Raw genomic sequence first — 122,842 nt, 5'->3', positions numbered from 1 at the left:
ACTTCATATATCTGCACAGTTGTGAATATCAATTTCAACAGAACATTATTTTAAGACAAACGGTATCTTAACACTGGTGCATAATTTGGAATATTTCATGAAAATATGCATCTACATTGAATTACAATTCGAATTCTAATTAAGGCGAGTGTGAAGTTATATCAGTGACAAACAGGGGCGGTTGAAGAGTTTTGTTCAAGATGGGTTCGGCTGACAAGGGGGGGGGGGGGGGGGTTGACCCCCTTATACCCCCTCCCCAGATCCGTCACTGTATGAACAACATCAATCACAATCACAATCTCAAAAACTCAGTTTCAACAAAGGACGTCACACATCACTCTAAATAGCAATTTCGGAAACACCAAGGTATAAGCTAAACATTTCTGTGCAGTGAATAAGAACAGGTTTGCATTTGCAGTGCTCCACGTGGAAGGAATTCTCTTGTGTGTGAGTTCGTGTGGTTCTGTGAGTTTTCGATGGAAAAACTTCACCCAATACGCTCTGCCTGTCGTCAGGAGACGTATTATGCGCAGATTTACCCGTGATTTATAAAACAAGTTTAAAGATACTGTCCCTAATTAAACTCAGAATAATGTGTTCATTGTCACTTTCATGGGCGTCCCTTCTATTTTTTTTTTTTTAATTTTTCGTCCGAGTAGTGTTACATTCCATCAGACCAAAGGCTTCGGAAATGATCGTAGAATGCTGTTCAATGCGTTCTTCAGTTTAATGATCACATTTTCCATGCGAAATCATCAAAATGTCTCTCAAAACCCATCAAGTTAAAATAATTCAATTAAATTTTAGTGGTTTTTTTTGTTTGTTTTAAATTCAACATTGTGATTTTCCATTCATAGGGAGGCTTTTTTTTTATAAAAAAAAGGTCATTTTTTAAATTCCATATGATATCTTTCTTGGAGTGTGAGCAATCTCCGTAGGAAGGATGATTTCATGGGTATCTTTGAGAGTCGGCATACTATGATGCAACGGATAACCGCTTTGAACTCTGGATGCCGGGCCGTGTAAATCACAGGGTTTATGCAGCTGTTGGAGATGAACAGTGCGGCTAGAAAGGGCACAAATTTGTGAAACCTGTCCTGGAGTAGCACGATTGCTACTGCGAAGGGAGTGCAGCAAATCAGAAAGAAGAAGAGGACGAGAAACAGACTGAGTGTTACTTCGCGGTTTCGACGCAAAAGAGGTCTGGCCGAAGATCTGACCGGGTGCGTACGGGCGGCGCGTGACGATGGACGGTAGGCCGTCCAAGCCTGACGTCCAGTACCTCCCCGGAGATGGCGATCGGGAGTAGGCACCTGCAACAGGTTGCTAGCTGGGACATTGCCATAGACTGATGGTCGCGTCGTTCTGAGTCCTGCAGTTAGCCTCATGGCCCCTCCAACTACAGCCACTGTCTGTCTCGGATTGGCGTTGACTTTTCTTGCAACTTTTATCACCGTGATGAGGATGAGTGCGTAGCTGACGAAAGTCACGACCAGCTGCACTGGGTAGTAGACGGCCAGCATGATCTTGGAGTACGTACTGGATCCGTTGGCTTTCAAAGTGAAGGAACAGGTGCTGAGTTCATCGCCGTATCCGTACGAGCCGAACTCAGACACGATGGGCAGGATGCCGATCGTAAAGGGAATGAGCCAGTTCGTAGTGACTAAGGCTGCCAGACCACGACGATTGAACAACGAGATAAAACGGCTTCGGTTCCTGCGGCGAGTGATCAGGGCACGGTAGACGGCGATAGAGGTGATGTTATTTATGCTACAACCGATACAAACGACGACTAAAACTCCATGAAAAGTGCAAAGACTCTCTGAAACGAGTAGCTTTGCCCTGTTCTCGCTCAGCACCGCCAGGATCATGATGGGCAAACTCAGGCAAGTGATGAGGTCCGCCACGGCCAAGTTGACCACGAAAACGTTGGTGGTTGTGCGAGGTTTACGGGAGAGAACCACGGCCAGCAGGACAGAGATGTTACCCAGCACACCAGCAACAAAGATCAGACCGTACAAAGCTGCTAACAGCTGCTTCTCGGCATAGCTGTCGTAGACGGATAAACCAACGTATTCTTTTAGTGTAATGTTCGGCATTTTTCTCTTTTGGAATGTGAAATATCGTTGAAAAGACGGTAAAACTCTTTTTAGTTGTGGTCGGCAATATTAAGCTATACCGCTACTCCAATAGCGTCATCCTGGCTTTAGCCCTTTTGTAGTGTCATCTTTTCCCTATTCCCCAATTCCCCTGTCACACTTTTTAAACAAACAGAAACTTGTCCTTCATTTACTTGAGAACGTGACTAGCCGTGTCGTTAATGTTTATGACCTTTTGTGAAAACAAACAGCCTTTCTAACAAAATGATTTCAAATTCCCATCAATCTTATTAGCACGATTTGGTCATTTAACGTACAGTGAAACAAGGCTATTTGCCGGCAAATCATGGGGAGCCAATCCCGTTGGATGGGGGGGGGGGGGGGGGGGGGGGCTGTTGCATTTATGCTCCGACGTTGTTTTTTCACGAACATATACAACCCCTGTTTATTGCACGAGTATATCATCTCTTCTCCTCCTACCTTAGTCCATGAAATAGGCCTTCCCGCACTCCCCAACCTACGCATCTCGTCACCTTATACAACTTCAGTATTTTTTTCTCATTACCTTGCCGAGAGCATGAGTTATAAAATTTAAACACTTACGAAAGAGACTTTAATAGGTAATTGAGTGTGTCGACCAAAAACAAATTCGACTGCAAAATTACGTCATGGTCGGAAATTCGTCTTTACCTGCCATTTTCCGAACAGATATTTCATAAAACCTTTTAGAATTAATTTTAAATAATAGTCGAAATAATGGTAAAAACTACTTTTTGTTACACTGTATTGTCTGTTAATAACTAGCCGGGTTGGAAGTTCAATTTAAGCGATTTAGCGAAATTTAAATCAAATTACCGTAGGCGTACATTAAAACAGAACAAGACAGTTTCAAAACTTGTTACATTCACAAAAGCTCGGTCCGACGGTTGTTATGTCTGTTTGTTAAACTTCTTTATCAGCTGCAGACCGAAGACAATTTAGAATTGATACAACGATGTGCATCTGCTCCAGTCATAGATCATCTGGCAGTTTTATTGATTTCAATACACCTATATGTATACACTGAAAACCAAATCAGGGTCAGGGTCTTATCAGGATGACGAATTATCTTGTCAGGATTACGAGTTTAATTCCGTCATACACGATGTTCCTCTCGCCAAGAAAACGTGGCGAAACTAGGCGGGGAGGGGGGAGCTCGAGCCACGCCTTTCCCCCGGGGTTTAGAGGTTTTTTTGGGTAAAACAAATTAGTTATTTAATCTGGAATCAACCAGTGCCCCCTCCTGCAAATTAGACGCAAGTTATACGCCACTGTATAGCAGTAGCGGATCTTGAGGGGGGTTGGGAGGTTGCAACCACCCCATCCCACCACCCCCTCGTTCGGCCGCTGACTAATGTTATGATACTATAGTAGAATGGGGCCAAAAATAATAAGTGGAATGCTAAGGTTCCTAAATGTATTCTTATATTGCCTTAGAATGCAGGAGAAAGCTTCGTAGATTTCAACACTGGGGGGGGGGGGGGGGGGGGAACCCCCGGACCCCCTAGCAAGGCGTGTCTTCGGCACCCCTGCACTTAACACCCCCTTTCCCCGTTTCCTTAAAGCGAGATCCTCCCTTGTGTAGAATGATAAGATTTGGATTTCAGTATGTGAAACAAAATTACACAGGGTTGATTTTTTTGTTCAGCAATAAAAATGTTCCTGAAAATTGCCCTGTTCAGAATTATGCGAAACATTTAAAACACAATTTCGTAGTGCCGGGCAGAAAATGGGTAAACTGGTGATTTAAAAACCTTAAAATCTATCAAACATCTGGGTTTGTTTTCTTTCTTTTTTCTTTCCTTCTATGTCAATATAAGTAATGTCTTTCGGAAAACTAACGAGCTAAGAAACACTGTAGTTCAATGAACATTTAGCAAGTTCAAGTCAAGACATAGGGTAATACGGATTCATAAAGTGAGATATAATTACATGTATTCTCACTGGCCTCGATTATATAAATTACTATTCGGGAGTTAATCGACCGCGGACGTTATACGCTCCACGAACATAGTACAAATAAATCTATGGCAACGTAGTCACTCGAACGACACCCATTACATCGACAAGATCTAGTCATCAAAATAATCATAATCGTACGTAAAATCTCTAGCTACATAAATTATGTTGTCGTTGAATACGAGCCAATGTTTTCTGGGTATCGCAACCCAAAACCTATGGCATAATCACTATAATATTTGAACAGTACTATTGTATAATAGTCAATTGAATGTCTTCGTGTGATAAAAATAATTATTGCCTAAACATGTCATTAATTTAACTTCAATCTTTTTACTTCTATAGGAACAAAAAGTCACACGTCTAAAGAGCTAACAGTCACAACATAAAATTTCATTTGTATTTAATTACCTGGGATAATTCTGGTTGCATAACACTGGAATCTTTTGAGTATACGAGACAAAATTTTGTGGATATCACAACCCAAAAAAACTTATATCTTTTTAATGGTATACTGTAATTATAACTATACAGTCAGTGGAATGACTTCGGATGTAATATTTCCGAAACACTTCATTAATTCAACTCCATTATCTTTACCTGGATGAACTAAAATTCATGAAGAAAGATTTATTCGTATTTAATACAAGTCTAAATTATGAGTGTATAACATCCAATAGTTTAATGATTGTTGTCATTTATTCAGAAACATTTTCAAAATGATAGAGCATTGCATCATGAGCATACAAATTCAATGTAGCTAGACCAGCATCTTTTATGTAATAGTTTAATACAGTGAAATCTTTAACTATAAGCAATCGAAATCTGGAAAAGCATTACACCTACTTTAATTTAAGTATAGCAAAGTACAGTGAAATCCTGATAAGCCAAATCTCAAGGGAACAGGTTAAAAATTGACTTCAGCAGAGTTTTGAGTTAAGCAGGGTTGTATATCATTGTTATACTACTGAAGGCAATGGATTTTTGTTTGAGTTATCTGAGTTTGACTTGTCGAGATTTGACTGTATTAGGTTGTTGACAAAAGCCTGATGCAGACACGAATTCGATATCATGTTCGTAATATTAAAACTTAACTACTTCATAGTTTAATGTATGGGGAAAAGCCTCTGGTACTTAAAGAAGAAAATATATCAATAAAAGAAAGGGAGAAAAACGATTTTATTCTTCCATTTCGAGAAAAATCCTTGCCTCGGGCCGAATCGCAATTGCCTCTGTCATTTCATTATTTTCTGTCCAGGGGTTTCTGTTGCTTTTCCTTTTTTTATTTTTTTATTTTTTTTATTTTACATAAGTTGCTTTGAAGGCCGTAGCATGTGAGCAATTTTGCCTTTTTTTCACTTCTTAATAAGTTGCCTTCTCCGTGATTTGCGACAAATTATATTTTTTGTCCTGATGAGTTTCTCTTTACATGTTTTATTTTAAGGGAAAAAACTACTTGTTTTTCTATTTCCAACGTCTGCAACCCTCTGAAAAAAAGGCTTCAATGTTGGGGTTGCTTTTGCGACTCAAATGCACACAAAATCCGCAAGAATTTGTTTTTTTTCCCAGTGAATTTCGAAAATCACACGAGGAGATGACTTCTGTCGGCCTTTGCTGTATCATAAAAGACTGACTGATATGAGAGGCGTGCAGTGTAAATGAAATTAAAATATAGCAAACAAAGCTTCATGTATTTGGATTTCTCTACCAGACAGCTTACGAACGTTGTGCAGGATCCAAAAGGTGATGAATCGGGTACGTTTAGGTTTTTGGGGTGGTAAAAAATAATCCGTGAAAAACTGATGACATTAACTCGTGATGAGGTAACATTTACCGATAACGAAGATCATCTGTCTATTAACAAACAAAGCCTTAAAGATATGCATGATGCACATTAATAACGGATGCCTGGTTGAACGGAATATCATGTAGCCATACTGGCTACGGACGCACAAAAAATGGCGTGAACGTTCCTTCCTCAACCTGCGCAATCTGTTGGGCACAACAAAATAATGAATAGGGGTTAAACATACTTATGTCACCAAGTCTCCAAGTCTTAAGCATAGACATTATGTGTTAAGCAAAACACTGGTTACCAGTCGAAATGTTGAAGAAGTTCGGGCCCGGATTATTGTTAACCGTAAGTCGACTAACTTCGCTCGAACGAAGGAAATGGTTGGACTACTCCAGTGAACTGTTTGGAAACGAACAGGCACGGTTTCATGGCTGGTTATCATAAAGCGCAATAAGGACCAAGGTCTAAACAGATTCGTGATGACATTTTAAACATCGGTTGACTGAGAGGCCTTCGCACGTTGCTATAAAAGCGCGCAGGCATAAGTTACGTCACGAATCAACCACTAGTGGACTAATGGTACTCGCCCGAACTTGCTCAATACGGGCGATTCACAATAGTGCGCCTCCAAGAGTTTGCAACGCGTTGGCCAATCACAATGCATTGTAATTGGCCAACGTGTTGCAAACTCTTGGAGGCGTACTATTGTGAATCGCCCGTATTGATTCCGATTTGTTTCAGTTGATTTCTGAAGCAGATACATCTTTATGGGGCTCCGTGAATTGAATACAGGTCTTTCTTGAAACCCTTGATATGCTTGCCAAAAAAAATAGGAATGTTTTAGGGAAAACTTCGGGTGTGGATTATATTTCACAAGCTGAATTATTCTATGCCGAAAATACTGTTTCGCAAAAGTACGTGCGCAACATTAATCACACACCGTACGTTTTGGACAGCAACTTGTGTCTGCTATGAGCAAGTGTTTTATGTGGTTATACAATTTTCCCTTGTTTAAGGGAAAATAAAGGGGTATTTTGTTAAGAATAGCATTTGACTATATACTTTCGAGGTGTAATTTCAGTTAGTTTGTTTTCGTTGTTTAGTTGGGCCCATAAACTGAATAGGCCAAATATAAATTGAGAAACGGACTCAAAATGGACTGAAAACAACTTTATGGAAATGCGGCTTTTTACCTGTTTGGTGAACTGGTCTTGACAGGCCATGCGGATTCGCTCTGCCGTGGCTGGGCTGTCTAGACGGAATGCTCTAGGGATGCCGGCATCGTCTCTGGCTGACTGGATGGCATCCTTGATGGCGAAGAAGATGGAAGATGCCAGGTACAAGGGTGGTTCTCCCACACCCTACAAAATGAATGTAGAAGGGGTGTTAGTAAAAGATGTTAGTGTAGAGAGGCATAGTGTACACGTGTAGCACAGTGGCGGATGTATGGGGGTGGTGTTAGGGCAGTGTCTAAGCCACTTCTTGGGTCGCAAAGAAATAGGAAACTCATGCAGAAAAACACGGCAAATACCTGTTAACACCCCCCCCCCCTTGCAGCTAAAGCACGTACCCCTCTTGCTCCCAACCTGGATCCGCCCCTGTGGCGGGTATGCATATTTATAGGTGGCAAGCAGAATTGTAATCGCCGTCACAAGTCGGTCACCAGTCGATCACGAGCCGATGACGAGTTGATCACGAGTCTATCACGAGTCGATCTCGAGTCGATCACGAGTCGATCACGAGCCGATCACGAGTCATTTACAGGTCGTCCAGTCTCAAGGCAAGTGACAGCTAGCTGTTCGCATGAACCGTGTGACAAAAGGATTCCTTTTTTGTCATTGTACACCACCCATTAATAATTGTGACATGACTTGATTACAACTGTGGCCAGGATATATGGAAGGAAAGTACTGAAAGCTTAATAAGGCGACTGAGTTCCAATATGAGGGGAATTTTACAAAAAAATAAATAAGAGATTGACAGGTTGAGTAGGGGTGGGGGAGTCAGGTGGACGCCGGTGTGGCGGGGATTCGGCAATCTATATGAGCCGCCAATCAAACTAAGGGATGCGAGCGAGACAAGAGGGGGCCCACTCGTGTTTCCCGTGCAAAACTTAAATTTACGGCATTGAGCAAGGTATTGCTTATTAATGCACTCTCATGCCGTTAGGCAACCGTCGGACAACCCAAACATAAGCACATTTTGCATGTTATTTGGCCCGCATTAAACAGTATTATGTCATCAATTTTACACCATTCCTATGGGGGAGTGTGTCCAAGTGATTAGGGTTCGTGACTCATGATCCGAGGGTCAGGGGTTCGAATCCAGCTGCTGGTCATTATGTATGTCCTTGGGCAAGCCACTTCACCCCCACCTGCCTATAAATGGGTACCGGCATTAGCTGGGGAGTAACCTGCGATGGACTGGCATCCCATCCAGGCGGAATACAAATATATTCAGTCGTTTCATGCCACTGAAACCGGAGATAAACGCCGGCATGATGGCCACATTGACAGACTTCGTTTGCTGAGAGTTGGCATCACGTGACCACAACATCCAATTTTGTAAACAAAATGTCACATGGTCTGTAGGTTCTTAAATTACAAGTTCACGTCAGACTATTTACCCCACTTTCTTATAACAGGACCAGACAAGGCTATATAATAAAGCTCGTCCCAGAGCACACATATCCTATTCGATTGATCAGGCTATAGGTGGGCGCGGACATCCGAGCATTTTTTTTTTTTACATTGGCTTAGCTAGCACGCTCCCAGACCTATTTTCTTGAAACTCAATGGTTCTTGAGTCCGGAGTGCTGAAATTCAGCACTCCGGACTCAAGAACCATTGAGTTTCAAGAAAATAGGTCTGGGAGCGTGCTAGCTAAGCCAATGTACCATTCAGCAGCTGAATGGTATCACATAGCAACCGATGAAAACTGGTGTGCAAATGAATAGATGTTTTCATCAGATGACGTCACTCCGCCCCGATCTATTCACTGGAAGCTTCTTCTCATGCATCGGCCTACAACAGCATGATTCAGCCCATTCATATATGCGGGATAATACCATACGATAGCACATGCCCCACTCATAAGTGACAAAGAGTGAGTCAGTCAGCCATATCAGTCGGGGCGGGGGGGGGGGGGGAGTCCGGGAGTCAGTCAGTCAGTCAGTCAGTGAGAGAGTCGCAAAGAGGATATAGACTCGCCCTCTGGACCAGCAAAACTGGTTATAATTCACATCATGATTTAATGATTTCATGATGGAATGATCCAAGAATTCTCCCGAAGCTCGAAAGAGAAAACACTATCAAAACAAATTCTTTCAGGACAACAATTCTTAGTTGAGTCAGATGGTGGTTTTTCACAAACACAACTCAATTAGGTTAGTTTTTTTCAATGCAAGGGATCGATATTCAGAACTGAGTACTAATTGTGGCCAAACACAATTCGTCACTTAATGTTCGTCATTCAAACCAAATAGACACATTTGCGCGCCTAATCGTATGAGCAAGCGTTATTGTGTGTAATTTAAGAGAGCACCAACAGTCCAGTAAGCCAGATAACATTTATTTTAACACCATAACATTACTATGAAACTACTAGCAGAACTGTAAGCAGTTCTGACTTATACTGTAAAAAGAATCAGGTAAAAATTCGAAGTGAGACCACATTATTGACACCAATTTTCCACGAAAATCTATTTTTACTTCACAACATTACATTGTACTATGAAATTATCAAAAAACATAATGGACCTCTAGGCACTGAGATTTAGGCCAAAAAAAAAACATGTTTAGCGTCCTGCCTTTTTGAAAAAAAGGAAGGAGGCGGCCCTTTTTTTCCAAAATGGCCGCCCGACCCATTGTCCAAAACGACCGGCCGGCGCTATATTTTCCGTACGCCTTTTTCTGTACACATGCATATGGGCGTATTTCGAAGTACGTTGAGTTGCAAGTCAGGTTCTCGGACTATATTTTCCCCTCTTGCAAAAAAACAAAATCCTCCAAACCACAAAAAGCATCCAATGGGAATCGAACTCGCACCATCGGATTTGTAATCCAATGTAGTATCCATGACACTACAGCAGTGATTCGATCGACGTGGTAGTTTTAAACATTATACTATTGCATATAAAGAGCCCTCCAGCATAATTCCATCTATACTAACAGCGTGTGGTATGGAAAAAAATTGCGCGACCGGTCGGGCTATTTTTCAAGATGGCCGCCAGCTTTTTCTTAAAATGGCTGCCACTTGAACTCAGGAAATGACATACCAGCTTTATATGGGCTAGATGCAACAGACAAAGAGGCCAAAATGATGTAGGCCTACTGTTTAAAATTTATCATTTTTTCGGTTGTTGTTTTTTTTTCAAAAAAAAAAAAATTAAAAAGGAGGCGGCCTCCAAAAAGGAAGCGGGCGGGGACGCTAAACATGTTTTTTTGTTGGCCTTATTTATACACAATACAGATATTTACATTTGAATTTCCATAAATTTCGACATAACAGCATAATTCATCAGAGTTTATATACATATGAAGAGAATACTCCAGTTGATAATCCATACCCCAATAATTACCTGTAAATAGTCCTATTGAAAACTGTAACTTCCTTACTTCACTAAAAACTATTAAACATTTTTTTGATAATTATCATAGTTTTATACAATTTTGGAAATACGCGATCTTTCCAAACAAGTCTGGATTATCTACAATCCATCGTATTCTCCCTACAATTTACGATATATATATATATGATGAGCTTCATAATTGCCAAGCAACTTAACTACTGGATATACTTTATTTACACGGTTTTCGTTTAATATGGCAATTCATATATGTTTTCCAATTTCCCGTCCTCAAATACGAACAGTTGGTGCGTATAGCAAAATCTGTTCCTTGCTCTTTGGTCAGTGCAAGTGCATGCGTGCGGGGTTCTGAAATTACAGTAAAACACGTTGAGAAACCCACAATTTCTACGATATTTCTAAATTGTGCATTGTGCAAATCAGTGCAGCCTCAGTATTCAAATCATCCTTCTTTCGTACGAGCGTTACCCCCAGAAATTAGACAGTTTTAATCTTACGTTCACCAACATGGCTGCACGCGGGATGCTGTTAACATAACTGCACGTTCTTTTCTCGTACAGTTTGTAAGAAGACGATCTTGTCATGATCTTGTTAACGAACAGCTGAGACTTAGGATATAGTCATTCAAACAGCAGCAAATTAGCTATCTGACTCTCCCTTTCCTACTTAAAACACCTTTACTTTAAGTATTACTCTAAGAAATTTTTTTTTTTTAAATTAATTGAAATTGTTATTATATACAGTGTGCTAAGACCAGGAAACACCTATATTTTATTGACCTAAAATTACATTAATTAATATTTCACTTAAAAATGTGTTTCGTTCGGTTTCTGAAGCGGGTTGCTGATATTGAAATACATGTAATTAGATTTCGAAATAAAAGCAAGAATTTCCTGTAGTTCGTCCTTTCGGCCGTCATCTTTTCGAGTGATGTCTTGAATTGGCAAATCTTCTCTCCGCGGCTGACACGTCGCAGATTGAAGGAGCGGCATCGAGGCTCATCCCGGCACGCCGAGCCACACGCGATGACACCCTTGGTGGTGGAGAACTCCTTGATGACGTGACCGGTCAGTCAATAGGATGTGAGGCGGCCATCAGCGTCGGTCTTCAGGCAGAACATCGACGGGGAAGCCAACTTATTGATGCCAACTGGGTTAGCAGTTGACTCGGTGTCGACATGGTCGACATAAGACTCGGTATCGACTGGGTTGACAGGAGTGCCGGTATCGACTGGGTTGACAGCAGTGTCGGTATTGACTTGGTTGATAGTAGACTCGGTGTCGACTGGGTCGACAGTACACTCGGTATGGAGTGGGTTGACAGTAGACTCGGTATGGACTGGGTCGACAGGAGACTTGGTATCGACTGGGTTGACAGTAGACTCGGTATCGTGGTTGACAGTATACTCGGTGTCGACTGGGTTGACAGTATACTCGGTGTCGACTGGGTTGACAGTAGACTTGGTGTCGGCTGGGTTGACACTAGACCTGGTGTCGGCTGGGTTGACAGTAGACTCGGTATGGAGTGGGTTGACAGTAGACTTGGTATCGACTGGGTTGACAGTAGGCTCGGTTTCGACTGGGTTGACAGTAGACTCGGTATCGACTGGGTTGACAGTAGACTCGGTATCGACTGGGTTGACAGTATACTCGGTGTCGACTGGGTTGACAGTATACTCGGTGTCGACTGGGTTGACAGTAGACTTGGTGTCGGCTGGGTTGACAGTAGACTTGGTATCGACTGGGTTGACAGTAGACCTGGTGTCGGCTGGGTTGACAGTATACTCGGTATGGAGTGGGTTGACAGTAGACTTGGTATCGACTGGGCTGACAGTAGACTCGGTATCGACTGGGTTGACATTAGGCTCGGTATGGAGTGGGTTGACAGTAGACTCGGTATCGACTGGGCTGACAGTAGACTCGGTATCGACTGGGTTGACAGTAGACTCGGTATCGACTGGGTCGACAGCAGACTTATTATCGACTGGGTTGACGGCTGTCACTAACTCGTTGTCGACGAATGGGTTGACAGTTGACTTAGTATCCACAGGGTCGACAGAAGTCTGGGCCGGGAATTTGTCGATAGTTGATACAGTAGCGCCTGCTAGGGCCGAAACTTCACACATGACATAGTTACTGGCAGTGCACACAACGTCGAGCCAGCTTCCTCTTACCATGTTCATACGTACACAGCCTCCGTTTTTCGGCCAACTGTCCGGCCAGTTTGTGTACTCGCAAGTGTTCCATCGGTGTCTACCCACTCACCTGTGCCTGACTGCCACGCTGACCTACGACAGCCCAGCCATACACCGTCAGTAGGGTCAAGCCTTTCCTTGGCCATCGTAAGAATGAATTCTTGCTCGCTTTGTGTGCGAGGAACTGCTAAGCTGGCGCCCAAGTTGATACACTGGTGTGAGGCGGCGTCCCGAGTCATTTGGGTCTCAAGGAGACAGTAACGGGAGTTCTGAAAACTCTTCCACTCCGGACAGACAGCGTTCACACTAACGCCCATCAATACGATCCAATATAATATTACCGTATCCATTTCAACGATGACTTCAAGTGTAGAGACGAAGACTGATAGCTAAGATGCCAGCAAAATTGAAAAGTAACATAACAGAGACAGTGCATGAAGAGCAGAATACCTGTAAAATGCTGATAACTAATATTTTCATGGGCGTTATAAACTCAACTTCACAGCCTTGTGACGATGAACGCTTGTTGTGTGAACAATGTATGCCTTCTACCACTAACGAATTGCACGCAGCAAAAATGTAAAAGATAAGCTGAATCTAACCATTTGATCGGACACGTTACCATGGTGACAAGGTTACAAAAATAATAGTTGGTTGGGCGAAATATCTTCCAGCCAATGTCTAGTTACCCTGCTAATGAGCTACCATGACCATTGGTCTAACCTAGAAGGCCATTCGTGTAATGGAAACGTGCCAATGATTATTGGTTACAATGGACTGAGAAAAGCTGCAACGGTAATTGTTATCTCGAGAGAAAAATGAGGTATAGCAGAGAAAATAGTCATTCGTCAAATGGAGGAAAGCATATATGAAACAAAAAGCAATAAAAAAAACATGATCACTAAATAAGAATTCGAAGAATCATGTATTCAGATGTTGATGACAGATTTACACCGAGACTTTGCTTTTTCCTTGCTGCCTTTTGTACCAAAACCGAGTGAACATTATAAAGAAAAATATTATAAATGGAGCAAATAGGGACTTAATTATAACCAGCACATGCATGTATCAACTCTTCGATGATGATGAGACTATTTGGTCATTGTTTTACCCAAGTAATAACACAAATGAACTGAAACAATAACATAACAGAAAGCAAAATACAATAGTGTGTAGGCACAATAAGCCAAGGCTTGTAGCGGAGTGCATTTAGAAGAGAAAACAAAGACATTAAATAATCAAATAGTTAATTAATTAAGTCTAAGACAATCATAAACAAGAGGACAAAATGATCTGACCAGAAATAAATTAAGAAAAATGACTGGGGAAATAAACCCGTAAAACTGCAAGAGAGGTGGCAACACTGGAGAACAAACCAAAGGAAAACAACCAAACTATGCCACATATTGGGAAAATGAGATACTCTTTGAAAGAGTTCTTAAAAGAGCCCACGGAGGTTTTGGATTTAATTGACTGTTCAATGCTATTTCAAAGACTGGGACCGTAGAAGCGAAGTGTGTTCTTGTACGGAGATGTATAATAAGTGTTGTTTATCTGGTTCTGTCTTGTATTGTTGAGATGATGCCTCCACAGAGTGGAAATAAATGTTTATTGAATTTAATTGAAACTTCGCACACAGACTCCTGACGATGACACTTTAATGGTCAGACTATATCGTCAAGATGTTTGGCATGACAATCCCTTAACTACTACTGTTTGATGTCTACAAGACAGTGAAACAGTGCATGAATCATCTTTAGCATATAAACGAACTCTGTCAGCAATATAGGCGTGGGTCAGCTACTGGTATTTTCAGAAGGGGAGCCTGTACGTCATCCAGAAGTCAAGCAAGGATCGAGGTAAAAGGGAGTCAGAAAGACGATCCGTTAAGAAAGTTTGAAGCGTTATGAGCAGTTCCAGCCCCCCAGCGCCCCCCCCCCCCCCCCCCCACTGAAAAATTCCTGGCTACGCCACTGGTTATAGGTTAAACAAGATGTTAAAGGGGACTGCGTCCTGAAATCCCCGAAGATTGTATGTATTGGATGTTAACTTATCCCATTTCAAAGATCTGGTTTAAAGGAATTAAAAAAAGGAAGGAAACCCACTTTGGACTGGAATTTTAACCCACGTACTTAACTTATTTGAACTTTTGTTTAATGATGTATACTGAAGTATAACTCTTCAAGCCTATACGTAGTGAAAACAATATGGAAATAATCGCAAGTAAGAATGGTGTTATGATGCTAATTTGAATACAGGTCAAAATCATATCACTGTTGTCCACGTATTAGTATAGTGTAGTGTTTTTTTGTGTCATCACCTCAAGCTCCGCAGCTCAGTCAAGAGGGCGGAATAAAGCCGTCTGTGGACAAACAGGTTCGGCACACGAATCTTTAAACAACCATATCTCAGAGACATGTATATTGCATATACATTTGCAATCTATTTTTTGTCACTTACGTTTAAAGATCAATATTTGATTACCGTTAAATTGAATTTTTGAATTATGCTCAACAAGTAGGTGAAAATTGCTGTCACATGTGGGTTTACGTCTTGTTTTACACCAACCCTGTAGAATAAACCATAAAGGCAATGCGATCTCACCTTTGAAGAGCAGACGGCGCGTGGGTTGGGTGCTCTGGTCAGGAGACTGATGTTGAATTCTCCCGGAATGTCACCGAATCCAGGGATCTTGTAGAAGCCAGCTCCTTTGGTCAGCAGATGACCTGTAGGGGTCATCCTGTAATCCTCCATCACGAACAGGCCGTAGCCTTGAATAAAGGCGCCTTCAATCTGTAGATTATGCATATAGTCGGTGGACGAACAAACAATTTAGTAGACGAACATAGGTAAAAAAAAAAAAATCAGATACTTTTTCGTAATCAGGATTAAAAAAAAACCTTACAAATTGATATAAATCTTTGATTTGAAGATTTGTACAGTTGAACTGGCCTAATACTAGAAAGAGGCTTACCGATGACGTCATCAATAATAGAGGGTATGCACAGCCCTTTTGCATATGCGAGATTGACCTCAGTGAGGTCATGTTATGCATCTGATGACATATCACACGCGTAGGGTATATAGGACGTATATACCCAAGAAACGTTGAAAAAACACTCTCACACTATATTTTTTCTTTCAGAACGGTATAGTAGGGACTTCAACAAAGTAGCAACCTATATTGCAACAGTGGTTAATATTTTTTGAGTTTTAAGATTTGATTTAATTTGAAAACATCGAGATATTTAAAATTTGATTTAATTTGACAACATGGAGATGGCATGGTTAAGAAGCTAGACTGTGCAGACTCTACCTGTCCTATGTCGACGGCTGGATTGAGACTATCCCCGGCGTCCATGACAATATCCGTCCGTAGCACCTGGTGATCGCCAGTCAAGCAGTCAACCTCGACCTCAGAGACTGCGACCCCGCACACAAAATACCTGTACGGTTGGCCCTCACTGGTCTCCCAGTTAAAATGCAGGTCTGGGGTTCTAGAATAATTAAGCAAACAAGTGAGATCCTTTATTTCAGTGCTCTCCCCGTGCGCTTCAAGGAATTTGATTTTTCATGTTTCACTTATTACAAAGTTTATCTTTCTATGGAAATATAAGTCAATGCATTATGCACCACAAGCGTCTCTGATGCACACAAAGATCCGCCAGATTTTTTTTGTTGGGCCACCCATAAATTGAAAAATTGAAAACTAATCAATGTATGCCATAACTACACACGGATAAAAGCTTTTTAATTATTTTTGGTGAAGGGCTCAAAAATACGAAGGTTTCAAAAAAATAAATAATTCTACAACTTGGGCTTTGCCCTTCACCGGCGTATAACACTGTGTTACCTCCCGAGTAAACGTTCGAAAAAAATCACTCGGGTGGGACTCGAAGCCACGACCTCTTGCTTTCTAGTGCAGACGTCTTACCACTCGACCATCGAGCCTACGGGATCGGTTAGATGGTTCAAATTTGACGTATACATGTAGCAACGGGTAAAACGTCTGCACTACAGGGTGTTTCATAAAAAAAGGAAACCGAGCTTATTTTGTTGATTTCTCGGGTATGACTAAATAATTAGGAAAATGGTAACCACCATCTGTTACATAACCATGTCTTCTTTTTCTTGACACTACGAACTCCATTTTACCGTCACGGATGACTGAGCACCAAGTGATGTAACTGACATGCCCAAAATGGCCTTGTACCACATGCACCATTAAGACCAATTGACAGCCTCATCAGAGAAAGAGACGTTATCAGGAATGCGTTCACAGCAATGAGAACCAGGGAAGAGATTTGTGTTGAAAGGAATGGGGGGAATGTTGAAGGACAGTTGGGTTAACGGGGACAGTGATAAACGTTGATATGTTTTTGCAATTGAACAAATGACTTTGATTATGTACGTCCTGGATTTTGTTATTTTCAAAATGCTGAAAACTGTCAATTGATCTTATGGTGCATGTGGTACACGGCTATTTCTGGCATGTCAGTTACATCACTTGGTGCTCAGTCATCCGTGACGGTAAAATGGAGTTCGTGGTGTCAAGAAAAAGAAGACATTGTTATGTAACAGATAGTGGTTACCATTTTCCTAAATAATTAGTCATACCCGAGAAATCAACAAAATAAACTCGGTTTCCTTTTTTGTGAAACACCCTGTATAAAGCAGGAGGTCGTGGGTTCGAATCCCACCAGAGTGATTTTTTTCAACTTTTACTCGGGAGGTAACACACTGAGTATACAGTGTTTGTACGTCGGTGAGAGGCAAAAACTAATGTTGATTTACATCACCCTCACGCAATTTCCATCTTATGAATAACTCCACGAAGCTTACTTGTAGAATCCAGTTGAAGACAGACTAACACGGTTAGCATAGGCTGCCATGACCTGTATGTTGAATGCAAGAAAGGTTGTGACGGTAGTAAAGAAGACCTATCAATTTGTTATTGAAAAATTATAATATAGGGTTCCCCGGTACGTTAATTAGGTGTTGGGCCTTGAGCCTATATTGGTTTCGTAAGAATTTACTGTTTTTGTTCTTCTCAGCATATTCCAAGCAAATCCTTCTCCAGAACTGTTTGGAAAACTGGGGGAAACATATATGAACTTCATTGTCAATACATGAATGCCCAATCCACCGCAGATGTGTTTTTTTGCAATAACGTCATCATGACGTCATCACGGGTCACGTGACGTCGCTTGAAAGTTTAATAAATTTAATCTTTGAAATTCCATATAAAATCAACCGTGAGAGACCGGAACCTGAAATTTGCGGGAATCGACATGGTAATACATGATCTTCATTTTATCCTGTGCGCGTAAAATCACGTGACCCTTCCTTCCTGTCGAAACCGGAAGTGCCTAATAATTTAAAAGTGGAAAAAGATATGAACTTGCTTTTAACGATTTAAGTGTCTGCCTAGATTGACCTTTCAAAAAAAAAAAATGGGTGATGCCATGATGTGTTGGAGCACCCTCTAGCGGCAGGTTAAAAAACGTCAAAAACGCATTTTCACTTGATGTCTGTGGCGAAGTTTGCGGTAATGGCTTCAAAATTAATGTACATGATGACCATAATGCAGACAATACATGTGCGCGAAAAAAATTGATTACGTCATCAGACTGGAAGTTACAATAAACAGACCTTTAAACCTTAAAAAATTTCTAGAAAATATACCGTGATAGATATAATCAAGATTTGGCTGTATACAGCACAGTAAAGATAGCTCTTGAGGTTTCTGGTAATGACGTCACAATGACGTGATCAAGTATCATATTACAAGCAATCAAAGATTTCTAGATTTAATCTTTGAAAATCAATATAAAATCAACTGCTGCAGATTTGATTCTGTTCTTTATGGCAATCGATACAATATTGCAGGGTCTTCATTTTTGGTATTAAGTGCAAAATCAAGTGACCCTTCCTTCCGGTCGAAACCGGAAGTGCCTTATTATTTGAAATTGGCAGAAGATGCGAACTTGCTTTCAACGATGTGAGTGTCTGCCTAGGCTGTACTGTACAAACATACAGGTGACGTCATCAAATGTTAGAGCGCCCTCTAGCGGCAGTTTAAAAACGTCGAAAACGCATTATCACTTGATATATGTGGCGAAATTTGCGGTAATCGCTTCAAACCTATCATACATGATAAACTTAATGCAGAAAAGACCTGTGCGCGAAAAAAATGGATGACGTCATCAGACCGGAAGTTATAAAGATATGACCTTTAAACCTTAAGCAATTGCTAAAAAATCAACCGTGAGAGATATAATCAAGATGTGGCTATATATAGCAGAGTAAATATAGCTCTGGTAGTTTCTGGCGATGACGTTACAATTACGTCATCAAGTGTCATATTACAAGCAAATAAATATTTCCATATTTAATCTTTTGAAAATCAATATAAAATCAACTGCTACAGATTTGATTTTGTTTTTCATGGCAATCGATAAAATATTGCAGGGTCTTCATATTTGGTTTAAGTGCAAAATCAGGTGACGTCATCAAATGTTAGAGCGCCCTCTGGTAGCATGTTGAAAAGTCAAACATGGATTTAAACATGCATATTTTGAGTTGATGTGTGTGGCAAAGTTTGCGGTAATCCATGGCCCAACACTGTGGGGTTGTTCCTACAACCTCTAGTTATTCTAATATTCGTTCGTTTCTAATACCTAAATTCGTCCATCAACGTTGATTTAGTACACTTCCGATGTTCAATTTTGTCTTTTGTCACACACTTCCCAATTCAGCTCAAGCCAATTCAAACAATGAGCGCGTATGAGCACACGTTTTCATCCGGGAGTATTCCATTTCGTCTCGTCCATGCCAAACCTTGTTATTCAGAAATCAAATTCATTTAATTGACTTATATAAGATGAATTCGATCTCTGAATGCTGCCATTCGTTAACAGCTTAGACGCATTTGATAATGACGAATACTCTCGACCCGGTGACTAAAGAGGGTGACCAAACCTCAAGATTGAATGCTAAATGACAAAATTGGTTTTGTTAACAACGTGTAAATGTTTTTCGTGGATGAAATTGAATGATAGAGCTGGTGAATTTAAATGAACAGTCATATAAACTAGCCTATCAATAGAATCAAACGTAATTTACACCTGGTTATTAAATTGAAACAGTTTCATTGCCTGAGTAAAAAAAAAAAAAGAATAAGCTTGAAGTTACCCAGCTCTCCCATGTTCCTTTCGGGTCGTCTTGAATAAAAGGCTCCAAGCGATGCAAGATCGTTTCACAGGCGTCCTGTCAACAAATGAAGTTAATACTTTTTTTTTAGCTTGATCTGATCCGTCTCCAACTGGATATTATTAGAGCTCGTAATGTCATTGTGTGCACAGTTGGAAATCAGCCATTGTTCATGTCGAGACCTAAAGTTGTCACACTCTTTGAAAACCTGAATTTCAAAAAGTATAAAAGTATGCACACCCACCTTGACAGCCATGCCATTCAGATCAGAGCCGGTACTGGCAGCGGTGGGCGAGGTGTTCGGTACAGTGGCGGTACTAGTCTCGCTGATGTGAATCTTGTCTGCTGGGATTCGGAGCGTCCTACTCGCCACCTGAATCATCTTGGTGTGCAACCCCTGACCCATCTCGGTACCCCCGTGGCTGATGAGGACCGTGCCGTCCGTGTAGACATGAACCAAAGCACCAGCCTATCAATTTAGACAATTTGAAGTTGTTGGGAGTGTTGTGCTGATCGTCACCGTCTGTGCAGCTAGGCTGCCGAAAATGGTTGCAGGTTTTGTGCCTTTTTTGGGCTGGAATTCGTGATACGTGATATAAAAGATCAATTTTGCTCGCCTACCCTGGTCTTGGGAGTCTTGCTGGTTATCATCACAATTTTACTTTAACATAGCTAGCTTTCCAGAAAGACAGACAGTAACCTGTAAAAAGGCATTTTTCTTGGTATAATGTCATTATTGAACGCGTAACAATTCAGTAGTCTATGTGCAAGCGCGTGAGTATTTTGCTACTTTTCAACCAATGGTTTAAGACGCCGAATGACTTACAAAAATCATATAAATCACAATGGCCCATCATAGGGAAACTTGAGGAAATGTAATTGTTTTATGTACATTTTCATATGTTCTCAGGATGTAACAAAAGAAAAACGATAACACATAAAGACATTTAGTAATCACGAAAAAGATTGTAAGAACGATACCAAATACGAAATCACATCACAGCTACCGAAAGATCGTAAAAAAACCTTCTTTTTAGAGTCTGGTTCTTTCTGACTCAACGGCAATCTCAAAAGGACGAAACGAGCTGGCAGTTAACTTTTTAGTTCTCTGTGCACTTTTCATCGTCGCTAATAAAACACGTATCGTGGCAGGATCGTATGAGGAATGATGACCTCTACAACGGCATGCAGCGAGTGACTCACAAGATCAGACAGCGTCGTCTTAATTTCGCTGGCCACTGCGTCCGCCACCCTGAGCTTGCTGCCGAGGCCACCCAACCATACTGTGGGAGCCCACCCAGGGCACTGCCTCAAGAGGGAGAAGAAGGCTGACCTTTGTGGACCAGCTCAAGATGGACACTGATCTCACATCTGCAGAGGAGCTGCGCACCTGCATGGTAGATCGAGACAGCTGGAGGAAGAGGACTCAGGGACTGGCTCGTGATGTCGTCACTACCCAGGCGACCCCGACATGATGAAAACACATAGTTTTAAAGCCCCTTCCATTTTTACCGAGTGGGTCTGAACATGAATGCAACTTTACCTGATTCAGCATGACGAGTGGAAATGCGATGCCGTATTTGGTAGGCGTGATAGCGATCCCTCGCTTTCTCCAACGGTTTTCGCTGAAAAATGCAATGAAATTATCTATAATATCAACAGCTTCCAGGTGAAACATTCATGGAGAAAAAAATCTACAAGGGGCCAATCGCAAAGCACAGAAATTTGCCTACGACGCGAAATATTTGCTCAACAAAACAGATAAGGTAAGCATCCGAAACTCATATGCAAAGGCAAGTGACATTTGTTTTTAGTACATGTAATTAAACCACAACCTTTTCAAAATTGCCACGGCCAGCAGGGCGTACCCCCTTTTTAAATTTTGTTCTGGATCTGCCCTTGCTCATGTGATGTGTAGGTCTAAACTGTTTGCAAATAGTTTCCCACCCTTTTTGTTTTTTGCTTACAACATAAATTTCCCAAATACATACAGTTTAGATATTTAGTTATGAAAAGAACTTGTCCTGCTTATTATCAACTAGCGCTAAGTAGTTTTAGTTCTGATAAGAACAGGTTTTTAGAAATTAAAGCAGGACTGTTCTTATCAGAACTAAAACTATTTAGCGCTAGTTGCTAATAGGCAGAACTAAATACCAGAATTAAATCAGAACTAAATACCTACTGAGCAATAGTTATTACCACATGGTGTTACCGCAAACCAAAACGATAGTGATATTGCACCATGCAAAGTATAAAATCCTATAACTCCAATTTATCTGCTATTATCAGCAACTATATGAAATCGGGGCTAAGAAGGCGATAACCTATATTGAGACAGAAATGGAAATGATTGCAAGAAACTGACAAAATTGAACTAAAAACAATTGTATGATTCCTTTTCCTATTGATTATACCTGTTAAACTGGTCAACATCTCGTCTTCGTCTCTCGAAATCACTCTTCTTAAGGCATTCGGTCCAGCATCGATCCACGTTACAGTTTTTAAGTTCGGTACCAAAATAGGTCCGATCCCCTTCTTTGTAGAAGTTCAGCTCTCGAATCTAAATTCATTGAGACAAACATGCAGCAAGGTAGGCCTTTACAATCACTAAGAAAAACATTGAAGATATTGCAAGTTGAATAAGACTGTAATGTGTGTGTCGATTCGGATCTTGAGGTGGGTTGAGGGTTGCAACCCCCCCCCCCCCCCCCGTATGGGGCCAAAATAATAAATGAAATGCTAAAGTTCCTAAATGTATTCTCAAATTGCTTAGCATGCAGGAAAATTATACATTTTTTCGGGATGCATACATGCACAAGGACCCCACCCAAGCAAGGCGTGCCTTCGCATTCACACCCCCCCCCCCTCCTGGCCCCGGCCAATTCCTGGAAGCAAGACCCGCCCCTGACTGATACAAGTTAAGGGGAGACATTAAACTAATAACTTGTTTATTTGTTGTATTATTATAAAGGCTGCAAGGGAAAGGCAACGACACTGCTGCAAGAATTCAATTTCAAAAAAAATCTTCGATAACACAACTTTGTTGTTGAAGATAATCGAAGGTGTCTACCAAAGCAGTGATCATAAAACTGCATTATTACAATTAAAGCATATACATGTACTACGGTTAGACCTAATGTCAACACAAACAAGGGTGCTGTGGCTGACATAGTTTGGCAGAACTTAGGGGTTAACCTAGGGGTTGGATTGTTAACCTCAAGGGCGGCTCCAAAACACAATTTTGAAGAGGGCAAAAAAAAAATGTGGTCCCCCGAAAAAGTGGGTCAAAAAAATTACGGCGTGGGGTTCGGGGCCCGCTTAAGGGCCCGGAAAAAACAAATTTTGGATTCTAGATGCTCTGTGGTGCGATCTGAGGCAATTTCTGACCACTTTAAAAATGTTTTTTGAGGAAAAGATGGTGGTGTACTCATTGCCTGCCTTTATTGCGACGTCACATTAAACAAAAATGGTTTCGTTGTTTTTGTTTGGGGGGGGGGCATGGCCCCCTTCCCCCCCCCCCCCCTGAATCCGCCCTTGGTTAACCTAGGGGTTGGATTGTTAACGTTTACGTGCAAATTTCATTTCGTACGATGTTTGCGAAAGGGCGAGTTCACCCGTTTAGTGAAGTAATTCCTTCATTTAGATTTTTTTCAACAAATCGAGTCGTATAAATTCTTTTTCAGAAATTGCTTGCCATTAAAAAGTTTACAATAAGTCAATTACGCCAAAAGATTTGCCTGTAATCCTCAGTTGTTTAACTTGGCAAAATATCTTAATCTGATACTTCAAAAAGTACATCCGAATAAGGGGAACCATGTTTAGTTTTAGAAGCGTGAGGTTAATTCCCAAAAAACATGAATTCGAAGAAAAACCCAAGGAATCAGGTCTTAATTCATATCCGGGACGAGTTCCGGACAAGTTGCGGGTAGAATATCATCCAGTTTGTCCGGAAGAGGCACTGCATTTGTCCCGGACATGTTCCGGAAAAGAAAAACTTTCATTAGAAAAGTACTTGACACAACTTCATTGCGGGAACATTGCGAGGAAGTTGTTCAGAATCCTGCAAATTATACCCAATACAATGTCCGCAACTTGTCCGCAACTCCTCCCGGATATGAATTGAGACGGGCTCTAAATCCAAATATCGGTCGGGAAGTGGTTCGAACCGGGTCACAGAGGTTGAAGGCGAGGGAAATACCACTGCGCCAACATGACTCCCCAGTCACAACATCATCTTACATGTATCGGCGACAGCCCGTACTTTGTGGAGATCTCGTGTAAGATGGATTCAACAAACATCTGGCCCTGTGGGCCTCCGAAGCCACGAAAGGCCGTATTGGAAGCAATGTTGGTCTTACAAAGATGGCCGGTCACCCGTACATTGGGAATGTTGTAGCAGCTATCCATATGGAAAAGTGCTTTCTCCATAACCTTCAAGAAAACAAATCAGCAGTTTACTTGAAAAGCCTAAATCGTTCGGAATCTTCAGTTACACAAAGTATTTAGTCGAAATGAATTCTCGGTAAAGTGTCCAGGCTATATCAACTGACTGTTGCAGTTATTAAGAAACTTGACAGATAGCGATTAGAATGGAATATTCAAATGGCGTGGTAGTATAGCATATAGGCCCCCTACATGTTTAATTAAAAGTCCGAAAATGGTAGGCGAAGGCCTACATCTTCTGTAGCATATTTTTGACATTATCGTGCAAAACGGTAGTAGTCCATTGAGCCCTATTTTGTATTGGCTACTGGCCACATGGGCATTAATATTTAGCCGTGAATTGTCAAAACTTGCATATGAACACCCTCCTTATGTGAGAAAGAGACATCTTCCATGAAGTATTTGGTAACATTCGTTGGTTATTTTGTATTCTCAACAATCCAACGATATGTTTGAGGCGTTGACATTCCATATATTGCGAACCAGTGGAAAAAAGTGCCAACCACAGGTTGTGCGAAGCAAATGCCATATGACGTATTACATTATGAACAAAAGGTGGCACAATGCTTTCGCCATTGAGGAGGTCCTCCTTGTGCGCACAGTGGTAGTTTGCTCGGACCAATACGTACAAAATATTCGAAATCCAGGGAGGAATGGGGACAATGGGGCGATGTTTAAGAGTGCTGTTTTTGGAAGACGGTATTAACTCTTGCGATGGAACGACATAGCTGTATACGAAAATGTTACAAAAATATTTACACTATAAGTAAGATCCAATGTGTTTCCCCCATTGTTATATAAGTCGACCTGGAGCGCCCTCAATCGGCCGGTTTCAGTTAATCCGGCCTTAAAGCGGCCCAGGAAGGGATGTCGTATCCCGGTCATGATCATGTCTTCGTCTCGATCAAGCGTCAATCGCACTGGGCGATTCACTCTGGGGAGGTTGAAAGCAGAGGTTGATCAAATGAATGCGATGTGATGGTTGTACACTATGGCCTCATATTACTCGGGTTACAACTGCTATACACAGATACAATCTGCTATGTCAGGTTCTATACAGTCAGCTTACCCTGGAAAGCTTAAAGGTCGTATACCAGGGCGCCTGCATGCGCCAGTTGGCCTAAGTAAGAGGTTGATTCAATGGAGTCCCAACCAAGTAGTAAGCTTTAGTTTTCCCCCATACAAGTCTGTGATAAGCGCACAGCAGACAGTGCTTTGACAATTACATGTATCAGTGATGAAAAGTAAAACCAACCATTCAAAAATATTTGGTTAACTTGTCGACCTTCCCCCCCCCCAAAAAAACCCCAACAATTATGACATTATTACAATGCATAGGGCCTACATTCACTGTTTTGGCCGGAATTCTTACGGTGCCATAAGTATATCAAATCTGGAGACTGAGGACCAATATCGCCAAATTATAATTACTTTCCTTTTAGTACTACCTTACAAGTCCATGATTTAACTGGGTGATAGGCTACACCTCAAACACTACTACCTAAATTACCCCTCTTTAATATCTCAACTAATAATTAAAATTAATGATAATAAAACAGGCAATTGATTTGAAAGGTGGCGTGAGTTTCTTGACGAGGCCGTGTGGCCTGCTATTATTTCTACCATACCACTCGGTATAGTTACGTCACTACATTTCTGATTGAGATCCAACCCTACTGTTGGAACAGTTGCCGATGACGTAAGCTTTTCCTTGTTAGGCTCACCCCATCCCAAAACTCACCCCGAGCCGTTTCTATAACCATCGGACTTACTTGTTGGCAGCTACAGCGCACACAGCTGCAAGTATTCCAGGTCGCGTGCACTTACCACCGAATGCTCCACCCATTCGCTTGATACGGCAGACCACTCTGTTCCTTGGTATGCCCAAGGCCTCAGCAACCATGCTCTGCCAAATAGAAGAATACCAAAACCAAAAAAAATACACCAACATATACAACGATAATGTTTGCATTATGACACTCGCGTCTTCTTCATTGATTGTATGTTGTATGATGAAGAAACGTCTGAATGTGAAATGCATTCCAACAGATATGAACCCAGTCGATCACAAGTCAATCAGGACAGGAATACTGACACATGAATGCCCCATAGTCGAGAGCCATTGGAATATTTCCTCATTTGACAGGATTAAGTTTGATAATGCCGACTGGTAATATGACTTACGATGAATGCGATTCCTTGGTTACAACTCTGTCGGCACTCTAAAAAGTCCAGGGTCAGATTTGGCCCGGAATCCGGTCCTATGGGGCCTGCCACTTTTCCGGGTCAAAAGGACACTTCTGCGGATCAAAACGACAATTTTCCGGGTCGAAATGACCCGCACAATATCGTGTCATTTTGACCCGGAAAAGTGTCATTTCGACCCGGAAATGTGTCATTTAGACCCTGATAAGTGTTAGGCCAACAGGACCTGGATTCCGGGTAAAATCAGACGAGGAACTTTTTAGAGTGAACGTTCCTTACATTATATGAACATGCTTGATTTTAAATTTCGGCATATGTCGTTGACGTCTCTGTACCAACAGCTTGCAAAGGAAAAAAAACACTTTCTTTTCTTTCAACCTTCTTGTTTCACAAGTTGTAAGACAATTCACTGCGCGCCTTTTTATTGCCTATCTTTGCTTTAGCTTGATAAGCAATAGCGTATTACTAGTTCCAGCTGTGCAATAGCGTATTACCGACCTGTGGGAGCGTTGGCCATTGTGTAGAACTAAAGACTTCGATTTCTCCCCCTTCTCTTGGAATGACTAGAGTTGAGCATGTCTCCAAGTAGAAGTGCTCCTGGCCACCGATCTTCATCTCCCCTTCTAAGACGCGTTTCGATGTCCCCAGCGCTTCATCCACGTTGCCCTTCTTGACGCTGAGGTTAGATGCATGGAAGAAGGAGTTCTGATCGATGGCATCCTACCAGAAAAAAATGTAACAGTGGAGCTATGTGAAACTCGGTGAGGTCTCACTCACAATAGGGCCTAAAGTTATTACAGGTAGAGTGCAAGTATCAGAGGACCACATTACGAACAGAAAGAACGTTCTTTATGCCAATTGATTAGTGGGTTACGATAATAATAACAGGTTCTTATATAGCGCTTTTAACTAAGATCAAAGCGCTTTACATTATTATTACCCCTAATCATTGGGCCAATTAAACATTCCATATACCATCTCAGCTCCCTGGGGAGTATACAGCTCGATGCAGCCTGTTAGGCGCAAGGAAGCTAATTCAATCACAATAACCATCACCGCCCTCATAGGTGCCCATTTACTCCTGGGTGGAGAGAAGCAATGAGTGACAAAGTGCCTTGCTCAAGGGCACACGCACCATGACCCCCACCAGGACTCGAACCCACGACCTGCAGCTTTACCCACAGACCACGAATCAGTGCCCTTAACCACGAGGCCACAGCACTCCACAATAGAAAGTAAAATATAAGGAATTCATGGGATTCCATCGACTGCAGTTAGACCTACGTTCCTTTTCATGTATCCCTGATAAACACATCAGTTAATGTTATTACAGTGTCATAGGGCAATTAAAAAAACGAAACTCCAATCTGCAAATTTGCAATTTTTCATGCAAAAAGAAGGTGAAAATAAGACAGGTTTATACTGTTAGACATCGTGCTGTTTGTGTTTACTTCAGAACAAGAAAACTGAGAACCTTTTTCTCTAATGTGCGCACGTGTTGTTAAAATACCGTAGTTTATTTTTTAATCTACCGAACTGACATATTCTTATCTACAGCCTTAAACTTTTAAGGGCTGTTTTCCACATCATACCATTATAACACCCGACTTTCGACATTATACAGTTTTGAAAATAGTAATGCAATTCTAGAATCAAATATGATAATCAGATAACAAAATCTGATAATTGTAACAGAAGAAAGGCAACCATCTATCCCGATAAGGGAATAGTTTTGATTATTTTGGAAGTCATTTTTACACACAAAAACACACGCATTCTTGTTCCGTAATTATGGGGACTAAGGGAGAGTTTTTCTTGGTACTATGAGGACCGAAAACGCTGTGGGAACAGCAGAAAGTCCCACAACTCGGTCCTAATTTGCCTAACAATAAATATCTGCCCCATAACGCGATGACGGCCCGCCCACTTCATTTGTTTGACGTCCTATATGTGAATGACCCAACTAAAAACACTTTCCTAGCTTACTCCACGTGCCTATACCTACCTGTATGGTAATGATAGCAGGTAGGTCCTCGTACTCAACTTGTACCAGTCGAGCGGCTCGCTGTGCGATGGCCTGAGTATCAGCCACAACCACGGCAATAACTTGCCCGACACAGGTCACCTACATCACAATCAGGAATGATCATAACGAATGAAAATGGTTTATTCAAACGCCAACAGTGTACAAGTCAAACATGTTGGCACTTATTCATGTGCCAACATGTTTGCATATGGGCAATTCCACGGTTACTCACGTTACATTTTTGATGTACTTTTGAGTTTCCTTGGGCTGGAATTACCTTACTGAAAAGGTTTAATAACTGTTATCCCCATGGTAGATAGAGTAGACCTAGACCTACCTAAGCACCAAAGATTACATCCAGAAAAATCATCCAGAAAAGTGTTATATATGATAAACGAGACACACACAATCGGTTACTCATGTTACGAAAATGTAACGTGAGTAACCGATTTTGTGCGTCTTGTTTATCATATCACATTTTTCTGCATGTCTGCATGTGTAGTTTATTTCCAAGTAGGCATTTCTTGATTCTTTGTACCTGTATACAATCAAATACATATGTTTTCACATTTTATGATTATACATTTATACATGGCCAGAAGATTAAACGTTTTTGTTTTTCTGTCGGGGGGGGGGGGTCAAACCCATTTGTGGAGACGCCATTTCATTTTCACCCTAATGTTTAGATCAAGAAAAGAAAAAAACATCCTCCCCGTGTGGTCAATTGCCAGTTCAAAAGTTACACCTTTGGTCGCTTTGATGTTTTTTTAGGCACCTATCGTTTTCAGAATATTGATGAATACGGTTACTTAAGTTTAATCTCCCCAGCTATAGTATGCCATTAGATTTTTCCTGTGAGAATCACCATGTTTGATTCAATATGTCACGTTTCAATAGTCTATATACCTAGTTTGCTTTTGTTATGTGATTCATTTGTTTGTTTGTTGGTTGGTTGGGGTGTTTGCTTCTTTGTTTCCTGAAGTTGTACCTCCCCGTCAGCGAATAACAGATCATCCTTCACCGGAGTGGCTCCCACTGCGTTGCTCCCAGGAACATCCTTCATGTCCACGAACGAATGGACGCCTGTCAGGGCCACAGCCGCAGTCGAATCGACAGAGCTATAATAAATGGAACGTTTGGTTTCATTTCGACAATTAACAGCAAAAGTCACCAAATATTAATGGGGATTCGGGCATTTCAACGAAAACGTAAATGTAGGAATTCAGTTACTTAAACTACTCATAGCGCCACAATCAGTTAAGCTCCCTATATATGGCGTCACGAAGGCAAATTCATGACAAAATCACCCCGTTGAAACTGTTTTATCATGACCCTAAAACTAAAACAAAAATGAGAGTGATTCACGTAATTTTAAATGTACACTTGTTCGAGTCGAACATTAAACAGTTGGGGGTTCGGAAGAGCAATGATATTCCATAGATCTCACGATAAAGAATATATACTTTTAAAAAATACATGAAGATACAAAAAGTAGTCCAGTTATTATTGTCATCACACCATGGGCGGAAATCCGGGGGGATGGGGGATATACCCCCCCCCCCCCATTTTTGGGCAGGGGGATGGTGTATACAATCATCCCCCAGAATTTTCATCACCCTTTATTAAATAGCGCCCTCAATCTGCAAATAGTCCCCCCCCCCCCGCTTTTCAAATATTTTGCAGGCGCAAATGTTTTCAGGGTCACTTTTTTGAGGGGGGGAATTGTGATCATCCCCCCCCCCCCCCACTTTGTGACACAGTTCTCTGCAAATGCATCAAAGTGGTACACCGCCAAAGTCATTGAAAATGATTTGATATCTATTGTTTTATGTAAATGTGCTTTTGGGCACGAGCTTATTCATAAACAAAGTAGGTGAAATGACTGCAGTATAACAATTACAGGTTACTTTTTATAGTCAACATTTCAAAAAAAATCGAACATTTTCAAAAGTGTTTTGGAGAGTCTTGTGAACCCAGGCCGTCTGTGGCCATTAGTTGTAACTAAAATTGAAATTAATAAGACTAGTTTGTTTTGCAAAGTTTTCAGGGGACCAATGTAGAAAAAAAACAGGAGAAACTTACATGATCTTGGCATGGGCCTTCTTGCTCAAGACCACACCCAGGTAAAATTCACCTGTATGGAGTTATAATGAAAAAATACAAGACTTCCTTTCATAATGTTGATGTTCTGAAATGTGTATCGTACTGAAAAGAAAGTCATATTGACTTTGTAAATAGATGAATTACTTGGTATTCTGTGGCATCAACCTTAAGCAATATTCGCATTGGACATTTTTTGGGTAAATTCTAAAGATGTAAAAATTCGATTGAGTAAATAAAATCTTACCAGGGTTCGCACTTTGACTTGGGATTTTTTTTTACCGAGGGCATGGATAAAGTTAAGTAACCGAGCTTGGCGCCTGCAGCCAGGCCAGCTGGGCATAAACGTTGGATCCGCGCGATCGACTGTCCAATATCCTCGTTCGTCGTAATGTAATGGACCGTTGTTCGCGCTACTATCAGTAAATAGACTTTATTCACGAATCGGCCATATTAAATTGACAGCGAGGCAAACTCTTATTTTTTGGAACTTGCGAGTAGGAATGAAAGCAATGATATAAAAGTTCATTACAAATTAAAACCAGTCCGCTCTGATGAATAATCTAAAATTTGTGATTGAACATACCTTAATGTTTTAAGCCACATTTAAAAAGAAGGGAGCTCAGATCTGACGATGAGCATTTTTTTTAATATCGGAATTGAAGTGTGAATGCCGTTGTGTTAGGTAGCTGATGGATGCGTTGATGGCTATCGACTACGTTAAGCATATAAAATCGCAGGCTCACATATATCTTATAATTATACGTTCGCTGGGCTTTGCGACGAAGGAATGAGATGCCAACCTGTGATGGAAGGAATATCGTCCACATACACAGCCTCTCCAGTGACCTGCTTGAGGGCGGACTGATGGGTCAAAGGTCGCCCTGCTGCATCTGACTCCGGCTGACCTGATGGCACATCCTAAGATGGAGGAGACAATTACATTAAGCCAAATCTGGAGACGAAGTCCAAATCTAAACCCAAACTTTGCTGTTCAAGAGAACCAATTTTCATGCAGTAAAATAATATGCGATGAAACAGTTCATCATTCATATCGTCACTGGTATTTGAAAATATGATGTGCTAAATTTAATTAAATATTTCTTTTGTACATAAGAAATATTACCTGATACATTTGTACTCCCACTGCCGGGTTCGTATGAAGGCGCTGATTGGCTGTTTTGTAGGATCTTGGAATACTTGAACCACTCAATCCAGGCTGAATAAAAGTATTAAACACCAAAATCAATATTTATTCAATACAACTGCCACACTGTACAACCATGTTTTTGGCATACTTAAACACAATCTTGCTATCACTTTGTAAACACGTTTAGAAGCTAAACATTACTTGGTTAATTCCTAAACATCAATGTTCAATTGCTAAACACTATCCATCCTTACGCTAAACATGTTTAGTATTTAAACAAAAGTGTTTAGAAAAGTGTTGAATTGCTAAACACAGTTTTTGCAGTGTGCAAACTGTTTCGGATGTTGCAAAAGTTTGTGGAGTGTTTTTCAGCCTGCCTATATATCAGAAACTGTCTGAAAACTGAATGACGAGAACACACAAAAACCTAATACACATGTATGTAGTTCCCAATGACGAAAATATGAAAATCAGCAGATTGCTCTTGAGTCGTCGTGACTCACCAACTTTAAGTTGATCTGTTCTAGGACGGCCAGGTAGAATTTGAAGAAGAAGCTGAGTGTGAGTGACTGGCGATAGGGCTCCATACCGCCCGGTGCACCGGGAGGTAGGGGTAGATCTTCCAACAGTAATGGGCTCATCGCCTCCATCAAACCGTTAGCCCATTTCCTGTCATTTAATTGATGTTTCATCACTTGAATGCTATTATCACTGTAGGCTAATAATTCGGCGACCACGTTTAATAGGGGATATTACATGTACTAAGTTTGCGCGCTCGATGCTCTACTACTAGCCATCAGCCTGGGGGTTTGGTCGGTATCAAATAATAATGCTTATTATTGCAAGGTGTGCAACCCTGTAGTTGGAAAATATGTGATAGCATTGCAGCGGTGGCAGCTTTTTGGGTGCTATCACTTTTGAAAGAAAAATGGCGGCCAAAACATCCTTGTTACCACATATAATTAATCCGGTAACAAGCATATTGGCGGCCATTTTGAAAAAAAATTGAAAGTGATAACAACCAAAAAACTGCATGCCACCGCTCACACTTGTAAAGCTATCACACACTTTCCAACTCTAGATGTGCATACCTTGCCAAAAAGCACTGTGAGCATTGCTCCTTTCGATCATCTGATACGGTACCGGTGGTCGAATGTGGTTGAATATGTCTTTGACTTCAGGTTTCTGTTCTCATAAAAAAATATGTTTCGTTGGCGTTCGTGCACACGGTCATACCAATTCGGATTTTTTTTTTACTGTGCAATTCTTTACCAACTGTTAGGCTGCACAAGGTAATTGTTTTAAAGATATTGTGGAAATCATTATAATACCACCGAAATGGCAAAGCGTGAGAAGTGACTAAGTGACAATTAAGCTGACAGCAAAGTTACATTTACACCAAATGTATTATCAGATTATCATTATGGTGTTTGGATTAAATTGACTAAATTTATTGCAGTGGTTTTGGTAATTGTTAAAACTATATCTTAGAGGTAGTATTAATGTATTTTTCGGCTATGAGCAATCAAACAAAATGACGATCCCTTCCGATTTTCCCCCTCAGCATTAGCAAAGGTCAACTCACATTCCCTTAATTTTCTCCATGGTCTTCTTAGCCAGCACCGTGGTTGCAGCCATGCCACCGTACGCCAGCCGACACTCCTGTACTTCGTTAGTACCAGGCTCCAAGATTACCCTCATGCCAGCATTAACTATGGCCACATCATCTACGCGGCGAAGGGCTTGCTTGTATCCGTAGAAATACTCGTTCTGTCATGATAGAGGAATTAATACTTAAGGCATATAGGATCATTTGCGTTTTGTGCATTTTGTTCGCTTTCAATAATAACATTACTCATAATCCAAGATAAAATGTTCAAAGCCGAACCTGTTGAAGCGTCAGCTCACTGGATATGACACTTTTCGAGAAAACAGTGAAAACTCATGCACAACCTTTCGAGCACGAAACACGATTTCGTCAATAGAACTCTTTATTTCAAAACAATCAGTCAATAGACTGATAGTTGGAAATCACCTACATTTCTTGATTTCTTCTAAATGACAGCAAGCCAGACAGAATAATTTCACGGGGTGTTTAGTACCAGTTCAATCTTTAATCCAGGTAAGTTTTTTTCGTTCATAATTCGGTAAGTTACTTTTGGGATAAATACACATGATCCTATATGACCTTAACGGCCAAGTCACACCAGACAGTACAGGGTGAGTAAAAAAAAGAGCGAAACCCAAATGTCGGGACCAGTGTTTAAGTGAATTTCTGCATGTAGCCCTTTCAAAATCTAGGATACAAAAGCCCAATTCATAAGCTTTCTTTAGTACAAGAATCATTCAAATCACTCATGTACTTTTCAAGTTAAGGAATTTTAAACACAACCACCGTTTTAAAGTTCTGTCCACGGAACATAAAAAGGGTGTGCGCTCTTTCAGCAAGACGAAAAAAATCACACACAGCTATTAGTAAAGGCTGTTATGTACTTTTGCATTTTTTTTTGCTAAAGAAGGAATTTTTGTCATATTTGGATAGAGTTTACCTTCCTAAGCCAGAAATCCATTGGTAACATTTTTTTCCATCTACCATGTGGCGGCCATCTTGGATTTCAAAATGGCCGCCATTTCGGACCTAATTCGTATCATAACTTCGGACCTGATTGTCATATGAAGTCCATTTTGGTGGCAAACCCTATGTTTTTGATACCAAGGAACCCAAGTAAGGTGTTGTTGATGGGGTACTCCCAATGGATGGCGGCCATCTTGGATATTTCAAAATGGCCGCCATTTAGTACCTAATTTGTATCATAACTTCGGACCTGATTGTCATATGAAGTCCATTTTGGTGGCAAACCCTATATTTTTGATACCAAGGAACCCAAGTAAATCATTGTTAATGGGGTACTCCAAACGGATGGCAGCCATCTTGGATATTTCAAAATGGCTGCCATTTCGGACCTAATTTGTATCATAACTTCGGACCTCATTGTCATATGAAGTCCATTTTGGTGGCAAACCCTATTTTTGTTTATACCAAGGAACCCAAGTAAATCATTGTTGACGGAGTACTCCCAATGGATGACAGCCATCTTGGATATTTCAAAATGGCCGCCATTTCGGACCAAATTTCTATCATAACTTTGGACCTGATTGTCACATGAAGTCCACTTTGGTTGCAAATCCCATGTTTTCAATACCAAGGAACCTAAGTAAATCAAATCTGACGGGGTAGTCCCAATGGATGGCAGCCATTTTGGAAACTTCAAAATAACCGCCATCTTGGATTCATTTCAATAATAACGTACGTTGCAAGTGAATGTCGTATGAAGTCCATTTTGGTGGCAAACCGTATGTTTTCGATACCAAGGAACCCAAGTAAATCAAATTTGATGGGGTAGACTAATGGATGGCAGCCATCTTGGATACTTCAAAATAATCTTGGATTTCATTTTAATAATAACGTATGTTGCATTTGGTGGCAAACCCCATAATTTTGATACCGAGGAATTAAAAAAATACATTATTGATGAGGTATCCCCAATGGATGGCAGCCATCTTGGATATTTCAGAATGAGCGCCATTTTGCAGTTCAGTTTTTAATGGGTCTCTATAGCCACGGTGACAAGTGTTGACCATTCGTGGACTGGATTGTGAATTATTGGCAATATTAGAGCGGCATAGTGACAGAATTGTGCACTTTGTGGTTAAACTTGGCATGTCATGTCTTCATGCCTTGACGAGAATTTTCAGATATGGAAGCATTTCATATCTGACCCCTGGTGACCTTTGTGAAGGGTCAATGAATGGGAAGAATGTAGAATCCAGGTGCCACTTCAGCGGTTGTGTACAAAGTCTATGGAGAGTCAAGAAAGTTTTTTAAGTATTTTCCTAACAAAATTGGAAATGTCTTTTCAACACTTTTAATGACTTACCTTCATTGAGATGATATATGATGAAAAAAAAAGTGATGTCAAGATGCAACATCTTTTCCCAATGAACTTTGTATACCCCAAATGCCGCTATTTATTTAATCTTCCAATGCCACTTTTCATGACATGTGTGTAAGTCTTAATAGTGAAAAAGAAGTGTATTTTAACAATTATTCTATAGTATGTTACGATTCAGACCCAAAGACAATTTTGTCATGACCTCTGATCTCCATTTCCCTGTTTTAAGAATATAAGAGGTACATCGGACAAGCATCACACTCTAACAGTGACCAGCTAGTGGGCTGTGTAAAAAGGTTAAAAATGTGGTTACCCAAGTCCATCTGGATAGCAAAGTGTTATAAGAACAAAATAATGAATGCTGCTTGACATTTGTTAATATATTCCATTGCATTCCAATCGCAGCATGTTGAGTCTGCCACTAATAAAAAAGAAAAAGAAAATTGAGTTCAGAGGTCACCTCAACATTTTTTGTGCATTGGGTCTGAATTCAATACATGACTATGGAATAAATATGATAGATATCATAGGAAAGTGAAGTTTTGAAGAATAATTGTTAAAGGTTGTTGACTGTCAAAGGTCACCAGAAGTCAAATATGAAATGCCTCGTATATCTAAAAATTGTCTTCAAGGCATGAAGAACCAACATGCGAAGTTTAATTCATAATTTTATCGCAGATTGCACAATTCTTGGTATTATTGGGGCTATGCCGCTCCACTACCAGTACGTGTGAATGCTGTCTATAGTTAGCAATTAGTAAGTCCACTTCAGGTTATGTGTGTGCCTGCATTTATTTTTGTTCGTAAGTGGTTCTCTGCATCAACTGCATCACATGCCCAGACAACCCTGGTCCTGTCGTGGCTAGGCTAGATATGAAAGCAGAGTCACAACTTTTGGTGACTTGACTCGACTCAAGTCCCTAAGGGTAAATGACTCGACTCGACGGCGAGCAAACGACTCGAGTTCTCATCAGAAGACTCAACTCGACTCGAGCGAAGGATATTTAGGCTCGAGTCCTATATAAAAGCAAAACTTTGCGAAAAATTATTGCATTGACTTTACGATGCAACATTTATGTTCATGCCGCTTTGCAAATAAAGTTACAGCGGCCGCTTCTAATGTCCACGTGTCACAGACTCCTATACCACATCATCATTCTGGAACGCACAAAATACTATCCACCGAGGAACCGGATTTTAAACACATTTTCCAATTTGTTGTTTCATCATTGGCTTTGGGCAATTTCTTATAAAGTTCTTGGATACGAACGCCGGCTAAATTTATGCCCTCCTTTTAAAAATTAAATAGAAACATACCGACTCTTAAATAATCAGAAACAGTTTTGTATAATGCAATTTGGTTTGGATGTCAGCGTATCAGCGAATAAAATCTAGACCCGAAGCCCAACCAGATAGCCTTTATAAGATCGAAGTTTCACTTCTTGTTAACTGTTAGTGATACAAATGACTTTCTCTCTTGTCTTTGTTGTGTAGTTTTCAAATATTCGTAACTCAAATTGACTCCAGGTAAACATTTGACTCCACCCGACTCGACTCAAATTCAACTAATGACTCAACTTGACTCACTTCTTTAAAATGACTTGACTCGACTCGAGTCACAAAAATTTGTGACTCGTTACAATTCTGATTCACACCAATTTCTGTGCTATCAGGTGCCTGGGAAAGACGGTTGAACAAAGTGGTTTAGACCAAGTCTGCATGGGTTGCTTCTGATCCGTACAGTCAGGTAGTACAGTCAGTCCAATCATATCCAGCAGTCATTATGATCGTGCTGTTGGTGCCCATGAGATAATTACACTCCAAGTATTATTCCATGTGGTTTGAAACATACAGAAACCTGCCATCCATCGGGGTAACAATGTGTAGATTCCTTGGTATCAAACTTATGGGGTTTGCCACCAAAATATCCAAGATGGCTGCCATCCATTGGGAGTACTCCGTCAACAATGATTTACTTGGGTTCCTTGGTATCAATAATATGACGTTTGCAACCCAAAATGGACTTCGTACGACATTCAGGTGCAACGTTAATATTCAAATGAAATCCAAGATGGCGGCTATTTTGAAATATCCAAGATGGCTGCCATCCATTGGGAGTATCCCGTCAACATTGATTTACTTGGGTTCTTTGGTATCAAAAACATGGGGTTTGCCACCAACATGGACTTCAAATGACAATCAGGTCCGAAGTTATGATACAAATTAGGTACTAAATGGCGGCCATTTTGAAATATCCAAGATGGCCGCCATCCATTGGGAGTACCCCATCAACAACACCTTACTTGGGTTCCTTGGTATCAAAAACATAGGGTTTGCCACCAAAATGGACTTCATGTGACAATCAGGTCCGAAGTTATGATACGAATTAGGTCCGAAATGGACGCCATTTTGAAATCCAAGATGGCCGCCACATGGTAGATGGAAAAAATGTTACCAATGGATTTCTGGCTCAGGAAGGTAAACTCTACCCAAATATGACAAAAATTCCTTCTTTAGCAAAAAAAAATGCAAAGGTCAAAAATGTGACATAATATACTATACTATATGTGATTTGTTTTCGTTTTGCTGTAAGAACACTTACCTTCTGTTGATCCGTGGACAGAACTATAAAACACGGTGGTTGTGTTTAAAATTCCGTAACTTGAAAAGTACATGAGTGATTTGAATGTTTCTTGTACTAAAAAAAGCTTACGAATTGGGCTTTCGTATCCTAGATTTTGAAAGGGCTACATGCAGAAATTCACTTAAACAATGGTCCCGACATTTGGGTTTCGCTTTTTTTGACTCACCCTGTATTTAAAGGCAACTTTTGAAATAGTTAATTAAAATTCACCAGAACATCACAGGGAATTGAAATTTGCTAGTTAATTTCTTTTCAGATGTTACCTTGAACAGGTGCATTGCCTCGGGTGTCACGGCTCTATACCGTGTTATACCACTTAGCTGGGCGTATGTTTTTAAGCTGCACTAAATGCACTTATTGACGCTGATTTTGAGATTTTGGTCACATTCTTAGGATGGAAGTTTTCGTCAAGGTGATGTCTAAATTCAATATTAGTTTTGCTCTTCACATTTGAATTACCCTTTCAATTTTTGCCTTTTGAACTTACATTTCCCCAACGCAAAATTCCATCAATATATAGTAACTGGTTGTTGTACTCGCTGCTATATCGGATTCGAACAAGCCAACAGACCCTACAAAGCTTAGAGGTCAAGTGATAAGACGTCTGCACTGTAAGGAGGAGGTTGTGGGTTCGAATCCTATCCGGTGATGCTTGTGATTTTCTTTTCTTCGCAAGCCCTCGGACAATACCAGTGTTAAAGTGAAATCACGTCAGTGACGGGTGTAAATCCAAATGTTGAGAGTTACGGTTGCATTTTACATTTTCACTACCATGGTTTAAAAGATTTTAAACAGTCCTTTGTCAATTTACCCCAGTTGTAAACGGAATGTCAACAGTCAGGACGACTTCATCGTTGCCGATAATGCTCTTCCTGTAACCGGTGAAGAAATTGCCGTCTATCTTAACAGTGCGTGTACCTAATATGAAAATGACAAATACGATATAGCACAAAGAAAAATGTGGGGGAGTGTGGCCTAGTGGAATAGGGTTCGTGACTCATGATCAGAGGGTCAGGGGTTCGAATTCAGCTGCCGGCCATATGTTGTGTCCTTGGGCAAGCCACTTCACCCCACTTGTCTCTCTCCACCCATAGGAGTATAAATGGGTACCGGCATTATCTGGGGAGTACCCTGCGATGGACTGGCATCCCATCCAGGGGGAATAGAAATATTCTCAATCGTTTCATGCTACTGAAACCGGAGACAAACGCCGGCATGATGGGCCACATTTGCTCGTGACATACTTACTTTTTTTTGTTTACAAAGAAAAATCCTAACGGTTGAGAACAACCGATTTAAAGGTAGCGCATCATCGACAAACGTTTTCGGCTACTTTCTCTTTCTCAACTTTTTCAATGGATTTTGCCAACAAAATGTTCTTTTAGTAAGTCAAGATTTACAATTTACAACCTTTCAATTGAGGAAGGTTATTTGTTGCGCACGATCATTTTGGATCATAGGGAAAGGCCAAATGGTTCGAGTGTTTTTCCTCAAAAGAAGCAGGAAGCAACATAACGTTCCCATCAGGCTTTGACGTTATTCGGCTTCCATCATTTTTCGATGATCTTGCAAATTGATCCTTGTGTGATCATACCTCTTTTGGATGTGAGTTGGAGTTTGCACATTGCGGCCATCAGCAGAGGATTCAGATCAGATATGGGGCTGCCAGTTGCTATGTTACCACCCAGAGACTAAAATAAACACACACAAAAATGTTAGAATGCAAACACAGCCTATATAGGCTAGAACGTTACTTTCGTAACTGTGGCCTCGAAGGTATAACGGAGATTGGAGTTTTGTTGTCAGATCTAACGTCAGTATAATTATAGGCCTACTTACGGCAACGTTTCTGATCTGGTGCCCGGCAAACCAGCGAAGCATCTCCACAATTGCTGCATACACCCGGGTCTTAGGTTCTGCTCAGAGACGAAGAGACAAATGAAAACAACCAATCAATGAAGTCACATGGCGGTGAAACAAGGAATAATAGCATCTTACATAATACCGTTTGGTCATCTACTAAATCAAGTCAATCATAGTCCAAGTCAGGTCATGTATACTGAAATTTGTATCCTTGTGGAGACATTTCTTTGTTCTCGTGTACTAAAGATTTCGAGTTTGGAAGTACAGTTTTAAAATGCTCTTATTTTAACCAGAATTAATTTCCTTTACTGAAATTCGGACTTAATATCCCTTTTCTAAAACTCTACCATTTGCGACAAATCAACGTACCTTGGAAATTCCTAGTTTTGAGTAAAATCCATATATCTATTTTGTGAAAACCTTGTGGAGACGTATTCATCTATAGAAATTGCCCTGTGGAGACGTATACAATCTTCAACTTGTTCCCTATTGTGTGCATGTCTCCAAAGGGCACGGTGTATCGGATCACCAACACGGGACGACAAATGACAAGGAAGTTACTACAGCTAATTTGAATAGCTTTTAAACTACTAGATGGGTTGTGATTGAGTTGTGATCGCTGTGGTGACTTCACTTAACGTTCGATGTTTACACGGTATTTCAAACGCTATAGGTTCTGAATATTGAGAAACCGAGGTGCGGACTCAGTGTTGTGTCTGCAATTCAGTTAAGGGCTAAAAACGGGACCGGTTCTTATGGGCTCCGTGCGCCAACAAAGAGGGCGCCCTTTTACCTAGCAACGACGTCCCATGTGCAGGACATTTAGCTGCCGACGCGCACCGTTCCTTGTGTGTGACGCACGTACACCAGGGGATTTGTACTATGTACACGCGCAGTGGTAAATACGCGCGTCGCGGCAAAATTTCAGTCAGACAAGATGGCGTCGGTCGGTCACCCTCAACTGTACTTTCTTTGCCGGTAAGAGGGTACTTGTGAACGGAGCGGATACTAGATGTTGTGTTTGAGCTTTGCTGATTTCTCCAAAAAGTAATAACGGTCTGACCTTACTTTACCTGGTTGGGTAAGTACGACATTCTGAAGGTACTCATTGAGTGACGTCAGAGACACAGATGCCCCCACTCTGATTCCAGTGGGCGTGGTCTCGATTTTAGTCAAATCGGGTATATGATTGACATCGATCAAGACAGGATACTCCTGATTCTTAAACTTCACCTCCACACCTGAAATCAGTGCCAACACAAATTTCGTAGAAAGTGATTCACATACTATGATGGTAGAATTTTATTTATGTAAATTCTGGTCCGTCTCCTTAACCAACTTCATTTTTTATTTCATCCTGGAAACTGCGTCCTCAGTCAGTTTGGTTGAGGAAAAATGCAGCCATTGAGATGAAAATGAAGTATTACAACTGATTATAAACTAGTTTATTGTCTTCGATTTAAACACACGTGCTTTCTCGATGTTATTATGTTATGAAAGGTGTTTTTTTTTTCATGCATCCGTCTTAAAAACACTCACCAACTTCTGAGTTCCCAACCACCATCTTAGCTTCAGGGTACAAAACCTTGAGGTCAAGCAATTCTTGCATCGTGACTGGTCGAAACCAAGTCACCTCATCACCAACGAACTTCAGTATTTTGGTGGGTGAGTCATTCTGCATGATCTGCATCAGACAAAAGAGAGGTATCAACAAACAACAATCCCAAGAAGCTAGCATTAATTGTCGATGATCAACATTTGGAAATCTTTTAAATTTGCGTCCAGCAAAGAATGCATATGGACATTATCTCGATTCACACTCACAATAGTGATTGTACCACAATGACTACTGGTCAGTTGGCTTATGGTCAAAAACCATCTCCCATATGCAGTTTCGGGTACCCTTTCTTTCTTTGAAAATGTCAGGGATTATTGATGAAACATTATATTTAAACCCAAATCCACTTGATGCCATTTTTTTCTACCACCAGAGGTGTGTTTACGGGGCATTGTATTTTGAGCCGAAACGAAGATGTACAATTGAAACCCATTTTTCCCCTGACCTTTTTAGTGGGCGAGGCATCCGTTTGGAGAAAGTGGCGAAATAAGTCCAAACGGAGAGTCATATGTCGAGACTTGTTTGCATTAGATAACAAATTTGAAGTTAGAATTTAGAACTTGTTGAGGTGTCCGTAGGTGATCATGAGAGTTTCAAAGAAAATGCATTTGGGCCCCATTTGTCCACTTACTATACTATGCATTGCGAAGCCATTCTCTTTGACGTGTATTGTTTTGATTCCGTGAGCAAAACTAATTTAACCTTTTAGTTCATAAAATCTCTGTTGATGAACTTCCAGGTTAGGCTGAAATAAATGTCTTTTGGAAGGGTATTTACCATGAGCTCCGGAGGGAATATTGGTTCTTGCGAAGGGTCGTATGGTGTGAACTCAGTCGGATCAAACAAACTAGTGGAAACCTGATGATGAATTACAACAAACCTCCATTAATTAAAAAAGAACAGGCAATGTTAGATCTAACACCAATCATGTTCTGTAGTTCAGCGAGATAAAGAATATATGAATCGTGTTGGAATTGGTAGTCGAATAAAAAGAGCGTCATAGGCCCCGGTCAAAACGGTATTTACCAATTAGATTAAATGCAACCATATATTATGTATACCTATATTTACGTAAACATTCGTTTAAAATGTATACACAACAACAAAAGGTCGGGCAGCCATCTTTGCTTTACTGAAAGAATGTTGGTTTTCTCGCTATGTGCAAAATGCTGAAAATAATAATCAAGAAAGTTACCATTATTTTGTCAATAAACTGTCAATAAACTGATTTAAAAGATGTATCGGGTTTTCAAACCAAGATAATGTAGAGCATAGTAGAGCCTAGCAGACTTACGCCTTCTTCTACTTCATTGTAGCCACTGCGATTTTGATCCATACAGCAATTGCCGTTACTGCCACCGCAGCAGCCTTCCTATAAAACCAGTAAGTGGTTGATACCGTTATTCAAATTGATCTCCTTTATTTGCTCATCTTTTAAAAAAATGTTTCAAAGATAGTAAAAAGTGTATTTTCATGATGCACACTATATTGTTATACACGAACAAGCTGTACATTATCTGAGTCATTCATGATATCAAAAAATTATCGATGTAAAACATCCGTCAAAATCAAACCGTTTATAAGTTATACAATTTCGGTGGTAGACTTATCCCACCGCTTTGTTGTAAGAAAAGTGTGCGAAAAGGCTTATGCAAAAATGCACCATTGATTAAGATTCTTTGAAAAAAGATTACTACAAATTTCCGTGGCAAACTACTGTTTTTTTTTTTTCATTCATTAATGTTTTTGGATAGAAAACAATAAAACTGACCATAGTGAAGGTCTTATATCCCTGCAGGATGGAACGGTATCCCGTACATCGACACAGGTTCCCTTCAAAGGCGCTCTCAATCTCCTCCATAGTAGGCTGTGGTCTGTTCCTCAGCAGGGTGTACATAGACATAACAATGCCAGGAGTACAGAAGCCACACTGAGACCCGTGGGCCTTAGCTAGGCGCTCCTGTATAGGTCGAATGATGAGACATGCTATTTTAATATCCTGAACTTAATTGTATACGGACTAAGTAATGTTAATTTTAGCAAGCATCCAAGGACCCTCTGAAAAGGACATTGGTTGCTATGTTGCGAGATGAGAAGAAAACCCGTGCAATTTGATGCAGCAAATTTCACAACAGTAAAGTGATATTTCAACAAAGTTCCCGAGTACGGCTATACCAAGGTACTATTAGCCGCATCATAAATTTTTTCGCACTGCAACATACCTGCACTGGATGTAGTCTAGTCCTTGTGCTTCCGATACCTTCAATAGTGGTGACTGCCATGCCGTGCACATAGCAGATAGGGGTAAGGCAGGCATTGATTGCACGGTGACTGGAAAGGTACATACCAAAGTAAAATCTTAACAATGTTTTCACCTGTTGTCTTGGGCCTTCACAAACAATAGGTGTACATGATTCAACCGTGTAGAGTGGGCAAATAATGCAGGGGTTTCTGTTCCATTTTGAAATTTACTCCAAATCCAACAATCACATCAACATAATACTCTTGGGATATACGTTTGTAATATAGGATAATTATACAATCCATAAGGTATATAAAAATAGAAAACATAAAGTCTATTTTCTACAATGCAAGAAATTTGGTGGCTATAACACCAATCATGTGGAGCCGATTTGAAGATAATCCCAAAGAGAATGACAATAACAATTAAGCGACCAACAATTGTCCTCTTGCAAATGCTAAAAGTAGATTGGGTATACCGTTATTAAAGGATAAAAAGAATACTAAGTACCTGATGGTTTGGTTCTCAGGGGAGTACCTGGACAGCATTACCGTACACGCCCCGCATCCTCCTTCACCGCATCCCAGCTTACTTCCAGTCAGAAGCACTTTGTATCGTCATTCAGGATAGAACTTTTCTTCACTCGTTGATGAATGGATGACAATGGACCTTATTCACGAGGTAGCCATTTTTGTCTTGTTCCCTAAATGTATTTCATAAATTGTTAACTGTTGAATGCGATGGCGCCAGACTATTTATGCAGCCTTATTTTGCTTTCATTTTTTTTTTTAAATCTGGCTTAAAACATTAGGGAATGTTTAATTATAAGTTTTAAATTATTCACTGAAGCAGACTTGAATTATTTTGTAATGTACTTGCTTTCATTTCTCTTCGCAATTTCCAACAATGAGGATTTTACCTCACTCTCAATTCAACATGGCGGACTCGTGAAAAAGGCCCATTGGGTATTTAAACCACATATTGAACGCAGCATGTTGTCGCTTTTGCAAGTGAGTTGTGACGAATCAATTCGAGTCAAGTGATTGAGGTCGAGTTAGACTGGACTCGCGATTGTTGGCAGCTAAATCAACTCGAGTCATTGCTATATTGATTTTACTGGTCTCGAGGGCTGCTGATGACACATTATAGACCCAGAAAAAAACCATCTAAACTCCGAATACCTTTTCACTTACTCAACCTTGGCCCGTTTTGATGATTCGAGCCGTGTCACAAAAATCTGTTACTCTCTACTCGTCCTTCTATGTGCAGCAAATACCATAGCTACTGCAACCAAACTCCACCTCTTCTGCAACAGCTGAAGAAGTTATAGCTGGAGCTGCTTCGGCTGCTTATATGTATTTTGCTGCTGCTAACTAGCTGCCTGCTAGCTGCCGTTGTCGGTTGTCGGTTGTCGGTTGGTGCTGCTCCAGTGCTGTTGCTGCTACTTTATTAATACTGCTAGCTTTTGCTACTATATGTAGTTGTTGCTAGCTGCTGTTGCATCTGCTGCTCTTGCTGCTATATCTACTGCTGCTATAGTTGCTGCTAGCTGCTTGCGGCTGCTGTTGTTAGGCTGCTGCCCCGATAACTGCTGCTATCTGCTGCTATAGTGCTGTTGCTGCTGATGTTGCTGCTGCTAGCGTTTTTTCAGTTGCTTTTCCTTCTGCATGTTGATGCTATGTTGCTGCCCCAGCATGCTTTCTCCGCTTCTGCTTCTGTTGCTATAACCGCGAATTTATAGTCGGTATATTATTTTAGCAGTTGAATATATAGTCGGTATATTATTTTTAGCAGTTGAATGTATAGCTGGTGTATTATTTTAGCAGTTGAAAGTATAGCTGGTATATTATTTTAGCAGTTGAATGTATAGCTGGTATATTATTTTAGCAGTTGAATGTATAGCTGGTATATTATTTTAGCAGTTGAATGTGTAGCTGGTATATTATTTTAGCAGTTTATTTTTCTAAAAGGATACATTTTGCGCGTAGATAGGTCAGCAAAGTGAGTTCTGGCGCAACATGGTTGTCCACAACCTAGAGACAAACGGTAATAACGGAATGTATTTAAGTATAGTATTTTTGGTAATAATCAAATAAATCACGAGGGAAACTGACTAGGTACATAATAATTTAAAAGTTGAACAAAGAAATCGACTGAAGTTGGATTTGAACCTCCGACCTCGAGAGCAACGAACCGTGAATATTGTGACCATAATGTCCATTTGTGCACATGTGGACTGAATTAGCTGGGGTACGGGGGTTTTCGTACGCTATTCTGTAATAGAGTGTTCATAGTCGTCGGATTTGAACAGCACTCCCATTGAAAGTATGCTACGAGCCCCCCCCCCCCCCTTTGATTTTACGGAGGCCAAGTGTCCGGAGAAAAAAAAAACCTGTCTACATTTCAGCATATTTGCTGATGAAACCCCCTCCTGCAAAAGATTTCTGGATCCGCCCAGGGCTACTCACCTATATAGATGGAGCAATTTCGCAATCCAGCCGGAGGTCGCAGATTCAACCCCCGCTCCAGTCAATATAGGCCTACTTGTTCACATTTTAAATACTTTATATTTTCCCCAATATTTACATGGATAGGCTATCCCTATCTATATACGTCTTCAGCTACTTTTCATCTAGTCTGTTGAAAAATTTTCAAAGCCTCTACAGATTGACAGATTTCTACATTGCCTGCGACCGAAATCTGAATTCGGCAGATCATAAACTGAGTTTGGTTTGTGATATATTATTAAAGGATGGTGGAAATCTCAGCCAAAAATACGCTACCGACCCGCTCGAGTAAAACAGGCATGAACCTTGCATCATAACCATGGCCTGGACTGTTGATAGTTTGTCAAATCGACACTTAACCACTGATCTCTAATAATGCTACAATGTTTGTTTGCCTATTCATCATTGGTTTTGTTTAAGTCAATGAGTAATATAAAGAAAGAGATTCCTTCTTTTTTTAAATTCTAACACCACCCCCAGCACAGAGAATGTAATTTTTTTTATTCCCCTCCCCCAAAACCACCCCTAAAACGGTTGCCAATCCCTGGGCCCAGGTCTAAATGTTACCCCCGCCTCTATGCAAAATAGACTCACAAGTCCGGATTTTTTTCCGAATAAAATCGCCCGAGTTTGAAACCACAAGTCACAAATACTTGATTTACATAAATGTTTCTACAATCCATCCCAATAGGCCGCAAAGACCTCTTATTCAAAAGTAACTGGGGGGGGGGGCACAAAATATGAATGAGCTCGCGCGCACTAATTTACAGGTTCATGGTGGTGTGCACACTCCCTGTGGGGTGCACGTACGTCATATCCCACAGGGAGTGTGCTATGACTTTTCAAATGAACACGTGATCGTTCTAGGCCAATGAAAATACAGTATTCAATACTGTATAACAATCATGCTCATGATCTAATTACGGTGATCCGGTGTAGCGTGAATATCCGACTCAATGAAATGTGGACTCATTGGTAGTATTGCGCACGCGTGAGTATGATACTATGCTATTTTTAGGATCGTTTCGGGAGAGTGACCTGTCACGTACGAGGTATCAACCAATAATAGGGAAATAGGGGTCCGATTTTCATAGGAGTCGGATTTTTATGTGACAGCGACATTGTGTCGGACTGCAGGAGGAAATATGCACGGTTCGTTGCTCTCGCCTACGAAGTTACCTCGTTTTGACTTTTAGACGTTAGGCCAAAAAAATATATATATTCGGTCTCTGGTCAGACCAAAGTTCCGGAATTGACGCGGCCACGCGGCTTTATTTTTTTTTTTTTTGCTTTTTTTTTTTTTTCTTCAAGCTTGGATTGTACAGACAAGGTGGGTACTATTTTGCTTTTTTGGTGTCCTCATGTACATTGGTGTCCTCCATAATTTGCCTTGGTGCTTTCGATCATTTGCCTTGGTGCAATTTCCCATTCCTTGGTGCTCTTTGGTAAAAAAAATTGAGGAGGTGCGGAAATAGAGGGCGCTGTTGGAGCTACCGCGGAACATTTTGGAAAAAAAAAAGATCGACGCGCATGATTAAAATCGACGCGCGCGCTGACCATTATTTGGCCTTATCGTCAGTCGTACGTAAAATACCGTCAGTATAATTATAAATTAATTACATATTGTAACGGCGCGATGGTACGGTCCCATTAATGTCCTAACCATCGTATTGAAATGATTGTAATTCCTCTTTTCTTGAAAATGACATCATACTAAGCGTAACGATTTTACATGATGCATGTTTATATTATTTTATATTTTTTTTAACTTGCATTCAAGTAGAATATTCCATGAGATATGTTGACAGTTTCATTTTTGAATGTTTGTAAACGGTGTTCATATAAGTCTCAGGGTTTACTTAAGCCTATAATAACACCTGTGTAGGCCTATATCAAAACGTAGAGCCAAGGATTCCAGCTCCCACAAGATTCCATAACAAACTGTTTTCATTATAGAAAGCGCAACGAATAAGGCCTACCATGAGAGGCTAAGTTCACCTCACCACTCAAAGCATGCAACATTTTATATGAAGAAGTGGGTTTTTTGTGCTCAGTCTGCAGATTCAACGTAAAATAAAATAGGGATCGATTTAAAATGATATTGTGTACTCCATATTTAAAGTCCACGTCCGTGCTATTGGGCTACTGCTTTACTATTACATATATATATTTGAGGCTCCAACAGACAAGGGTAAATAAAAAATAAATAATAAGCCAAGTGATCTGGACGCGGCTTAAAGGGAAGATACAACATTTGCAAACATCAAAAAACGAAATGATCAAATTATCACGAAATACCTTACTGGATTATTAGGGAATGACAGTCTAAAGCAACCTGTAAAGTTGTGGCTCCTGGTGTGCTGACATTTTCAAGAACAATAGTATTTTTCCAACACTGGTCGGCCGACCAGCGTTGGAGAAAACTGGCTTTTTTCCAAAAAGTGCTCCTAATTTTTCATATTTAGTTCGTCTGTATTTTCTATGCAATTGATTACACACCTGTGAAGAGGTACAAGCCTGCTAGACTGATTCTCTTATCTTACAATTCCCCAAAGTCTATAAATTGCTCCGTTTCATCGTAAGTGGGGTCAGGAAACCAGACTACAAGAATATGATTGGTTTCTTGGTTTTTCCAGCATCTACGAACCCTAAACGTGAAACAAGTCAGTGTAACAATATTTGCTATAACATACTAATCCTCCAAATCCATTTATTTCTAAAAATTGCAGCAAAAGCAAATGTTGTACATTCCCTTTTAGTCAACTTTGACTCGCAAAGGACCTCTTGACTTTTGATACTTTTATCGGTTATCTTTAACGCTGAAAAGGTCATGAATAACAACATGGACATAAAACAAGTTTAAAAGTCTAATCAAGATTGTACCCTACATCTGTATTGTTTGTCTTATCGTGAGCGTAATTATATCAATCCTGAACCTCAGACCTGTTCCTGTTTCGGTCTATAACAGTGGCATGTAGCCAGTCATTTTTTCAGGAGGTGGGGGGGGGGGGGGGGGTACAGTCACCAGCATTTTATGGGAGGGACACCAAGGTCGCATCTAGACTCATAGACTAGTTTCCCATATTTTCAGGGGGCCTACCGGCCAGCTGGTTTCTGCAAATTTGGTGCTCTTTCCCCCTTTTTTTGTCTCTTTTTATTTATATTTTCAAAAAAAGGGCCAAGGGAATTAGAAGCATCATTTTAACCTAGTCGTCTTAACTCATCTTCTGGTTTAATTGCAAAACAAAAACCAACACGTGTGGGGGGGGGGGGGGGCTGACATTCTTTCAGAGAAGACAAATCCTCATATATAAAACACAAAATCTGACATTTAAAATAATGGGTCGTATGTACAAAAACTAACAGTTGCCTTGACTACCAAGCATTTGTTTGTTTATGAATAAACTGAAGCAATAATGCTGTTATATTTCCATGCAAGGGTTAACTAAGGAGAAACTTTATCCAAAGGCAATCTGGGGACTGAACGAAATGAAATAATCGTCCAGTTTATGCGGTAATAATCATTTCAAACGTTTACTATAATATTTCAATACACACAAATACTTTTTATAGGCCTATTGAATTTTGGTAGGACTATACCGGCTGAAATATGTGTCTATATTGTTTATGCAACTGTGACTTCGTGTATACAGGACACACTGTGGAGCTTTTTCATGAAAGCATAAAGTTTCTGCATTTTGCAACTGTTGAGGATCAAATTAACCACTGTATATTGTATATGCATCACAATGATTATTAGTATAAGAAGCATTTGCTACCTGTTGTCTAGTGAATGCTGAACAGTAAAAGAAACTTTCAAGCATTTGCTTTTCCTTAGGGGCCTAATGCTTTTACTCATAAGTAAATGCTTTTTACTTTTGCCTAAACTTCCTAGCATTTGCTAGTATAGGTTTTCCCGGCTATTTTAACACTTGTATCACACAACCACCCTTTTGCATGGTTATTTCATCTGGTGGGCAATGTGCATTTCACATAAAAAGGTTTGTTCAAATAACCACACTCATGGTGATACAACCAGCTAGTTTTTCCGGGTCGCAAACATATCCCGTATACCCGCGCCATATCTAATGGTCCCTATATAAACCGGAGAAACCTGCCTACCTTTTTGCCATTACAAAAGAACACCAGCCTGTTGCCATCAGTTCCACTCAGTTTGGAGGCCATTTTTCGCGTTCTTCATTAGAAAACTACGTGGCCGTTTTTCTGTTAGCCTGGCCAACTATCGAGTCCCGTGCATGGAAATAGCTATCTTCTAAATAAATGTCTAGCTTGCACGCGATAAAGGTAGTCTTGGTTCGAGGCGTACCTAGGCCTATCTGAAATTTGTTACGCGATTCATTTCGGGATTCGACTTACTTGGAGCGCCACAGAAGTGTGCATAATAAGCATCCGTCAAAATTGTACCGTAATGGTTCTCGGAATTAACTTCCTGTTAAAAAAAAAACACTCCAGAGCTTATCACTCTGGTGACATATATTTCATCGATTAGTAAGACTTGTTTAAACACGATTTAGGAAAGAGTTCTACTGGGGGGGGGTGTTAAAATGCTGGGACTCGAACCAACAACATGCAGCATTGTGACCAGCGACTTAACAACCTCACCTGAAGCTACAAAATATCACTGAGTAGTAACCTGTAGTATGCATTTCTTTCCGTACAAGTGTGCACAACACATGCAGTATTCTGTAGTATTTGGTACTTGACCCCAAAGAGCCCTTTTTTTTTTAAAGTAGCAGGCCACAATGCTGCAATGATCTATGAAAATCTGAATTCGTACATTAAACTACATCTATATATATAAGAGAGAGTTTAACTCGGCCTCCAAGACGATGTTTGCTCATGAAAGGATCCGAGACCGCGGGCTCCCGCGGCGCCAGAATCGCTCCACGTCCGTGGAAAAATGCGGAGGGTGTCTTCCGCCGGGTCGGACACTTCGGGTCGTCCTGATTTTCCCGTACGGACCGGCGATCCTTTTCGTCTATTTTTCGTGACTGCATTTTGCGCAGGAATTTGCCGTCGTGTGCGCTTTCACGTTCACTGCCTGGCCGCCCCCTGTGCTGGCTTTTCTGCGAGTCTAGACTGTGCGAGGTCAGCGAGGTCAACGTAGGGGTTTCGTTTACGTGTTCTACTCAGCCGTACTGCCAAAGCGTTCACCAAATTGTGTTATTGGGTGACCTTGGTAAAATATTTTTTCTCCATGGTGCGTGGCCACCGAGTGCCCCTATTCTTTCATATGCTTCGCTTGCCGCCCCTGCGCCGAGTGCAACGAATACTCAGAAGGACTACACATTAAGTATGCCTTGCGCGGTCTGACCAATCGAAAGTCTACACTGCGTAGTATATCCGGGCTATGCAAAACTGTCGATGGCAACGCGTACTGCAGCCTGCTCCACACCCTGGAAACGAGGTTGGGCCTACGGTGCTCGCTATTTGCATGATTTGAAGCACAAGCATGTGAGTGACGTGTATAGTGCTCTGTTGCTTCCATCGTGTGTTAATACAGCTCCGTGCTTCCACCAAGGCTGAGCGTTGTGAGTTCGCTGCCCGCCACAGTGTTGCGTTATAATTTCGGGGGCCTGTCTGGGATCAACGAAGGATCGATGCATTGCTTCAAACATCGCGATCTTAAACGCAGTCACACAAAAAATCAACGAAAATGTGTCCGATCCGGCGGAAGACACCCTCCACATTTTTCCACGGACGTGGAGCGATTTTGGCGTCGCGAAAGACCGCGGTCTCAGATCGTTTCAGGAGCAAACATTTCTCGGAGGCCGAGTAAAATTTGCTCTTATATAGATGGTTGACCCAAGTTGAATAACAGTTGACTCGACAAGTTCCTCGCAGACAGTCTCGCAAATTGTAAGACGTTCAAGTTTACGTTTGTTGAAGAGTCCAATATACTGAAACCTAATTATGACCTTCTTAATCAGCCTTCGCCTGTGTACTACGGCAAGCCTTTCAAGTACGTTTTCTCACAAATGCCACTGCCTCACAAAATGCCAATTTAACAGACCAAAGGGAACATTTACAGACTGTTGCCATGGTACATAATTATCATGGGCGTCAATCGGTGGGGGACGGGGAACCCCTCCACCCTCCCCCCCCCCCATTTTAAAGCGGTGGAGACTTTTTTGGTCCCCCCCCCCCCCCACTTTTCTTCCCCGAATAAAAATTGTAGCTACTACATGTATAATGATTCCATTACTCAGAATAGCTGATTCAATGACACCAAACTCGAAAATGATGTTTAAAAGATGATCTTCGTTTTGCAAATGCGACTGCCTCACAAAAAGCCAATTTAACAGACCAACGGCAACATTTACAGACAGTTGCCATGGTACATAATTATCATGTGCGTAAATCGACGGGGGACAGGGGAAACCCCCCCCCCCCACACACACACACACACCCACACACACACCCATTTTGAGGGGGAACATTGTTTGGTCTCCCCCCCCCCCCCCACACACACACTTTTTCTTCCCCGAATAAAAATATTGTAGCCTACAATAATGATTCTAATGCTCAGAATACATGTAGCTGATTCAATTACTCAAAACTCCAAACTTTCACAGATGATCTTTTGCTCAAATTGGTTTTAGTGATAAGAAATTGCCTCAGATCACACAACAGAAATTAATATTCTTTAACTGCATGTCTCACCAACTATATCCCCCATTTACATTTAACTCCCCACATTTCCATCCCCAACACTACGCCCTACCCGATCTATGATCGGGTAAACCAGCTTGTGTATAATATTTACGCAAAAATTGCTTGCGGCTTACTCGACCACACGGCCACGGACTCGGTCTACGCAATACGGACGACGAGTCCACTTATACCAGTGGCGTAGCACGGTCACTTTTATTGGGGGGGGGGGGGATTTTTTTATGAAAAGGGCACTTGCACATCCGTGCTGAAATGTAGACACGTTTTTTTCCCCGGACAGTTTTTTTAGCCTCCGTAAAATCAAATGGGGGGGGGGGGGGGGGGGGGCTGGTACCATCTGTCGATGTGTCCCTAGGGTAGACATGAGTGAACCTGCTGTGCATTAATTTTTACCAGAATAAAATAACAAAGAATAGCCTGTCAGCATGAAGACTGATAGTGGACTCTGTCATAATTATTGACACAGAAATAATAGTTACCTTTCAGAGTCTGTATATTAAACCCTAACTTTCCCAAATCTTACAAAATCCTCTTTGCAATATGGAGGATCTTGCAGGATTGAGGCTATATGGCAAAAAGTGTGTGGCTGATTTTGGACAAGGGCGGAGCCAGAACACAATTTTTTTTGGGGGGCCAAAAAAAAAATTGGTCCCTCCCAATATGGGTCCAAAAAATTACGGCGTGGGGTTCGGGGCCCAGGGCCCCGAAATTTTTTTTGATTCTAGATGCTCTGTGGTGCGATCTGAGGCAATTTCTGACCACTTTAACCAATGTTTTTTTTGGAGGACAAGATGGTGGTGTACTCATTGCCTGCCTTTATTGCGATGTCACATTAAAAAAAAAAAATTGGTCTCGTTTTTTTTTTGGGGGGGGGGGTGGGGCCATGGCCCCCTTTGGCCCCCCCCCCCCTGGATCCGCCCTTGATTTTGGACGATGCACTGTGTCAACGTCTTGGGCCGGACCTTGTGTTGTTTATGCTCAGCCGTGCATGAATTTAGGTCTAGATCATACTTGAAATCCTCCGCACTGCTCCAGGATGTCACTGGCTCTGCCTCAACATAATGACAGCGATTGCTGGAGGATTTTGCAGGATTGAGGCTGTAGGCAATTTATATATGGAGGCAGTTGGAGGATTTTGAGGAGGCAGTTTGAGGATTTCGAGGTTGCATCCTAGCAAAATGCCTAGGGAGTTAGGGTTAAAGTCTGTTCGATAAAAGAATATTCTTTGAGACACCTGTAACGCATAAGCTGTATTGTCGGCGACTAGCGGTGTAATTAGGGTTAAGCTTCTAGGGCCACCTAGATATGGGTGAACCAGTTTTTCAAGGGGGGCCCTGAGGGCAACTGGTATATTGCAATTCAAGATTTCAAATGGGGAGGGGCACGGACCTCTAACAGGGGGAGGGGGCACGTGCTACTGCATGAGGGAAACAAGCACGCATCTTCGCTAGCAAGAGAAGTCTAATACTCGAGTACGTACGTCGTAAGATAGACGGTAACCTGGCAAACTGAGTTCACATCCTTGCTATTTTTACCTCTTTTAGATTAATTATTCATGAACACTTCCAAATGACATAGTTTCTGACGAATCAGATCACTCTTTACAAAAACTGTTCCAAATAAAATGGCATCGCGCTGTGCCGTCCTGAAAATCGCTCTCCTATTGGCCAACAAAGTTTATCCTGCATTTCTAATCTGAATATTCAGCGCGTAGGAAAACGTCACGAAGTCTTCGCAGAGAATCTGATTGGCTGACGATGAGTGTCATAATAGTAAAGATGCGGACTCGGTTTGTTAGGCGTCTTACAACGTAAGACTGCCCTGGCTTGCGGGGATGGGGACATAACAAAACCTGCATGTTGTACAAGTGTGCTTTATAGTTAACGCGCGAACCAGTTACAGGAAGTTTACATTTACGTAACATTTTACCTGATTTTAAATTTGTTATGCCGTGGAATTGTTTTGCTGTATGTCCTTGAAAAATATCTGGGCTTTCCATGAAATCAGCCACAGGTAACACCATAACAAGAAGGAAACAATAATATCTGAAGTACAAGTTCCATTTATTGCACATAAGGATTTGCTCCACACTCAATTTGAAGATGTATAAAAGGATGTCGAGAAAACGAAGCAAAAACTGGAAAACCTTGCATATCTCTCTGTAATTGTTTTGTAATTGCTTAATATTCATAAGTCGTTCATTGCGCGTTCGCGCGTGCTATTCACAATGTTTTCAGGCCAACGTACATTTTGCACGTGGGCGTACTTACTTTCGTTTACACGTTGTGATTGCAAATCATGAAATCTCGCAAATGTCTTCATTTTTCAACCGGCGATTTCGACCAAACATTAGAAGTCTCCTGCACGTGTTTCACATGAAAATGAAGCGTATACTTTCCTCTATCTACTAAGCCTTGCCATTTGTTTCGGCCTTTTTAAAGAATCGAATGTACACCTAAAAACTATCGGCCCTCGAGTTTGTTGATAAAAAATATGATTTTGTTTGACAGGCCATAACAACACTTTATATTTGTCAAAAGCAGTTATTTTTGTTATCACAATAAAGCACACGATTTCAACTTTTCACTTATTTAGCCATCTTGGCCAAACAGTGCATGTATCGAGGCACTTTTTGTGTTTTTCTGTAGTCTCGAATAAATCTCGTAAAATCTCGCGTACGCTTTTGGGCCATGCGTGCTTAACCTCGGGACGAGAAACTTAGGTCAAACAGGGCTGTGTGCGTGACGCGGCTACTGACTGATATGGTGTCTTCTCATGCATCTCGTCTCCACAATGGGCCGGATGAAGCCAATTCATAATTATACGATTCAATCGTATACGGTATCTCTGCTGGGCTCAGTCGGTCACTCAGTCAGTGAAATAGGTACGAAGAGGTCACTAGACTGGCCCTCTCAGTCCTCGAGACCAGCACAATTCCAAACATTACACCCTATTACGTGCATGACAATTAGGTCCTTTACGTAATTCTGTTGACGCAGATTTCATTCGCTTTCCAAAAGATTTTTTTTCGTCTTTCTTCCTTTTATTAAGTCCACATTTGTGTTATCTTGCGTTTTCCTTATATGCACCGTAGTGTTGTCCAAAACGGTAAAAATCGTGTCACGTGACTGCACAAAGAACGTTGATGACCACGCAAGGGCGGATCCAGAACACAATTTTTTTTGGGGGGGCCAAAAACATTTTTGGTCCCCCCAAAAAGTGGGTCAAAAAAATTACAGCGTGGGGTTCGGGGCCCGCTTAAGGGCCCCGAATTTTTTTTTGATTCTAGATGCTCTGTGGTGCGATCTGAGGCAATTTCTGACCACTTTAACCAATGTTTTTTTTTAAGGAAAAGATGGTGGTGTACTCATTGCCTGCCTTTATTGCGATGTTAAAAAGTGGGTCAAAAAAATTACGGCGTGGGGTTCGGGGCCCGCTTAAGGGCCCCGAAAAAATTTTGGATGCTAGATGTTCTGTGGTGCGATCCGAGGCAATTTCTGACCACTTTAACCAATGTTTTTTGGTTTGAGGAAAAGATGGTGGTGTACTCATTGCCTGCCGTTATTGCGATGTCACATAAAAAAAAAAAATTGATTTCGTTTTGGGGGGGGGCCATGGCCCCCTTTGGCCCCCCCCCCCCTCTGGATCCGCCCTTGTGACCACGTTTAAATGTTATCACGCGTTTTGATTTTTTCTTTGTAATTTTATTGCCAATTACAAATTTCCTTTTTCGATAATTTTATCCGCATAAGTTGATTTGTATTTATGTTTTGTGTGTCTGTATTAGTTGGTTTTATACGTTTATATTACTTTTTAAATTAATGAAATTTATTCTAAATATTTATTCAAGCCCCTTAGAGAAGACCAAATTTTCAACGTATGTTTAAAAATCTCACAATGATTTGAATGTATATGTTGTACACCTGTGTTAGTTTGTTATATACGTTTATAATGAATTTTAATTTAAGTTGTGTAGGGCCCTTGAGAATTTGTTTTCAAACTTATTATTGAATAATACAGCAAACAAATAAATAACTATATTTCATAAAAATGCCACACAATTTTAAGTGTATTTTATACTGTTGCTACTCGTGCGAACCGTTGTTAAATGATAATGTAATTTATGTCATCCTTTGTTTAAACCAAGAATAACGCAGCACCAGACTTTCCCCTCCAAAAAGCAGCTTATAAAATTGTAAACTATATACTTTGGTTTTTAAAAAAGACAACTCGCCAACTCGGCGTGAAATACGCAATGTACTGATCAGTTTAAGGCGATGCTCCGCAATTTTTTTAATGGGCCTTATGCACGAGTCGGCCATATTGAATTGAAAGTGAGGTTAAATCTTAATTTTTGGAACTTGCGAAGAGAAATTTGGGCAAGTTAATTTCTAATTAATTCCAGTCTGCTTCAATGAATAATTAAAAAAAAAGAAAATTAAACATTCCCTAATGTTCAAAGCCAGATTTAAAAAAATGACAGTAAAATAAGGCTTTATTGTGCCTGCATAAATAGTCTGGCGCCATGCCATTCAACAGTTAACAATTAATGAAACACATTCAGGGAACTCGACAAAAATGGACAACTCGTGCATGAGGCCCATTGCTCGGGTGAACTAAGTTCTGTGTCATCTGGGCGTTGGCGGCGCTATTTGAAATTTTTGCGCTGATAAATTAATATCACAGTCTTTGAGAGTGACTTCAAAAGTTCCCATGTCGAGGTGGATACAGTTGGGTGTGTTCATCTCCCGGATTTGGCCAGTCCCCTGCAGAGAGATAAACAAAATTGAGAAAAAAATGTTGTTTGGTTGCGTTATGGTTTTTGTGCATTTTTGAGTTTCAAGCAACAACATTGCTCAAATCTTAAGTAGGGCGCATAACAACTAAGTTGTTTAAGTTTCAGCTCAGTGGATACTACAGTCAACTCTCGTTATAGTACAAACACTGTTAATGCAAATTCAGGTTATAGCAAACATATAGCCTTAGTACCGATGTTGCATTTTTGTGTACAAAGAATGGGACTGTTGCTCCTCATAATACAGAATTCTGATATAACAAACATTTTGGCTAGGTCGGACGAGTTTGTATTAACGAGAGTCGTTTTGAGAAACTCGAAGAAAACGTATTCCACTTTTTGGGGATCTTGCAACTGGATTCTGTTGCTAATATATTGCGCTCGTGGGCAGACCTTCCGACACCACCTTCAATTGGATGTTGTTTTCCAAATGATTCCACTTCAGGCGGAATCATCTCACACAGGGTAGGTCCTATTTGGTACCAGTCCTATCTTCACTTTGAGTAAGGATTTTCTCGTTAAATCGGTACGGTACGTTTTTGCAAATGTTCTTACTTGCTTTTAAAGTAATACAATTTAATTCGGTACTGCCATCATTACCGAATATGTTTGTGGATCATGAGAACAAATATCATTTTCATAAAGTTGTCTGATTCAATCAAAGAGGATTATTTGTCTGGCCCTATGACGTGAACCGATCGAACCAAATGGACGGGGCAAATATGTTTAAAGTGGTATTATGGGTGCAGACCAGTAAATCGGTCCGAAATTGCCTGCGCCGGCCAAATCACGATTTGCATGCCCTCAAAATCTTCGGTATTTGAGCATGCTGTGGGCCATGAACTTGAGGGTTTGTAAAAAATATGGGTGGAAGCCGTGCACAGGACTGGGAGCTTGCAGTTCTGTGTAATTTTGATGTAATTTGGACCCTAAAAGCGCTCTATTTTGCAATGGAGTGTAGGCATCGTTTTTCAAAATGGCGATGGGCTTCAGGACTATTTTCAGGGGTGATCATCTTCAGATGGAAATTTCTCCTAAAAGTCATCAGTTGACCCCCCGAAAATTGAAAAGAAAATGAAAGATGATGACATAAGCTTTAATTTGATGTGTGTCTCGAACACCTTGGAGAGTTGTGAGTATTTTTCCCAAATTTTTGAAGTGGGAGCATTTACCATTGGGGTCTATGGAAGTTTATTTACTGGTCTGCTACCTATATAGGGCATTACTTGAAACAAGCTATTCGTAATGCAGTGCGCCACCAGCGTTTGCTTCGAAGATGCCACTTTTAAGGTCGACATGCTGCTTCGCTCGTCCCCACCGCCCTAACCAAGGGCGCTCAGTATGGGGGCTAATCGCTTTGAGCTGTCATTTGACGATTTTTCACCTGATGACCCGGGGTCTACGCATTCTCAGCTCTCATTGGACAAACTGTTTGCCCGCTGACGCACACGCAGGTCAGCTCGTCCGTGTGTGCATGACACTTTCATACGGATGTACATGAATGTACGATGTCGAGCAAGTGTCCTACCGTGACCTGTGCTTCCTTCATAAGATTTTGTGAAGGAACTTAGCCCCCCCCCCCCCATGGTTAGGGCGGTGCCTCCATGCTGGGACGAAGGAATACATCCTGCTTGTATAATACACCTTGTGCATAGTAGCCATCTTAGAAGGCAAGGCACTTGTTTTGCTGGGATATGCATCGGAGTGAACCGTTTGTGCATTCAATTAAAATAACAAAAGATGTCTTCTAAGATGGCCGCGACTCATAAAGGTCTATTGTGTTCAAGGAGTACCACGCAAACACAAATTCAATCTTGAAACCTCGTAATTAATATCCTGATGCCAAACTTAAAAGGAATGTCAGGATGTTGACTTTCCCCCATAATTCATTGCGAAAGAACTGCGTCTCCGGCGGAACCTATTGGTGGCGCACTTCATTGGAAATCACTGGTATTTTCCATTATCATATTTACCTCGTCAAACTCCCAAATTGTTGTTTTGCCCACGTGACCGCAGTCCCTGATTATGACTCGGTCCCCGGCTGGTACGAGGCAGTAACCGTGAAAGGCTAACTCCCCGGCAACGTTCAGACGAAATAGCTGGTTCCCGCCCAAACCATGGCAACGGGACGCGCCTATTCTGCCGTCCGTTTCGTCCCGGCCCATGGTGTCCAGACAGATGTCGCTATACAACCCTCGTATCTAGGATAGATCAAAAACCAAGTGTTATAACAACCCAATTCAACAAAAAAATTATTTCTCTTGGAAGTTGGGAGTTAGTGGAAAGACCGGAAGTGCCGACAGCAATGCAGCTAGGGAGGGAAGATCCCCGAGGCCAAAGCGCTTAACCCTAGTAGGCCATGGGCCAAAATCTGTATCAGGTTTAGAAGTTGAGGTTCGTCTTAACTTTTGGTGACAGCTTGCAATAAGGCCAACTTTACTAATTCGATAGTGCTGAATCTGAATCTGGCTGTTGACATTGGCTCAAACTGCACATTAACGTTATGACGACATTTTTTCCTCAATATTTTGCCCATTTTTGGTCACAAATAGTATTTTTTCCATAACCTCTATGTTTTAAGTTCAAATGCTTTCAAATTTGACACAACAGATAAATAGGAAGTCGGCATGAGTAATATAAGTCATTATTTAACGCGCAACACGGTGCTTAATTATTTTTTTGTAGAATGGATCCTTTCAAACATGAGCATGATGAGATTTTCGACGTGGCGTTATAAGGATTTATACTAAATTTACGTACATCTGTCGTCCCTTTACAACACAAATCAATCACAAGTAAATCACAAATCATTCAGTTTCAAGTGAATGAGTGTCACACTATTATTTTCTCCATTTCTGTACCCAGAATACATGTTTTGGGGGCGTAAAACTGGGATTCCAGAATCCAAATCGAAAAGGCATCGCGCAATTTTGAAAAAAAGAATCGTTTGCCCGTCCCATGTTGGGGGTAGCTGCAGGTTGGTAGAATAGAGAGGCGGGGAGAATCCAAGAACCTGGGCTTGTTGTAACAGCATTTCCTCTGTGCGCATCCAATAAAGATGTTGATGCAGAGCAACCCAGAAAGCGGCTCTCAATGGCCATGGTGTTTATCTCTACCATTCGGCGTAAGAATCGAAGTTTCTCCTTCCCAGTGATTGCATCAAACATCAACAATGCAGCATTCTACATAACGCATTGAATGGTTTTCCCTCCACTGTTGTATATATTTAATTGTGAATTGAAATTGCATATGTTGGTTTTCTCGACCTGTAGCCCTGTCGTTTTTGCAAACTCTTAATTAAGGATACTGATAGGTAAAATCAAAAGCGATGAAGCAAAGCCTACATCAGCTTTGCTTATTATATAGTAATATCGTTCATTCTAATATAACCATGTGCAATCGTCTTATGATGACGTCATTTAATGGACCTTTTAGGAATTTTGTTAGTTACATTTTGATACCCTGTTTGCTACTAAAGACTCTATCGTCCAAGATTGACAACAGTTTGCAGTTTGAAAAGTTGCATCATTTTTCATAAACCGTTGTCAATGTTGGACGATTTACAGTCTTTGGCAGAAAATGGAGTATCAAAATGTAGCTAACAACATTCCCCAAAGATCTGTATAAATGACAACATCATAAGACAATCAGATTCAAAATTATGACCCCTCCATTGAGACTTTTTTCTGCGGTTTTTATTAAGATATACATGTACATAGCGCTCATGGCGCTACAAAAAGGCAGCTATACAGGGCGAGTCAAAAAAAAAAGAAACCCAAATGTCGGGACTATTGTTTTATTGAAGTTCTGCATGCAGCCCTTTCAAAATCTAGGACATGAAAGCCCAATTCAAAAGCTTTTTTTTAGTACAAGAATCATTCAAATCACTCATGTACTTGTCAAGTTACGGAATTTTAAACACAACCACCGTTTTAAAGTTCTGTCCACGGATCCCCAAAAAGGTGTGCGTTCTTTCAGCAAAACGAAAACAATTCACACACATCCCTGTGTGATTTGTTTTCGTTTTGCTGAAAGAACACTGAACTTTTTTGTGATCCATGGACAGAACCTTAAAACAGTGGTTGTGTAACTTGAAAAGTACATGAGTGATTTGAATGATTCTTGTACTAAAAGAAAGCTTATGAATGGTGCTTTCATATCCTAGATTTTGAAAGTGCTACACGCAGAACTTCACTAAAACAATGATCCCAACATTTCGGGGGTTTTTTCTACTCACCCTGTATATCCCCCAGTTGCAATATAAACAGAGAAAGAGACATAAGCCAAAGATCCGAGTACCTCTCCCCAGAGTCTGTTGACAGGTGGTAGAGGGAACCTCTCCAGTGTATCAAACGCCACTTCCTTCATGAACCAATCGAAGGACTTAGGACAGTGCCGGCGCCTGAAGTTGACCTGCTCCGTGATGTTACCGTACGGCTTGCCCCGCAGCTCTGGCTGGTTGGCGTAGAAAAAGTCCTCGTACTCGTCCAGCCACACTGCTGCTACTCGCATGTAGTTCTGACAACCGATCACAACACAAAAATAACAAACTTTTAAAATCAGTACTGATTTTTAAAGGTCCATGAAATAATTTTTTTTTAGGAACACATTTTGTGCATCTTTTTACTCCTCTTAAATGTATAAAACTACTTGACATCCCTTTTTGTTTTTTGTTTTTAATATGCATTTCAAATTGTCAATGCTTTTCCGGACAACTGAGAGCGCTGTTGCTGTGATGTCATTTCAGGAAGACACTGTTTAGTTCAGGGGTTTTCTGTTAAAATTTTGGGAGCCCAAAAATGTGCTCATTGAAACCATCTGTGAGAAGTGTTTGCCTCATGGGCTTACTGCCATGCACGTACTGACACAACAAAGAATCACCACAGAAAAGAAAACTTACGACAGCAAAATATCCAAAATACTGGCAACTTTTGGTGCTGAAAAATCTGTAACCCTGAGGTTTCTGCCTGAAATGACATCACACTTTTGCTCATGAATATGAAAACTGTCATCAGCATAAAACCAAAAAAGTTAAAAGTGGCAAAACAAAAATTGAAAATAAGGTTAAATGGGACACAAAGGTGCATTTTCAAGAACTGTATTAACAAAAATTCATTACATGGGCCCTTTAAGGTAACAATTACAGCATGCCATTTGGGGAACAAAAATAAATGGATGTAAATCAATTACGTTCACATGAGAACCCTTGGTTTAAAGGCTTCAAGATCCAAATTCGAACGTGGATTAGCCTAAGGAAAATATTGGAAAGGAATATTAGGAAATGGCACAAAGGACCGATTCTGTACAGGGACGTGATGATTAATCGCCCCCATCTATCAACCAAAATGTGTGATTACAGCTTGGTTGTATTGTTACTATCTTTATGCACTTACCGTTCGCACTACTGAGACACCAGTCCCTAGATCAGGGTACGTGTAAGGCACACCCTTCCTGTAGATATGCCCAACTCGCGAGCAGGGGACAAACTTTAGTTTACCACCACACATCCAAATCTGCAGCGAGAAAAATGTTATCTGCCATTGAAACTGGCCTAGATAATAATTCTAATTTCCAATTCTAATTTCTAAAATCGGGGGTTATCTTCACGAAAACGTTTTCGGGTTTTATATCATTGCAAGATGTTTTTATTTTACCCAAATTAAAACCCCTTTGCATTTCAGAACAGAACTTTCCTGAGTCTGCCTTAATCTACAAGTTTTAAAGCATTAACCCTACAAGAGTTTGGCAGGTCTGATTTTAGGACTTACTTTGAAAGAAATCTCGAAGTTTTCACCTCCCCAGATCTGAAGGCCCGGATCGTAACCTCCGAGCTCGAAGAAGTAGGACCGGTCAATGGCGAATAGTCCTCCCGCCATCACGGGAGAGCTACATGGATGAACAGGGAAGAACGAAAATATTATACACGAATCGACTGCCGACTCGAAACCCACTCCGCCCCATCGTGGTTGCATTGACATCACACTAGTGATTTCATGAAGAATTGTTAAAGAGCATCTCCAGCAAGAAAAAAAACTAAGTAATGCCAAATTATCGTTAAAATGCAGATTTTTTGGTGCCTTTATCAATGGGCGCAAGTTCGCATTTTCCTAAAACTACCATCGTAAGCATAATTTACTGATATGGCTGCGAAGTTCCATTGAAATGTTACCAAAAAAATCCTTTGGGTGTACCATATCGGTTCTCCAGCCATATGGAGTACCGAAGTGTGACGTCACGGTCTGAATCACGCGCTAATGTCTTTCACACACATTTTGAGCGCGTGACGTATACACTTCGGGTCTCCATACGCTATCAATATCAAACTACTAAAGGGCCGCGAAAGTGCAGACCAATAGTGTCGGCCCACAGCAGCTGGTTATACGCAAACACTCAAGGCTTGTGTGCACCTCTGAAAATCTTCAAAAGTGCGTTATATGCATGGACGGGAGCGTCATAGCACCTCAATAAAGGTTAATAATTGTGGTACCCGGATTAGTCTGCAAGAAGGGTAACTCACTCATACGTCTGGCTGCTGTACTTCATTCCCAGACGCTCTTTGCTGTAGTCGACATGAATCCGTTTATACCAGAATTCCCAGTCGAATGCGCCTCGACACAGCCCATCAATCTGAGGACCGTAGGCGAATGTGTCTGCTTCGATAGCGTCTACGGTGGGGCATACAACTACCTTCCTGACCAATCAAAACACATCCAATCAAATCCAATCAAACCAATATTCAAATTTTATCGAATCAGCTAATACAAAAAAGACTCATTTGTAAATTTTACTCTCCAATTGCCGTCTTTTAAAACTAATACTATATAATTATGGATTATCTTGGATAGATGCCGGGTTAAAATTTATTCGAATGCGCATTCGACGAAATTCGTAAACGGTAAAAATGTGTTCCACCTTTTAGAAATCGCAAAGCCAGTATCCTACTTGTCGTGCAATTCGTTGAAGGTAAGTGCAGGCCCGGATTATAGGCACAGTAGCACAGTGCATATAGGGCCTACGCAAATACCGGAGTGTGTCATAAAACACATATAGGCCTTCCCGCACACACACCCAGAGAAAAGCTTTTAAAAAGTGTTAGGGTCTCTCTCAGAATTTTCGATTTCACCAACTGACGCTGTACAGCATGCATGTAGGCCCCTACGTATTACCGTGCCAACCATGGGCGTCGGTCGGTGGGGACGGGGACGTGTCGTTTCCCCCAAACTATTTTCTTCCCCGAATAAAACAATTACAGGCTGCATTAATTTGATTATATAGCCCGGAATAGCTGATTCAATGACCCCCAAACTCGAAAATGATGTTTAACTGATGATCTTTTGCTTAAAAAAAATGGTTAAAGTGGTCAGAAATTGCCTCAGATCGCACCACAGAGCGTCTAGAATCCAAACATTTTTCAGGGCCCTTAAGCGGGCCCCGAACCCCACGCCGTTTAAGCTTCGCACTCGCATTAGTTCTGATCGAGATACACAAGTCGTGTAAGTACCAGCCCCGCCCCCCCCCCCCACACTTTTGAGAAGCCATTGACACCCTTGGTGCCAATCGGATTTTAGTGCTATAGGACCTATACCATGCCAGTTTGCCCTGGCTTGAGTTGTACAGTGCTTTGTACTTTTAATTTAATAATAAGTTTAATAGCATCAACATGATATGAATGTGGTGCCGGTACCTAGGGTGGAGTAGGGCCTACGGAGCACTGGTGCCTAGGGCCAACGAAACACTTAATCCGGGCCTGGTTAAGTGAGTTCCACTTTTTTGAATTCGCAACGAACGCACTTGCCGTGAAGTCACAAATTCGCATTCACTTTCGCGCCGGTAAGGCCTACAAGGGTGCACACCGGTAAATAGGCCTGAATCAATCCGCCGAGCTCATGAATAAAAGTTATACCCTCAAAATATTCTATATTTGGAGAGTTCGGAGAGCCATAACATTGGGTAATTGAAGAGATATGGCAATGAACCTCTTGCCCCGACTTGGGGCTTCCAATTCTGAGCATTTTGGATGCAATTAGGCTCGAAAGTGTTGCCATTTTGCCATGATGTTGAGGGATCGTTTTTCAAGATGGCTTCCGTTCCGCTTTGGGGAAAATAGGGGTCGTCTTCTTTAGGCGAGAATTTCTCGAAAAGTCAATAATCAACCCACCAAAAATAATCATTTTTCTGTGCAGCTTAAAAATCTGTGAGAGTTCTGAGTATTTTTGAGAGAATTTTGAAGTACGGGCATTTAGCACTATAGTGTCTATGGGAATTTTAATACAGCAGTGCACCCGGTGCCCATAATGAGCCGGTCTTGAAACGGCCTATCATGAGAATCGCTTGAGGGGTACAGGGATGTGACATCCCGATCAATAACTTTTATCGGCAAAATATCGTTCTTTTCGTTCAAAATGTATCGTGAAAAGAGGCCCCATGAACAGCGCCACCTATTGTCATCAGATGCTGTTCAGTTCCGCCAACCTTTAAAAGCTGCGCCTCCTGGTTTCAGAGGATGTCCCTTGTGCCTCTTTCCGTATAGTTGAACCCCCATCAACGGAATGCAGTATCAAACAGTGTTTACTTTGCCTTCCGTCTTGACATCTAAATGACTCTGACCTTGGCCTGGTACATGTCAAACACATTTCCTGTATCTTCTTTTAATTGTTCTGTGTTTGTTTTTACCTGTCTGCAGCAATTTCTGCCAGCAGAGGCGGCAACCAGTTGACATTGCACTCGCAATGTGCGTCCAGGAACGTGATCACCTCACCGTGGGACTGTCGGGAACCAGTGATCCGTGACCTGATCAGACCTTCACGCTTTGTGTTGCGGAACAGCTTGATTTTCCCTTCGAACTGCGGCTGCGCGATGTACTCCTCCAACGAGTCTTTAAGATGTTCTGCACGTGAATTTGGACCGAGGAATAAAAATGTAGATTTACGCCATGTGAGCGTGATCAGGGGCGGCGGAACCGGGAATGGGACAGGGGGCACTTGCCCCCCCCCCCCCATTTTCCCAAGGCCAACAAAAGTGCCCCTATCGCGGTTATAAATGTGCCCCATCGGAGATGAAAACAAAACTGCCCCTCAAACGCACAAGTACGAAAGCATATGATCGCGCTACAAATAAAATTGTCTCCTCTCTTGTAATGCAACACTGCTCATCAATAACACAAGTACCCCTCTCGCATTAACAAGATTGTGCACCTTCTCGAGATGGAAAACTACCCCTCGAAAGCACAAAATACCCCTCTCGCAATAATAAAATTGTGCCCCTCTCCAGATGGAAAACTGGCCCCTAAAAACTAATAGTGCTCTTCACGCGAATAAACATGGTCACTAAACTGGCCATCAAAAGCAACAGTGCCCCTTTCGCGATAAAAAAGGGTCTCTCTATATAAATATAGGTAAAAGAAACACAAAGAGCAAGATGGACAACGTATTCATAATTTGTTCCTCATCATATGTGTTGATAGCAAAATGAACGGGGCCATTTTCTTTTCCTCCACTTTCACACCGACGGACGGTGCCCTTTTTCTGAGCAAGTGCCCCTTTTTGGTGTCCCCCCCCCCCCCCCCAGTTTGAAAAGCGTTTCGCCGCCCCTGAGCGTGATGCGTAATTGCCCGTGGCGTGATCGAAGGTTGAATGACGTCACACCTATATAGAGCATTTCATCCCCTTGGGAGCACTAGCAACATTTAGGCAAGTCAATGTGTGTTCAATGTGACATAAATGGATTGCATGCATGCAGAGTTGCAGACATACGTACGTGGCCCCTGCTTAATGATCCAGTATTAGGCGCCAAAATTATGCAGCTTGCCCAAACAACCATTCACTCATTTATCCATCAATGTCAAGAACCTATGTTATGTACATTTTACTAAGGACTGATCCGAAACAAAATTTTAAAATAAACAAGGAAACTCCTGCCTCTCTGGGGAAATAATTTGGCAAGGATTTTAAGGCTGTAAAAAGTTGGCACAAATATTAGCCTTTTCCGAAATCGACACTGAAACTGCTATTTGATGAATCTAAATGTCAGTCTCAGAAATCTATTTTGATATAATCACAAGGAAACTGCCGTTTCAAAAGTCGTTTGTGAAATGTTTCATGTTCCTGTTGTATGAGCTGGAATGTAGCTCGATGAGCTCGAATACAGCTTGCAAGTAGTTAGAAGGGAATCGTAAAATGATGTGAACGTTCACCAATAGGCCCACATGCAATATTCAAGCAATCCACCAAACGCTGAAATTATTTGACCAAAGTAATACTCAATAGCTCAGTGTACAGTCAATGCAAACAAAATGCAACTAAAAGTGCCATGGCGCGTGGCACGTCTAGCAAATTGAGACATCCCTGGATCAACAAGGGAGTATCTCACCTTTCTCACTGAAGTCATCCACCATGACTATCTCCAGCAGGAGGTGTGATGGCGTCATGTTGATGATGCTGTGAACGGTCCGTATCAATGTTGACCAACCCTCGTTGTGGAAGACCACCACCACGCTCGTTGATGGCAGGGTGGCTGGGTAGTGCCAATATTTACATCTGGAGAAAGTGAACAAAACAGTTGGAGAAAATTAAAATGAGATTCGGCGGTATTAAGTATTTCCCCCAGTTCCACCCTCTCGATTTACCGTCCTCGAAGTCTCGAACATATTGGGAGCTGACAAAGTGTCTCATTCTGTAGACCCTTCGAAAACAGCAACCAAGTTTGTTTTAATGTCAATTCATTAACAATAAATGCACAACAGGTCAAACCATTCCTATCCCTTTGGAACAAAAGGGACCAGACTTGTATGACTCGTGATTCGGACTCGAGTCCGACTCGAGTCCCATTTTCCTTGACTCGGACTGGGACTCGAGTCACGATGACAATGACTCGGACTCGGACTCGGAGTCGACCCTGCGGACTCGGAATGGACTCGACCTGCGTGACTCGGGACTCGACCAAAATTATACCACAAACCACTTATTTCTTTGTCAATAATGTCATATTACAGTTTGATGTTGCACGTGTATTTCCAGGTCATTACATTAGAGAAAAGCTGTGGAAAAATGGAAACATTTACACTGTAAGGTTTCAGCAGTACCTCAATATTGATTTCCAATCAATATTAAAGGTGACTCGTGACTCGGACTGGGACTTGACTTTTGTGACTCGTGACTTGGACTCGGACTCGACCTTCATGACTTGGGAGTCAAACTCGGACTCGGGAAAAGTGACTCGAACTCGGACTCGGACACGATGTTTGGTGACTCGAATACAAGTCTGAAAGGGACCCATCTCAAATGGTTGCCGGGCAAAGAGTCGATTCATCATAACTGGTGGCAGGAATGAACGTTGGATGCTACAATGAATCCCGTTTCAGGGGATTAGCACATCATCGCCATATAGATATGTCACCATTTACTAACCCAAATCAGCGCTGTATTAGACGGGTCCTCACACGTCATCACGAGTCAATCATAAGCGATTCTTTCTCATATCGAGTGACAATCTGTTCAAATGAATCGTTCCAAAGACGAGCCTTTGTCTTTGTGCATCCCATGTTACTTTGTGATTGACATGTGGTATGACTTGTGATGGAAAGGGCTACATCTCTGACTAGTCCCACCAACGGTTAGTCAGTCAGTCAATCTGTCCGTCTGTCAGTTCTGACCAAACCCCACTTGTGGGCTAATGTTCCTTTCAGAACACATCACCCCACTATTTTCACAATAGGAAAACATCACCCCAGAAGAGAAACTTTAGAAAAAGGGATAATGGGAACACAATGCTATCACCCCACGTCCGGACTTCCGTCAGCCCGGACTGACTTCCGTTCGTCCGTCTGTCAGTCAGTCAGTTTTGATGAGTCTCTACTCACTGCGGATCCCTAATGTCCGGCAAAGCACGGTCCAGCGAGATCCGGTCACTGACCACCATGTTGAACCCGTACTCCTTATAACTCTGTTCGTAGAGGGCCTGCTCGGACGCCAGCAGCTTAGCGGGCACTCCGTTCTCGCCGACCCCGCGCCGCCTAGGGGCGGGCTCATTGAGCTCGTAGTTGCCCATGGTGTCTTTGAGTTCTGCCGGGACAACATTTCTGGACTGGATGGTTGATTGCTCCTGGGGTTCCTTAGGGTGACTGTACGACAAATTTTGAGGTCTTTGGAGCAGACTTGCGCCATGGCGTCGAGTATCATGCCTAACCTGCAAGAACAAAACATGCTTACATATCATAAATGGAAAGGATATATATGTATACTACTCAACCCATGCCACGTTGGTTATGGTGATAATAAATACAGGTGCATATTTTAAAAACGTCCCAAATGTCATGCAAGACTCGGCTTGGCTGCTTATTTGAAAATCAATGATGGTAATCGTGACCACTGACGTCATAATTGAGGAACCAAACTTTCTACCTATAACAAAGCCTACCAAGTGATATAAGACGTTTGGTGTCTCTAGAAAAGTTTCATCTGTGGTAATGAAAACGCTTCATCCTTGATCACTGAAACTGTTCTATCCTAAGATGCGGCCACGTTTTCTTGAGTTTTGTCTGCCAGATGACGATTAATTAATAGTTTATTTCGATTTTCGTAAGTTCATGTTCAAAACATGACATGACTCGCCAACTTCCCCCAAATTTAAAGAAAGGGACAATATAGTCTCGAAACTTTTAAGTATGACGTCTATGTACATCAGCCTAGCAAAAGAAACGCTTGGGATATCGTGTGACCCACAAAAAGGCACATTGGTCACTGTACTTTTTAGGGGTCATCTTACTTCCTGAGACAACTACCACGTCAAGGTGATTCTTCCAAAAGCGATATTATCTTGTACACAACTCGAACTTGTACATGTACATCACATCCCAATTCACGGTGGATTTGTGATTGGGTGTCCTTGAAGCGTAAACATCTTTTCTTAGGAATGGCGGGAGCAGGTGGCTGGCGATGCTGGTTCAAGTGCCGGTACAAGCCTCAGGCGTGTGTAATAAGTCGTGAACGACACGGCTAACGCCTCCAAGGAGAAGTCACGGTCGATTGATTTGACATGACTCGCCAACTTCCCCCACCCCAGCCCTGCCAAACCCCCCAAGGGACTACACGTCACACTGCCCAGCCCGCATTTACTTTTTCTGCAATTGCAAGTATAGGCTACCACTGACCAAATTGCGCATGCGTCAGTTGTTAACGAAATGGTTCTCGGACTTAATGTCCCATAACAAATAATCCTCCACTCTCCATAGTCGGAAATAAAGTCAACATTATTTTATCTCATTGAACAAGCACGGTTAATTAACCACAATGAAAGAAAGAAACATCACCTCTTTGAGGTAAAAGGGAAAAAATAATCTTCACTAATTACTATACCATGACGTTCAGTAGATCCGAAAACCACTATTAACCACTAGGCCACGGTGTCGCTTAGTTGGATCTTCGCTCGAAATATTAACCCAATCAAGTCATTATGTCAACGTGATATATCATTTCAATCACGTAACTTATTTCAAGCATAATGCGTGTTATAGTGAAGGCCTCTACTGACGTGGTTGGGGAAAATATGCACCCAGGCCTTGGACACGCAGTCTCGAAGATCATGCTACAAATCGCCAAAGGATGGCGGAAGAATAGAAAAGCCATTAGTGAAATGGAATGAATATCTCATGCCGGGTTGTGTTTTTGAAAAGGCCTGATGTCGCGCTGTGAAGCACCCGTAATGATTTTTGGTGTCAGCCGTGTGCCCTTGGTACGTGTCGTGTGGATGACATAATTGGCGTCGCGTGTGGAGAGTTATGGGGTGGCGGGCAGACGTTTCGTGTTTTAATATCGTGGCAGACTTTTATTAAAGATGTACTGTCTGCTATTTTAGAGTTTCATACCGAAAATAAATATACATGTATATATTTTTAAATACAAATGTTATTTACTTATGAACGAGACATCTAAAGACAAATATCGGCCGACGTTTATACGTTACATTCTAATACACTCCAATAATTGTGTTTAGCAATGAAACACAATCTTGCTATCACTTTGTAGATTGAAAGCTTGAAAGTTCACCCCTGATGGCGTGCTTCCGTACCCCTCAAATAGGAAAATAACGTGCAAAAATCAAACGTTTGCAATTATTTTGGGTACATTGATTTCTGACGAAAATCACCCTCGACAAAAGTTTTTAGAAAGTGTTTAATTGCTAAACTTAGTTTTTGTAGTGTAGCCTATGCTAAGTCAGGGTCGTAAATCCGGGGGGGGGGGGGTTAAATCCCCCCCCCCCCGCTTTTCCGTGATAAGAGAAAAAAAATGCGGATTCCGAGTTTTTTTTTCTCGAACCTCCCAACTACCAGAATGTATATTCAACAGCACTGAAAAGTGAAGAAACAAAGTACAAAAGCTTTACAAATGCGCCGTTTTGATGTAAGTGCGAGTATATTTATTGATGTTCATCCTGAAGAGCGCCCCTAAGTGTAATGGGTTGTCCAGCCCCCCCCCCCCCCATACCCGCTTTTCGAATTTTCACGGCCGGGCAATTTTTGGATTTTGATAGTCCCCCCCCCCCCCCCCCCCGCACTCGCCGGCACAGATTTACGCCACTGCTATGCTTATTATTTTCGTCCTGACAATAATTCAGGTCTCGGGTGTACACTGCTTTTCGACCCCTATCACTCAGAATCGATAACGTACAGACCGAGAACCAGTCTATATTTGCAAGACGGATCTGCTTGTGCCCAAAAGCAACCTCCCCCCCCCCAAAAAAAAAAAACACTTCAGACGGGTGCGGACGTCCAAAACAGAAAAACGTATTTTAGTAATAAAATAGAAATGTTGAAAATTCGTAGAAAAAAAGGAGAATTTGTTGAAAAGCATGGGCAGTTCATCGTTGATCTCTAGGTGGGATATGGGGAAGGTTTGAAAGTTAATAAAGGAAACAATTCCAATGCTATATACCAGCAGGACGGGAAAAAACAAACTCTGACTGGAATAACAGGCACATACGAAGCATTGACATGTCATGATCCACGAAGTAGACATGTCATGATCCAGTGCCACACAGAAGATAAAGGGCCGAAAAATGATGAGCCGAAAATAGTATAGAACGACAGACTTTGTGATGCGATTGTGCTTTAAGAAAAATATTTGGCTATAGGGCCATCGCAGATTTCTTCTTTGAAAAAAATATAGGTAGAATAACAAGCAATGGCAGTCATTTTTTAAATTTTGAAAATTGCTTGTTACTCTACCTATTTTTTTCAAAAGACAAATCTATATATAGCCAAATATTTTTCTTAAGACATACTCCGACTGCTCGTCAAATGCCATGCTTGTATCATCAAAGGCACAATCTCCCAAACATTTCCCTATCTGCCCCACTAGTAGTACTGTTTCAGACTACGAATCTTTTTCAACCATTTTACCACTCATTTTCAGCCAACTGTATGTCAGTTCTTGACACAGTGTTGGGACACTCAACAGAAAATTCCGATCTCAAACTCAACTTTTCTTTGAAAAGTTTTTTAAGCTAGGAAAACACATTTGTCACTTTTTTGTGCAGTTATATGGGTGAAGTTATAACTCAACTGAGGGCGTTTCAAATCACTCCGGTGGTCCCCTTTGAAAAAACCTAGACTTTGTGCATTAAGGTGGAGTTAGAAGCAATGGCTTTGTACCGCTTGGATATGAGGAAACCTTTTGTGCACTCAAATTAAAATAACAAATTAACACCCTCTCATGCAGATACCTGCAAAACATATATACCACCGGTCAACTGTGTTGTAGTCGAATCCATAACAAGTCCATCCTAATTCCATAACAACTCTCCATCAAAAGTCCTCACAAGTTCATCACAAGTCCTAACAAATCCATCACATCTCCGTCACATGTCCTCTCACACACTGTCAAAGGGGCTTCAGGTACAAAAACTCATTGTGCTTGTACGATAAAGAAAATATTTTCTTTTATAGGAAAGCTGCACCGATCGAAGATCTGAGAATGGAACTCTACCGACTGAGCTACCGGCTCGCACTTGAAATGTGTTGAAATATAATATATATGAACCTCTGGTTGCAAAGGGTGGTGACGTCAAAATTCAAGTGTCGTCATCAATCCCTCACCCCGCCACCTCCGATCTGTGGAAAAAATAATAATAAATGTCGCAAATGGCAACCTGGTGCTCGAACCACCAACCCCGCGATTGAAGATCTAAGTATGAAACTCTACCGTCTGAGCTACCGGCTGGCACTTGAAATGTTTTGAAATATAATATATATGAACCTGAGGTTTCAAAGGGTGGTGACGTCAAAAGTCACGTGTCGTCATCAATCCCTCACCCCGCCCCATCCGCTCTGTCGAAAAAATAAGGGCGTTTTCGAATCCCTGTTCTTGACAACACTCGGGTTAACCCGACACGAGAACAGCGGTCTCGAACGTAACGAACAGACCCGAGAGGGCGTTCGCGGATCGATTTTTTCACTCCCCGGTTGATGGAGGGTTCGGCGAGGTGCAGCTTGAACAAAATGGCGGACTGTGCAGATTCGTAAGTTGTTTGTGTGTTTGGTTTTTTTTTGCTAATACCCTAATGATTGGAATAAGAATACCATTATAGTGCAGGTCTGCAATTTCATCCCCGCATGTCCGGTTTTGCAACAGTCGTCCTCGTTCATTTGGAATAGGCCTAAGTACAAATTCAGACGATTGTCGGCCATTTGCATTGCTTTATATCGATGCGACACGCACCCGCGCGTTCGTAACAACCAGCTCGAGAACACGTTCTCGTGTTACACGCGTGTTGTCAAGAACAGGGATTCGAAAACGCCCGGAGTGTCGCAAATGACAACCTCGGGCTCGAACCCCCAACCCCGCGACGAAGATCTGAGATTGGAACTCTACCGACTGAGCTACCGGGTCGCACTTCAAATGATTTGAATTTATAATATATATGAACCTCAGGTTGCAAAGGGTGGTGACGTCAAAAGTCACATGTCGTCATCAATCCCTCACCCCGCCCTGTAGAAAAAAAAACAAATGTCGCAAATGACAACCTGGGGCTCGAACCACCAACACCGAGTTTGAATTTCTGAGAACGGAACTCTACAGACTGAGCTACCGGCTCGCACTTGAAATGTGTTGAAATATAATATATATGAACCTCAGGTTGCAAAGGGTGGTGATGTCAAAAGTCACGTGTTGTCATCAATCCCTCACCCCGCCCCCTCCGATCTGTGAAAAAATAATAATAAATGTCGCAAATGACAACCTGGGGCTCGAACCACCAACCCCGCGATCGAAGATCTGAGAATGGAACTCTACCGACTGAGCTACCGGCTCGCACTTTAAATGTGTTGAAATATAATATATATGAACCTCAGGTTGCAAAGGGTGGTGACGTCAAAAGTCACATGTTGTCATCAATCCCTCACCACACCCCCTCCGATCTGTGGAGAAAAATAATAATAAATGTCGCAAATGACAACCTGGGGCTCGAACCACCAACCCCGCGATTGAAGATCTGAGAATGGAACTATACCGACTGAGCAACCGGCTCGCACTTGAAATGTGTTGAAATATAATATAAATGAACCTCAGGTTGCAAAAGGTGGTGACGTCAAAAGTCACGTGTCGTCATCAATCCCTCACCCCGCCCCCTCCGCTCTGTCGAAAAAAATAAGTGTCGCAAATGACAACCTGGGGCTCGAACCACCAACCCCGCGATTGAAGATCTGAGAATGCCACTCTACCGACTGAACTACCGCTCGCAATTGAAAAGTATTGAAATATAATATATATGAACCTCAGGTTGCAAAGGGTGGTGACGTCAAAAGTCACGTGTCGTCATCAATCCCTCACCCCGCCCCCTCCGCTCTGACGAAAAAAAAATGTCGCAAATGACAACCTGGGGCTCGAACCACCAACCCCGCGATTAAAGATCTAAGAATGCCACTCTACCTACTGAGCTACCGGCTGGCACTTGAAATGTTTTGAATTGATAATATATATGAACCTCAGGTTGTAAAGGGTGGTGACGTCAAAAGTCACGTGTCGTCATCAATCCCTCACCCCGCCCCCTCCGCTCTGTAGAAAAAAAAACAAATGTCGCAAATGACAACGTGGGGCTCGAACCACCAACCCCGCGATTGAAGTTCTGAGAACGGAACTCTACAGACTGAGCTACCGGCTCGCACTTGAAATGTGTTGAAATATAATATATATGAACCTCAGGTTGCAAAGGGTGGTGACGTCAAAAGTCAACTGTCGTCATCAATCCCTCACCCCGGTGGCGTAATTTTTATTCCTAGGAGGGTTAGGGGCAATGTCATGAATAATTCATGTTTATCCATGAGAACGGACAATGACATCAACAGCATTGTTGTTAGTTACTCAACTAGTTACAATACATTAAAACATTTTAAAGAACGGTTGTCTTCGAGCTACCACACAGTAGCCTAGTGGATAGCGAGATGAGCTATGGATACGAAGATCCCTGGTTCGAATCCACGTCGTCGCTGTTCATTTTCATCAGCTATTTTTCTTCTCCAAATTTATCACTGAGATATTTTTAAATTAAGGGGAAAATAGAACGAGAACCTAAGTCTTGCAATGATTCAAAGGAAATACTGAATTATTCATGACATTGCCCCTAACCCTCCTAGGAAAAAAATTACGCACCCCGCCCCATCCGCTCTGTCGAAAAAAATAATAATAAATGTCGCAAATGACAACCTGGGGCTCGAACCACCAACCCCGCGATTGAAGATCTGAGAATGGAACTATACCGACTGAGCTACCGGCTCGCACTTGAAATGTGTTGAAATATAATATATATGAACCTCAGTGTTGTCATCAATCCCTCAACCAGCCCCCTCCGCTCTGTGAAAAACAAAAATGTCGCAGATGACAACCTGGGGCTCGAACCACCAACCCGCGATTGAAGATTTAAGAATGGCACTCTACCGACTGAGCTACCGGCTCGCACTTCAAATGTTTTGAATTTATAATATATATGAACCTCTGGTTGCAAAGGGTGGTGACGTCAAAGGTCACGTGTTGTCATCAATCCCTCATCCCGCCCCCTCCGCTATGTGGAAAAAATAATAATAAATGTCGCAAATGACAACCTGGGGCTCGAACCACCAACCCCGCGATTGAAGATCTAAGAATGCCACTCCACCGACTGAGCTACCGGCTCGCACTTGAAATGTGTTGAAATATAATATATATGAACCTCAGGTTGCAGAGGGTGGTGACGTCAAAAGTCACGTGTTGTCATCAATCCCTCACCCCCCCCCCCCCTCCGCTCGGTGGAAAACAAAAAATGTTGCAGATGACAACCTGGGGCTCGAACCACCAACCCCGCGATTGCAGATCTAAGAATGCCACTCTACCGACTGAGCTACCGGCTGGCACTTCAAATGTTTTGAATTTATAATATATATGAACCTCAGGCAAGGGCGGATCCAGGGGGGGGGGCCAAAGGGGGCCATGGCCCCCCCCCAAAAAACGAAACCAATTTTTTTTTTTTTTATGTAACATCGCCATAAAGGCAGGCAATGAGTACACCACCATCTTTTCCTCAAAAAAACATTGGTTAAAGTGGTCAGAAATTGCCTCAGATCGCACCACAGAGCATCTAAAATCCAAAATTTTTTCGGGGCCCTTAAGCGGGCCCCGAACCCCACGCCGTATTTTTTTGACCCACTTTTTGGGGGGACCAATTTTTTTTTTGGCCCCCCCTAAAATTGTGTTCTGGATCCGCCCTTGACCTCAGGTTGCAAAGGGTGGTGACGTCAAAAGACACGTGTCGTCATCAATCCCTCACCCCGCCCCTTCCGCTCTGTAGAAAAAAAACAAATGTCGCAAATGACAACCTGGGGCTCGAACCTCCAACCCCGCGATTTAAGTTCTGAGAACGGAACTCTACAGACTGAGCTATCGGCTCGCACTTGAAATGTGTTGAAATATAATATATATGAACCTCAGGTTGCAAAGGGTGGTGACGTCAAAAGTCACGTGTTGTCATCAATCCCTCACCCCGCCCCCTCCGATCTGTGGAAAAAATAATAATAAATGTCGCAAATGACAACCTGGGGCTCGAACCACCAACCCCGCGATTGAAGATCTGAGAATGGAACTCTACCGACTGACCTACCGGCTCGAACTTGAAATGTGTTGAAATATAATATATATGAACCTCAGGTTGCAAAGGGTGGTGACGTCAAAAGTCACGTGTTTATCAACCTCACCCCGCCCCCTCCGATCTGTGGAAAAATAATAATAAATGTCGCAAATGACAACCTGGGGCTCGAACCACCAACCCCGCGATTGAAGATCTAAGAATGCCACTCTACCGACTGAGCTACCGGCTCTGACTTGAAATGTTTTGAATTGATAATATATATGAACCTCAGGTTGTAAAGGGTGGTGACGTCAAAAGTCACGTGTTGTCATCAATCCCTCACCCCGCCCCTTCCGCTCTGTCGAAAAAAATAAGTGTCGCAAATGACAACCTGGGGCTCGAACCACCAACACCGCGTTTGAAGATCTGAGAAAGGAACTCTACCGACTGAGCTACCGGCTCGCAATTGAAAAGTATTGAAATATAATATATATGAACCACAGGTTGCAAAGGGTGGTGACGTCAAAAGTCACGTGTCGTCATCAATCCCTCACCCCGCCCCCTCCGCTCTGACGAAAAAATAATGTCGCAAAGGACAACCTGGGGCTCGAACCACTAACCCCGCGATTGAAGATCTGAGAATGGAACTCTACCGACTGAGCTACCGGCTAGCACTTGAAATGTGTTGAAATATAATATATATGAACCTCAGGTTGCAAAGGGTGGTGACGTCAAAAGTCACGTGTTGTCATCAATCCCTCAACCCGCCCCCTCCGCTCTGTGGAAAACAAAAATGTCGCAAATGACAACCTGGGGCTCGAACCACCAACCCCGCGATTGAAGATCTGAGAATGGAACTCTACCGACTGAGCTACCGGCTCGCACTTGAAATGTGTTGAAATATAATATATATGAACCTCAGGTTGCAAAGGGTGGTGACGTCAAAAGTCACGTGTTGTCATCAATCCCTCACCCCGCCCCCTCCGCTCTGTGGAAAATGAAAAATGTCGCAGATGACAACCTGGGGCTCGAACCACCAACCCCGCGATTGAAGATCTAAGAATGCCACTCTACCGACTGAGCTACCGGCTGGCACTTGAAATGTTTTGAATTGATAATATATATGAACCTCAGGTTGTAAAGGGTGGTGACGTCAAAAGTCACGTGTCGTCATCAATCCCTCATCCCGCCCCCTCCACTGTGTCGAAAAAAAATAAGTGTCGCAAATGTCAACCTCGGGCTCGAACCACCAACCCCGCGATTGAAGATCTGAGAATGGAACTATACCGACTGAGCTACCGGCTCGCACTTGAAATGTGTTGAAATATAATATATATGAACGTCAGGTTGCAAAGGGTGGTGACGTCAAAAGGCACGTGTCGTCATCAATCCCTCACCCGGCCCCCTCCGCTCTGACGAAAAAAAAATGTCGCAAATGACAACCTGTGGCTCGAAGCACCAACCCCGCGATTGAAGATCTAAGAATGCCACTCTAACGACTGAGCTACCTGCTGGCACTTGAAATGTTTTGAATTGATAATATATATGAACCTCAGGTTGTAAAGGGTGGTGACGTCAAAAGTCACGTGTCGTCATCAATCACTCACCCCGCCCCCTCCGCTCTGTAGAAAAAAAAAAATGTCGCAAATGACAACCTGGGGCTCGAACCACCAAACCCGCGATTGAAGTTCTGAGAACGGAACTCTACAGACTGAGCTACCGGCTCGCACTTGAAATGTGTTGAAATATAATATATATGAACCTCAGGTTGCAAAGGGTGGTGACGTCAAAATTCACGTGTTGTCATCAATCCCTCACCCGCCCCCTCCGATCTGTGGAAAAAATAATAATAAATGTCGCAAATGACAACCTGGGGGTCGAACCACCAACCCCGCGATTGAAGACCTGAGAATCGAACTCTACCGACTGAGCTACCGGCTCGCACTTGAAATGTGTTGAAATATAATATATATGAACCTCAGATTGCAAAGGGTGGTGACGTCAAAAGTCACGTGTCGTCATCAATCCCTCACCCCGCCCCTCCGCTCTGTAGAAAAATAACAAATGTCGCAAATGACAACCTGGGGCTCGAACCACCAACCCCGCGATTGAAGATCTGAGAATGGAACTCTACCGACTGAGCTACCGGCTCGCACTTGAAATGTGTTGAAATATAATATATATGAACCTCAGGTTGCAAAGGGTGGTGACGTCAAAAGTCACGTGTTGTCATCAATCCCTCACCCCGCCCCCTCCGCTCTGTGGAAAAGAAAAATGTCGCAGATGACAACCTGGGGCTCGAACCACCAACCCCGCGATTGAAGATCTAAGAATGCCACTCTACCGACTGAGCTACCGGCTGGCACTTGAAATGTTTTGAATTGATAATATATATGAACCTCAGGTTGTAAAGGGTGGTGACGTCAAAAGTCACGTGTCGTCATCAATCCCTCATCCCGCCCCCTCCACTGTGTCGAAAAAAAATAAGTGTCGCAAATGTCAACCTCGGGCTCGAACCACCAACCCCGCGATTGAAGATCTGAGAATGGAACTATACCGACTGAGCTACCGGCTCGCACTTGAAATGTGTTGAAATATAATATATATGAACGTCAGGTTGCAAAGGGTGGTGACGTCAAAAGGCACGTGTCGTCATCAATCCCTCACCCGGCCCCCTCCGCTCTGACGAAAAAAAAATGTCGCAAATGACAACCTGTGGCTCGAAGCACCAACCCCGCGATTGAAGATCTAAGAATGCCACTCTAACGACTGAGCTACCTGCTGGCACTTGAAATGTTTTGAATTGATAATATATATGAACCTCAGGTTGTAAAGGGTGGTGACGTCAAAAGTCACGTGTCGTCATCAATCACTCACCCCGCCCCCTCCGCTCTGTAGAAAAAAAACAAATGTCGCAAATGACAACCTGGGGCTCGAACCACCAAACCCGCGATTGAAGTTCTGAGAACGGAACTCTACAGACTGAGCTACCGGCTCGCACTTGAAATGTGTTGAAATATAATATATATGAACCTCAGGTTGCAAAGGGTGGTGACGTCAAAATTCACGTGTTGTCATCAATCCCTCACCCCGCCCCCTCCGATCTGTGGAAAAAATAATAATAAATGTCGCAAATGACAACCTGGGGGTCGAACCACCAACCCCGCGATTGAAGATCTGAGAATCGAACTCTACCGACTGAGCTACCGGCTCGCACTTGAAATGTGTTGAAATATAATATATATGAACCTCAGATTGCAAAGGGTGGTGACGTCAAAAGTCACGTGTCGTCATCAATCCCTCACCCCGCCCCTCCGCTCTGTAGAAAAAAAACAAATGTCGCAAATGACAACCTGGGGCTCGAACCACCAACCCCGCGATTGAAGATCTGAGAATGGAACTCTACCGACTGAGCTACCGGCTCGCACTTGAAATGTGTTGAAATATAATATATATGAACCTCAGGTTGCAAAGGGTGGTGACGTCAAAAGTCACGTGTTGTCATCAATCCCTCACCCGCCCCCTCCGCTCTGTGGAAAAGAAAAATGTCGCAGATGACAACCTGGGGCTCGAACCACCAACCCCGCGATTGAAGATCTAAGAATGCCACTCTACCGACTGAGCTACCGGCTGGCACTTAAAATGTTTTGAATTGATAATATATATGAACCTCAGGTTGTAAAGGGTGGTGACGTCAAAAGTCACGTGTCGTCATCAATCCCTCATCCCGCCCCCTCCACTGTGTCGAAAAAAAATAAGTGTCGCAAATGACAACCTCAGGCTCGAACCACCAACCCCGCGATTGAAGATCTGAGAATGGAACTATACCGACTGAGCTACCGGCTCGCACTTGAAATGTGTTGAAATATAATATATATGAACGTCAGGTTGCAAAGGGTGGTGACGTCAAAAGTCACGTGTCGTCATCAATCCCTCACCCGGCCCCCCTCCGACGAAAAAAAAATGTCGCAAATGACAACCTGTGGCTCGAACCACCAACCCCGCGATTGAAGATCTAAGAATGCCACTCTACCGACTGAGCTACCGGCTGGCACTTGAAATGTTGTGAATTGATAATATATATGAACCTCAGGTTGTAAAGGGTGGTGACGTCAAAAGTCACGTGTCGTCATCAATCCCTCACCCCGCCCCCTCCGCTCTGTAGAAAAAAAACAAATGTCGCAAATGACAACCTGGGGCTCGAACCACCAACCCCGCGATTGAAGTTCTGAGAACGGAACTCTACAGACTGAGCTACCGGCTCGCACTTGAAATGTGTTGAAATATAATATATATGAACCTCAGGTTGCAAAGGGTGGTGACGTCAAAAGTCACGTGTTGTCATCAATCCCTCACCCGCCCCCCTCCGATCTGTGGAAAAAATAATAATAAATGTCGCAAATGACAACCTGGGGGTCGAACCACCAACCCCGCGATTAAAGATCTGAGAATCGAACTCTACCGACTGAGCTACCGGCTCGCACTTGAAATGTGTTGAAATATAATATATATGAACCTCAGATTGCAAAGGGTGGTGACGTCAAAAGTCACGTGTCGTCATCAATCCCTCACCCCGCCCCTCCGCTCTGTAGAAAAAAAACAAATGTCGCAAATGACAACCTGGGGCTCGAACCACCAACCCCGCGATTGAAGATCTGAGAATGGAACTCTACCGACTGAGCTACCGGCTCGCACTTGAAATGTGTTGAAATATAATATATATGAACCTCAGGTTGCAAAGGGTGGTGACGTCAAAAGTCACGTGTTGTCATCAATCCCTCACCCCGCCCCCTCCGCTCTGTGGAAAAGAAAAATGTCGCAGATGACAACCTGGGGCTCGAACCACCAACCCCGCGATTGAAGATCTAAGAATGCCACTCTACCGACTGAGCTACCGGCTGGCACTTGAAATGTTTTGAATTGATAATATATATGAACCTCAGGTTGTAAAGGGTAGTGACGTCAAAAGTCACGTGTCGTCATCAATCCCTCATCCCGCCCCCTCCACTGTGTCGAAAAAAAATAAATGTCGCAAATGACAACCTCGGGCTCGAACCACCAACCCCGCGATTGAAGATCTGAGAATGGAACTATACCGACTGAGCTACCGGCTCGCACTTGAAATGTGTTGAAATATAATATATATGAACGTCAGGTTGCAAAGGGTGGTGACGTCAAAAGTCACGTGTCGTCATCAATCCCTCACCCGGCCCCCTCCGCTCTGACGAAAAAAAAATGTCGCAAATGACAACCTGTGGCTCGAACCACCAACCCCGCGATTGAAGATCTAAGAATGCCACTCTACCGACTGAGCTACCGGCTGGCACTTGAAATGTTTTGAATTGATAATATATATGAACCTCAGGTTGTAAAGGGTGGTGACGTCAAAAGTCACGTGTCGTCATCAATCCCTCACCCCGCCCCCTCCGATCTGTGGAAAAAAATAATAATAAATGTCGCAAATGACAACCTGGGGGTCGAACCACCAACCCCGCGATTGAAGATCTGAGAATGGAACTCTACCGACTGAGCTACCGGCTCGCACTTGAAATGTGTTGAAATATAATATATATGAACCTCAGATTGCAAAGGGTGGTGACGTCAAAAGTCACGTGTCGTCATCAATCCCTCACCCCGCCCCTCCGCTCTATGGAAATAAATAATAATTAAGTCGCAAATGACAACCTGGCGCTCGAACCACCAACCGGCGATTGAAGATCTAAGAATGCCACTCTAACGACTGAGCTACCGGCTGGCACTTGAAATGTTTTGAATTTATAATATATGTGAACCTGAGGTTGCAAAGAGTGGTGACGTCAAAAGTCACGTGTCGTCATCAATCCCTCACCCCGCCCCCTCCACTCTGTCAAAAAAAAAATAAGTGTCGCAAATGACAACCTCGGGCTCGAACCACCAACCCCGCGATTGAAGATCTGAGAACTGAACTCTACCGACTGAGCTACCGGCTCGCACTTGAAAAGTATTGAAATATAATATATATGAACCTCAGGTTGCAAAGGTTGGTGACGTCAAAAGTCACGTGTCGTCATCAATCCTTCACCCCGCCCCCTCCGTAGAAAAAAAAACAAATGACAACCTGGGGCTCCAACCACCAACCCCGCGATTGAAGTTCTGAGAAAGGAACTCTACAGACTGAGCTACCGGCTCGCACTTGAAATGTGTTGAAATATAATATATATGAACCTCAGGTTGCAAAGGGTGGTGACGTCAAAAGTCACGTGTTGTCATCAATCCCTCACCCCGCCCCCTCCGATCTGTGGAAAAAATAATAATAAATGTCGCAAATGACAACCTGGGGCTCCAACCACCAACCCCGCGATTGAAGATCTAAGAATGCCACTCTACCGACTGAGCTGCCGGCTCGCACTTGAAATGTGTTGAAATATAATATATATGAACCTCAGGTTGCAAAGGGTGGTGACGTCAAAAGTCACGTGTTGTCATCAATCCCTCACCCCGCCCCCTCCGATCTGTGGAAAAAATAATAATAAATGTCGCAAATGACAACCTGGGGCTCCAACCACCAACCCCGCGATTGAAGATCTAAGAATGCCACTCTACCGACTGAGCTGCCGGCTCGCACTTGAAATGTGTTGAAATATATTATATATGAACCTCAGGTTGCAAAGGGTGGTGACGTCAAAAGTCACGTGTCGTCATCAATCCCTCACCCCTCCCCCTCCGCTCTGACGAAAAAAAAAATGTCGCAAATGACAACCTGGTGCTCGAACCATCAACCCCGCGATTGAAGATCTAAGAATGCCACTCTACCGACTGAGCTACCGGCTGGCACTTGAAATGTTTGAATTTATAATATATATGAACCTTAGGTTGCAAAGGGTGGTGACGTCAAAAGTCACGTGTTGTCATCAATCCCTCACCCCGCCCCCTCCGCTCTGTGGAAAAAATTATAATAAATGTCGCAAATGACAACCTGGGGCTCGAACCACCAACCCCGCGATTACAGATCTAAGAATGCCACTCTACCGACTGAGCTACCGGCTGGCACTTGAAATGTTTTGAATTCATAATATATATGAACCTCAGGTTGCAAAGGGTGGTGACCTCAAAAGTCACGTGTCGTTATCAATCCCTCACCCCGCCCCCTCCGCTCTGTCGAAAAAAATAGAAGTAAGAAGTATTGAAAAATATTTCCCGAAATTAAAACCACATTTACTTAAAACCGCATTGCTATCTGAGTGAAGGCGTGCCGAAAGCACACCGTGCGAATCCCGCTCATGCGGTGCGAATCCCGTTCATGCGTTCCAAGAGATTTGGATTGTCATTCTATTACTCTTTGAATATGTTATATCGATTATACCTCGTGAGGTTGAGGCTCCCAATAAAACAATCTGGTGCTTCCTAGTTCCCTCATTTTCTTTAAAGTTCATTCCCGTGCTATTCTCGAGTTTCACCTCGAATAAAATAGTGGGATTTTGTTCAATTGATATATTCCTAGCAATATAAATGTTATTCACTTTTGAATGAGACTTAATCAAAAACAATTCCATACGCCTGTACTTATTGAATTATTTCTTCACAAAATGTGAATTATTGACTGCCAGACAAAAATTCGGCTCTCGCAGGGTCGGTATTTTGTGCACAAAGTGAAAGCCCGTTTTCAGAGGGTTGCAGACGCCCAGATTCAGAATAAAATAGTTTTTTTCCGTTAAAACAAAACATACAAATTAAAAATTCGTTATGATAAAAAAGTTCCTTTTTTTTTCTTAAGAGTATGGGCTATCCATCGTTAAAGGATTATTTCCCAAACAATGGCGTAAAGGGATGTTGAAATATTGCAGCTGATATGAAAAGAAAGTGACAAAAATCATACTATAGTATGATTTTTGTTAGGCCTATCAGTATACATTTCATTTTCAAACAAAATCAAGGCAGGTTAATTCTACTCATGGAGTAAGCTTATGTTCAAATCTTGTCCATAAATCATACTAGATGATTTGCCATTTTCTTCCTGATCATGCTCGGTAGAGGCATGGAGCTATGTGTTTTCTAGCTCCATGGTAGAGGTTATGGCATAGGGTAATCAATTGGTTGAAACGGACATTCCGCTTGTACTTGTCGTGAAGTTCAAGGACATTGTACCACACGCAAAAGGACTCAAGCGTGTCACACGGGTAAAATGTAGTATACGCGGTGACCGTACTTTGCAAGGGAACCAATCGCTGTAGCAGTTTCCTGTTGCGATATGTTCAGTGGGATGTGATGCAAAGGCAGGCGCGGATCGGGGGGGGGGGGGGGGAGGTGAGGGTCAACCCCCCCCCCCCCCAGCTCTGTCAAAGATTTTTTTCCATAGAAATTCATGAAACAAAATGCAACACCCCCCCCCCACCCCCCTGCTGTGACACCAAACATATTTTTACTGGTAATAATGTCCGGCTTTGCACAATATACGGACATAGGCAGCTTGTTAGGGGGTATATGTAGACTATTCAATTATAGTGTTAATAAAAGTTGCATTTGAACAGCGCCCCATTGAAAGTATGGTACAAGCCCCCCCCCCCCCCCCCCCTATTGATTTTTGGAGGCCAAGTTTCCGGAGAAAAACCCTGTCTACATTTCCGATTTTTTTTGCCGATGAAACCCCCCCCCCTGCGAAAATTCCTGGATCCGCCTTTGAAAGGCGTACCCAAGGGGATGGTTGGGAGGGCTAAACCTCCCCCACCCCACCCCACCCCACCCAACCCCCGACAGTCCAAACATTTCCTCGAGTTCCTTGACAGCTCACTCAATGTTGAAAATCTTGATTTATAATTGAATCAGGCCAAAGGCCATTCTATGAGTTGTGTTTATGCCTCATCATACTCTTCCCCTTGAAAAAATCTTGGACCTTTATACGACAGCCACCCTCTTCGGATAATCCTAGATCCACCACTGGGTAAATGTTATTGATTGAGGCTGCGTAGCGTTTCCGGGAGCCGGGGGGGGGGGAGGTGTATAATACATTGGGCGGAGGGTACGCCTATTGTAATGTCATAACTTTACTTTTAATTATGCATTTTATGGAGAAAAGTATTAATGCTCTCGTATCCTATGTTCTAATTTCAACCACTAAATGCGCGAGGACAGTCCAAAGTTTTCAAAATTCTGGGTAACATTTTATTATAATAGGCCTACTCCAGCCGGGGTGAATCGAGCGGCAACTTTTTAAAAATAGATTGGGGGGGGGGGGGGGGCGTGGGTTCAAAATTGGTAAACCTTTTAAGATTGTTGGCCGTGAAATTGTCGTTTGAACTCTTCATCCATGCGGGAATGTTTCTGGAACGCTGTCATGTTCAACTTTAAAAAGAAGCCCCCCCCCCCCCCTTCATCACAGGAAGCGCATGTGTCAAAGGCATGAACGGATGATGAACATGCGCCCCCGATTTCAATCCCCTTCCCCGATATGGCGATTTGTGTGCTAAATTTAACGTTTACTCATGCTTTTGATTTCTTTTGGACCCGAAAGCCAGAGGAATTGAGTGTGGAATACGCTTGGTCACACAGGGGAGTAACTGTATTTGTTTGGGGGTGGGGTGGCGATGGGGGATTTGAAGAGAAATCACTCATATAGAGGTCCCATGGCACCTCTTTATAGTCCTTGAAGAAATGTGTCATGGGTATTTTGAACCGTTTTTAGTCATTCTGCTATTATATATCGTTATTGCATGTTTTCTAACACTTATGGCTGATTTAAGTGGAGGGTAGGGTGTGGTTGGTGTGGCTCATCACCAACCCTCTCCCGTCTGACCAATTCTGCTTTTACCTATTCCTAAAAACCCCACAAAGGTTAACATATGTTTCCTGAAAAAGACATACATAACATAGCGATTCTCGGTACACTAGCATAAGTTTGAAAATGCTCTTGAACAAGCTGACTTTTTTGCTTCAAATGTCGGCTGATGACTGCATGAATGGTGCCCGACTAAACTTAGTGCAAATATATGGGAGTCCAGAGAGGCCACATAAAGCTTATTCTCGACCATAACCCAATCTAAAAACACGTTAAAATTGTGCAGCAGCTGGATTCCAGTCAAACCAGTGAGTTTGGCGGTTTTGAGACATAATCTTTCATTGAAAAAAAAAACGTTTTCATTTTGCCGACGCGCATGGCTACGGCGACGCGCGCGCATACCAGAAACCGGAGACTTTTTTTTTGGCCTAACGGAGAGACATGATGATTTCAATTCAATTCAGTTCAATTCAATTTGACTTTATTATCCCAGACGGGAAATTCCAATGGCCTTTGTTGAGCTACTATCCCGCAGACTAAAAATCTTAGAATTCAACACCTCCTCATTCATCCCCTTTGACAAATCCTGGGTCCGCCCCTGTTACATGACGATCGGGGTGTGTGACGTCCGGTTCATTGTGTGTCACTGCATTTATCCATCATTATGATGATCCGGGATTGTTCCTTGTGAAGCGATCGGCTACACTGTCTTCCTGATGAGCATCAGCTGGCTAATGTTGAAAGAAAACTGTGGACTGAGTTGGAGCACATAATTCCATTAATCCATGAATAGGCCTATCAGTGATTTTGAAGACTGAAAACTAGTTCTCATGTTCATGGTGAAAAGTTCAAGGTCTCCTTCTCCAAGAAATCTCATTAACACTCTCCCCCCCCCCCCTCCCCAGTTATCCTTCGGATATTGAACAAACTCACAAACTTAAATTTAAAAAAAAGTTTACAGCTTTAGAAAACAGAAAAAAGGGCGCATAAACGAAAGAGCGCCATCCTCCTGTGGCCGCTATAGACCATGTGCCCTATGACGTCATACCAACCCAAACATGAAACATAATTGTACGTTGTTTTGCCCACATTAAACAGTTTATGTCACCACATTTACCAATCACATTTCAAAAGATACACAAAGTCATGCAGTGCAGAGGAGAACAGTTTGCGTGGCATCACGGTGACCACCACATCCAATTTGTAAACACAAGTAACATGGTCTATACCTAAGTTAGCTCGTGTATGTAGGTTAGGTTACTCAAAAAAGGGGTTCGAAAATTCCCTCCCTCATTGAATGTGACATTCAAGGACAAGGCACTGAAATGTGGCCACCGCATAAAGGCCAGAGAAAGCTTACGCCCTTTTTTTACGTTTATCAAACTGCACAGTATGGAAGAATTAAAAGACTCGGCTTAACTCTTCTCTCATTCACCCCACAAATAGCCAACATGGGATCCCCCCCCCCCCCCCCCCCCACACACACACACATTTTTCCGGGGAGGATGGGGGAGTGCATGCTGTTGAGTTGCCTTAACGAGCTTGTCGGCTGATGTCTTGCGCATGTGGTGACACCAAATCTATATGTCAACATTGCGAACGCAGGGTAATGTAAAAATGTTAACGTTGGCATTGACCGTGCAAAGGAAGCAGTAATTACTGACGGACTGTAATGTGAATTACTGATTGACATTAATGGAAAATATCCCTTGACCGCTTAGACTTTGTGTTTTGAAGATGTCCTAAGCTTGGATATCTTCATAACTGATTTCAAAACAATGTGTTGCTGGATAGTCGCGAAAGACGGGGGGGGGGGGGGGCTGTGAACAGGTATTAAGAAACTGCTTAGGTTCAATACATTTGCAGATGGATTGTCTGTTAATGTCATCATGATATGAAATGGAGTAACACACGGCCTAAAAGTAAATATACGAACAGCAGTAATTAGAGTTTTTAGACCTATATGTGTTGCTGGGTGCTGTTTTTGTTTTCAATTCTTTGATGGAAAAGTCGGTGAATTTACGGAGGATCTACGAGTCACGACCGAGGAACATAACCAAGGCGACAGTCCCTTTGAGCATGCAGAACCTGCAGCAAAGTTCGGTGTCTGTCTGCAACCTTTGTGCGTACCGGAGATAATACACACTCCGCTTCCTCCGCAGTCCCTGGAGCTGCTCGCTGTTTGTCAAGATAATTTACTCTGCTTTAACTGTTCGTGCACAGAGCTGCGATGACACGCAAGGGCGACACAGAAATGAGGGAAATAGGCTAGCGAGCTTGAATGGCAGCACAATCAAATAGCAGCATTGGCAAGGTAATCTTAAGGTCAAGGCCATATTCTGCTAAATGCACTTCAAAAATCTGTCAGATGTATCAAAAATCTGCCAAATTCCCATGAATTACTCAAAAAACACTATAAACACTTACAATCACATGCAGATGTTGTAATGTTGCCTTAATTAAGGTTCAAATTACATTATAAACAATCTATAGGCATATAAAGGTGTTATGAAATTGAGTAAATTTCTGTCAAAACGAGGTTGGGTCAGGACAAAATCTGATTCCCAGTGAACCTCAGCACATCTAGACAAGGCAACCAGTCCTATTTTGCAAGGGTTTGTTTGAAGCTTTTTTAAACAAATCTAACTTTTTTTTTCAAATTTGCTTTGTTTTTCTGTCAAATAAACATTTTGCAGAATTCTGCCAGAAATCTGCCAAAAATCCGTTCTGTCAAATTTTCTGTCAAACTCGTTTTTTAACAAAACTAAATCTGTCAAAGTTAGCCGAAAATCGGCTAAAACGGTCACTATGGCATTGGGTCCTGCGCATGCAGTTGGGAACACCTTAAAAAAATTGTCTCCGGAAAACTGTCTGGCGCCCGCCGCTATAAGCACAAAAATCTACCGTGTATTTTCTGTTTAGCGGCATCATGAAATTGGGTCCTGGAAATGAGAAGTGTTGTTGCAGTGTTTGATAACACTATCATAACAAAACTGCGGGGGTCTGCATTCTGAAAGATTGAGCTTGACCCACGGGCGTATATCCATAGATGGCGAGCATAAATTCTTGACCCGAAAATAACCCAGTGACTCCTCCCCCTCCTCCACCGCCGATGTTAAAAGAACAACCCCTAATCAATATGATCTAGCAAAGTTGTTTTTGAAAGAGTAACTTAAGGTACGGTACGGTAATCAAGATTGAAAATGAAAGACTCGGAACGGACTATGTAGGCCATATGCACAGTGCGTCCCAAAATACCCGCAACTTTTTTGGGGAGGGTCTAGCGTCGGCGCGGAAACACGTACCGCCATTACTTTTTATACCATTAAGATTAAAAACAGAACTTTATCCCTGGCAAGTATTGGTTTGATATTGAAAAGAGTTTTAAAATTATTCGTGTTCAAATAAAGGCATGTGGAAAACAACCTCAACCGATTTCATTGAAAATCGATGATGCGGTACATCAGATCCAAACTCGAGTCAACAAACTGTTAAAATAACAAAACAAAACAAAAACAGTTGATTTATATTAAAAAACACATTGAACATGAAACGAAGAACAATATTGTCAATTTATTTAAGGTGTAGTCTAAGTGGATCGAAAAGAAAAGGAGATACAGAAAGTTAAAGGCAACGAGATCGTCACATTATGAACATGATGAAGCATTTCCACATTAGAAAAAAAAGATTGATTGATTTTCCTTGAAATCGGTTGAGTTTGTTTTTGACATGCCTTTATTTGAACACGAATTATTTCAAAACCCTTTTGATAATGTAACCAATTCTTACCAGGGAGTAAGTTAAGACTCCAAGCTTTAAAATGATATAAATATCATGGCGGTAGGGCCTAAGTGTCAAGTTCCGCGGCGACGCTATAGAGCCTCGCAAAAAATATTATTGCGGGTATTTTGGGACGCGCTGTACAAATACATGTACAAATTTCTATCACAAACACCCCCCCCCCCCTCCGCCGGTTTTGGATCTTCTAACCTGGGGGGGGGGGGGGGAATCAGGACCCTTATCCACATCCCCAATGCAACTCGCCGAGAAAATTTACGGTGTTGCAATATGTTGGTCCCCCTAAAGCTTATCCACAAATATGAAACACGTCAAGATATTTCCGCATAAAATGTATTTTTTTTATGGAAAAGGTGGTGTGGGCTTTAGACAAACTTTTTAAGGGGTCGATTCTTTTTGTCAATCTCCTCAATCCGGCCTCTCAAGGTAGTTCTATTTTTATTCTGTGCTAAATAAAATGTCAGGTAAAATGTCATGTCAACTCTAGTTTCCTTCATTCCAAGCACCTTGTTGGAATGAAACGAACACAGATCCGAAAGACATCCGTTTTATATTTTAAACAGGTTTTCCTTCGCTCGTTATATATTTAACTCGTCTCAATAAACTTGTCCTACAGAGGTTGCCAAAGGTCAATACCCCCTTACGCTTTCGCCACTCAATTCTCAAAACTGCACGGTATGAATGTTTCATTATCAAGCATTATCATAAGCAGAGATATATACGGTAAAGACTGCGGGTGGAATTCAATTTATATGGGCCTATTCCATTCTTCAAGAACAAACAAAAATATTGCTCCTTTAAAGGGAAGATACAACATTTGCAAACATCAAAATACGAAATGGTCAAATTTTCACGAAATACTTTACTGGATTGTTAAGGAATGACAGTCTAAAGCATCCTGTAAAATCGTGGCTCCTGGTGTGCTGACATTTTCAAGAAAAAGTGTATTTTTTTCCAGCGCTGGTCGGCCGACCAGCGTTGGAAGAAAACTGGCTTTTTTTTAAAAATGCTCCTAATTTTTCATATTTAGTTTTTCCGCATTTTCTTTGCAATTGATTACACACCTGCATGTGAAGGGGTACAAGCCTTCTAGACTGATTCTCTGACCTTACAATTCCCCAGTCTATAAATTGCTCCGTTTCATCTGAAGTGGGTCGGGGAACCAGACTACAAGAACATGATTGGTGTTCTTGGTTTTTCCAGCATCTACCAGCCCAAAACGTGAAACAAGTCAATTTAACAATATTTGCTATAACATACCAATCCTCCAAATCCATTTCTTTTTGAAAATTGCAGCAAAGGCAAATGTTGTACATTCCCTTTAAATTTAATATTAAAACAATGATGATCGATCAATACATAGCCTAGTATACATTGTATTTTTCTTCTTCCATGTGCGCCCTACGGCATACCCCTCCCAACCCCCCAACCCCTAAATATAAATCCACGTTTCCATAAAATAATTTGGTGTATACAGACATTATAGGACCATTTGCTTTTCATGCATTTTGTTCGTTTCCAATAATAACACCACTAAAAGTCCTAAGAAGAATAAATTTTTGTTTCAGTTCAGTTGATATTGCACTTTTCGGGGGGAAAAAAAGGTTAAAAAAAATCATGCACAACCTCCTGATGACGAACACGCTTTCGTCAATAGCACTCTTTATTTATCGTTAGAAATCACGTACATTTCTTGATTTCTTTTAAATGACAGCAAGCTGAACCGGAATCATTTAACGGGGTCTAGTGCGATCTTTAATCCAAGTAAGCTTTTTGATAATAACATTTTGTGATAAATGCAAACGATTCTGTATGACTTTTGGAGGAAAAAAACGACATTTCAAAACGAAAAGATACAAACGGGTCCATGTCAAAAAAAAAAAATGACCACACACTTACCGTAGCTGGATCGACGCTCTCGTCCATCTTCCACGGTAGCTGCCTGCCGCGATGACGGGCCATTATCTGGAGAGGACTGCCTCCCTGGATCCCACCCGGGTCCGACAGCGGGATCAGGGAAGGGTCCCGACTGATGACCAGTAACAGCAAGGGGGCCAAGGCCAGGACTAACAAGGCAGCTATGGCCATTGGGAGGGAGTATCTGCCTCTGCGGTGCATCGCCATTGTTGTGCCAATTATTATGCGTCTCGTTTAAAACATCTGGTGATTTATCAAGCTGCTGCTGCTGCTGTCCATGTTATCCTTCGGTAGTCATTGATTCAGACTGAACAAAATATAGATCCAAACTGAATTGTTGGACTTTGAATTCCTCGGGGAGGTATATTCAATAATGATAATCTGTGCGTTTATAGTTTTTTAGAACAGCGAAATCTGCCATAGTTATGTCAAGAAGACGGATCTTGATAACGTGGGAACCTGAACCACAGAAACGTGAAAATGTGGCGCAGATCTGCACACAATTTAATTGACAACCGGTGACGCCAATTAGCAGGCTACGGACCAAATTGGCTGTAAGCCGACGATACCGCACATCCTTGGAGAAATCCGAACTGTGAATGTTACTTTTTGGTGAATAAGTCCTACTTCCTGACAGAATGTAGAAGATGGAACAGCTGACGTGCCAAAATCCATTTATTCGTGTGTAATAACTAACCACACTCACCGCACGCGGCCATTATCAAGTGCAGATATGGAACATTATAAACACATACAACATTCCACGTTCCCAGAATTATCTCACGGAAGGAATGCAGTTTGAGCGACCGGGCATAGCTACTTATCATCAATCCACTGAGTGAGGCAGGTCCAGGTTATTCCGCATCTTAGTACCGTCCGTGGACCAATGTTAGTAAACAGAGAGACACACACGGGCGTGACGGGGGCACAGAGCTGAACCCAAACGTCGTATGGTGATGAAGAGAAATGGTTGAGTTCATTACGCGCGCGATTGAAACAGCACGTGTATGAACCCGGTTGTTTGTTCAAGCACATAGACGCATTTACAGCCTGGGGTCGCGCTAAAGGGTCAGCCCTACCTAGAAGCGTGGGATGTCATGCCGTGTCTGAGTGGTAACGTGTTGCGACCCGCGAGTGAGGTTAAGTCTAAAATGATTCTCACCTGCAAGAGACTAGACCCCATGCTGGAACCATCCAGCTCTGATGTCGAAGCTGGTTACAGGAAATCTCTCCAGTCGGCCCCGAAACAAAAAAAAATTACACTTGCACGATGGATTTTGATAACCTTAGCCAAGGGCTATGAAAACATGATGAAGCCTAGTCGATTTTTTAAGGCTTGCCATACTGTATCCATCATAATATTGTTTTATGACCTTTGAGGAGGTAACTGTTGAATGGTTACGGGAAAAGGGGGGGGGGGTTCGATTAGTTTTCGAGCTTTCTCTCTTCGTATGCCAGTTTGTCGGATTTGTCGCTCTGTCTCTATCAGATTTCAAGTAATGAGATCAGCTTGTCCACTGTTACATAGAAAGCTACACAAATATCGGTAAAGTTTCTCATTCATGCTATTTTAGGTCCTCATCTTTCTTTCAGCTATAAAAAAGGTTGGAATAAATATCTTATTTTCCATTAAAATTTGCTGGTGAATGCAAACTTGGGAAACCTGTCGAATTTCACCGAAAAACAGTCAAACTATAGTACCAAAATCATGAAGCCGAAGTAATTCGACCTTTACGTCAAATCTGTGTTTCAGGGTTCCAGTTTCCTTTTCATGGTCAAGCTGACAACTGAATTTATTCTCGGGATGTGCTTCTGTTTTACTCATTAAAATTACATCCTCTTCAAAACCGTCTCCGTTTCCGTTTTAAAGAGAGAGAGAGAAAAGGACACCAGCCTATTTCACTGTGCAAATTGCTTACAACTAACAATACACAATGTAGTACTATAATAGTTCTAAACAGACTTGAATAGTCCTAACTGTTTGAACCGTGCCATGGTCCCCTGTGTAAATACAAACACAAGCGGAAGCCGTGAGTTGGTGACAAATATATAGCAGTTTCCTGCAGTGCTATTAAAAACTCTTTCCAGATTTTGATCCAAGATATCACGTGACCCATTATTATAGTCATCCGTCGGAACACCTGGGATGGGGACGAGGTTGACCTCTGCCCGGCTGGGAATGGTTCGGTCCCGATCGAGGGAGACGGGTATCACTGGACGCTGACTGATGTGGTTTCAAAATAGGTGCCGAGTGATTCTTTATTTTGAAAGGAATTTTCCCCAATAGAAGTTGACAGCGAAAAACAACTGAATTTGTGGTCATCGCTATGTATAGATCTTTGCATAACAACAATGTTTGAGGCCGCACAATGTGCTTTTGTGATTCGCATTAATGCGCCCGATTGGGCTACAAAAAAAGCGTTTTAAACGAAATGACATTTAATAGAAAGAGCATTTAAAACCAGAATAGGCCCTATAAACGTCCAGACGACCATAATCGAGCTAGCCGAGTGCTAGTTGTTAATCCGCTAAGACATCAGGTTGGTTTCATTTCAACCAGACCTTTGAAATAAAAGGATAAGTAAACAATCCAAATACAAGAAAATTTCGGGGATTCAGGCAGGAATGCCCCTTTAATTTTGTGAATTCATTATGTGCCTATTAATTATTTTCCCCACCCCTCCCCCCCCCCCCCGGGCTGCCCCAACCAAGACGTGGGGATTGTCACTTTTAAAGTGACAAAATCCCCACCCCTCGGGCAAAATTTAAGTGACAATCTCCGACCATGCCCCGACATACATACATGGGGTGCACTAGTAAATGCATTTCCATGTAGCACGCCAATGGTAACAATGCAATTTGAGTTACCAAAATCCCCACCCTGGGGCATGAAAAACATAACCAAATCCCGACATCGAACCTGGGGCTGCGCGGGGGGAAGGGGAGGGGTGGGAAAAACATTTGATAAGCGCATTAGTGAATCCTCTTTATAGCTCCATGATTAAATTAACGCAAACACCTCAGAGATGGCTGTTGAATGCAATATAGTCTACATGCTAATTACCATTAACTCATTTCTAATCTGTAATAAGTTAAAAAAACAAATCTAACTTAAAATTTGTTATCAGCTTCATATGAATGATACATGAATTCATATTAACGGCAATTGGTCTGTAACATTACTGAAGTTACTGAATTCATCGCCACAGTTATTGGGGGAAGCCCCATTGTTGTTTAGCCACCCACTATGTAGATGACCTTACAAATATCCAGCTGCTTACCAGAAGTCAGGAAGTAGGATTGGCAATTATCCTTTCCCGCCGGTGACCCAGGTTCCGAATTTCACCCAGGCAAACATGACATTGTGGCTTTCCCTGGATTTTTCAACGATTTTCCTCCAAAAATGTTATAAACCGAAAGAAAATTCTTCTTTGTCTTATCTTACTATAGACTCGGCTTTTCCGTGCCTCTGGGCCACATAAAAAAGGTTTTATATTGAACAATCTAAAAAGAATGGAGTAACAATGACACTAGTCACACTAAGAAAGACATGGCATCCTCAAATCGTGCTGCTCCACTCCACTCTTACACCACTTTTTCGCCGAGTTAGACCCAATTTTGGACTTATTGTTAGGTAATCTTGGCAAGCCTTGTTTTCTTCTTTTTTTCTCTTCATTTCCCATTCATTGTGGTAACTGATGATGAAATTGTTAGCTACGATTTGATTCGCTAGACGTAGCGCGTGACCAATAGGCTATAGGGGTGCGTGACCAGTGACCTGCTATGACTTTACACAGAAATTTGGTAAGCATTGCTAGTGAAAACAGGTTACAAGCTTAAAATGTCATGCAGTTTTTACTGGTTGCGACGGTTTCCAATGTGATTTTTGCTATCCACATAAAGTTCTATTTAATATAAGCAACATTTTCTGCCATGAAGCAGCTTCAGGGTGCACAACCGCAGGGTGTACATATTTTTGTCCGAAATTGCCTATGCCAGCAAAATAAATATATTCTTTTGCTATGAAAGCATTTTGTGGGCCATGAACTTGAGGGTTTGTAAAAGAAGAAGGGTGGAAGCCATAGATAGGACTGCGAGCTCGTATTTCTGTGAAATTGGCGGATGAAATTGGGTCATAAAATTGCTTTTTTTTTGTAATGGAGCGCAGGCATCATTTTTGAAATGGCCGCTCCAGGACTGCTTTTAGGGTGATCATAAATTGGATGGAATTTTCTCCCAAAAGTCATTGGTTAAAATAATAACCTCCCAAAAATTGAACAGAAAATGAAAGATGATGAATAAGCTTAAATATGATGTGTGTTTCAAACATCTCAAAGAGTTAGTTGCGAGTATTGTCCCCGAATTTTCGAAGTGGGGGATCGGATTTACCACTGGGGTCTATATGGTGACTTACTGACCTGCTCCCCGCAGTGCACGACCTACCGCAGCAAACTCCGCCACATAACAGCCACTCATAAATATTGAAGAAAAAATATATTTCCTCAGGCTGATGGCCTCATAGTCCAAATGACACATAAATCTGCTTCATTTATTGTAACTCAAGTCAATGTAAGTGGCTTCTCCTTAATGTTCTTCGTTCCCCTGGGTGTCATAATTACTGGTGTAATCGAATGAACCTCAAGTAAGAATGCGCACCTGTCTGTTATTTATACAGGTGTCATATTCACGACGATGTGTCAAGAATGGCCTACCGAGGGGCATTATTATTTATAACATAGTGGTATCTTATTTCCAGCAAAAAAATAATAGAGTCATCCAGCACGTTCAATCCACTGGTTCAAGTTCGGACCAGCTTTTAAGGCTTGGAGCCAACCTCGTCCCCAGTGCTTACTTTATTTCCAACGCTGTTTCCAATAGTAAACCCTGGATGGGAAACTTCCTTCCTGCATCCTGATTCGATACCGCAATTGGCTAGAAATGGATTTATATCGTGTACTTGGTGTTGTTATTCACAACGTGCAGTACGTGTTTTCGCGATCATTCGTCCACGCCTTCTCGAAATATTCATTTCCTTTCCAGTTTGTTAAAATATTAATATGAAATGTGATACTGCATGTTGTCTCGTTAAGATCGTAACAGTTTAATTAAAATAAAATCATGTTTTCGTAACTCACGCCATTCTCGCTCAGCGACGAATTGATTCTGTTTTTACCCCTGACACCGCATACAAAAACAAACGCAAATGTAACGCACAGGCAGGCACCAGACTACTCCTAATTTGCATACGTGTTCAAAAATCTTGCACATGCAAATGATCCAATACCAGGGTGAGAGAGCAGGTAGTGGTGGGCGCGTACTGCTCGACACCCTGGGGACGAGGTTGGGCTTGGAGCATGCTTGGAGGAAATTAGAATTCTCCTCCGAGCTCGATTTTGTCGAGAGGAATGACAACAGCAACGTGTTATTTAATTTAGAAAATGACAACTGGTAGGTGAGCCAATATACTCATCGGTGAGTCATACTGAAGAACATTTTTTTTGGAGAACGCTTTGTACTGTGCTGTGCATGGAGTATGGGTGGAGGCGGGGAGGGGAAACTTTGTTCCAGCATTTTGAAAATATAAACGGATGTAAGGCCAAAAAAAAAATAAGTCGGTCTCTGGTCAGCGCGCGCGTCGATTTTAATCATGCGCGTCGATCTTTTTTTTCCTCCAAAATGTTCCGCGGTAGCTCCAACAGCGCCCTCTATTTCCGCACCTCCTCAAATTTTTTTTACCAAAGAGCACCAAGGAATGGGAAATTGCACCAAGGCAAATGATCGAAAGCACCAAGGCAAATTATGGAGGACACTAATGTACATGAGGACACCAAAAAAGTAAAATAGTACCCACCTTGTCTGTACAATCCAAGCTTGAAGAAAAAAAAGAAAAAAAAGCAAAAAAAAAAAAAAAAAAGCCGCGTGGCCGCGTCAATTCCGGAACTTTGGTCTGACCAGAGACCGAATATTTTTTTTTTTGGCCTAAACTGCAGTAGTATACGACAAGGGCGGATCCAGAACACACTTTTGGAGGGGGCCAAAAAAAAAATTGGTCCCCCAAAAAAGTGAGTCAAAAAAATTACGGCGTGGGGTTCGGGGCCCGCTTAAGGGCCCCGAAAAATTTTTGGATTCTAGATGCTCTGTGGTGCGATCTGAGGCAATTTCTGACCACTTTAACCAATGTTTTTTGAGGAAAAGATGGTGGTGTACTCATTGCCTGCCTTTATTGCGATGTCACATAAAAAAATAAAAAAATTGGTTTCGTTTTGGGGGGGGGGCCATGGCCCCCTTTGGCCCCCCCCCCCCCGGATCCGCCCTTGGTATACGACTAGTCTAGTAGTACGGCAGCTAGGTGATGGGATTGTGCCTTTAATGATACAAGCATGGAATTTGGCACAGAGTCAGAGAAAGATATTTGGCTATAGGGCCATGGCAGATTTGTCCTTTGAAAAAGTATAGGTAGAATAAAATGCAATGACAACCATTTTGAAAATTGCTTGTTATTCTACCTATATTTTTCAAAGGAAAAATCTGCGATGGCCCTAGCGGTATAGCCAAATATCTTTCTCATGACATACTCTGACTGTGTGTCAAATGCCATGCTTGTATCATCAATGACACAATTCCCCAAAATATTTTCCCCATCTGCCCCACTAGTCTATGCAATACAATGTACACAAACTGTACGTTATTTAAAGACGTTTTCAAACCAACCCAGAACGCTTACAATACAGATTGAGAAGATGGAAAATAGTTCCCAGAACCTAGGGTGACAATGCATTGGCCAACATCATAATTCTACAAATTTCTTTCCGAAAAAAAATTCTCTATGAAAAAAGTCTCAATCACAAGCACAGAAATGTTGGTTTTTTTCTCATACTGTATGTTTTGTTTTTAATTTTTTTTTTTTGTGGTAAAGTCTTTTCTATTTTTGTAATTTTATTTGCTTTGTTTTATTCTGTTTTCATGTAATTTTAATGTGAGGGCTCCTTTGGAAAGCAGTTTTTTTAAACTGAAATGGACTACCCTCGTTAAAAATTACAATAAATAAAATAAAATAAAATAACGAAATTACGTAAAACACATGTTTCAGTGTGGTAACATCCTGCTGCGGCACAAAAAAAAATCAACGAAACGCAACACTGGGCCATAAAAAGAATAAACAAAACAGATGGTGATTGATGATTTCAATAATGCTCGTATCAATCAATATACTGCTTTGATAACTCACATGATTTTATTTTTCATCCTCTGCGCCAACAGGTCGGTTCTGTCAGTGTAACAGCTGTGAATTACAATGGTGCTATTTTCGGAATGAAGTAAGTTAATGAAAGTCACATAAACAACTGAACATGCCAAACAGTCCCAGCAGTACATTTCAGTAAATTTCAAAAAGCTGTGTGGGCATGTTTTCTGTTAGCACTTTTTAACGAAGGTCCATTTTTTTAGCACGTTTTTCGGTTATCAATATTTAGTCGAAATGATCACTCGAGAATGGGTTTTAGAGACATGTACATGTAAATGCAGCCTTCATAAACTGAAATAATTATATGTACTAGTACAGGTATGCAGGGACAAGCTACAAAAAGATGGTAACTTTAATTTTTACTGACAAATAAAAATGTTGTAATAGTAATGACAATATTTTTTTTTTAATTTCGTTTTAAAACGTCAAAAATATTTTAAGTTAAAAATGTTGAATGGGTGCAAAAGTGACTGTTTTGCACTCAGATTTGACTCAATTTTGTTTAATATCCATCTGAAATTGTAAAACAGTCACTGCAAACTTGTCTTGAAGACCAGATTGCATACATTATTTGTTTATAAATGTTGGACCTTAAGAGCCAGCCTTTTGCCCTCTGACTGACTGAGTCACTGATTATTATTAATGTCCTCAACTGAGACTTTTGGGTCGACCAGGCAACCCTGGTCTTGTTTTCCTTTGAGGTGACACGTTCAACTTCTGTGAATCACATAAATGAATTATGCATGTATGATCATTTGCTCTTCATGCATAATTAACCTGTTTAAGCTTCAGCTCGGTGGATATTACCCTTTTCGAGAAAACAGTGAAAAACCATGCATATCCTTTAATATGATCACAACACATGATTTCCCCAAAAAAATCAGTTCTTTGACTGATTGTTGGAAATCCCTTACATTTCTTGATTTCTGCTAAATGACAGCAAGTCAGATGGAATTATATCACCGGGTGTTTAGTATGAGTATGATCTTTAAGTCAGTTTGCTTTCTGATAATAATTCGGAAGGTAACTTTTGGGATAAATGCAAATGATCCTAAAGCAAACCAATGACAACACGGAGCCAGCGTATGGAACAAAGCAGAAATTGGTGAAATTTTGTTTTCTTTCCTTAGCCTAAGGAAAGAAAACTAAATTTCACCAATTTCTTGTGGCCTAAGTTAGGCCACAAGGAAGGCAAACATGGACTACCGGCCAAAGGCATCTGAGTGACCCTACTATCTTACTCATAATGTCCTCATCCCTGAACTTGATAAAACAAATGCGCTTCACCTACCATCCCTACATGTAGTTCGGCACTAAGATTTGTTACCTAGAGTTTGGATGCTTATTTCAAAATTGGAAAAACACCACTTTGGCTTGGCTAATAACCATAAAACATTTACCCTTTAATGTTAAATAACAATGTGATTTAAGAGCTGTGAACTTGAATATGTAAGAGCACAGGCAGCAGCTGTAGCCAAGGATTTGTGGGTCTTCGTCAGGGTGGATTTTGTGCTTAAAGATTAACAGCCCTAAAAAAAAAGCTAAAGGAGGGTAGTTTATTGACAGAAAAATTTGAGGGGAAAAGTTACATGGAAGACTTAGAATAGCCTCTTTAGTTCCCACTTTGTTTAGACAGCCTGAAAAACTTTTAAGCTTTCAGAAATGTATGTTTGCCAATTGTACCATTCTATACAACACAATAGACCCATCTACTATAAACAGCGCCCTCTTGTGGTCTCAGTTTTACATTCATTTTGAGGGCCAGGATGATATTGGCCAAATCCAAAACCTGGAGCAATCACATCCGGTCCTACTGAAGCGCGTCAACAAGCGTCAACAAGCGTCAACAAGCGTCAACAAGCGTCAACAAGCGTCAACGGTCGTCAACGAGCATCAACAAATTTTGTATAGGCTTTTGAACATTAAAAACAGCTTTATATGGTAGAAAAAGCAATAAAGAACATCTTCTGCATATCAATTAAAGTTAAAATTATTTTAAAACCAAGTTTTAAAATAATTTTAAAATAGATAACAAATCTTTGTTGGGAATATAATTGTACTTCTAGACGTTGACATCGTCAGTCATCCAGCACGCTGTCCAGCCAGTCCTCAAGGCTGTCTGTGCCGTTTTGTGAAGTGGCTGAAAAGTACAAAGGGAAAAATCACAACTGAAGTTACACAGTAGTACGGGCCCGTCTCACTTCATATCCAGGATGAGTTCCGGACAACTTGCGGGTAAAATCATTGATTTTGTCCAGGACATGTTCCGATACTGATAACTTCATTGGGGGAAGACTGCAGGGAAGTTGTTTAGAATCCTGCAACTTACACCCGATACAATGTCTGCAACTTGTCCGGAACTCTTTCCGGATATGAATTGAGATGGGCCCTAAGCGCGTATAAATGTTACACATATATTTTGGAATGATGGAATATGTCAAGACACTCGGGATTTGTTATGGCGTTAATGACAGTAAAAGAATAGTCGAAGTAGAGTCGGTGGACCGGTTGCCAAATACAGTAACCAATGAAGAAAATAATTTAGTTTGTTCCAGTTTCTGGCCCATCAAAGAACATTTTCTTGCTGCTTCGCTGGATGTCTACAGAAAGAGAAACAACTGAGACAAGTCATTAATACGTTGAAATGTTGCAATTTTTTTGGCACTTTGATATGGTCTCTGGGCACCAACTTTCAGCAAATTTCAAGACAACAAATCTGAACACCAAGAATCTATATTAGACAGAACCTACATACATACAAACAAAACCATTAGGACAAACTCAAAGACAATGACCAGTGATCATTTCTTAAGAATTGTGGTTCAGAATTTAGGCCAGGTAAAAAGTAAACCAGTTTCTCGTCCTTGCCTGCTTTCTTTTTCCTGCCCGCCTCCTGCTTTAGTTTTTTTTAATTCACACACTTGCAATACATGTATATTCTGCAAGTATATTGTCAATATATTGTCTTTTTATTTGTTTCAACAAAAATTGTAGCAATGTAGAAAGGGTTACAACTCCTTCGGACACCATTTTGTATCAGCAAAATAGTCAAGAAATTGGAAAAATCAGTCCACCATCTTGGGGGGGGGGGGGGAGGAAAAATTAAAAGCGCCTGCCTCCGGCACTAAAGTAAAAAAGCCTGGACGAGAAACTACCGGTATTTTTTTTTATGTATTCACCCTTATGAACTCAGTTTCGGTACATGGAACCAACAAAATGGGACATGGTTTGGTGTCCATTGTCCTTTCAAGGTATGTGGCTCCAGTGCATCATTGTCATATGCTGTGTAAAATGGTTTGACTACTCACATTCAGTCTTCAAGAGAGCTTGCACATGTCCTGGCTTAGGCTTCTTATCAGCATCTACAGGTTGACTTGCAGGCCTCTCCCGCCCTTCATCTAGGATCCCCTCATCCTCCTCCAGCTGTCCACTGGTAACATCCGGTTTGCTCCTGGTCTGTACCGGGTTCTCCAGGCCCAACAAGAAGTTCAATTCATCATCATCATCATCAATGTCATCAGTTTTCGGCTCCGATAGAGGTTTTGTCTTTGCTTGGATCTTGGGTGGGGACACAACAGCAAGTTTTGTGTGGCTTTGTAGGGTACTTCTTGTATCTGAATTATCAATCTCCCCTTGGTTTGACACAGGGTCAACTGTCGTTTCACTTTGTTCTTGAGTCCCTGGTTGGTCTTCCCTACCAACATTACACTTTCTAGCTTCAGCGGCAGTCTGTTCTCGATTGACAAACATTTCATCATCTTCCAAATGTTCTGATTTATCCAGACCACTTCTAACATCCGGAGTTGCAGGAGCATCTTGAATCGGTTCCTTATCTGTATCGGGAACATCTTGCAGCCCTCTGCTTAACTCAGGAAGACTCGAGTGTTTGACATTATCCTGTGAATGGCTGATAGACAAGTCCAAAGGAGGCTCTTTCTCTTCCTCCCTGGGCCGACTTGTTTCGTCTTTCACCTCCTCCTCCTCATCAGAATCAAGACAAATGCTGTCACTGCCTCCTGCATCCACGGCCTGATTTCGGGCTGAAAATATCGGGGACGATTTATCACTGCTAACAGGTGTCCAGACGCTAGATTCCCCGCTGTCTAATTTCTCTTTGTGTCTTGAGGCAAGCTCTTCAAAGCTCTTCAATGTAGGCGGCTATTGGAATGATAGACAGGGAAAAGGGAAGAACTTATAGTGCTTGAAGACAGTCTCACATTTGTCTCACAACAACACATTTGTTTCGAATGTAAGAATAAGTTCCATTTGTGAACACACACTATTGTGTGCTTCTCTCCACTACATGTACTTTGTATTCACGTAAAGCATACACTACAGGGTTAGTCACAAAGAAAGTGACCCGGAGTAATGAATTTTTGTTCTTAAAAAAACACAATATTTGATAAACAAATAAAGTATGTTTTAAAAGAGCCTGTTCTTCCACTCATCTACAGAAAAAAAAGAATTACTGAAATTGATCCATGCTATCAGAAGTTACTAGTTATTCTTTTTTTTTACTAAAAAAACCTAATTTTACAGCTGTCCATGGAATGCCATTGGAAGCTATTGAACTGAGTGAGAATTACAAATTACATACAGGCATTCAAATACAAATGAGATTTAATTTATTTGATTCGAGACTGAAACATTATTTTTACTGTCAGATTTTGTGTATTGAATATGAGGAGCAAGTCAACTCTTTTCTTTCTGAAATATTGACGGCAATTTTTGTTTGTTTTCCTTAGCAAGATTTCGTTCTTGCATGGAGTTTGGAAAACGTCCATGTTTCATTCATCAGTTCGTAAAATGGTAAATGATAAGTGGTGGACAGCTGAATTTTGTGATCTTTTTATTAAAATAGTCATAACTTTGGAATAGAGTATGTAAATTACGTGAAATTTTCACAGTTACTAGTCAATAAGATGTACATAAATTTATCTCTATCACTTATGAAATGGAGCAAACCAAACCAAATATTTTAAAAAATATTTGTTTCTAATTTGGTCACTTTCTTATTGAGTTAGCTTTCTACAGGTGAATTTAAAGGGAATGTACAACATTTGCTTTTGCTGCAATTTTCAGAAATAAATGGATTTGGAGGATTAGTATGTTATAGCAAATATTGTTAAAATGACTTGTTTCACGTTTTGGGCTTGTAGATGTTGGAAAAACCAAGAAAACCATTCATGTTCTTGTAGTCTGGTTCCCTGACCCCGCTTAAGATGAAACGGAGAATTTATAGACTTTGGGGAATTGTAAGATCAGAGAATCAGTCTAGTAGGCTTGTACCCCTTCACAGTTGTGTAATCAATTGCAAAGAAAACAAGGAATAACTAATTATGAAAAATTAGGAGCAGTTTTGAAGAAAAAAAAACAGTTTTCTCCAACGCTTGTCGGCCGACCAGTGTTGGAAAAATACCATTTTTCTTGAAAATGTCAGCACACCAAGAGCCACGATTTTACAGGATGCTTTAGACTGTCAATCCCTAACGATCCAGTAAGGTATTACGTGATAATTTGATCATTTCGTTTTGTAATGTTTGCAAATGTTGCATCTTCCCTTTAACTTAAAGTACGGTATTATACTTGTACTTTACACTATTTCTTTCCATGCTTGAGTACTTTAATAAACTGCTAATTTTAAAAGCGTCAAGGAACTAACCTCAAAGAAAACGCAATCAATGTTGAGTCTGACTTGTAGAGGGATTGCCATGAGCCTTTGAGACAAATCATGGCAGTCAATTGCTGGAATGCCTTCTGATTCCTGAGAAAATACAAAAATATCACACATAAATGGAAGAGTGCACTTGTTGGGCCTTGCATATAAAACCCAAACTAAACTACAATTTCAAATTTGTACAACTGAGACCCCAAAAAAGAGGACCACAAATTTGAAGTGTTGCTAAGCATCCTTCAAAAAGAAACACTTATGGTTTAGAAATGAGTTCATCAAATTGAATTTTTTTGACGAAAATTTAAATATTAGCAACTGTTCGGTTCTTATGATAAATGGCTATTGTTCAGTTGTAAGGCAAACTTTAGAGAAAAATTTGGAATAAGGCAAACAAAGCCAGTAAAACAGCACACACAAAAGCAAGTTTGAGCTACATCTGACCTCGTTTGACAATTCTATCTGAACTACGAGCAAAAGACAGTTATGCATACAAGTACATTGTACATGTAACTGTAAGATTCTGGTGAATTCAGCAGGCTTGACAACATTGCTTGAATAGTAATGTCAATTGATCTTTCACTCCACTAGGTTCCTGTAAATTCTGGACTAAAGGGGTCATTGCATTATCATTTTAAAACCAATCTGGATAATCTTTGATTCACTGGGATAACATTTAAATAATGATCATTTGTAAAACCTGGGGAGGAGTTATATGTGAATACATATGAATATAATGAATAATATTTAAATACCAAATTAGAGGGACCTCTTACCTGTGTTTTCTCTAGGTCTGACTCTTCTTCCTCCCACAGCTGCTCGTCTTTAAAACGGAACTGACTTGACGCATCTCCTAGAAGTAGAAAAACAGTACACGTGACCACTAAAATGTTGAACATTATCTGATATATGACAAAAACTTCCTTTGCTGGAAAATCTCCTAGTTTCAAAGACGACGAATGAGACATCATTATTAAAGGCAGGTACATGTACATACATTGGTAAGTACCTGGAAACATACCTACCAATGCAATGACTAAAACCTTGCTCAAAGTGACAATGGGGCTAGGCCCAAATACCCAGTGAAATTATTCTGCCAGATATGTTTTCGATTGAAAGGACATTCTGAAAAGTGTGCCCGTGGGCACACTTTATACTCGGCAGCAAGACCACAAAAAATGTGCAATTGTCTGTTCTCTCAAAATGTATAGTAGCCACTGAGCTTAAACCTTAACAGGTTAGTTGTTATGAACCCTACATGTACTTAAGATATTGAGCAATTTTGTTGCTTCAAACAAAAACAATGTGAACAAATGATCCCATGTACTTTAATTTACATGAAGGTTTACCTGTTAGGCTGAGCAATGCCTTAAAGTCTGCTCCCTTCAATCCATCATAGTTATATGACTCATCTACATCATCATCCAGTGGTTCATAACGGTCCCAGTTGCTCTCAATCTTCCGTCTTGCAAAGCTTCGGACTTCCTGCAATATCATTAATTCATCAGTGATCAGTGACTATACAGTCAGGTGGGGAACATCAGGGTTAGCATTACAAGTAATTTGTGTACATAGGAACTTGGCTTCGAAATTTGTTAGTGGGTCAATTCATAAATTTGGGTCCAATTTGTTCATACTGTGTATGAGAACATGTAACACACAATAATAGACTGGCACATGAAACAACCAGTCCAACACCCCTTTAGTACTGCATCAATCAACTGTGTAGAAAGAAACATCTGGTTCCTAGCTCTTTGTTTACACATTCTCTATGGTCCTGCCACCAGACATGCACCAGTCTAGTCTTCAGCTTCAAATTGAAATCACTTGGATTCACACTCAGGTGCAAAGTATCAGAGAAACATCTCCTTTGCAAATTGAATTGAGACCTCAAACTTGGCTCGTGAAATACTGAGCACCTTGTCGTATTGCCCCATGACAATTTTGGAGAATTTTGGCAGCTATAGAGTGAGTAAAGTTGGTTTGATGTTGTTTTGCATGTTTTTCTGCACTCAAGGTCCCAGTCTGACATAAGATTTTGTAAAATTCAGGACACAGTCTTCAATGCCTTCTATCTCCAAGATTGATTATGTAAACCAATTACAAATAGTTTGAAGTCAATTTTAATGATACATGTACTTGTATGGCAAATTACACAGGCCAGGTATAATAGTGACACAAAACTGTCACACTTTATGGACTGACCCAGTAAATTTCATTTCTGAATAAATAGTGTCATTAACATTTAAATTTTAGTGACACTGACAAGGTCTTTAGTAAGCAGGTACATGTAGGCCTATTACAAAAAAGAAAGAAAGACATAAGGCCAAGTAAAAAAAACACCACCACCAGTTGATCGTCCCCGCCCACTTCCTCTTTTTCAGGCTGTGTCTATTTTTAAATTTGTTTTGGTAAATTTCAGGCATAACAGTTTTTAAAGATGTTTCAGAAGTTCAGATGCTTAGCTTTACTTAATAGTCCGAGTAACTAGGACTCTACAAATCGCCTTTTTTGTATCATTATTTCTGTCCAAATGTTGAAAAGGCAATTCGTAAAGTCCTAGTTATTCGGACTTAGCTTTACTATAGCTGGAGTTACCCAGCCCTGAGTTTTATCATTGGGTTGTCATGACAACCCAATGATAAAACTCAGGGCTGGGTAACTCCAGCTAGCTTTACTAATGTTCAATAGCATGAATAGAGGGTATGCACAGCCGTAACAGTAAACTTATGCGAGATTTGACCTCAGTCAGTGAGGTCATGTTGTGCATCTCTCTATAGGACTGATGAGTGGTGACATCATACGCATAAGGTCTATCAGCACTTTAAGAAGGTTTGTGGTCATCAAGTAGTAGACAACTACCCAGAACTATCAAATATAAAGGGCCTTCTCCTTTTTGAGGCTAAGGAAAAAATGTTGCAACCTGACGCCACTTTTTTATTTATATAATCATCTCAATGAAGGTCAGTCATTGCAAAAAAATAATAAGACATGAACCTGGGACTGAGAAACATTTCCAATTTTGTTAGGAACTACTTAGAAACATTTCTGGACTCTCCATATAGACTTTGTACACAACCGCTGAAGTGGCGTCAGGTTGCAACATTCTTTCCGAGGCAAATACCGTGTAAGCTAAACATGGCTATTTTTAAATAAAAAAAATAAAATGTATGCTAAAAAAGTGGGAGGGGGGACATCTGGAAATTTGTTTGAATTGGCTTATCCAGCTCTCTGACCCGTTTTCTTGAAACTCAACGGAGTGCTGAATGGTATATGACACATAGCAAACCAATGAAAACTGGCGTGCAAATGAATAGCTGATTTCACCGGCTGACGTACACCTATCATAATTCTTGAGTACAATGGAAATACCTTTAAGCTAGCTTGAGTCGTTTGACCGGTTCCGCAATCGCAAATCGTCTGAAGCTTCTTGTGGCGAAAAAACGCGCTTTCACAGGAAGCTACCTATCTATAAATATGCGCAAATTACTCACCTACTTCATGATATGAATAGTTTTCTGTGATCGTTTGAAAGAGAAATTTGCCAGAACATTTTGTAGAGGTCGGTGCTTTGACCGGTTCCGCAAATGATTTCCGGTTTCGCAAACGGCGCCCTCTGCGAGACTGGACTGAAAATATTCCTTGTTTACTGGCCAAATCTAAATCGTTTTTGCCCCCAAACCAGCTAAGAAAAGATATGGATTATATTTCCCTGTGCATGAGCCAAGGTCTGCACATTATAATGCGTCCAAATTTACAAAATGTAACTCCATGAAAATGTTATGGTTCGTTGGATTTTTTTTACGTTATAATTATTTGACTTGCTTCAATCCAATTAAATGACTTTCTTGCTATTTGTGCATTCTGTCTATCATCTTGCAATCACTAATATTTTGCTTTTTTGTTGTCTTATTTTTATTTAGACACACTCTGACGTTGGATAGAACCAGACACAAACCTTGTACCGAATTGCTCCAGTTGGTTGTTTTTTTCTCACATAAGCACAGACAAGCTATTCATGAATTTGAATTAATATTTTCTCCAGGATCATTTTTAATTCCTATGACACTTAAGGAAGCTACTGCATGGCTGGATGAATTGGAACTGAATCATTGTCTGCAGGGGAGCACTGTTTATTAATATTTATTTATTATTATTTATTTACTTTTGTTTATTCCCTCCTCCTTTTTTTTCATTTTACTTTTTTTTTTTTTGGGGGGGGGAGTGTTTCAATTTGTTCAGGGTAATTACAACACAATATGCTTAATTTTGTGTGCACCAACATCCAGTAGGGGGAACCTGGGGGCCGGGAGGGGAGGGGGAACAGGCCTCAGCAGGCCAGATACATACAGGCCACATACATATTGTTTCACATTCAAATTAAGTTTCACAAACAAATTTAAACAAGTTGTTAAAAATGTCATAAATCCTATGGCTGTTTCATAGCAATGGCAATTTCTAATTATAATGTTCAGTTACTCCTCATACGTTGTTGCACATATTAACTATGTACATGTATCATGCTTGGGCAACTGTATTAGCAAACCTCATCTACTGTTCGGTGATGCTCTTAAAAGAAAATGTCAACACATTCATCACGAATATCCCAATAACCCTTTCAATATATTGACATGTGATACCTGCATGTGTAAATGTAATACAAAACTAAAGCACTCAAGAAGCTACCCCTTTTAAATCCAAAAATATATGTGTCATATAAATAAATGGTGATGAATCACAGAAATAGACATGTTCTGTGAGTTTTTCATGCAAAGTAGCATTGTTTTTCAAACACCTCACTTCTCTTTCACATGTACTGGTTAATAAAAATGTATGTAACGCCTTTAAATTTATTGCCTTTATGACACCTGCATGTCTGTTTAATTGTTATACACAAATAATTTAAGCACTCCAGAAGCTAGCACTATACAAAAAAAACTTGTCACATAAATAAATTAATTCAAAGAAATGGTGATGAAGACACACAGCTACATGTACTTTCACTATAATATTCAACTTCTTCTTGACCTTCACAGGTAAAACTGAAAAAGATGTGCTGATGGCCTCTTATGGCCTATCAGGAGGCTGGCGTAATCTTCTTCTTTGTCTTTGGCATTGTCTGTATGAAAAAGAAATTTTATATAAAACGTTTAGTTTATGACCAATTGAGACAAAAATGAGAAATGGTTTATACAATGTAGTATTTGACAAATTTTGTGCTCCAAGAAAACATTCAAAATTTGTGTCTCTGTACTGACGAGAGACTGGTCTTCATTATGAAATATTAGTGGACCTATTTTTCTTTTTGTTTAAAAGGGTAAAGAGTCAGGTTAGAACCCACCGAAAAAAGGATAATTTTAAATTTACTATATTACTGGAAATGTCCTTTGGGTTAGAAACATATTATTATGCACATATTCTTAATTGGTCCCCACAAACCTCACCTCCTAGCCTGGGCTGACTCATGCACCCTGGATGTGGAGAGTTGTAACTCTAAAATGGATTCAAACCCCTTAGGCACAACCGCTTCAACATCAAGTATGGGGTGAATTTTTTTAGAGCAAAGGAAAAGCGTTTAGTGGGAAGTATTATACTACTATTAAGAAAGATTTTTGTATTTTAAATTTAAAGTCCAAATTTTTTGTATCCAAAACCTACAGTGCTGTCTGGAAGCTGGACAGAAACAAAATCATTTTGTTTCAATTTAGTTTTCAATTTTATGCACTGAACACCCAGAAATGATCATCACATTCGACATTTTTAAACAAGGATTAATAGAAATTCTCAATTTCTTTGTAAGTTGTAAAAAAAAAAAGATTCATGCCAAAATAAATAAAGTGCACCGCGCTAGGGGGCCGTCATCAACAATACTTGTCAATGTTGTGCCCATTCTTGAAAATCACGCATTCTCGAGAATGGGCATGCACATTCTTGAGAATGTGCAACTGGATCCTTGCTCAATCTTGGCAAAAAATAACTCTTCCAGATTGAGCGCACATTCTCGAGAATGCGCGACAAGATAACGGTCTTGTCGATGCCGAGCACCGGCTGCACTTGGCAAGTCTAGCTGAATCCTCGTTCACTGATTCTCAATAATTATACTGTTGCAACGCAAGGCGCTTAAAAGTAGAGTGGATATGATAAGTAAAGGCGTATTAATATGGGGGGGGGGGGGGACCGGGAAAATATAAGAGACATAATAATACTAGTGCAAAGAATTCTGATTTTTGGGATAATAAAAGCGGGGGGGGGGACGTAAGAATGAAGAATGTGAAGAATGAGAATGAATACTGCGACATCCCATAGTGCTAATGCTATTTCCCATTTAAATTGCCACCAATTTATTGTTCACATCCCACCATAACGTCGCAGAGCTAGATTCTATCTAGTCAAAAGAGCAATTTTGGCAGCTTCTGGACATCGTTTTTTTTTCGTGGCACGCATATGATACATGCAGGGACTTGTAACTTGTCTAGCCTAAATAAAGCACTTCCCAGACTAGTTCCCAGTCCTCCGTTATTACAAAACTTCCCATAGTGGGCAGAAAAAAGCAATAATAACAGGTTTAATTTGATTCAAATTATCGTAGTTATACGAGTACAGAAGCATAGCACATTTTCTTTCCTCTTTATATGAACTGTTTCCCTTTTAACCGCTATACAATTCATTTAACATAATTATGTCGTGCAATGTTTGTTAAGATTGGGCAAAATTCATAAATTGTGCACGTGATATTCCCACCCAATCTTAAGAATGAGCGCTCATTCTTAAGAACGCGTGCTCGTTCTTAAGAATGGGCGCTCATTCTTAAGAATGCGCGCCCATTCTCGAGAATGTGCATGCCCATTCTCGAGAATGCGTGATTTTCAAGAATGGGCACAACATCAATAGCAGCACTGGTTAATACAGTCACACCATGGCCAGTGTATTGTATATGCAGTATGAATGCGTTTGCGGAACCGGCCAAACGACCAGCAGTTACTCTGGTGGGTATAGAAAAAAAAATTCAAAGACTTCAAATCTCTTATTTGTATGGTGGAATAATGAATAATTTCCGAACAAGTTGCATCAATCGCCATGATTTAATTCCCCTGAACAATCGTGTAGCAGGCCGACAAACATGAAATCACGCTTCCGTGCGCGTTCCATTTCGGCAGTTCGTTAACGGCAAGTGACGGTCGTAGGGGATTTATTTTTAAATGTAAGTGAGTATCCTAAAACTAAAACCATTTTTGAAAAGTAGATTGAATAACCTTTCCATCGATACCAAAGTTTAAGTCCTTGGTGTTTTCGTCTTCCTGAAAACGAGAGCTAGTTTTCCGAAATTGCGGAACTGGTCAAATTGCGGAACCGGTCAATTGACTGTAACTCCAGCCGACATGCTAGTCATTCACATTTAGAATGAATATGAGCATGTCAGCTGGAGTTACTCAAGCTAGAATTAGAAATACCTCAGATTCATCTTGAGTGAAATCTCTGTTTCTAGCTCTATAAGTATCATGTCTATCTGACGACGAGTTGTGATTAGATTCCTTTAAATTTTGGCCCGATTCCTTTGGCCTTGTTGATGTGTCTGAAGCGTCTGCACATTTCACAGCGGAACTTGAATTTGCCTTCGACTTTGTAGCATCTGTCTTTTGAGATATACCGTGCTTTCTCTTGTACTGAGCACTCCGTTTCTTTCTGTGTTGATCTGGTTTCATATTGACTTCATTTAAGTGGTTTCAAAATCAAGAAAATACAGAGATAAGGCAAAATCGGCCGGACTGTACGTCTTCCATCATCATCACGTCCATCGCGCGCTGTCGATTTTCATGATTCTGTGATCTTGAAAAGTGAAAACGCCCTCAAGCGCCAATTTTGTGTGATGTTTCAAGCGCGCCCTCAAGAGCTAGCTTTGAGCTGCACTGTCAAAACAAGGCAAGGCGGCCACGCAAAGTAGCTTGAATTTCTTTCACACAACGTTGTTTTAAACGAAGCAGAGAGGCCTTGGCCTTGCCAGACACCAAAAAGTACAATAATTTGACTGGCAGGCATGTCATGCACTTGGTGCTCGTTGTTCATAGCCATTGCCGTGATTGTATTAGCGACTTGTATTCAGTTTGGTAAGCTACCGGCAATCGGCATGTCTGTCTGTCATGTCTGTCATAAACATGTCAGCCAGCGCAGCATTGCCATTGCCAGTGCCAGTGCTGCACTTGCAGCGTTGTTGAATTGAGCTAGCTGTACTCTGTAGTGTTGAGTCACACAGTGTTGTATGTTTTTACATTAGCTTATCTAGCTAGCTGAAGCTCAATCATGTCAATGGTTCTTGAGTCCAGAGTACTGAGTGAGTGGTAACCCATGGCAACTGATGAAAACTGGTGTGCAAATGAATATATTTTTTGGAAATAATGTTGCATTTTTAACTTGCAACCTGAATACAATCTCATGCGTCGAGTGTTTCTACGCAACTCTGGAGTGTGGCTATGTATATAGCCGTGTTCACGGGTCTAGCTTTTGTCCAGCGGTCTGAAAATGTCGGAGGCCGTGAAATTTGGCCTCAACTAAAAAGGAAAATGGTCCTTTTTCCCTATTAATAATTAGGCAGTGTATATTTTGCCGGAGACGGCAAACCTTTAGTAAACGTTAGTTTGCCGGATATGCACTGAACATGCGCAGTTACTGTTTTTTTGTACTTCAAACATTTTCCGGTGACAAGTTTTAGTCTGGCTCCATGCCAAAATTATCGTTGTTACCTCGTATTCACAAGATGGGATTCAGACCATTTTATAATTTCGGACTTTATTTCCCTTTTAAAAAAAATCCTCCAGAGCCACAAATCTGAAAAAGAAAATGTAATACTCTGCAAAAAATGTTTGAGACATGTTAAAATAATAAAAGAAGAATATTCTTATTTATTTGGGGATGAGAAAAAAAAACTGAAAAATGTGGTGCGGTCGGAATCGAACGCGAGTCATCCCACTTACTAGAGCCTTTGCTTAACCATTACACTGAACGTGCTACACAACTTTTGGTGGGAATTTAATACATGTTATAATTCAGCCCTATTTTAAAGAGTACAGCGCCCTCTGTTGATATGGATTGCCGCCGGCAAACCTTTAGTAATTGTTAGTTTGCCGTCATTACCTCCGGCAAAATATCCACTATCTAATAATTATCCAAACCCAGATGAGATTAAACATACCTCATACCTAATTCTAGAATTAGAAGGCACCCCATGAAGTACCTCATACATGTCATACCATGCAGCAGTTATTCGCGAAGCAAAGGATCGACTTGAAACAGGACAACAGTGACTAAAATATGAAAAATATTGATGATTTTGGTGGCTTTTCAAATAGAACCGTCGCGTCGCAGCCGTGTTGTGGCGAAATTTACAGCGCACACCTGAAACTGGTATGGTAACCACATACACTGCACTGCATGGAGATGTGTACATGATGTGGTTACCATACTAGCTTCAGGTGTGTGTTGTGATTTCAAACTTCGCCACAACAAAGTTAGCTGCGATGCGACAGTTCTATCTGAAAAGCCACCGAAATCATCAATATTTTTCATACAGGCATGCAACTTTTCCTCGGATCAGCTGATTTCCTCTTTTTTTACTTCCCATGTGTGCCATTGAAAATAGAAAAACACTGTACAAAGTCTGGGAAAAATTTGAATTTCCTCTTTTTTTGTGATTTCCAAGTTGCATGCCTGTTCATAGTGTTGTGTTTCAAGTCGATCCTTTGCTTCGTGAATGACTACTTTATTAGGTGAGTTTAATCTCAACTGGGTTTGGATAATGGGGAAAAGGACCATTTTAGTTGAGGCCAAATTTCACGGCCTCTGCTATTTTCCAACTGCTGGATAAAAGGTAGATGTGCCTCCAGCTCCATCAAATTCGCAATGAGCATTGGAGCTATATTAGGATCTATTACTAAAGTTCTAGTCTGAGAAATTAGACTTATTTGGACTGTAGATGTCAAGCGCAATTTGAGTCCCCCGCGCAAGTTTAAACTTGCGCGCACAAGTTTAAAAACGCGCAAGTTTAATTGCACTCGACATAGACAAACCATGGACTCCAGCAATAACCTTAAATTTGGCTACAAATTTATCTTTTATTATATTAATAATTATTTGGACAAACTAATCACTATTGTCCATAATCACCCTGTTTGATTTGTTCTGGTTTCAGTTTCCAGTCTGCAGTGCTATACCTGTGCAGCTGAGGATACCAATGATAATTGCAACATCAACGAAGCACCCATCCTGAAGACATGCTCAGCCAGGGAAGACCAATGTCTCACGCAGGTTATTTATTCAAGTAAGTTACAAACAGACTTGTAGGCTTGTCAGTCACAATTTCAGTCAAAGTCAGTCACAAGTACTGGGGGATGCCTCCGTCACCATTTAATTCAGCATGTCACTTGATTTAGATGACTTGTGATTGATTAGCTGTTGACTTGTGTGGACAATACTACATCATTCATAAGATGGAATTTGCGTCGGGGTGATGTAAATCAATATTAGGTTTTGCCCTTCACCGACGTATAAACACTGTATACTCAGTGTGTTAGGCCTACCTCCTGAGTGAAAGTTGGAAAAAATCACTCTGGTGGGACTTGAACCCACGACCTCCTGCTATCTAGTGCAGAAATCTTACCAGTCGACCACCGAGCTTGCGGGATCGGTTGGCTGGTTCGAATCTGTGTACATTTAGCAGCGGGTTCTGCAATTAAACTATTCATAAGATGGAATTTGCGTCGGGGTGATTTAAATCAATATTAGAGTTTGCCCTTCACCGACGTACATCACTCCGACGCAAATTCCATCTTATGAATAGTTTAATTGCGGTTCCCGCTGCTAAATGTACACAGATTCGAACCAGCCAACCGATCCCGCAATTTCGGTGGTCGAGTGGTAAGACGTTTGCACTACATAGCAGGAAAAGGTCGTGGGTTCGAGTCCCACACTTGGGAGGTAACACTCTGAGTATACGTCAGTGAAGGGCAAAACCTAATATTAAATACTACATCACTTCTTACAACCAAGCCTATGTTAGTTTGGGATTCCAGCACCAGATGGCAAAATGCAATAGAGTAACGCAGTGTGCCAAATATTCCGATTCCCGCACATAGCTCAAGTGTGTGATGACATCAGCAGGCAAGCCAGCACATGAACCAGAACAGAGACAGCTGATGTCAGACTTCGGTACTCTATGACTTGGCTGAAGAAAACAAAATATTGAAAGATGCAAGGAAGTTATGCTTTGAAAATGAAACTTTGGCAAGCAGTGCGAAGCACAAGTGATGTATAAATGGCAGAGGATTCCATGCACTTTTCTTGGAGGGGGAGGGGATGTTCCTCGTTTTGTGGTTTCTTTTCATTGGGAACTTTATTTCAACTTTTAGTGTAGTGGGTGGATGGATCAGCTGGTTGTTTGGGGGTATTTTTTTTATATTTAATTGGGGACTTGTTTTAGGGCTTTGTTCTTTTTGTCAAGAGTTTTGTGATTTGAGTAAAAAAAATTTGCCTGTTTGTTGGTCCTTGGATCTTTCTATCTTTTTTTTCCTCAGAAAAAAATTAATTGACATCGACTATGAGTTTGTAACTGTTACAATGATGGCTACTTTCAATTCCTCTCTTATTTCAGCTGAGAGAGGCAAGTTGAGGATTGACAAGTATTGTGCATCTCAGGATGGGTGCGATGCAGCTACGGAACAACTTGGGAAACGTTACTTCTGCGACAAGTCGCGGGCCGGATGGGGGTGCGTGGAGTGCTGCGAGACAGACAAATGCAATCTGAGTGCAGGCGATCAATTGAGGGTATCAGCAGCAGTAATTTATGCGGTTGCCGTGGTTTCCAGATTAATAGTGAGATGCTAGAGGGATGCTTAAGGCATGGAGGACAACAATCATCTTTGAATAATGATGTTAAGGACTCCAGCATTACCTCTGATATTCTATTCCATTGTCTACTGTCTTTCCTAAATCTACACACATGTACCTTTACCCAAGAATACATGTAATAGTATGATATGCTTATATTCCTGTAATGTTTAAAGGTAGAATAGATCATTTGTCATTTGTTTCGTTTGAAGGAACAAAAGTGCTCAAAATCTAAAGATGGGTGCTTAACAACTAAGGCCAAATAACAAAAAAAAACCATGTGTAGCGTACCCGCCCACTTTCTTTTTGGAGGCCGCTTCCTTCTTTTTTTGGGGGGGGGTGGGAAATGATAAATTTTAAATGGTGACATCATTTTGGCCTCTGTGTCTGTTGCATCTAGCCCATATAAAGCTGGTATGTTATTTCCTGAGTCCAAGTGGCGGCCATTTAAAAAAAAGCTGGCGGCCATCTTGAAAAATAGCCTGGCTGGTCGTTTTAGGGGGGAAAAAGGGCCTCCTCCTTCCTTTTTTTCAAAAAGGTAGGACGTTTAACATGTTTTGTTTTATTTGGCCTAACCTGATGAAGTTTTAGTTTTGTGAACACTGTATATTCCGAGAAAACAATATTCTAAAATCTCGATTTTCAATTCAAAAATTGCCGAGTGATATTTTGAATTGCGCCCAAAATCAGCATCCGGAACCCGGTAATTGCAGCTATGCGGTTACACACTGAACTGACGGAGCAACCGCGCGCATGTGCGTTCTGTCAATGCTTGTGCGCGCACCCATTCACTGCTTCACCCAATTACAAACCAACTGAGGGAAATTTCCAAAAATGCGTCACTTGACTCATCTTTGGAAATGACCTTCTTTTATTGTTTTCTTCAAAAATGACAGCATACCAGACGGAATAATTTCACAGGGAGTTTAGTGCCAATTACTATCTTTAAACCAATAATTTTTTTTTTACAATAATTTGGTCAGTTACTTTTTGGATAGGTGCAAATGATGTACTCTGCCTTTAACACCAATGTCTCAAAGTGCTTCACAATTTTATGTACTGCCCCTGTTCATCAGGCCATTATAGTTGAGATAATGCCTGATTTCATGCATTTTTCAAATTGTAAACAACATATTGGCACCATACATGTGTGTGTATAGTACTGTACATTTCCTTAACCCTAACCGCCCTGAATCCTTAAAAATCCTCTTTTCCAAAGTGGAGGAATTTGGAGGATTGAAGTTACATGGCAAAAGTGCGTTACTGATTTCGTAGGATGCACTTTGTCAAAGTCTTGGGGTAGACCTTGTGTTGTTTCTGCTCAGCCATGCATAAATATAGGCCTGGATTATGCTTGAAATCCTCCGTACTGCTCCGGGATGTCACTGGCCAAGCCTCAACATATTGACAGTCACTGCTGGAGGATTTAGGCAGTGGTCACCCCTCCACAACCCATATTCAAGAAATAATGGAGGAATTTGCAGGATTGAGGCTATATGCTATATTTCCAGGAGCCCAATTGGAGGATTTTGCAGGATTGAGGCTACATCCTAGCAAAAAGGCCTAGGGAGTTGGGGTTAATACTTTATATTTCGGGCATAAAATGTCACAGTCCACTTACATCCATTCCCTGTATGCTCATAGGTGCTGATTAATACAACAGGATGGAGAGAGGCAATAAGCCATTTGCGAGTTAAATTTGAATATCTGGAAAGCTGACTTGATCCAATGCTTTGCACGTTTTAACTTTGCATTCTCCTGACCAAAGAGACTGTTACTATAATCACGTGATTCGGGGCAAACCTTATGCTAGCAATCCCCAGCTCCGGCATGGTCTGGTGTCTTTGTTACATTCTCACCCATTGTGAACAATGTATTGGTGCTGAGCATCTCTTGGGTAACTATGCAAGAGCTTGCCCCGAATCATGTGATTAGCAACAGTGTCTTTGGTCTGGACAATTCAAAGTTAAAATGTGCCAAGCATTCTGAGCAAGTCAGTGTACCAGATGTTTTTCAAATTTAAATCCCAAAGGGTATACATGTAGGTCACTCGCAAATGGCTTATTGTAGTCAAGTGTCTTGCCTAAGAACACAAACACCATTATGTTGGTGTAGTGTTTGTGTACATTCCAAATGTTTAGTACCAACATTTCAGAATGAATAATTTGACTTTTTAAGGATGTGAAAAAGGAATTTAGAAGTCCATAGAGTCAGGGTTTATTTTAAGTTTGACAAAGAGGAAAAACTCTGTTTTGGGTTGTTAAATTCGGGTGATTCACAATGCAGTGTGCCACCAAGAGTTTGCCATGGAGAGTCCATTTTTAAAGTTTACGGCCGACAAAACATGGCCCATTTAAATGAGTGTCGGTAGACAACTTGAGCTAATTCGTTATAGATTGGGGCATATACGTTCTGACCTTGCAAAAAAACCCACCACATTGATAACAAGAAAAGAAAAGGGCAAACAGATCCTCCAATCGTACGCTTACGAAACTACTAAACGGAAAAACGAACACTTTCAAATGTCCCGCGCTGGGAATTTCTCGACCATCTCCCACAATGCACTGGGAAAATTGAACTCTCCGTGGCAAACTCTTGGTGGCGCACTGCATTGTGAATTGCCCGAATTGTTGAAGTAGATTTATAGTTACAAGAGTCATTGAGCAAAAAGGTGATCTGTTTGTAAAATAATTTGTCACCATGTGCAGTTTTAGAGACAAATCTTCACCATGTAAATGTATATTTATTAAGTTTGTTTCATTTACAAAAAAAAAACCATTGCAGCTTGCAAAAAGATATTTATTTGCAACATTGTGTGCTTTTCTTATTTAACTGGCATATATTGATTTACCATTTTTATATTGCACAAGAGTTCTGAACAGCAGATCTTTGGTTTACGCCTTGATCACGCTACATGTGTGGTTCCTAAGACATACTTCCATAGGACAGCAAATTATTTTCACTTTTCTATGTTTTGTTTTATATGAGCTTGCCAATTTCATGGCATTGTATGGCTGTGTACATTTTTGTATATGTACACATTCAATATCGTTTGTATTGATTCCTTTGAAAATATTCATAATTTAATGACTAGTAAATATTTAAAACTAAGTGTGTACTACATGTTCATTTGAATTGAACTAAAGAATAAATACATGTAGATATAGTTGTGTTTTTATAGAAAATTGCAGTGCTTAAATTAAATGGTATACAGGGTCAAATATGTTTCATTATGTCAAATCGAAGGTCATACACAGGGTGTTTTAGCAAAAATGTTAAATCAATTATAACAGATTGGTATGGTAAAAACATGACCTTGAGACTTATCAGCATGGTTGTTTCTATAAAGGGAGGATTTACCAATTTTTCCACATATTCCTTAACTGCATCATTTAAAGGCATATAGGATCATTTGCTTTTCATGCATTTTGTTCATTTACAATAATACTCAAAATCCAAAGAAAAATGTTCAACACCTAAACCTGTTGAAGTTCAGCTCAGTGGATATTACCCTTTTTGAGAAAATAAGAAAAGCCATGCACAACCTTTTGATCACGAAACACAATTTCATCTACTGCAGCACTATTTCCAAGTAACAGTCAACTGACTGATCGTTGGTAATCATCTTGATTTCTTCTAAATGACAGCAAGCCAGATGGAATAATTTCACAGGGTGTTTAGTACCAGTATGATTTTTAATCCAAGGAAGCTTTTTGATAATTTGGTAGGTTACTATTGGGATAAATGCAAATTATCCCATATGCCTTTAACAATACCCCATAAAGTCATGGACAACTGACTAATTTCAAAACAGACGACCTTTGACCCCCAAAAAGTACTCTTCTGTAGTACACCCAGTACCTATAAAGTAGTTAGAACATGTCAAGTATGGTATTCAATAGAATCACTTTGGTATTATTTTATAAAGTGTACTTTTATTGTGACTACATGGACAGGAAGCTCTTTTTAAGATAATATCAAAATCTCTTACATGAACACATTAAAAAGTTGTGACCATAGGTTTCGTTGGAAAATCTGTAATTAAATATATAAAATGTATCAATTTTATGGCCCTACATTATGTTAAACAAGAGTTAAAAACTGTAATAATTTATTACATTCTAGAAAGAGAAGTCAGTGCTTACTTTCCTAGCCAAGTTGGTACCCTGACTCCTCAAACTATAGTTGTGCATTGTATAAATCTTTGGAGCACCTTTCTGAATGCTTCAAAATTGACAAAATTACAGAGTTGAATAAAGGTTGCAGTGCTTACTTACATGCATAGGTTTTCTCAAAATGCATATGTGTGTCATTATTATAAATATTCACATGGAAACTGTTAATATTGTCATGATGTACATGTAACTACTAC

The 122,842-nt window shown here is 41.2% G+C and overlaps 5 protein-coding genes and 1 long non-coding RNA gene across 6 annotated transcripts; 1 reads left to right on the top strand and 5 right to left on the bottom strand.

The window, feature by feature from the left end:
- Positions 1 to 884: 884 nt before the first annotated feature.
- LOC119741441 (melatonin receptor type 1B-B-like) lies at positions 885 to 2,099 on the bottom strand. Its single transcript, XM_038217190.1, has one exon. It carries the CDS (start codon positions 2,097 to 2,099, stop codon positions 885 to 887), a length of 1,215 nt encoding a protein of 404 aa, XP_038073118.1.
- Positions 2,100 to 5,742: 3,643 nt separating this feature from the next.
- LOC119741440 (xanthine dehydrogenase/oxidase-like) lies at positions 5,743 to 50,822 on the bottom strand. Its single transcript, XM_038217189.1, has 32 exons — positions 50,760 to 50,822; positions 46,106 to 46,163; positions 44,641 to 44,737; positions 44,111 to 44,219; positions 43,660 to 43,848; positions 43,183 to 43,260; positions 42,666 to 42,746; positions 41,810 to 41,954; positions 41,344 to 41,511; positions 40,247 to 40,323; positions 40,002 to 40,098; positions 39,219 to 39,325; positions 33,396 to 33,580; positions 32,314 to 32,479; positions 31,787 to 31,879; positions 31,464 to 31,581; positions 30,643 to 30,694; positions 29,549 to 29,678; positions 28,540 to 28,659; positions 27,033 to 27,254; positions 26,102 to 26,235; positions 25,089 to 25,263; positions 24,126 to 24,317; positions 22,301 to 22,446; positions 21,430 to 21,511; positions 20,131 to 20,355; positions 19,869 to 19,943; positions 17,517 to 17,569; positions 15,991 to 16,171; positions 15,279 to 15,467; positions 7,086 to 7,253; positions 5,743 to 6,089 (listed from the first exon to the last, which is right to left on the bottom strand). Exons 1-32 carry the CDS (start codon positions 50,820 to 50,822, stop codon positions 6,039 to 6,041), a joined length of 4,026 nt encoding a protein of 1,341 aa, XP_038073117.1. The 3' UTR covers positions 5,743 to 6,038.
- A 7,019-nt stretch (positions 50,823 to 57,841) lies between these two features.
- Positions 57,842 to 93,886, bottom strand: LOC119741439 (N-acetylgalactosaminyltransferase 7-like). The gene is made up of 10 exons (XM_038217187.1): positions 93,662 to 93,886; positions 69,983 to 70,308; positions 68,494 to 68,660; positions 66,799 to 67,012; positions 64,643 to 64,816; positions 63,894 to 64,011; positions 63,519 to 63,638; positions 62,425 to 62,643; positions 60,099 to 60,326; positions 57,842 to 58,096 (listed from the first exon to the last, which is right to left on the bottom strand). Exons 1-10 carry the CDS (start codon positions 93,884 to 93,886, stop codon positions 57,959 to 57,961), a joined length of 1,929 nt encoding a protein of 642 aa, XP_038073115.1. The 3' UTR covers positions 57,842 to 57,958.
- Positions 93,887 to 102,983: 9,097 nt separating this feature from the next.
- On the bottom strand, positions 102,984 to 114,436 carry LOC119741516. The gene is made up of 6 exons (XM_038217299.1): positions 114,045 to 114,436; positions 107,943 to 108,078; positions 107,370 to 107,446; positions 106,585 to 106,686; positions 104,231 to 105,080; positions 102,984 to 103,062 (listed from the first exon to the last, which is right to left on the bottom strand). The coding sequence occupies exons 1-6, from the start codon at positions 114,294 to 114,296 to the stop codon at positions 103,001 to 103,003; spliced, it is 1,479 nt and encodes a 492-aa protein (XP_038073227.1). The 5' UTR covers positions 114,297 to 114,436; the 3' UTR covers positions 102,984 to 103,000.
- Positions 111,430 to 112,172, bottom strand: LOC119741518. Its single transcript, XR_005272740.1, has 2 exons — positions 112,038 to 112,172; positions 111,430 to 111,712 (listed from the first exon to the last, which is right to left on the bottom strand). It is a non-coding gene; the product is annotated as an uncharacterized LOC119741518 (long non-coding RNA).
- A 42-nt stretch (positions 114,437 to 114,478) lies between the features above and the next one.
- Positions 114,479 to 118,830, top strand: LOC119741517 (prostate stem cell antigen-like). Its single transcript, XM_038217301.1, has 3 exons — positions 114,479 to 114,698; positions 116,777 to 116,905; positions 118,235 to 118,830. The coding sequence occupies exons 1-3, from the start codon at positions 114,629 to 114,631 to the stop codon at positions 118,465 to 118,467; spliced, it is 432 nt and encodes a 143-aa protein (XP_038073229.1). The 5' UTR covers positions 114,479 to 114,628; the 3' UTR covers positions 118,468 to 118,830.
- The last annotated feature ends 4,012 nt before the right edge of the window (positions 118,831 to 122,842 follow it).

Source organism: Patiria miniata, unplaced genomic scaffold (assembly GCF_015706575.1).
Source record: "Patiria miniata isolate m_02_andy unplaced genomic scaffold, ASM1570657v1 HiC_scaffold_5, whole genome shotgun sequence".
NCBI classification, from domain to species: Eukaryota; Metazoa; Echinodermata; class Asteroidea; order Valvatida; family Asterinidae; genus Patiria; species Patiria miniata.
The sequence above is the reverse complement of the archived record's forward strand: the minus strand, read 5'-3'. Positions and strand labels throughout refer to the sequence as shown.

Bases quoted from the DNA above. Each gene is read 5' to 3' on its own strand.
- LOC119741516 (XM_038217299.1), bottom strand. From the start codon at position 114,296: ATGAAACCAGATCAACACAGAAAGAAACGGAGTGCTCAGTACAAGAGA. The intron at 107,447-107,942 runs GTAAACCTTCAT...TTCTACTTCTAG, and splicing joins GGCATTGCTCAGCCTAACAG to GAGATGCGTCAAGTCAGTTC. The intron at 103,063-104,230 runs GTGAGTAGTCAA...TGTACTTTTCAG, and splicing joins AGCTCTCTTGAAGACTGAAT to CCACTTCACAAAACGGCACA.
- LOC119741517 (XM_038217301.1), top strand. From the start codon at position 114,629: ATGTCATGCACTTGGTGCTCGTTGTTCATAGCCATTGCCGTGATTGTA. The intron at 114,699-116,776 runs GTAAGCTACCGG...TTCTGGTTTCAG, and splicing joins AGCGACTTGTATTCAGTTTG to TTTCCAGTCTGCAGTGCTAT. The intron at 116,906-118,234 runs GTAAGTTACAAA...CTCTTATTTCAG, and splicing joins CACGCAGGTTATTTATTCAA to CTGAGAGAGGCAAGTTGAGG.
- LOC119741441 (XM_038217190.1), bottom strand. From the start codon at position 2,099: ATGCCGAACATTACACTAAAAGAATACGTTGGTTTATCCGTCTACGAC.
- LOC119741440 (XM_038217189.1), bottom strand. From the start codon at position 50,822: ATGGCCTCCAAACTGAGTGGAACTGATGGCAACAGGCTGGTGTTCTTT. The intron at 26,236-27,032 runs GTCGGTAATACG...TCTATTTGGCAG, and splicing joins AATGGCCAACGCTCCCACAG to AGCATGGTTGCTGAGGCCTT. The intron at 7,254-15,278 runs GTGAGATCGCAT...TTCATTTTGTAG, and splicing joins GCGCCGTCTGCTCTTCAAAG to GGTGTGGGAGAACCACCCTT.
- LOC119741439 (XM_038217187.1), bottom strand. From the start codon at position 93,886: ATGGCGATGCACCGCAGAGGCAGATACTCCCTCCCAATGGCCATAGCT. The intron at 70,309-93,661 runs GTAAGTGTGTGG...TTGTTCTTGCAG, and splicing joins AGAGCGTCGATCCAGCTACG to GTTAGGCATGATACTCGACG. The intron at 64,817-66,798 runs GTAAAAACAAAC...TTGATTGGTCAG, and splicing joins GCAGAAATTGCTGCAGACAG to GAAGGTAGTTGTATGCCCCA.